This window comes from Camellia sinensis, chromosome 12 (genome assembly GCF_055761805.1).
Source record: "Camellia sinensis isolate YWXY chromosome 12, ASM5576180v1, whole genome shotgun sequence".
In the NCBI taxonomy this organism is placed as follows: Eukaryota; Viridiplantae; Streptophyta; class Magnoliopsida; order Ericales; family Theaceae; genus Camellia; species Camellia sinensis.
The window spans coordinates 134,435,673-134,579,851 of NC_138972.1; the positions used below are offsets into that span (position 1 = coordinate 134,435,673).

At 35.1% G+C, this 144,179-nt stretch overlaps 5 protein-coding genes, 1 long non-coding RNA gene, 1 other non-coding gene and 1 pseudogene across 40 annotated transcripts; 3 read left to right on the forward strand and 5 right to left on the reverse strand.

Moving 5' to 3' along the window:
- The first annotated feature begins 9,123 nt into the window (after positions 1-9,123).
- LOC114269386 (cullin-1-like) lies at positions 9,124-11,291 on the forward strand (annotated as a pseudogene).
- A 1,186-nt stretch (positions 11,292-12,477) lies between these two features.
- On the reverse strand, positions 12,478-26,431 carry LOC114314479 (cysteine-tryptophan domain-containing zinc finger protein 3). Of its 24 annotated transcripts, none has more exons than XR_014347241.1 (9): positions 24,507-24,828; positions 24,081-24,138; positions 22,896-23,090; positions 22,650-22,810; positions 21,873-22,033; positions 21,334-21,479; positions 20,867-21,027; positions 13,937-14,033; positions 12,478-12,679 (listed from the first exon to the last, which is right to left on the reverse strand). XR_014347241.1 is itself a non-coding variant. In XM_082899947.1 (7 exons), exons 4-6 carry the CDS (start codon positions 22,694-22,696, stop codon positions 20,900-20,902), a joined length of 336 nt encoding a protein of 111 aa, XP_082756073.1. In that variant the 5' UTR covers positions 22,697-22,810; positions 22,896-23,090; positions 24,081-24,138; positions 26,312-26,431; the 3' UTR covers positions 13,515-14,033; positions 20,867-20,899. The 24 variants fall into 24 exon arrangements, 12 of the variants coding, with proteins under 12 accessions (XP_082756073.1, XP_082756070.1, XP_082756076.1 ...); XR_014347243.1 differs by having other exon boundaries at positions 21,259-21,479; positions 22,650-22,782; positions 22,896-23,152; XR_014347242.1 differs by having other exon boundaries at positions 21,358-21,479; positions 22,654-22,810; positions 22,896-23,152.
- LOC145803888 (uncharacterized) lies at positions 25,679-33,350 on the forward strand. Its single transcript, XM_082897273.1, has 4 exons — positions 25,679-25,732; positions 25,774-25,829; positions 25,946-26,099; positions 32,976-33,350. Exons 1-4 carry the CDS (start codon positions 25,679-25,681, stop codon positions 33,228-33,230), a joined length of 519 nt encoding a protein of 172 aa, XP_082753399.1. The 3' UTR covers positions 33,231-33,350.
- LOC145804790 (uncharacterized) lies at positions 27,613-32,231 on the reverse strand. Of its 2 annotated transcripts, XR_014347204.1 has the most exons (5): positions 31,907-32,231; positions 31,015-31,230; positions 30,717-30,828; positions 28,460-28,597; positions 27,613-27,849 (listed from the first exon to the last, which is right to left on the reverse strand). XR_014347204.1 is itself a non-coding variant. In XM_082899929.1 (4 exons), exons 1-4 carry the CDS (start codon positions 32,039-32,041, stop codon positions 28,865-28,867), a joined length of 540 nt encoding a protein of 179 aa, XP_082756055.1. In that variant the 5' UTR covers positions 32,042-32,159; the 3' UTR covers positions 28,717-28,864. The 2 variants fall into 2 exon arrangements, 1 of the variants encoding a protein (XP_082756055.1); XM_082899929.1 differs by lacking the exons at positions 27,613-27,849; positions 28,460-28,597 and adding an exon at positions 28,717-28,941 and having other exon boundaries at positions 31,907-32,159.
- Positions 33,351-37,017: 3,667 nt separating the features above from the next.
- On the forward strand, positions 37,018-51,627 carry LOC114294690 (uncharacterized). Of its 3 annotated transcripts, XR_014347247.1 has the most exons (7): positions 37,021-37,306; positions 43,078-43,178; positions 43,310-43,372; positions 45,118-45,188; positions 45,486-45,626; positions 45,757-45,838; positions 51,243-51,627. It is a non-coding gene; the product is annotated as an uncharacterized LOC114294690 (long non-coding RNA). The 3 variants fall into 3 exon arrangements; XR_014347246.1 differs by lacking the exon at positions 45,118-45,188 and having other exon boundaries at positions 37,077-37,306; XR_014347245.1 differs by lacking the exons at positions 43,310-43,372; positions 45,118-45,188 and having other exon boundaries at positions 37,018-37,306.
- Positions 51,628-52,197: 570 nt separating this feature from the next.
- On the reverse strand, positions 52,198-59,157 carry LOC114269385 (serine carboxypeptidase-like 18). Of its 2 annotated transcripts, XM_082899951.1 has the most exons (14): positions 58,894-59,154; positions 57,181-57,317; positions 56,426-56,502; positions 56,163-56,285; positions 55,072-55,174; positions 54,941-54,978; positions 54,640-54,741; positions 54,275-54,361; positions 54,031-54,183; positions 53,869-53,940; positions 53,587-53,705; positions 53,336-53,449; positions 52,901-52,955; positions 52,198-52,388 (listed from the first exon to the last, which is right to left on the reverse strand). In XM_082899951.1, the coding sequence occupies exons 1-14, from the start codon at positions 59,082-59,084 to the stop codon at positions 52,305-52,307; spliced, it is 1,455 nt and encodes a 484-aa protein (XP_082756077.1). In that variant the 5' UTR covers positions 59,085-59,154; the 3' UTR covers positions 52,198-52,304. The 2 variants fall into 2 exon arrangements, with proteins under 2 accessions (XP_082756077.1, XP_082756078.1); XM_082899952.1 differs by lacking the exon at positions 54,640-54,741 and having other exon boundaries at positions 58,894-59,157.
- A 6,815-nt stretch (positions 59,158-65,972) lies between these two features.
- On the reverse strand, positions 65,973-69,412 carry LOC114294692 (uncharacterized). Of its 3 annotated transcripts, none has more exons than XR_014347250.1 (4): positions 69,274-69,412; positions 68,584-68,668; positions 66,389-66,465; positions 65,973-66,294 (listed from the first exon to the last, which is right to left on the reverse strand). It is a non-coding gene; the product is annotated as an uncharacterized LOC114294692 (transcript). The 3 variants fall into 3 exon arrangements; XR_014347249.1 differs by having other exon boundaries at positions 69,270-69,408; XR_014347248.1 differs by lacking the exon at positions 69,274-69,412 and having other exon boundaries at positions 68,584-68,723.
- A 1,765-nt stretch (positions 69,413-71,177) lies between these two features.
- On the reverse strand, positions 71,178-86,419 carry LOC114258202 (serine carboxypeptidase-like 18). 5 transcript variants are annotated; one of them, XR_014347251.1, is made up of 14 exons: positions 85,958-86,406; positions 85,705-85,841; positions 82,829-82,905; positions 82,599-82,721; positions 81,442-81,544; positions 81,305-81,342; positions 81,086-81,187; positions 80,195-80,281; positions 79,948-80,100; positions 79,790-79,861; positions 79,582-79,700; positions 71,707-71,820; positions 71,560-71,632; positions 71,178-71,443 (listed from the first exon to the last, which is right to left on the reverse strand). XR_014347251.1 is itself a non-coding variant. In XM_082899953.1 (14 exons), the coding sequence occupies exons 1-14, from the start codon at positions 86,146-86,148 to the stop codon at positions 71,360-71,362; spliced, it is 1,458 nt and encodes a 485-aa protein (XP_082756079.1). In that variant the 5' UTR covers positions 86,149-86,419; the 3' UTR covers positions 71,178-71,359. The 5 variants fall into 5 exon arrangements, 3 of the variants coding, with proteins under 3 accessions (XP_082756079.1, XP_082756080.1, XP_082756081.1); XM_082899953.1 differs by having other exon boundaries at positions 71,560-71,617; positions 85,958-86,419; XM_082899954.1 differs by lacking the exons at positions 71,178-71,443; positions 71,560-71,632; positions 71,707-71,820 and adding an exon at positions 74,185-74,287 and having other exon boundaries at positions 85,958-86,397.
- Positions 86,420-144,179: the final 57,760 nt, after the last annotated feature.

Consider the following 144,179-nt stretch of genomic DNA (forward strand, 5'->3'; position numbering starts at 1 on the left):
AACATAATTAAAACAAATTTTTTTTTTACCAAATTAATTTTTAAATTTTAAAAAAATTTCTAAAAATAAGAAAATCAAACCAAACAGAGTCTACATTTTTTTCATAATTAGGAAAAGTAATAATGCATTTAGGCAGTTGGGCCATAAAAAAAATGTAAAAAGTTAAATTAAAAAAAAAAAGGCTCTTATTGAGGGAGACAGGCCACCATATATTATTGGGCCCACCAAGAAGGAGAAGCCACCATATATTATTGGGCCCAAGAAAGGGAAAATGTAAATCAGATATTGGGCCCGAGTGTAAGAAAAACAAAAAAGTGAAGGATTCTATTTCCACCCAAAAAAATCATTAAGTACGTTCAATTATCAATACATCCCATTAAATTATTCAAGGTTATATTTTATTCTCAAAACATCCTATGTTTTTCCTAAATTATCCTTCTAGATATACCCAAATAATAAACAAATCAAAAATTTCAAATTACACCACTTTACAAAAAACTTTTCAAAAATTCTTAAATAGATTTCTCACAATTATTTATTCACATACAGATTTCTCAATATCAATTAAACCATCACTAATTTATTTTTATTTTTTTTTATGAGAATATATAAAGCAGTTATTTTATTGATTTGTGAAAAGGATTTTTCTGAAAAGTGTCAGCAATTATTCTGTTCACCATGCCAAGTGCCCATTGAGAAGATGATTGATGGGTTGTCCAGTTTGTTCTTTTTTTCTTTTTTTTTTTTGAACGATGCCCAGTTCTCTCTCTCGTCTCTCCTTATATATTTCAATACAGTATCTATATATAGTTTCTTATAATTTTTGTTTATCTTAGCCTGAAATTCTTATTTTAATTTTTCCAATTCAAATGCAATTTTAAAGAGTTTTTTCTTTTATCTAAATAATACCCTAAACACAAAATTAATAATTGTAATTCGATATTTATGTGAATACTTACATCACCTTTGATGGATTGTTTCAAAAAATAGTTTTGATTATTATTCTCATTCGTTATTTGATTTTGTTCAAACTTTCTTCTATTTGTAAGTAACAACACAAAAAGAAACAATGGTGTTGATAATGGTAAGTTTTGGTAAGGTGAATTGAAATTTGAGAGTGAGAAAGAAAAAGATAAAATAATTGAAATTTGGGGAAGAAGATAAGAGACTTGAATCTAAATAATACATATAAGTAATTAGGGTGTGCCATGAAAAAAATGATATTTTATTTTAGGATTTAATATGTGTTTTCCTTATTAATAAATGTAAATTAGCATATAATATGAATTAAAATTTCTAAAATTTAATTAGGTATATACTCAATTATTTTTCAAGTGCAAATAGAATCACCAAAAAAAATGATTGTCATTTTCATAATTAGGAAAAGTAATAATGCATTTAGGGAGTTGGGCCATAAAAAAAAACGAAAAAAGTTTATAAAAAAAATTGGCTGTTGTTGTGGGAGACAGGCCACCAAGAAGGGGCCCAAGTGTTAAAAAAAAAAAAAAAAAAAACACAAAAGAGTGGTTGTCATATTGAGAATGGCCCAGCAGATATGGACCTGAGGAGCACCGGCCGGCCCGTAATCCATCCACCGACAAGAGTGGGGGTAAACCTGTAACCTGCTTCCAGCAATTCTTCCACCTGTTAACCTGTAACCTGCTTCCAGCAATTCTTCAAAGCCCAACTCCTACCTTAGGATGGGCGGGCCAGCAAATAACCCCATCAGGGACAGCCTGCTGGACTAGACCACCTTCCAACCACTTTAATACCCTCACTTGAGTGATGGGCTCCGGTGACATTAGCCTCTTTGGTGGCTCTTTAAATGGCACAAAACTGTGGTCTAATATTTCGATGTGGGAATAGAACAAGTTAAGATGTCAACTGCTCTCCAATCTGTGCACGTGCAGTCCCTAAAGCAATCTTGACACGTGTGTTCCAGGTCAATGGCTTGCTAAATTCATCTGAGAGATGGAGGAAGTCATAAAGAGGACCATTTTTATGGAACTCATATACCAGCAGGTGCTGTCCATGCTCTGAACAATAACCAACAAGCTCTGTTATATTTGGATGCCGCAACCGGGATACATCTGAAACTATATCCATAAAATCTTCAGACAAGTGATTTGGAAGAGCAGATGAATTTATTTTCTTCACAGCAAGAACCTGAAAATATAAGTACACCCAACCACATGATCTTACCCATCTACTTCCTGAACTTGATCACAACTTTCAACCTTTTCCAGTCAGCACCACAAATGAAAGCTCCCAAAATTGCAAGGACTGAGGGCAATCACTTTCCTCCAGTATATCTACTGATATCTCATTTTCACTCCATGCCTGGGCCAACCGACCAAGCAGATTGAATTTGGACACGTTTATGAGTTATACATCAGTACACCTAAGTTCTTTCTGCCCAAAACATCATCTCATCCCAAGTCTTGCCCAGCCATCAACCTTATAAAACAAAAACCTAACCTTAAACACAATCCTTTACCACAAAACACCAACAGCATCATCATATTTCAGCAAAGCATCACACAACACCATAAACTTCCATATCTGATACAAAAACTTCACCTAAACAGAACAGCAAAAAACCACCAGCATAGCAGGCATCAACACTAGCACCAGAGCATCTGATTCAGCAAAAAACCACCAGCATAGCAGACCAACACTAGCACCAGATCAGCAATTTAGTTTCCTTGTATCAAAACAGAACAGCAGAAAAACCACCAGCACCACTATTCTTAGCAGCAATTTAGCATCCTTGTGTCCCAATTGCTACACACAGTTGCAGACCTGTTTCAGGTTATATAACACATCGTGCACCGAGTAATTAAACTCTTTCAAGGAGCAAACAGCCCACATAGCAACTCTAATTTTTACCAGGTAAGCCAAATCATTTAAAGTTGGTTGTGCTTCATTAAACATGCACTCATTCCTGAGTTTCCACAATGACCACATTACTGCCAATGGTATCATCTTCCAGATATCCTTTACCTTTTTCTTTATTTTTAGACCTGACCAGCAGGGAAGTACTGCCTCCACTGAACCAGGAATAGCCCAACTCAGGTTCCACCAACTCACAATACTGGCCCATATTCTCCAGATCTTAGGACAGTGAAGAAGGACATTGTTTGAAGACTTCACCTCAGATTTACAAAACACACACAATGCATTAACATTAGAATTCAATGCTCCAATCCTTTGTAAAAACTCAGAGGACTTAATCCTACCTCTCCAAGCCAACCAGCTCAGAAACTGTACTTTGGGAGGGGCTAAATTATTCCAAATGCTTTTAGTGACTGTGATAGTTGGCCCTTTACATGCTACCACCCACTTCCAGATTGAGAATGCAACTAGCTAGGAATCAGAGATGCGTAAAATATACCGAGGCTTCGCTATAATATTTGGAAAAGGTCTTGGACAAAAAATTAGATACTGAAGTAAGGCTATTGAGCCAAGCCAAACAAAAACGCCCATTCAGAGCATTGGCCGAAGACACCAAGTTCATTTTTGGAAGAACTAACTGGATGTACTATCGAGCATGTTTTCCATGAGTCACTCGGAGGATATGGGTATAAAGACTTTTTGAAAAATGTTTTGAATACTTTTGAGAAACAATTGATGTGAGAAACTAATGCAATATCGTAAGAACTCATGAAGGATGTGACAAACTGTTGGATATCAAAGGTTTAAAACTGAGTTCAGGACTTGAAGAAGGCAGCAACAATTTTGTAATATTAAAGGATTGAAAATGGGCAGGAAGATAGTTAAAACAATCACTAGTTGATCCAGAAATTGTACAAGTTCTCTACTTCATTTATATGTATTGATCTGATCCAATAAATAAAAAATCAACGTTGATTAATAACCTCTATGGTTTTTTTTTTACCATAAGGTCAAACAAAGATTGGAAAGTTGTTTGTTTGTTGTCATTGTGAGCAGCACTGGAATTGCATTCAGTCCCACATCGAAGAGTAAGAACTTAATAATGCTCGATTTAAACGATCACCAAACAGGTTCTTACTGCTAGGCTTGGTAACGTGAGCCTGTGACTCAAGTGAGGGCATCATTATGGCTGAAAGTTAGTCTAGCTCAACAGGCTGGTTCTGATGGCGTTGCTTACTGGTCTGCCCATTCCAAGTAAGGAGTTGAACTGTGGGCCTTAAGCGAAGGCTTGAGGCTCTCATTTCCTGGAGTGGAGGGCACAGCGCCAAGCTGGTTTCACAAAGCAGTGAATACCTCCCGCTCTCAATATAACAGTCACTTTTTTTGTATTTTCTTCCTCCTCCTGCAGCCCAACTTCCCAAATTTCCATACATCATTGCATAAATAGAAATTTTTAACAAATATTTTTTTTCCCCGAATTTCACCATTATATCATGTTTCTCAAATTACTAGTATTTTGATTTTCCATGATCCAATAAATATAAATTTTTTAAGACATAAATTTGAAAACATAATTTTAAGCATAGCTGATAATATATAATTAAGGAAGAAATGAACGGTGTTTCGTGAATATTCAACAAAAGACATTATTAGTGTTTTGTTAGAATAGACACGTTGATACTCAAGTCAGTATTCTCTCTGAGAATATAATAATAGTTATCGAATTATTGTATTTGACCCATTGGAAAGTGTTGGGTGGTGCCCCATATCTATAGGTTATGAACAAATAAACTATTGAGGTGTTTTGTGATTTATAATTTAAAAAATATCTCGTCATATTTTGAATGAGTTTTTTATACAAAATTTATGTCTAATTATTTTCCATACATCATCATTGCGCATGAACATAAATATGTAACAATTTAAGGGTATGAGATATTATATTCTCAAATTTCACCATTAATTATGTCCTCAAATTACTATATCTTGAATTTTAATTATCCAATAAATGTAAATATTTTAAGACAAATTTGAGAACAAAATCCTAGACATTGTTGATAATAAGATCAACGAAGAAAATAAGTATAACTAAATAGTCTATTATACTTCAAAAATCTATGAAGCCTTTAAATTCCTTTATCCACCGGTCATATAGAACCCAAATTAATTAATGGAATTTTTTCTATGCAAATAAAGTAAGTGCGAGTTGAATACCAATGGATGCACTAAAGGCAACTAACTCCTTAGCAACTCAAGAACAAAGGTGGGTATGGAGGACTCTTCATGGATGAAAAGAGGATATGGATTAATGACAATTTGGGCAAGATTGAGGGTGCAACTAACTTGAAATCAGAGATTCGTAGAATATACCAAGGCTTCACTATAATAGTTGGAAAAGGTCTTGGAGAAGGGTATGAAATACACCCTCATTGAGACAGACTCAGAGCAAGTGGTGCTTCTGGCCAATGGAGATGCCCCTGCCAACTTCCACCAAAGAGCTTTACTAGAGGATATTAAATTTCTACTGCACAGGTGCAACTGCTCCATCATCCATATTCTAAGAGAATAAAACAAGAATGTAGATGGGTTAGCTGACTTAGGAGTGAACCACCAAGACAATCTAGTTGTTCCAGATGACCCCCCTTAGTGAAATTACAAGTCTGCTGGTGGCACCTCCTCTCACTTACCATACAGAGGCTTTCTTGAAGATACAAAATTTTTTATGCACAGATGCAATTGCACCATCAGCCACATCCTTAAAATATTTCTCTTACAAAGGTTGTTGGACAAAGATGAAATTGAAAGAGAGATTGGAGAGCAGTTGACATAGGAATGCTCTCTTAACTTTTCTATTCCCACGTCGAGATATTAGATCATGGTTTTGTTCCATTTAAAGAGCCACCAAAGAGGTTAATATCGTCGGGCTTGGTAACGCGAGCCTATGACTCAAGTGAGGGTATTAATGTGGTTGGAAGTTGGTCTGGTCCAACGGGCTATCCCTGATGGGGTTATTTGCTGGCCCGCCCATTTCAAGTAAGGAGTTGGGCCTTGAAGAATTGCTGGAAACAGGTTTACAGGTGGAAGAATTGCTGGAAACAGGTTTACCCCCCGCTCTTGTCGGTGGATGGATTACGTGTCGGCCGATGCTCCTTAGGTCCATGTTTGCTGGGCCATTCTCAATATGACAACCACTTTGTGTGTGTGTGTGTGTGTTTTTTTTTTAACACTTGGGCCCAACATCTAATTTACATTTTCCTTTCCTTGAGCCAATAATATCTGATGGCTTCTCCTTCTTGGTGGCCTGTCTCCCTCAATAACAGTCACTTTTTTTATAAACTTTTTACATTTTTTAATGGCCCAACTCCCTAAATGCATAATTAGTTTTCCTAATTATGAAAATGACAACCATTTTTTTTGGTGATTCTATTTGCACTTAAAAAATAATTGAATACACCTAATTAAATTTTTGAAATTTTAATTCATATTATATGCTAATTTAAATTTATTAATAAGGAAAACACATATTAAATCCTAAAATAAAATATCTTTTTTTTCATGGCACACCCTAATTACTTATATGTATTCTTTAGATTCAAGTCTCTTATCTTCTTCCCCAAATTTCAATTATTTTATCTTTTTCTTTCTCACTCTAAAATTTCAATCCACCTTACCAAAACTTACCATTATCAACACCATTGTTTCTTTTTGTGTTGTTACTTACAAATAGAAGAAAGTTTGAACAAAATAAAAAAAACGAATGAGAACTATAATCAAAACTATTTTTTGAAACAATCCATCAAAGGTGATGTAAGTATTCACATAAATATCGAATTACAATTATTAATTTTTGTGTTTAGGATATTATTTAGATAAAAGAAAAAAACTCTTTAAAATTGCATTTCAATCTGAAAAATTAAAATTGCATTTCAATATGAAAATACTTCGTTTAAAATTACACTTTACAATTTATGATTTTTTCCCATCTAAAACAAAGTTTCACTTCAAAAAAAAAAAAAAATCAAATTGCATTTGGCATCTTATAATTTTATAAAAGGATTAATTTCACTATTTATTCTAAAGATAAATGTTCATGATTTTGTGTATTTTTTTCATCAATTATCAATTTGATGTATGTTCATTCTTACACTATCAATTTATTGTTAATCAATTTGGTAAGTGTATAATAAAATAAATAGTTAAAATAGATGATAAAAAAATCGTTAACTAAATATAAGCAATTTTTTTTTTTTGGACAAAATAAATATTTTACATTCGGATAGTAAATGTAAAAAGAAAAGTAATCATCTGGTTAAGGCACAATCCTCAAATTGAGAACAATTAATTGAGTTAGCTTAATTATTCATGTTTATAAATATTTAATTGGGAGGTGAGAAAATTAATTTTTATCACAGACAATTAACAACAATGATTGAGACCCCTTTTTTTTGGAGACCCCATAACCCCCTTTGGATCTCAACCATTGACGGTGTAGGCCCCACACATACATGAGTAGGTCCCACATATACATCAATGGCTGAGATTCAAAGGGGATCGTGGGGGTCTTCAAAAAAGAGGGAGCCCTAAGCATTTTTCGACAACTAATTAAGATCAAGGAATCAATTCTTATTAAAAACAAAAAAATAATACATGTGTTTGGTTTGGAATTTTTTGAATCCAATTTTTTAGAAATTGAGTTTTTTATTTTTTATAATTTTTTTGTTCTTAGTGAATATATTTAAAATTTTAAACATTTTTTTTATATATTTTTAGATACACCTCACTTAGATGTACCTAAAAAATAAAAATATTTTAAAAAATTAATAAATACACAAGAATACAAAAAATATACTGAATTCTCATTTTTTTTTTGTATTTTTGATATTTAGTGAATTTTCTAAAAAAAAATTTCCCAAATATTATACTTTTTAAGTGTATTTATGTCAAGTTTATCTAAAAATTAAAAAAAAAAATTACTTAAAATATTAAAAAAATTCAGTGAAAATAAAAAAATACGAAAAATAAAAAATTTCAATTTTTTGAAATTTTCAATTTTCTCCATCTCCAGACTCCAATTTCTATGGTTATTTAATGCAGCGTGTGAGCTTAGCTTCTTCACGCTTTAACTGAACAATGCTCTCTTTCTTCTTCTCTAAAAAACTACCCCCCATCCATAGATTTGTCAATGATTCATGGTACACTCAACTTCGCATCAAAAAATCATTCACAGCAGTCCTTTGCACTTCAAACAATCCTTTTCCTCTTGGTTCATCTATGAAATCACCACACAAAGCAGAGCTATTCAATTTATATTATTGATTTTCAAGATTTAGCGTAGAGGAAAAAATAACTCTGTAATATCAGTAAAAACTTATTATGATACATCAAAATCGAACTCGGTATATGTGGTGGCCGAATATAAAAAGCTATAATTTGGAGCCATTTGCAAGTCGGCTCTTACAGGCCGACTAACAGTGGCCCGCATTGGCCAAGTATGCTTACATTTATAGCTGAGTGTGTTGTAGATCATACAGCGGAAATGAGGGTGCAACTGCAAGGGTAGGGTTTCCATAAATCAGAAGGTGGGCCCTACAAGAGTATTATAAAAGGAGGAACATTAGCCAGAAGGAAGATATGTGAAAGAGAACTAGATAACTTGAAATAGAAGTAAACTTGAGAGAATACTGACTTGCTTGTTGGAGTGCTAATTCCGGCACCCCCGACCGGAGTGTTCATTTCTTTTAGGTAGCAACCAAAGGATCAAATAGCATTTGCCTAGATCAGAGAGCAATTCCAAACCTTCACCACAATTGGCGCCATCTGTGGGAATACTCAAGTGTGTCTATGGCAGGTGTGACAGATGATCCTTTGATAGTTGCTAATGATGTTACACCAAGAGATGACATTACTCTAAGAAACATGCTTGGACCGGAGAATATCATCGCGGCCTTGAACTTCAACCCAATAGCTCAGACCTCACCCTCAACTTCTGTGCAAGAGACTGTGCAGATGATCATGGATCAAGCAAAACGAAACGAACAACGTCTAGAAGATATGATGGCTGAGAACGAGCACTTGCGTAAGGAATTGGCCCTAGAGTTAGCCAAATCCCAATAGGCCGCACGTCATGACCAGGGTCGATCCCCAGAAAAGAAGAAGGATGATTGACGACGTCGACTTCGGAAACATGATAATGGTAGTGATTCCTACCCATCATCCCAGGAACCCAGAATGAAGGGGCGAGTTGATGTATCCAGTTCATCTGAAGGAAGTCCATATGTACGACGCAGGCGAGGGAAAGGAAATGATGATTCGGATGAAGAAGACAAGCACGGCCCTTTCGTATGACGCATTACAAGGGCTGTGCTACCTAAAAAGTTCAAAGCACCGACGCTCACCCTATAGGACGGAAAATCAGATCCCACTGACCACATTCGTCATTATAAACAAGCGATAACGTTGCATGCTGATGTTGAAGCCCTCATGTGTCGAATGTTTCCAAGTAGCCTGGGATCGTTGGTCGTCAAATGGTACTATAAACTGAAGCCGGCATCAATAAGAAGCTTTCATCAGCTCCAAAAATCCTTCAAGGCAAGATTCATCACTAACGAAGTTCAGCCAAAGCAAGCCGACTCTCTCTAGGCAATGCAAATTATGCCAAAAGAGACTCTCTATGAGTATTTGGCGCGCTGTTAGGAGTGTTTCAACTTGGTGGATGATGCCTGCAATGATTCCATGGCCATTACTGCCTTTAAGATGGAATTACACCCTGATAGTCCACTCCGCAGTTCATTGACCAGACGGCCTCCCAAAACAATCTGGGCACTGATGAAGAAAGTTGAAGAGTACTGTAAGGTGGAAGACAATGCCCAACGAGTCAAGGTCAGACATAAAGTCATTAAGTCAACTCCATCTGATCTGGTTCAGCCGATAAGCGTCGTGCCATCAAGGAGTCCCGAACCTCGGAGGAAATAGATAGAGTTTTTCAGAAATCAAGACCCAATTAAATTTGGCTAATGATCATTTAGTTAGATTGCTCCAGTCTTTGTCGTGCGCAAAGTACAAAATTCTTAATAAGGAACCAAACACTAAAACTGTTTATTCAATATGACTATTTTGAGTTCAACTCCAAGTTTACTAACAGAATGAGGAGGATCAAGGTTAGATATGCATCTTCTCTCCTTGCTATTTCTTGTTTCCTCTCTCTCTCTCTCTCTCTCTCTCTCTGAGCTTTTGAGATGATTCAAACTTCTATTTATTTCAATCAGATTCCTCTCCCACCAGTGGATGAACGGAAGAAAGTAGTTGAAGATGTTGACAAGGACAGACGTTATGCTATTGACGCCTCAATTGTGCGCATAATGAAGAGTCACAAAGTTTTGGGTCATCAACAATTAGTGATGGAATGTGTTGAGCAGTTAAGCCGTATGTTCAAGGTATGCCATTCCTCAAATATGTGAAATACAACCAAAAAGTTAGCATTTGGTGTCATTTTCATTTTCTGCTCTATGTTCTTAAAACAGAATAAAATGGCTACTTATATGTAAAACATATTTGACATTGTTTCCAATTTTTTTATGAAAACACCCCTTTTTATGATAACCTTTTAAATTGATTTTTTGAAATTTTAAAAACATTTTTCCACACAAAATGAAAACATTGATGTTCCTTAACTTTTATGGGCTCACAGAGAAAAGTTTTGGGCATCAAGTAAATATTTTTTTTGGGATAAGTATGTATCAAGTATCCGTTTTAATATTTGGATACTTTTTGGTTCTCATCCGTAAATAAAGAGGGAAGACTGATATGCGCTGATAGCAAAGCAATTACACATAAAAAAAGGATTTTTGACCTTGACTGCCGCCAAGTCATGTACATATTGAATCTTAATGTTGGTTGAGCAATTAATTGAGTATGAAATAAGGAGACTCTGTGGAACAAATTGTTTGTTTGTTTTGGTGGGTAAAAGTTGGGGAAGGGCTTGCTTTAGTGAACTTTGCCGGAGGTCAGATAATGTAATGCTGACAATAGTGTTTCTCATAGTGCTTAATTGATGTGCTTGTGCAGCCCGACTTCAAGGCAATCAAGAAACGGATTGAAGATCTGATCACCCGTGACTACTTGGAAAGAGACAAGGGAAACCCAAACTTGTTCCGGTACTTGGCTTGACGTAACCCATTGATCTAGGATGGAGCTGACACTTGGCACAAATTTGAAGTGCTGGCGAAGTGTAAGAGCTGAGAGTGAATGCGCATCACAAACCACCATGATTCCCATTAGTTAGTTGCCTCCTTTGGTTATATACTTGAAAAATGAGTATACATTTTTTTTCATCATTTTTTGTTTGACATCAACCTTTATATAGTGAGTTTTGAGCAGTTGATATATGACAACTTTGTTTTGGGGGTAGTAGAAGGGTATATTACCGCTTCAAGATATGGGGGTTGTGAATTTGCTCCCAATAAAAGGATAGAAAAGACATGGTGGTTGTGTTGCATCTTTGATTATAGTCTGGCCACCTGCAAAAAGACGAGAGTCTCTGGCTCAAGCCAACTCTATTGCTTTTTACACTTGAAGTAGTTATAGTAAAATTTCAAAAAGCGAAAAATAAAACAAGGAGGAGGAAATTTTGGAAGTTTGGGCATATTTATATGTTTTGGGTGAGAATGTTAAATGAAGCCCTCAATAAAAACAAGAAGCAATGGGATGCCTGTGCTTCAAAAATAGAAGAAAACTGGACAGAATTTTTTTTCTATTTTTTGAACTCAAGAATTTGACAAGGTTGATCACACTTCTTTCCTTCCCACACTTGGATTGTTAAATTGTTGAAGAGAACCCAAAATCTATTGTTCGGATCTTGATTCTTTGATTCAAGGATGGGCACCAGTCTCTCATGTTAGCTCCACCAAAGCTGAAGGTTCATGTCATGGTTTGGGATTTGAATGTCTTTAGTTATTTTTTTGTCCCCAAAATTTGTTAGTAATTTTTTTTTTTTTTTTTTTTTTTAAGAACTTTCTCAATCCGCTAAGTATGAAGGATCTAAAAAGTACATTCTTATATAAAAATAATAAAAAATTCACTAAATACAAAAAAAAAGGATAAATTACGAATACATATCTTGAAGTTTGCTTAAAATATAAATTATTTCCTGTGGTTTGAAAAATTACAAAATTCATAATTACTCTCCTAAACAATAATAAAATTACCTAAATTATTAATTGAAACATATTTTTATTATTATTAAAAATTGTTAATTAACTTGATAATTTATTAATAAAAAAAGCAATTTGTTATGAAATTAAAAATCTCAGGAGGTGAAATATAATTTTCAAAACTACAAGAACAATTCATATTTTAATCAAATCTCGAGGGATGTATTTATAATTTACTCAAAAAAGAATAAAAAAAATCCTAGTTCATTGAGTAGAAATGTGAATTTTTTTAATTTTTTTTTAAAAAATCACTAAAAAGGAAGGGGGAAAAAAGATCAAAAAACAAAAACAAAAAAAGTCAATCCAAAACCACATTTAAGTAACAACTTCACATCAATTATAAACTACTGTTCTAATACCCGCGTGTAGCAAGTTTGAGACGAAACTTTTGTCTTGTAGAATGAAACAAATGGCATGTTTGTACATATAATGAGACAGTGATCAAGTCTCTGTTTATCTATTGTATAAAATCTACTAAAAGAAAAGAAAGAATACAATAGAAGAGATTGGGGGTGTGAAAATGGAGCACTTCATAAGTTGATGCTGATACCACAACAGTAGTTCCACTTGTTTACCTGTAACCAAAGATCCTATTCAAACACTGTAAAGCAAAGCAGTATTAGAGAATGAGCTATAGGCCAAAATAACATTATATATAAAAATATTCCCGATATACCACTTTTCCCAAACTAATTCCAAAATTGTTGCAAGTTCTGTCAAATCAGGCATTTGGAGCCTATGGATGTTATAGGTGGGATGGATTTGGTTTGTTTATTTTGGGTATAATGCATTGAGTTTGAATTTGGCGATAAGCATCCAGTTTGGAGTTAGAGCATTTACAACTTTAGACATAGAAGAGAAAGAGGAGAGAGGAGAGAAAAAAAGGGGTATTGAAAAATAGAGTCCTTTATGTTATGGGGATGAAATTCCTAATGAGGCCTATGGTTGGATGGGAAATCAAAACAACGAGTGAAATTCCTAATGGGGTCTAAAGTTGGATGGGAAATCAAAACAACGAGAACAAGAAATTTTGCCTTTGGAGCTTCCAACTTCTTGTTTGCAAATGAAAGGACCACAAAACAAAAATAAAAAAGAACAGGTTTTCATCCTATAACGTCCATATTATGGAAATTTTAATACAATTCAATTAGGGAAATATACTTTATTTTGATAAGATGCGACACTTTCATTAAAAATGAGAAAAAAAAATCAGTAAACAAACAGGCAAAAACTTCATACTAGTAGCTACTAGTAAAGAATTAGCTAAAGAACAACTTCACTTGTTAGATCAGCAACAATGTGATCATATGAAGCACTGGAACAATTTGTGTATTTCTATCGATAGCCACCAAATCAAAGAGAGAAACCAAATGAGTACATAACTTAGTACAGCCGGCCAAGAGTTCAACATAGGTAATTATGAATTTCATTAACCATTTGAAAAAGATAAATAAGAAAACTCACTAAGGCGGTGTGAATTCTACAAATTTGATTGGTATGATACAGATTTACAAAGGCACTGAACTGCTAACACCTGTTTCTGAACAGATATTACGTGATGCAGCAGAAAGATCCAGGTCATCCTCTTTCCTTTTCTTCCTTAATGATTGAAAACTGGAGGAAAACAATTGAAAACTGGAAGGAAAAAAACCAAAGAAACAAAACTATTCCTTGGTTTGACATAATCTCAACTACGAGTTAACGACTAATCGCTTCCATTGCCAACCATACCAAACATAATAATCTGTCCACATCTTGGAAGCTGAAATCAAGAGCCCTTTTAACAGAAATTATATCTTCTCTGTGCTGAGCCCTTTTAATAGAAGTTATACCTTCTCTATGCTGAGCCTTTTCCATTATTGTATTCGCAGCTGCAAAAGCAATTTGAGATTTCCTCGAGGCTTCCATTGCAAAATTTACATCCTGTAGCTGCAGATATTCACCTTTTAAGAAGCTAAAAGCAAAAATAATATATATATTTATATATATATATTAGGTAGGAAGGCCATGGTTTGTGTGTATGTGGTACTCGCCCCTGATGACTTTCAAGATAGTATAGAATTTGAGTTGAAAGTAGAGAAATAGTTTGAATTGAAAGTAGTAAGTTCACAAGAAAGTAGAGTTGGAGTTGGAAGTAAGTAATACACAAAAGAAAAACAATTTAATACAATTCTCAAGTTTACAATTGCTTTATTAGTTTGGCTAAATGATGCCTCACATATTAGTAGACCTTCAAATATTCTATACAAATGTCAACAATCCAATGGTGTGGAAACTTTCTAGATTCTTCCATCATAACCAAATGATTGCCTCTCATATTTACAGATGTTCAAGGCTTTAATTGATAGTTCAGATATGTATAAATATCAATAATATAGTAGTATGAAAGTTATCTAGATCCTTCCACCACCTTATGGTGGAAAATTTCTACAATTATCTCCCTAATTATAGGGATTTCTACAAAATTTTACATCAATGTAGAATCAAATTCATAACTCAAATATTTGATAAAATTCACAAGTTGTGACATTATCCCCACCTAATACAACCACATCCTTAATGCACATTCTTCGTGAAAGCTTTGGATATTCTCTTTGAATTGCTGCAGGAGTTTTGCTAACTCTCAACTTGTCAATTTCAAGTAGTCCATTCCATTTTCCTTGGTATTTTTAACACATCATTGGAATTCCTACTGATTCCAAACTTTTAAAATATCCAAATTCAACCTTTTAAATCTCCAAATTCAAGACTTAGTAGTATAATTTTCTCTCAATAAATGCAAACTATAAAGATAGCATTGTAAGCAAGAGACAAAATTATTTACGATTGACCCATATAAACACTAACTTTATAGCCAGTCAATAAAGAGATGACACATAAGCAAGAGAGTGGACTCTCTGATAGTGGGATTGATCTCTCAAATTAGTCAGTCATTATGGCAAGATACTGATCCAAAAAATATATTTTGTAAGTGGGTTGAGGAAAGATTAAAAACAAAGAACAACTATGAGTTGCTTGGACTTTTTGGTGATTCAACATCACATTGTTGTCCTCGAACCCCTTACGGCCATTGATGGACACCTATTAATGACTTCATAATTTTATGAGACTATTCCTTTTGAATGAAAAACATGGAATTAATATGCCCAATGACTGAGGAAGGGAGGGGCATATTTTTGAAGATTTAATTTTAATTTCTACATTTATATTTTAAATTTGTTGATAGAAATGGCAAAGAAAAAAAAAAAAGAAGAAGAAGATAAAAAGTTCATAATTCTAAAAGTTGGAGAATAACAAATGTCTTCAAATAATAATAAGTTTGAGAAAACTTCACAACAATTTCCGTGTCTTCATTTATTTTTAATTTTTTATATTTTAATTAAAAAATTATTTATTTTGACATACCTAATATAAAGGGTAAATTATAATTTAACCCCCTTTGGTTTACCCCAAAAACACAGAACCCCCTTGTAGTCTCATTTGTAACACTTAAACCCCTAGACTTTATATCATGTTGTAATTTTTGACGGACGTAACAGAAGTGCACAAAACGACGTCGTTTTGTGCACCGCTAGATAAAAAAAAATTAAAAAAAAAAAGGGAAAGAGAGAGAGAGATTGCAACCACAGAGAGAGAGAGAGAGAGAGAGAGAGAGAGAGAGAGAGACAAACACTCTACCTTTCCCTACGATGGCCAAAACCAAAAACCCAACAAAATCCACCAAGAAAAACCAGCCCATGATTCCATAGCTTCTGGCGAAGCTAGTGTCTCTCCATCAGGGAATCAAATAGTTCTTCCAAACCCACCACCAGAAAAAGAAAAGAAGAGAAATCTGCTCGGAATGCCAGGTAAAATCACCAAGCTAACCCTTCAAAATCTCTAATCGAATGGTGGTTCATATAGTCACGTTGAATTGAAATTGTGTCCTTTTTATTTCTTTTTTAGATCCAAATGCAGAGGTGATTGCTCTATCCCCAAAGACTCTAATGGCAACAGATTGATTCATTTGCGAAAGCCATGGCCACCGAGCTTTTTGTACTCTAGAACGATGCGAAAGCAAAGGCTATAGAGAAAGAGAGAGCTTTGGCAGCTGTGGAGTCCTTGAATCGGATCGGTGTTGGGTAAAAGACATGGCCGATCAATCGAAGCGTGTCATTGGTGAGTTGGAGGAGACCATTGTTGTGGATCTCTACAACACCGTTTAGGCTTATGTTGTTGTTGTCGGTAAAACCCTTGAAGCCATTGTAGACGAAGCCATTGTTGAGCTGAAAAAGAACTGGGTTTGTTGAGAGGAAGAGAAAGAGCAAGAGAAAGAGAAAGATAAAGATTGATTTGGCCATGAAAGAGAGGACAGAGCTCAAGCACATGGGGGGAGAGGACAGAGCTCAGAATATGTTAAGATGTAATATGACCTACTCTATTCTTGAGAGTGATTTTAGAGAAAATGAAATCTCTCTGGCTGCAATCTCTCTCTCTTTCCCCTAATTTTTTTTTTTTTTTTATCAGGCGGTGTGCACTTCTGTTACGTCCCGTCAAAAATTATAACATGGTATAAGTCTAGGGGTTTAAGTGTTACAAATGAAACTACAAGGAGGTTCCGTGCTTTTAGGGTAAACCACAGGGGGTTATATTATAATTTACCCTAATACAAATATTAAAATTTTAATATTTATGAGAAATATGAAAATTTTCACTAAAAAACAAAAAATATGAAAATGTGCTTATTTTTTCTTTTCTTTTATTTTTATTTTTAGTAAGCCTTTTTTTTCCCTTCAAAATTTCTTCACATTTAAAAAATAAATAAAAATTTAGCTACATCTAGACTAAGTGTATTAAAAAAAAAAACAATAAATACAAAAATCATGAAAAACAAAAGCTAAAAAATAATTTTATTGTTTGAAAACCATACAATGTATTTCGGGTCTTTTACTAATATTTTCATTGGTTCATTAGAATAAAATGATAATTTCTTCAAAATATTCATTCTCATAATTGGTAAACTAAAACATTATGAAGATCCATTGTAAATAAAATTATCATTTACCATTGTAAAATAATTATTATTTCATAGAAAAATAAGAATGACCATTCCATTCAATCTTTTTTCAGTGAACCAAATATTACTTTAGATTATTCTCAAAAAAAAAAAAAAAAAAATTCTCTCACAAAACAAATTGAAATAAAAGATTATATATATGATAGGAATTTTGAATTATAACGATCCGTTTATTTGGGCGGAAAAACATTTTTCAGAAAATGTTTTCTGCATTTTCTGCCGTTTGGTATAACAGAAAACATAAGTCAATGGGAAATATTTTCTATGGTCAAGGGAAAACAAGTCTATTTGGGCGGAAAATGTTTTCTTCTTTTAAAAGGCAGAAAACGTTTTTTGAACTAAAGTTTTAGTACCACTACATTACAACCACTACCATCACCTCCACCACCACTACAGCCACAACCACAGCACCACTGTTGCCGCCACCACCACAGCCACTACCACAGCCACTACCACTACCATCTCTACCTCATTACTACCATTACCACCACCACCTCTATCACCACCCCCAACACCTCCACCCTACACCACTAATGCAACCATTAGTGCATTAATTTCACAAAACGTAACCAAACATAAAAAAAATATATATATATATTTTCTATGAAAAACATTTTATGAAAAAAAAATTCTATAGAAAATGTTTTTTGGATTTTTTTTTTCAGAAAACATTTTTCGTCGAAACAAATGAAATGGTATTATATAATACAAGTTATATCATGTGCTAAATAGATAAAATAAAGAATTAGATGAAATAAGTGTACACTTTTTTATTATGTTTGATTATGATTGAATAAAAATGTGATTATTTTTTTAATTATTGGTGAATTGCTATTGTGTTAATGATAATATGGTAATTAATGTGAATGTAACATTTTCTTTTTTAAATTTCTTCTTGTAGTTGTCAAATAATTTTTTTTATACTCTTACATGGTTGAATTTTTAACAAAATAAAAATTGACACATAACTTGTCATTGTGAGCTAAATTGTAATTCTTAAATTGTAAGGTGGTGTTTGATAAAATTAAAAATTGAAAACTAAAAGCTGAAGACTGAAGACTGAAAATTAAGTAATAAAAATTAAATGCTAAATTTTTTAAATTAAAAAGTTGTTTAATTAAAAAATTAAGTGTCGAACTAAAACATATTGTTTAATATATACAAGATTAAATTTAAAATTTATTATTTTTAAGTTGTATTGCAACAACAGTGACGACAATATCAATGGTGATGAAGGTAAAGACATAGTGGTTCTAGTGATGGTGGATGGATAATGTAGTGGATGTAAAAAAGATGGCGACAATGATGTAGTGATGGTGATGGTTATGATAATGGTGACAATAGTTGTGGAGGTGAAGGGTAATTGTAATAGTGGTTGAGAGATGATGGTAATGCAATGGTGATTGTGATGGTGGTGTGGTGGTAGTAGTGAAATGATGATAGTACTTATACAATAATAACAATGGTGGAGGTTGTTGTGGTGGCAGTGACAGTAAGAGTGGTGATGGTAGTGACAGTGGCGGTGGTAGAAGTGGTGGCAACGACGGCGGCGGCAGTGATGTTTTAACCATGTATGTTTGTACACAATTATTTATAAATTCAGTCAGAATTAAGTAGATATCATACCACTTAAATTTTTGTTAACTTTAGTCTATATTTTAAGAGCTATTTAAACTTTTAAGTGCTGCCCATTGTGATTATCAGACGGATTTAATTCATTTTCAATTAATGCATTTATAAATTCAATTAGAATTAAGTAAATATCATATCACTTAAATTTTTGTCAACTTTTAGTCTATATTTTAACAGCTATTTCTTATGTGATACCCATTGTGATTATCAAACAGATTTAATTCATTTTCACTTAATGCATTCAGTTTTAAGTATTGAATTAAGTTATTAAACACCAAGTGTCAATTTTCTATCTATCTTCTATACTATTATTAAGTGAAGGTTAAATTTGGTGTCCAAGCCTATGGTTGATTCTCCTCATACCAAGTGTCCCTCATTTTTTAAAGGGAAAATTAGTGAAAGATCCCTACCAAACTTTGAGTAGTAGAAGAGAAGCAATATATATTTTCTTATTAGCTAAGGCCCCTCACCACTAACCCAGCCAACTCTCTCTCCCATTTCCGACTCTCTCTCTCTCTCCTCGATGTTTATGGCCCAATCTGGATCGATGAGCATATCACTAGTGGCTCGTTCGACCATAGAATTCACCATCTTTGCTTCAAATTTCAAACCCTAGAATGTCGGAGACGATCGAAATCTAAGAATCTAATCAACAGTGCACTTTTTCAGCGAGATCACGACGAAATCCAAGGAGGCACCAACTCTTTGCTTCGAATTTCAAACTCTGTGAATGCTCAAGACGATCGAAATCTGAGAATCTGATGAACCATACACTTTTTTGGCGAGATCACGACAAAATCCAAAGAGGCACCGATTCAATTTGAGTAGATCAAGCCGAAACCCTAAATCAAAGTAAAACAATTTGCTAACTCAAAAGTGAAAAACAGATTGAAGAGTCTTTAAACCACATTTCTCTCCTTTGTCTTTAACAATCTATTCTCTCTCTTGTTCTCTTTGTGTGTGAAAGTTATAAATTTATCTGTGGTTCAAATTTCTCTGTAGTTGAAATTTTTTGTGAAGTTGAAATTTGAAATTTCTCTCATCTCTCTTTAATAATATATTCTCTCTCTTGTTCTCTTTGTGTGTGAAAGCTATAACTTTATCTGTGATTCAAATTTCTTTGTGGTTTAAATTTTTACTTGTGATTTTTAATTTTCTCTGGATTAGATGTATGGATTGGGAAATTAATTGGAATTGTGTTCAAATATGATTTTCTCTATGTTTTTGAGGAATAGTTAGCAATTTTTTGTGATTTTTTTCTGTGTTTAACATGCTTATAAGTTTGTAATTTTCTCTGGATTTTTATTTGTAGTTTATAATTTTCTGTGGACATGCAAGTATATGATGGCCAAAGAAGATCAACATGACAAAGAAATTTTCTCTAGTTTGAACTCAAAGGAATTTCAATTTTCTCTGGTTTGAATCCAGAGAAATTCTTTGGGAGATCCAGAATTTCTCGGGGAAGTCCAGAGAATTTCTCTGGGATTGAAATTTCTCTAGATCGATGTTGAAGGATCTTAGATATTATGAAAATATTGAATGTCCTTTATGCCATAAAATCTTAATACTAGGGATCCTAAAAAAAAAAAAAATTCCCCTTTTTAAATAAAAAAAAAATAGATAAATAGGAGGAGTCCCTTAAATCTTAAATTTGCTAAAAAATACACTTATCACTTGACTGATACACAATATATAATAAGTATTTTATTTTATTTTATTTTTACTTATTTGATTTGCACATATATCGCATGTAGCAACTGTTAGTATTCCATAAAACAAACATAAGATAATTTAAGTAAACTAATAAAGAAAAAAACAATTGGAAAAAATCAGGCCTAATTAAAAAAGGCACATGAAACATATTATTAAAATTCCATTGAAATCCTAAGTAAGGCTGGCATTTGATGAAAACAAAGGGTCAAAATGGGCAAAAACAACAAAAAGCAAGCCATGGCACGTTTATGTAAATGAAGGAGTCTCTTATATTATATTATAGATATATTAAACAGATATTCACCTTTTAAGAAGCTAAAAGCATATATATATATTAAATTGAATTTCTACGTATACTTACAACGTTGAGCAGCCGCACCAAACTGGGGCGGTTTCATGCAGCAATAACATGGTTTGCAGCAACTTGAGGAGAGCTAACACCCTTGGTTAAGGGAACCTTGTGTAATGTTGTTGGGTTGTTTAAGTTATCAACGTCGGAGGCAGAGGAAGAGGGAGATTCACCTAATAAAAGCAACGATGGGAAGCAGGTCATCAACTAAAAGAACTGGTGGGAGCCTAGCATCTCATCTACCACAGCAAATCACCATCTTTAATATATGATAGAATGACAAAAATGAAAATCGCTAACTTTCACACAAAAAATAAGCAAATAAATAAAAAGTAAAATGAGGCCACAATTGGGATAAAATTACAATGTACGCGAGGAAATATTTGATATTTGGATATTGTTACCTTCAGTATTCTAAGCAGGGAACAGAAGGAAAGAAAAATGTGAATAGGAGAATCTACAATTGATCGATAACCTACACGTTTGTACTAGAAAGAAGATACCACAAAAGATTTTTGTCCAGCGCAATAAATTTCCTGCTCTGATATTTCCAGTTGCTTCAGTTTCTCTTATGGAAGTCATGATTTCAAATGAAATTATAGTACTTATTCATCGGCCTTTCCTCCTGTAAAGTGTGCAATGTCATATCATCACCAGATTCATGTAGAGAATTCCATTTCTAGATTTCAAATTTAAAGTTGAAGTGAAAAATATTAATATGCTTTTTAAATTTAAGAAATGATTGCAGGGACAGAAGTCAGATTCTAAATGATGAATTACACTCACCACATTTTAGAGTAGTTTCTTGTTCAATTATGATAGTGGGGGAAAAAAAAAATGAACTACAGGGCATGGGTTCCAATTCTTAGGAGATGAATTTGGACAAACAAAAAGTAGTGAAACTTTCATGTGAGATGAATAAAGAATTAAAAAAAAAAATGTTCATCCAATGCCATATTTCTCTGCCCAAATACTAACATATTGAACAGATTTTCCGATCAAAATTTATTCTAATTACCAGGAGGAACTATTTGCAAAGCTGTCTGCAACTCATGCCGATCTCTGCTTGCATTGGTATGCGAGTAATAAATTACTCTCATATATGCCACCTCCATGCATTTGTAGGCCAGAGCAGCAGCAGCAATGTCCTTGGATTTCTCATATTCATGAGCACAAAACCTATCAATTTAAGAATGAATAGCAAGAAGACAAAGGAGAGGAAAATTGCATAAGCTTTTCACATTGCATGAAGAAGAAATCATCCATCAAAAATACAAGTAAAAGTTACTTTCTACCCTTCGTTTCAAATACAGTTCTGTAAAGAGTGATGCATTACAAATAGTGGGAAATGATCCATTACCACGGCGAATATATAGGAAAAATTCCTTTCCCCGAACTGGTTGAACAATATATGCACATGGTTATAAGAGAGGGTATAATGGAACTATAAAATACTTAGAGAAGAAAATATAGAAAACAGTTGGGAAACCCAGAATGAGGTTTAGGGAATGCCTGTTCAGGTGGAGTGGCATTTTGAGCATTTTGACCTTAGTTGAAATATGCATTTTGACCTTAGTTGAAATATATAGAATCGCACTTTAAGATATAGGAAAGGGAGAAACAAAACCTCAACACAAGTTCAAGTATCTAGATTTCCAAACACACAAGTACACACATATGCTTCTTGGACAGATAGTCACTGAGACAATTCTACAAACCACTTTAAACAAATCACAAAAAAAGCATACATCCCAACGAGAAAAAGGTTGCTGATAGAGCTTTGAGTATTACTTACTCACAGAGTTTTGCTGTGCTACTACACATTTGCATTGGCCGAATCATCTCGCCTTGCTTGGCACTCTCGCCATTGCTAGATTCCAATAAAGAGGCTCCATGAAGAAACTTAAGGGCTGCCTGGAAGTAAAGACCTGTACTTTCAACAATTAATCCAGAATTCTGCGAAAGATACCCAAGTAGTGCCAAGAGTTAGGAAGATGAATAAACCAATTCCACAGTTGAAGAGGGGAAAAAATCTAGCGACCTTAAGGCGATCAGCCGAGTGTTTAAGATCCTTTGCCTCCTTTACAATCTTAGTGGTAGCCTAACAGGAGGAATCTCTTCTGGCAGGAATTGTGGCATCCGCATCCCTGACCCTATGGCCATTAATTGTTGGTTGTCTTGATCTAATCGGCTGATTTCCATTCTGGTTCTCAGACCTTTTTGTGTGTTTTGAAGCCTTCAATGCATCATCACCCTCAGAAGCATCAATTAACAAACTATTTACTCCATTCTTGAGCTCTATAGAGAGAGATTAACAAACTATTTCATCAATTAACAAGCTCTATAGAGAGATTCTTGAGCTCTTCATTAGACTAAATATGTTACTACTTTAATTTGAACCTCTACAGCTAGAGGGAAAAAATCCAGAAAAAAGTTATGGCATTTGACTTGAGCAAAAGTTGCCACCACTCTAAAAGAGTCGAGAGAATAATATATTAGTTATGGACATGCATTGTCCATTGACTGTTGCTTCAAGCTCTGCTGCAAACACATTCCTAAGGACTTAGAAGACAAGCAGAAGTTCAATTCAAATAAAGTTCATAATGCCTTTTTATATCGGTGTGGAAACAGGTGGTACAACCATGAGATGTCTCTTTAGAGGTTTTAACCAAAGTAACTTTCTTTGGTGGCCAAGGTAAACAGGGTTGAGATCACAAAATATTTATTAATTTCTAAGTGTAGTTCATAGTGTTATTTTATTGGGGTAGTTTTTTTGTGGAATTAAAATCCATTATTCATACTAATAAAGAAACATAATTTCAAAAGAGGAAATGGTCTCCTGAGCTTTCAAGTAATGTTTTTAATAAATATAAGTTATTGCACCCTTTCAACTGCCAACCAAAATTCTCATTTCAATGTTCATATTCCTAATTTGTATGTAGTGTGGAAGTCAAAACGGACGATGCTCCCTAATTAATAATTATATGTAGCTTGTATGACATAAATTCCTATCGGTATTGGTAAATGGAGATAATTGTGTGCTATAATGAAAGAGTAAAATTCATAAGGATTAATACAAACAAAACTTGGAAGAAAAGGAATACCAAAAGGAAAACTCAATGTGAACTTTTTTGCAGGGAACAAAATACAACAACAATTGCAGAAGAAAAAAAAAAAAAAAAAAAAAAAGAGCAAATAATATTGAAAAAATCAATCATATTCTTACCTCCCCTTACTGATAAGCTGTAGGCCTCCAAAAAAACAACAACAGCAAACAAATAAACCTACAAAAACAATAAATGATAATGAAAAACAAAACAAAAACTACAAGAAATATATATATATATATAGTTTGCAGGAAGGGAACAAAAATTGCATATTTTCTATTTCTATTTTCATAGGCATATTATCAAACAGGTAGTATGCATAGGAAGAGGCTTTGCCATGAAGAGAATTTATGAGTTATTTTAGTGAGGCATATTATCAAACAATTGGTGCGCATAAGTTACCACACATTAACAAACACGAAAAACATACAAATCAGATATGAACATCTCAGTTGAAGACAAACAATGAGCATAAACATCGCCAACATGTATTGCAAGAAGACATAAGACAGGAAAATACACCGAGAGAGAGAAGATGAGCATACCAATTATTTTGTTTGCTACATGGTGGATGGCCTTGAGTATAGTGGATGGCGGTGGACGTGCAGTTCTCTACATTTATTCTTCGTTCGACTGATGAGAATGAGTCGTTTACGTAGCACACCATCGATGCTGCCAGTTGTCTTTCGTGAGACCACGTGGCTGATAGATTGCAAGCCCATACGGCTTTAAATTTGCATCAATGGCCGTGGGCGCTGGGCGGTAGCGGATCCTCTAGAGTGATCTCCCAAATCGAACGGATATGCTTAATACTCACCAAAACGACGTCGTTTTGGTGAGTATTTTGAAAGAAAAAAAAAAAAAAAGCGCAGAATCAGGGATTTCAAAAGGGATTTCAAAATTCCTTTTGATATGTATACAGACGGAGTTAGGGATGGCAATTTAAACCCGGCCCGATGGGGACCCGACCCCCCGATCCCGAATAACACGGTTTTTCCCCGAAAATTATCCCCATAGGGCCGGGGACGGTATTAAAATTTAAATCCCCGATAATTTTCGGGCCGGGGACGGGGATAAGTTTTCCGGCCCCGGACCGGCCCCGGCCCCGGCCCCTGTCCCCGTTTCCCCGATAGGAAATTACAAATATAACCCCCCTATATGTATATATGTTTCCTATTGAAGATGTAAACACTACCACAGATATAACCCTCGCCTCCTCTCTCTCTCTGTGTCAAACCCTCGTCTCCCTCCGATGTACCTCCATCCGATCTCCATCCCTCCTTCCGACCTCACTGCCTCACCCCGACCTCCATCCTTGTCTCCGTCCGATCTGCCTCACGCCGATCTCTCTCCCTCCCTCTGATCTCACGCCGATTTCTCTCCCTCCCTCCGATCTGCCTCACGACGATCTCTCTCCCTCCATTCCGTCTGAGCTCAGATCACCGTCGTCGTCTCTCCGATCTGCCTCGCTTCTGTCGCCTCTCCAATCTGCCTCGCTTCTGCCGCCTCATTCAACCATCTGAGCCTCTAATGAAGATGAAGAAAAAGATTTGTTAGATTTTTTTATTTTTTATTTTTATTTTTTTACATTTGATGAATTTAGGGATAAAATGATATATTTAGATCATTTTTTACAATTATTTTTTATTTTTATTTTTATTTTTATTTTTTATATTTTTATAAATATAGGGATAAAATGATCTATTTAGATCTGTTGATGATTGTTGTTGTTGTTGATGAGTCTATGCGCAGAGCTGTTGTTGTTGGATGTGTATGATGTTCTTGTTTTTTTTTTTTTTTTTTTAATTTTAGCCGGGGAATTATCGGGGTCGGGGAAACCCGATCCCCGTTGGGGGACGGGGGCGGGGGTGATGATATGCTCCCCGTCGGGGATCGGGACCGGGGACGGGGAAAGTTTTAGCATCGGGGATCGGGGACGGGGAGTGTGATCCCCGGCCCCGCCCCGCCCCGTTGCCATTCCTAGACGGAGTGCGAAGGAGTTCAAAATTCCTTTTGAGAGTGCGAAGGAGTTCAAAGGAGTGTTTGGGGTTCAAAGGACGAACGGCGGCAGAGGCAGACGAAGCACAACGGAGGACGACGAACCACGACGGAGGACGGAGGACGAACGGGAATCTGAGGTAAACCTGAAATCGCAAAGTTAGGGTTGGATTTTGTTTGCTATTTCGTGTTAGGGTTTGGGATTTCAGCAAAATAAGGTAGATTTCAGCAAAATAAGGGTCTGTGAGGATTTTGAGGAATGTTTTGCAAACACATCTGCAACAGAGTATGGTCTTTGGAGAGTTCCTTCAGAGTATGTCATATATTAAGTGTATAGGCAGTTAAAGTATACCAAAACTAAGTAAACTTTCTGCTGTTGTGGTATGATCATGTTCCTTCATTAGTTGTCATGTGTTTTCTTCCTTTTTTGCATCCTTTTATGTCCATTCTCTACTTGCTGGATCCAGAAATCTGTAGCACAGGCAACAAAATTATTAGAAATGTACCTTTTTAGCTCAAAGTTTTTCTTCCTTTTTTTTTTTTTTTTCTTTTTAAAATCAAAATGAACATTAATATTGCCTACTTACCCACTTTATTGAAATAGGCACTGTTATCCAAAATTTCATACATGTTTGCATTTTGTGGAAGGAGCATGCTTTGAATCACATCAAACACTGTAAAAATAAGAATGCTAACTAGATCCGAACAATCTATTGAAATACATGGGTATGATCCTGTTGACATAGCCATTTTTTGAAATAGCCACCAAACTAAACAATCTACTTACCCGCTCTATTGAAATAGCCATTTTTTTTCTGCATGATCCTGTTATGTTGCATTACATGGAATGATCCAAACAATCAACTCCATTGCTTTCAAAGAGAGAACTGAATCCAGACAAAAGCTTCACCCAATAGAGTGTAAACTGTTAAAAGTAGACTAGTGTGGTTTTTAAATTTATAAAGCGAAAACCCAACCCTGGAATCCAACAGTGCCTCTTCTCTCTCTCTAAATTATTAATTGGTTCTAAGACATCACATAACTATCACTACAAAAAAATTGCTTTTCTGCGACGGTAAAATGCCGTCGCAAATACTCAAAACGCCGTCTCAAAAGGTTTTTTGCGACAGTAACTGGCCTTTTACGACGGCAAGTGGGGGGTCGCAACAAAGGGGGTTGCAAAAGGGTTTTAGCGACGGTATAATGCCGTCGCAAAAAAAGGCGACGGCAAAAATGCCTTTTTGTGACGGAAAAATGCTGTCGCTATTAACGCGTAAAAATCTGAGTTTTTTTGAGACAGCACTGTGTTGCCGTCGCTAAAAGGGTTATTTGCGACGGCACAAATATCGTCGCTAAAGGGTTATTTGAGACAGCACTTGATGCCGTCGCTAAAGTACTATTGGCGACGGCAAATAACACTGTCGCTAAAAATCTTCCTTTTCAACCAAATGCACTATCTTTTGCGACAGCATTACTGCCGTCGCAAAAAACCCTGATTCTATTTTTCTTTTTGAGATGGTGTGTGCGCTGCCGTCTCAAAAAAAAAAAAACTTGTAATAAAATTATTAAAATATGAAAATGACCTCTATTAAATGAAAAATAACTATAAAAAAAAAACCAATAATTACATAATAATATAAAAAGTTCAATATATAAATAAAAATTCATCCATAATTAAAATATTCTTCTATTCATAACAATACATCAGCAAAATTATCCCAATACATAATGTTGCATAATACATACATAATGTTGTTCACAAATCTAAATAACGTAAATTAAAAATAAAAATTTTCGTCATGATTCTTCTGTGGATTACAAAAACAAAAGTTAGTCATAATCTTTACACGCCTGCATTCCACAAGAAGCAAACTCCTACTCCGGAAATATCTGAAAATAAAAAAATAAAAATAATTAATGACAATATAATTGTATTAATATTTTAATTACAAAAAAACATAAAAAATTAAAGATTTTATTTTTCATTTTTGTTTATCCCTTTATAAAATCTTGTACAATTTCAGGATCTAAAACTTGAATTTTAACTAACAGTTCATGATTATTACCACTCATGCTTCTTTTACATGAAAAAATATCAAATCAAACCGAAATGTTTACGTATTAATGAAAAACTTATGCATATTAAAACCCATTTATATGTGATGACTGCGATATGAGAACAATTATTTGTGTGTAGAATTGGCACAGACCAATTTCACATCACATGACACAAGTGATGTGAGATTAGCTTGAAACAATGCCATTTCTCCCAATAAATAATTTTCCACGATTTGGAGTTATGTGTACCAAAAATAGATGCAAAATGTTTGTCATTGTAAGGCTTTTCATTATTTTTCAACTCTTCTGGTAAAACTGTATAAACAATTAATTTTGCTTCAATTATTATAAGATTAAAAAAAAAAGGGCAAATTTACTTTAGGATACATCTAAAATGCACGAGTCATTCTACTAATTATCAAAATCAGGATTAGAACCTTACCTGAAGCAACAGACGGACGATAGAGATCTGCCTAGACACAACGGCAGCAACGAGTGCATTACAGTCGACATTTGTGTGTAGAGAAGGCCTATATGATTGAAGCAAGACCCGATCACTTGCATTTGCATCGACTCCACACTGTCAATAGGAAAAGGGCTATTATTTCAAAATGATATTTCAAATTAGCATGATATAAAGCACAAAGATATTCGGCCAATTGATAAGTTCGTGGATAATCCCCTATTATTGAATATGATGTTTTAGTTTCTCATAAATAATTGTTGTGATTGGATAGTGAAAGTATTTTCAGTGTTCATGTTTGCACGCCCATGACAACTTGCTTCTAACAACGCCTCTTCACAAGCAGCCTGTGAAGCACCGGCTTTTACTAAGATCTCCAAAATCTCAAGATGGCCCTCCCTCACTACCACTGTTGTCGCGAAGCCCCTGAAGAGCTTCTGGTTTACGTCTGCTCCAATACTCTATCATTTTTTTTAAAAAATGGCAACCCTCAGTACATTGCAAAAGTAATGAAAAGACTCCACAAGAAGACATATTAGTCATTCATTCTTTGAATTGCTCAAAATCTTAACACGGATTAGTTAAGAAGACAACAAAACTAGCAGCATAGTAAGCGCCTTGGATTCTTCATTAAGGACAAGTAATAATGGCCACAAACAAACAAAAACAGGGAACATAACTGTTGTGACAGATAATGGAGAATGTATCAACCCATGGAAGGTCATTAATATGAAGCAAAGGGGGAATAATGTATTATATATGTATCATGTATCTGTGCTGCTATGTAGTCTTGTTAGAGACAACCCAAAATGGGCCTTGCTGACACAAACTCAATACAAAAAAGCTTATCTTATAGATAATATTTCCTTCATTTTTTCCTTGCAAACTTTGTAATTCATGCCCAAGTAACACCGTGTGCAATAAAATAAGACAAATATGTGAGAGAGGGAACAAAGATTTTATAATAAATTTACAAATTTGTGGAAAGGTTTGCAAAGAATATATAAAAGAAACTAAAGAAATGGTAAACAACATAAAAAAGCCAGATGAGAATCAAACTGCTTAAATTTTTTTAACTTGCATTTCATTAATCAAAGAACACAGCAAGTTATATGACACAAAACTGAAATAAATTAAGGATGGTGCTATTCACACTTCGTTCACCAAAAAAACTTCACCTTTTGTCTAGTGTTAGTACGCCAGAAAATTTTAATAATCAAAGTTGCAGTGCATATAGAATATTGCAACTTTTTAAGGAAAACAACCAGAATGGAGAGAAAGCATAACAAACAGAACATATTCCATGCTAACTCACAAGATTTGAATGAAACATATCAGTAGGGATTTATAAAACGAATATTGGGACATAAATGCTTTGTTTTTTGGGACATATTCGAGTCTAGTTTGACAAGTAGAGGATGCTAATATATTTATATAGTAAAGCAAAAGCAGCATCAGTATGAATGTTAAGCACAAATTCATTCCATCCACCGAGGTTCTCTTTGCTTTTTTCCTTACAAATTTCTACTTTCTCCATAACCCATTTTATGCTCCATTTGCTTGCTTGCAAAGAAGACGGGGGGAAAGAGGAAAATAAAATATGCAGTCTCACAACTATATGGGTTGGAATCATTATGATAGCTTTCAGTATTTATCTATTCATGTACCCTTTGACAAAGCATAATGGCAAAAATAATTCAAGTAACCGACCTCACTTGATTGATTGGGTTTGGAATGAATCATAAAACAAACATCCAAAATGAATACATTCGCGCCTAAGCTAAACCATCTCAACCAGCAACTCAAGTGAGACAATATGCAAGCATGTGCTTGTGGTGCATCAATTAATACACTTGCCTTTGGGCTTGACACCAACTTTGTATTTTTCAATGGATAACAAACAAGTTATGATATTTCCTAAGGGTATTGCAGTTAACATCCCCACGTAGTTCATGTATTCACAACTTATATTTACTAAAATATTAAATGTAAAACTCCAGCAAGCAAAATTATGTTGCACATTGCGGAATGGGAATGCAAAGGGTGTGAGGGTTACAGTCACTGATTCACGTATCAACAGGCCATCAGATAATGACAACTGCAAACTCTTGACCATTATGTTTATGCAGGATAAATGACAAAGTTAAGAGACACACTTGCACACACTTTCCAAGTCCGTTGATTGTTGGACCATACTGACCATTTGTAGCATTATAAATAGAGATTGATTACTGACCTTTCAATATGGAAACATGTGTCTTCGCATTAGAAATTGGAAATTTATGACCAAGCCAATGAAATTCTGTCATAGATGCAGCCTGCTGAGATCTTGCCTCAGCCATAACAGCCTGCAAATCGAGATAAAGCGAGACACGAGATAAATGGCAAGTAATGTAACAAAAGTCTGGAAATTCTTTTCCAATTTTACAGATAAGAAGCCAATATAATCTAACCACTATTAAAAAGGAGATGACCATAAATAGATCAGGATACAACATTATTCATAGCTTAACCTCTGAAACAACTAAACTTACCTCTAGTTTAGCTTTGAAAAGATCGAGTGCAGGTCCTTCCATTTCACCAATGTGCATGAGTTCAGAAGTTTGTAAATTTGACTCACCAAGTTTGTGTAGACAGTACCGTATACTTGGTTCTAGTTCCTCAACACGCTCACGGCACAAAACCTGATTCTCTAGGTCCCCATATTTCCCGAGTTCCTCATAAACAGCCCTATTAGATAATGAAGGTAGCTACCATCCAACAACGATACAACTAAAGGAAATGAGAGAAATTTCTGATAGCAGAAACATTCTAGATAGCCAAATTAGAAAGGAAACAAAGATTTTGAAGAAGCCAAAAATGGAAAATGCACAAGGATATGCCAGTAAATTCAAAGAGCAAATTACTCCCAAAGAAAGCAGAAAGAAACCTTAATCAAAATTTCATACAGTGAGAGTTCATATCTAATAACCCACACCACTCTATGTAATAGATTCAACAAAAGAAAAATTCAAGGCCAAACCCATCTATCAAGCAAAGACACTGAAAATTAGAATAGAAAAGTAGGCATCTTTGGGACTAATTTCATGGACTCCAAACTCCAATTAGCTGAAGCCCAACAACACGACCTAGAAAAATTAGAATGAGGTGGAAATGTACCAAAAAGTATGCACACACCCAAAAAACAAAAAACAAAAAAATCAAATAAATGTAAGGCGAGAGGGATAAAACACAAAACCCTAAAAATTTAAAAATAAATAAAACAAATAAAAAAGATGGCTAGAAAATTTCACTTGAAAGAAGTGCCTCAATCTCAAGAATATTCATTATGTTTCAAAAAAACAACAAAGCTATGGAAAATGGTAGCACACAGATGGCCAGAGAGAGAAAGAGAGAAGAAGAAGATGAAGAAGAAGAAGAGCTAACCTGGTTCAGAGATTGAGACTGACTGAGAGAGTTGAAGAGAGACACGCCGCACCGTCGTCTGCTGCTGCTTGCCGTCGTCTGCCACTGCTCGCCGTCTAGAGAGAGAGAGAGAGAGAGAGAGAGAGAGAGAGTCATAAGAAGAGATGGGGAAAGATTAGGGATCGTTGGTTCAAGGGGGGGAGAGAGAGAGAGTCGTAAGAAGAGATGGGGAAAGATTAGGGGTTTTTGGTTCAAGGGGGGAAAGTTAGGGATTTTGGTTAAGGGGGGAAAAACGAGCGCTAAGGAGGAAAATAGCTGAGACCAGATTTTGGGGGTTTTTTTTTGCAACGTCAAGTTTCATACCGTCGCAAAAATATCTTTATTTGTGACAGCAGGAGTTGTCGTCGCAAAAAACTTGAATTATTTGCGACTGCCGTTGTTATCATCGCAAAAACTTGTTCATTTGCGACAGGAAATGGTGCCGTCGCTGAAATCTGATTTATTGGCGACGGCAAATGATACCGTCGCAAAAAATCACTTTTTGCGACGGCAAATAGTGCCGTCGCAAATGCTTCCGTGTTATATACCCTCTTTTCTTGTAGTGTATGTTTCAGATTAATCATAAATTTTCATATCTCTTCATATTTTTTAATTATTTAATACAAAATTATAAATTTTACTCTTTTTCATTAACACAATGAATATAAACCATTCACACTACACCACACCTGAACCAAACAAATAACTTCTCTCTTTCTACTAGAATGGTTAGTCATTTACTACAACTACAACTATCTCCATGGAATAGGCAAATCACTTTGAAAATATATATAATATAATAATATAATTTTAAAAAAAAATGTATTTTGACTCTAGTGTCTACACATATTAAGTGAAGCAAGAAGCTTCCATTCTTTTTTGCCCCTTTCTCTTTATAAAAGAAAGAATAGTTTTTATATAATACAGCTATAGTCCTACTCTCTTTCTATTTTCTTGCATTGGAATTCTCAAGTTCGGATATCTGAAAGAATAGTTTTTATGCAATACAGCTATAGTCCTTTATTGATTAACTGATTCTTGTCCATTGTAGACTACGAACGAGCACTGCAATTACTTCAGGTGGTTCGCAGATGATGACAACGACGATGACGATGACGACGACGACGACATTACCTCATCAATCCGTGCCAATGATGGACCTCCGACAGATTCAAGAACAGAAGAAATTAATGATCTAAGGAGAAGGGTTGGTGAGTATGATAGAAGGCTTCAAAGGATTGAGAAGATTTTCAAGGCAATGACTTATGTCATTGTGTTTTGTGTATTTTTGTACTTTATCATGTAAATGACTCAGTTCTTAGGTTTTGGAATTTTTTTTTTGGTGCTTAAAAATCTGATGGTTCGCAAAAAACAAGTGTGTAACATGTTTGATTGAGATGAAATGTTGAATGAACAGTTTGTGAAATCTATTACTTCAGGTTGAATGTTGTATAGCAGGTTTCTGAAATGTTGTATAATGTTGAATGTTGAAATGTTGAATAATATTGAAATGTTGAAAATGTTGAATGTTGTATAATAGGTTTCTGAAATGTTGAATAATGTTGAATGTTGAAATGTTGAATAATGTTGAAATGTTGAAAATGTTGTATAACAAGTTTCTAAAATCTATTGAAAATGTTGAAAATGTTGTATAACTGGTTTCTGAAATCTATTGAAAATGTTGAAATGTTGAATGTTGTATAACAGGTTGCTGTATTATATGAAATGTTCAATGTTGTATAACAGGTTTCTGAAATTCAGGTTGTTCATTGAAGTACCTTTCTCACAAAAGGGGTCAACACCTTTGTTGAAATGTTGAATGTTGTATAATATCAACACTTTTCGAAAAGGGGTCAACCTGTAGGTGTTTCAGAACATGTTCAAGCTCTCTCTTTTTTGTGAAATAGTCAATACATATCAATTTAACAGTTCTGTATCACTCTAAAATAAGTCAATCCTATATATCATTTCATTAAGGCATCCAAGGATTGGCAAACATATATCAAATGTAAAGCACAAATTGTGCATCAAGGATTGGCAAACATATATCATGATGAAACATGGCAACCCACCTACCATACTAAATCCTACTGTAACTCTAACTCTATTTCAGCAAAAAAATCTGCAACAGTTTAACTGTATTTCAGCAACATTTCAACTCTATTTCAGCAAATTTTTAGCAACAAATTCAGCAAAATTTTAACTCCATTTGAGCAAAATTTCATCCACAATTTCAGCAACATTTCATCAACTCTATTTCAGCAACATTTCAGCATTATTCAAGCAACATTTGAACCCAAATTTGAGCAAGATTTGAACCAAAGTTTCAGCAACATTTGCACAGAAATTTCAACAAACATTAAGCAAAAATTAATCAAAAGTTCATCAACATTTGAACAGAAATTTCAGCCAAATTAAGCAACAATTGAACCCAAATTTCAGCAACATTCCAAGGATGGTATCAGCAAATTTTTAGCAACAATGTCATGAAAGGTTTTCAATATTACATATCCAACAAAAAATTCACAAAAATTCCCAAAACAAAATAACGCTAAGATGTTGGCTTGTGATCCACATGCCCATGCCCACGGCCACGGCCACGGCCACGACCACGACCATATAGTACCTCGAAAAAAAATAAAATAATATTACATCAAAGGAATCATAAAATAAAATGGAACTTTAAATGAATGAATGACAAAATAAAAGAAGAAAGGTGAAAAATAAATTACTTCACTACATGCGGGACTATTTGAGGCTTGCGAGTGATAACTGCTTGCATTGTTAAGCAATGCTTGATAGGTTCCATGGACGGAATACATCGATGGCAATGAAAAATGCATATTGTGATGAAGAAAACTTGGCTGCAACAATAACAAACCCAACCTTCCTCCATAAGTATTATAGAAATCATATGCTTCTTGTTCTGTATCAAATGTCATGCGAACTCTAGGCTTCCAATCACACTCACCCCCATCATTCTCATGATTGTTAGGTTCCATATCAATGTGCCAAGTCACTTAAAAAATAAAGAAGTACTCAATATTAGCATAAAAACTGTAACTTATGTTTGCAAAATAATACAAACTGAATAAGATAATCAACGAAGAACAAACTGAATAATACAAACTAAATTATGGTCTTTGTTATGTATCACAGTGTGGTTTTCATTAAGATGTTCACTACAGCAGGTATTCATTGTTAAATTCAGAAAAAAAAAAAAAAAAACTGAATTTGCACTATATATGTTGCTTAATATATGTTCACCATCCAGACAACATGAGCATACAAAACTGAAATGGAATGGAATGGAATGTCATCAAATAGCAAATTAGTGAAAGCCATGTACTACTCCCAGAACTGAGACAGAGAAAGAAAATAAGAAGATATGCATCTAAGGTTGTATGTATATGCGAGCATGTGCAAGCAAGAGAGTCAAATGAAGCTGACAAACACTGAAAATCGCAAGCAGAAATTATCATTTCTACTACTTTTTTTTTCCAACTTGTTTGTTACACTACCCAATTCAAAAAATCTGTATCATAACTTTTTTCAACATTTTCAAAAAACCTGTTGTATGATAACATTCAACATTTCAACATTTCAACATTCAAATTATCATTTCAACATTTCAACTTTCAACATTCAACACATTGTTATCATTGAATCTGTATCATAACTTTCAACATTTCAACTTTTTTTAAAATCTGTATCACTGAAATGTTGAATGTTGAATGTTATCATTTCAACATTTCAACTTTTTTCAACATATTGAGATGAAATATGTTGAATGTTATCATAACCAAAAAATGAAAATTTCAAATAAATCAACACCTGCATAAACAAATCGAAATACCTAAGTTGGACATCCACCTATCAATGGAGTATGTTCGAACTTAAAACATATATTTAAACATTGTATGTTCTAAATACCTATTTTCTTCAATCGGTTATAGCAGGGGCGACGGCCACGGTGGCGACAGGACAGTGGCGACGGCACGACGGCGGCGACAGCGGGGGGACTGCGACGGTGGGGCAACGGGATGCACGACGGAGCAGCCTCTCTAACTCTTCTTCCCTCTCTCCTTCTTTCGTTGTTTTGCTTCTTCCCGCTCGTCTGTATAGTTTTTCAACCTGGGGGGAATTTTGAAATCGGAAAATCTGGTTTTTTTTTTTTTTTTCTTTTTTCAAAATACTCACCAAAACGACATCGTTTTGGTGAGTATTAAGCAAAGTCGTCCGATTATCCACTTTAGGAGATCACTCTAGAGGATTACTCTAGAGGATCCGCTCGCGGGTGAACCAGGTAATTTGAGAGAGTTTTAAGGATACTGAAGTCATACGAAGCGCTAGATTCACCATAAGGTTTTCACGCTTTTTATATATGGTTATATATACAAAATAACAATAATAATAATCTTATATATACATATAATATTTATTATATGAATCAATGTAATAAATAAAAAATCAGAAAACAACCATTTAATAATGTTAGGGACCAAACATAACAAATTGATCAAGAAATAAATATTCTAGGTGTAACAAAGAAAACTAAAATTTAATTTATACGCATATTCTAATTTTCTTTTGTCACTTTTTAAATTACTTTTATAGATTCTTTTAACTTTTTTTTTCATAAGAATTACACGGTGACTAATATGATCTGTTTAATCTTTCACAAAATAATTTTATATTATGACAGAAAACATTTATGTTTTAATTTAAGAAGTGATATTTACATTTTAACTTTTCTTATAATTTCTTTTCATTTTTTGTTCTGTAAATATTGTTCCTTTAAATTTTTATTATTTTATATGATATGATTTTTTTTCTAAAGCAGAAATTGAATCATGTGAAATATTGGGTTCGTGATATTTATTTAACAAACTTCTCTTAATATTGGGTTCGTAATAATTATTTAACAAATTTGAAAAAAATAAAAACAAAATATAAGCTACTTGTAAAACATTGAAATTAATATAAAAGGGACCTGTTACACTGTGCAACCCCTCATGGGTTGCACATGATATGCAACTTCATTATTGGCCATTGGATTACATAAATAGATAATGACCATTGAATTCTTTAATTTTGAAAAATTAGACACCGGAGCAACCGGTTGACCCATCTCTATTCTCTCTTCTTCCACAGTGTATTCTCTCTATACTTTCACTTTCGTGTCTCTCTCTGTGTCGCCCCCTCTCTCTCTCTCTCTCTCTCTGCTACCCTCTCTCTACTGCACTCATTCCTCTCTCTTTCTCTGTCTCGCCTGAATGGCCGAAGCGGTTGTTCTGTTTAAAACCCTAATCTAACCCAGTGAGCCTCTGTTTGGTTTCTAAGAAAACAAAGGATTTGTTTTTTTGAAGAGCAATCAACAAGGTACGCCTCCCTCTGATTATTTCAGAAACCCTCCCTCTTCTTCCCCATTTTTTGCTCTGTTTTCTCTCTCTGAATTTGTATTCCAGTCTGTCCTGGCTCACACTGATTTGAAATTTGTACGAATGAAGCAAGGCTTTGTAAGGATGTTATTCTATTTTGCTATTTATATATCTCGGTTGACATTTGTAATGAAATAATCCATTTTTACATTAATTAATATAGTATTTTGTAACCATTTTGTTGCTTCCATGACTTGTTCTTGATTTGTTGCAAAATATTGCATCTTATTTTGGCATTAAAATTATAGGGCTAAATTATGTTATTTGAATTTTGATTGCATTTAAAATGTTTGTAAAAATGCCTAGTTTGTTAGCAATTTAAACAAAAGTATTTTGGAACTATATTTTCATTGCATTTAGATGTTGTTGAAAACTTGTGATTGATTTAACATGTTCTTCGAAGATTTATCCCAAAATATATTTAGTGATATTCACATGAAGCAGCTATAACTTGTGGTTGGGACCTCCCAATTTGTAAGTTAGGGCAAATAGTTATTCAAGTGTTTTTAGTAATGTGTAGTTCTTATTGTTCTAGTTGAATTAAATAGCCATCTGAATTAAATCTTTTGTTTGATTGGTTTTTAAATATATATATATGTATTGAAAAGCCAATGTAGTTCACATACAATAGAAATACTTCCAAAAATGCTAATCAAATAGTGCTTGAACTTCACTTGTATCCTTCTTTAAGCATGAGCAGTTGACAAGATAACGAAAAAGTGACTCTAACCAACAAAACAACTTTGAAAAGCTAAAAAGAATTGAAGTATATGATTTTAAATTTTAGCTAAAAAGTAGTCAACGTGAAGCTTATGCTTAATAAAATGAATTTCCGCATCCTTTTTCCAAAGTATATTGGTGCTAAGAGAATCCATGAATTATTATCTTCCCTCTAAGCATGGAGGCTTTCCTAGCAACCATGAAAGATTAGTGTGAAACTTTAGAATTGAGTAGTGGGTAGGTAGTGTGAGAAAGGAAAAATTTTGAATTTTTCTTCCCTTGTTTGTTTGCATGATAAATTTGTCATGATAATGTTGGAAAATGTAAGATTGTTAAATTTTGTGTACAATCCATAGCAACATGGTAAGTTGCTTTTCAATTTCTCGCAAAATATACATAAATGTTTCTTGCAAAAACCAAAGAATGTTTTTTTTCACTATTTTGTCACTTTTGATTTTCTATCTAAACATGCATCTTTTTACACTTGGTTAATTTTGACCTAACGAACTGTACTTTGTTTTTCGAGTAACATTCTTATGATAAGAGATGTGCATAGTAGCATTTCCTTTATATATGTATATTATATACTTATAAAATTTATCTTATAAATGCTATATTTTTTGGGACAAGTATCTTAGATGATTGGTTTTAGTTGGATTGTTTATATACATATGCCTAAGAGGAGGGACAAATATCATCAGGATAGTGTAATTTAGTAATTTCAATTTGGGGACCTACATCCCAAGGACATTAGGGCTGCAATTAATAAATCAATAAGAATTTTTTTTATAATTACAACTAAAATGAGAAGGTGAAAAGTAAATATAAAGAGGTGGCAATCCCCTATTTTCTTTACCAAAATATCCTTTTCTTCGTCCTTTTTCCTTCCCTTTGCTTTGGAAATCTTGTCACTGAGTCCCATACAACCAATTTCCTCCCTCCTTGACCAACCCCAACACCTTGCCTACTACCACCAACCCCAACACCTTGCCTGCCACCACCAACCCCTCACCCACCTGTCCCGTCCCTCCTCGACCACTTGAAACCCTTCCCCACCCATTTCCATCACTTCCTCACGCTACTCTCGTCTACCTCTTCTACACAAGCCCTTTCCAACCCCACCCAACCTAACACCCTAATCAACCCAAACCCAAGCCATCGGAACCCCACCAAACTCCTCCAGTCCCACCCCATCTCTACTCTGCACCATCTCTCTCTTAACTATTGTTAAAAGATACAAGTCCAAACTATGCAAGGTGGTGATGATCTACTCCCAATGTTTTGGCCTGATAACTACATGATATGTATGGAGTGGAAGAATCATGAAGAAATATGTATCAAACTTTTAAAAACAAAGAATAAAAGAGAGAATATTTGTGTCATGTATTTCTATAAATTATTAAATGGTTGAACCAACAAGTAAAATGATAAAGAATGTGAGCTTTGTCAAGATTGATTATTTGGTATCTAAATGTTTTGACTTGTACATAGTAATCCATACAAAAATTTGCTTGAGACTAAGAGCTTATGTGCCCCACTTCGACGTAAGTTTCCAGACTAATGGCTAGACTCAAGAGTTGTATCCATTCACGTTTTGAAAAATCCATGAGAAAAAAGAATCCGTTTCAATATGCTAGCCCTTAAGGGTTGCATATAATATTCTCCCTAACTATTGGCTCTTTTTATTTATTTATTTTAATTGCTCGAAGGGTTGGTTTTGGTACGTTAGTCTAAGTCTTTACGTAATGGCTATTGATAGTTCAAACAAATGTATTAAAAGTTTCATCTCTTGCATTGTTTATGTGGTTTGTTAATGTGAAAGCATATGTGCAAAATGATATTTGTTTGCTTTTAATTGATAGCATGGCACTGGCGGGTGTGCTAATTTATTTATTTGCTTATAATTGATAGTAGGATACTGGCAGATGTTATAATTTATTTGTTTTCTTTTAGTTGATAATAGGGCATTACCAGGTGTGATACTTTTTTCTGTTTGCAAATTATGATAGTTAAGGATTGGAGATGCTCTAAAGTGTACTATTATTGTTAGTCATACTCTGTTGAGGTGTGAATTTATTGGGTTTTATGCCATGCTTGGGACTTTTATACCATGTTGTGAGTCCCAAACATGCTGTAAAATTCTATAAAATTAAATCTCACAACTAGAATTAACATATCAAAAAATATATATTTAGAATTAAATTACAAAAAAAATTACTTTTGTGAAAATAATAAGGATATCAAGTGAATGAGGATATCGCAGGTATGCTCTATTGTCTTGATGTGCATATTTTTATATAATTTTATGTTATTAAATTTTGTCTATGTAGACTTAATGAAAATTTTACACTTCTTGATGATGTGATTGAAGATGTGGTCATAATGCGGTTTAAAGTGTAGTCTTGCATGTGTGTTTTTTAGTTATTTGAATGAAGTGTGTTCTTTGATCTAGTTTATACCCATTGGAAAAAAAATAAAATAAAATAAGAAAATTCTAGCGTTGCCACTAATTATACACTGTTTTGAAATGTGAAACACATGGGTGGCAATTACACTCTATTTTCAAGTGTGTCTGGTTATTAGGCATTACATTTTTAATTTGGGTTTTGAAATATAAGTAGTTTCATTCATATGCAATTTGTAATATCCTTAACTGTTAGTTGCCATTTGTAAGAAGCTGCATTGGTTGCATTGTCATTGATTACCGTGATACAGGGAGGACATGATAATGTTCATATAGGTGTCAATCATAGTAAAATTGAAAATATCTATTTGGATTTGGTCCTTGTGGCTGCATTGTCATGGCTTGAACTAACACCAGTGTGGTTTGAACTCCATATTTTGTAAGGCTACCATCCTCTTTGTTTGTTTGTTTTTTTGTTTATATGCTTGAACTGAAACGTTTGGTCTTGCTCCATTGAAGAAAAATATTGTAAGAGGGATTCCAGGTTTTACAACATTGCAAGGCATCTTGCTTTATCATTTTTTGTTATAAAGAATATAGCATAGCATTATAGAAGATTTGATTAAGAACGATAGGTTGTTGGACTGACTCAAGTAACTTCTCCATTAGCTTGTTCAGAAGGGCTTTAATGAAATGTAATAATTCTTTGGTTTAATTAATTGTTTAACTGTTGAAACTGGTCTATGCTTTTTTCCTTAAATTCCTTAAATTGGATTGATCAATGGAATGTTAAAATTGTTCTTTCTTCCTCCTCTATTTTATTTTACGTGACAATGGTATCTAGACCTTCCAATATCAATTGAAGCTTGTTGATTATGGCTTGCCATATGAAAGTGTTCCATGGGAGCTAATTTTAATTAATTTATTTTTTAGTGGGTGGCTTTCTAAGCTTATATTTGCCTTAATATTTGTGTGGGTGCTTTAAGTTTTCCATTGTCCCATGTCTCCATGTTGATGCTAGAGATAAGAATGTCGCAGTACCCTTGACATAAACAAACACACACCATCCCCATTATTTTTGTTGCTTTCTCTTGTTGAACCCATCAGAAACACCACTACCCAAATTGGAAATAACAACAGTCAGCACCCTTTACTATTTTGAGTAGATTTTAAAATTTCCAAAGTGTTATCCCAAGGAACGGAGTGGCCACATAATTACATATAGAACATTGACTCTATATAAAATAGATGATCATATGAGATAGGGAGATTTTGGTTTTGATTTTTATTTAAGTGCTAATTATTGGTGGAATTTTATGGCAAGTGTTGTGGTTTTGTGTTTTTATCAACTTGTAGCGTTTGTAAATTTTCGGCGATTGATAGAATATTTTGATGTACTTCAAGAATGATATGTTTTTTTTCTTAAACTAGCATTGATTTTTCTAATTTCACCATCTTTGTCTCTTTTTGGAACCGTTCCTAAATTTTGTGTTTCAAGTTTATTTTCTAGAAATTCAAACCTCAACTTCATCGTTATGTTTCCAATGTTTTTGGTTGATGCTTATTTTTATGATTTTGCAAACGGATAGTCTATTATGGTTTTGTTTTTGTTCAAGTGTTCTATGGTTATTCTACCTTGCACGTGTGCACACATACTGGCAAGGCGGGTAAGTACAAGGTTAGGTGGGTTTCTGATTCGAGACTTCTCTCTTATTGCCAAAGTAATCTTGCCTTTTGCGAAGTCAAGTGACTATTAATGGGAAGAAGAAAAAAAAGAAAAAAAAAAAGAGCTCCTAAGATTCAACGAGGAAAGTTGACTCAAGCAATTATGTTTATTCACTAAAAGAATTACCTTGGAAACAAGCAGCCTAATTGAAATTGAAAGTAAAAAAACCTATTTTATAAACTACTACTCAAATTGAATTTTTTTGATCTGTCCTTTGACAATTCCAATTCCAATTCCATTTCAAGATTGTATAATATAACTTTTTGTAGAAGATCAATATATGTATGCATTACTTCTAGAGGCTTTAGTCTTACTAGAAGGAAATCTAGTGTAATTATGCCAAATTTGTGAGGTTTATGGTAATTTACCAAATTAAATTGTGAATGAATGACTTTTTTTTTTTGAACTAGTGAATGAATGACTCTGATCCACGATAATTAATGGATCTTTCCTATGGTTATGGTTGAAGAGTTCAATTGCAGGGTCACATGAAAAAAAAAATGTAAAAGCCTTCCATGTTACTAAATTTTTGTCTTGTATTGTCTTCAAGGTAGAGATTTTATAAGTTCGTAAAATATACAAAGCAAGGATGTCTCTCATTGTTATTTACACGTAAAATGAGTTTGTCTCTACTGGCTTTGACAAAGAGTTTGCAAGAGGGGAGTTGTTGTATTGTGCAAGGCTTGAAACTTGCATACCATATGCAAGTTAATTTTCAGCCATTGGATTTGATTGAATTAATCTAAACCCTTCAATATTTTATATAGTTTATACCATTTACCTGCTAAACTAGTTGAAACTTTCCCAGCCATTCTCTCTACTTCATCAGTCACGTTTCTCTCTCTCTGGTTTGCCTAAACAGGACTCCCCTCTCTCTTTTCCAGTCGTTCCACGAATGGAGATCGAAGTCGCAGGCTATGCAATGATTTGAAGAGGTATTCACCCAAAAAAAGGATTGAAGAGGTATGACTATAATAACCCTAAAATTTTCTCCCCCTTGCTACTAATTTATGGTTTCTCCCTCTCTTTCTCTGATTTCTCAATCCGTGCTCTTGCTCTTTATCATCTCTCACACTCGGCTCTTGCTTTCGAAGGCTTCTTGAAGATCTCTATCTTCTCCAGTAGCTTATTTGTTTTAAAGAGTTCTCATTGAAGAGGTATGGCTTGAAATCCTTGGTTGTTTAGTGGTGAGTCTCCCCCCCTTTGTTCAATCTATTATTTTTATAGGTTAAAAATGGGTGGAAGCTCAGCACTTGTCCAAAGGTGGGCGGCTCACTTTGATCAATAGTGTCCTATCCAGTATGGGATGGTTAGAGGGGGGTGGTGTTCAAATCGGGTCAGTCAATCACATGGTTGTAGTTTGTGGAAGGGGATTTGGTTGGGTAGGAAGACCTTTTGGGATAGGGTTTGATTTAAAGTGGCGATGGGGGATCGGGTTCGCTTCTAGGAAGATAGGTGGTGTGGCGAGTTGTCTTTGGCGGCTATGTTTCCATTGATTTTTGCTATTGCCGCTGATGTGGAGGAGTTGGTTGCTTTGGTTCGGGTGCGGCAAGGGCAATCATACACGTGGAATCTTCATCTACGTCGTAATGTGCAAGATTGGAAGTTGGACCAATTGGTGGGTTTGTTGGGTTTTTTGTATGAGTTGCAGTTTGGAGGGGATGGGGAGGATACTTTATCATGGGAGGCTCCGAGGGCTAAAGGGATTTTTTTGGTGTCGTCGTTTTATGGGATGCTTGAAGGGGGAGGAGTTGGGGTGTTCCCTTGGAAGAACATTTGGGCGGTGGGTTCACCGTCCCAGGTTGCCTTCTTTGTTTAGACAGCTGTTTTGGGTCACATTCTGACTATTGATAACTTAATTGAGCGACAGCATGTGTTGGTTAATTGGTGTTTTATGTGTTGCAGGGATGCGGAAACCGTCAATCATTTGTTTATCCATTGCTTGGTTGTGTTTCGGCTTTGGAATTTGATTGTTGCTTTATTTGGTTTGGTTTGGGTGCAGCCGGGGTTTGTGTTGAGTGTTCTATAAAGTTGGGGTGGGGCTAGGATGGGCAAGAGGCGTCGAAAGGCTTGGGTATTTGCTTCTCATTGTTTGTTTTGGTTGATCTGGTTGGAGTGCAATAGGCGGGTTTTTCAAGATTTGAGTCATTCGGCTCTTTGGTTAGAAAGTAGGTTACTTTTGGTTTTGTATAGTTGGGTAAAGGGTTTGGTGGATCATGATGTTTTGACTTTTGTTGATTTTGTGGAAGATTTGAATAGTTAGTTTTGCGCCCATGGGCTGTTGGTTTCCCTTTTGTATTATTTGCATCGTCTTGATGCTTTCTTAGTAAAGTTTGTTTGTTTATCAAAAAAAAAAAAAAAATGTCACTCAAGTCGTTATTGTTGTACGTTGTGTAGATTGGAAGTTGCTTATATGAAAAATAAATATGTGGAATATTTGAACTAAAAGAAAAATGTGCATAATGAAAAACTTCTTGCAAAGTGTTGGAATCCCATATTGTCAAAACCAAAATTAATCTCTAATTGTCTTTTTATATTTACAAATACTATAAATTGCAGGTTTTTTTTTTTTTTGGGTCTGTTACTATCTTATTTTTTAAAAAATAAAAATCCTCATTGAAATTGCTGATGCTTTTGTTGTCCCATTTTCTTATATGTGTGCTTATTTTTTTTAATATTGTTCAGTTATTAAGGGAAAACATTTGTGCTAATTTTTTGTGAAGTATTTTAGAACAAGTAGTAAAACTATGAGGAAACCATGTGAAAAACTATGTGTATGGTAGCGAGTGGTGATACTTGACTAATCAAGATACTGAATGTGATTTCAAAATAGCGAACATTAATATTTTTTCTCTTTGAAGTAAGACTTTATTTTAATTTTAATTTTTCGTTTTTGTTTCAGGTATCGATATTGGCAACAGTTGATGGCTATTGGATGACTTTCAAATTCTTTTAATTTGGCTCCTTTTTAGGGCAATAGTTTTGATTCTAAATTTGTCTTTAATTTATGTAATTATGACTTTTGCATTCATTTCACAAATCACAAGTGTCGTGAATGATTTTTGGGTAGTGTTTGGGTGTGCAACCCAAAGGGAGTTGGACACCATATGCACCTTAATTCTAAACTATTAGATTACTTAAATTTGATCTTAATAATGGCGAAAAATAGGCAACCGGGTTAACCGGTTATCCTTTAGCTCTCCCCTTTACTCTTAGCCTCACTCTTTTGTTTCTCACTCTATTGCTCTCCCTCCGTTGGCTTTCCCTCAGCTGCTCTCACTCCAGTGGCGAAGGAGATACTCAGGGACCACCGCAGCCATTGATAGCAGGCTCGAAGCTCTCAGTTTCAAGAACATCGGTCCGCTCAGATTCGTATGATCGAAGAGAGTCTCCGATTTGCCAGTGTTCGTGGTGCGTTCTAATTTCTTATATCTTTTTTTCTATCTGAATATATTTTGATGATCTGATTTGATTTCATTTAAATAAACAAGACATTCTTATATTTTCAATTGTTTTGTTGAATCCACGATGGAATGCGAAGGTGATTACATCTGTGGCTGGAGGATTTTGCTGCATTCGTTCTTGGTGCAAAATCCCTTGGACTTTGCCTGTCGAAGCCCTAGGTCACCGCTCTCTCTCTCTCTCTCTCTCTCTGTATTTCCTAAAATCTAGTATATATTTTGGTCCATTTTGTGAGCCTTATTCTGGTTATGCTTGTGTTAATATATAAATTTGCATATTCTTTTGCTCATATTCTTTCTCTCATTGCATTATGTGAACTTTAGTTGTTGATTTTTGCTCCTCTAAAATTCATTGTTTGTGGGGGTGAAGCCCATATCACCTATTTATTATAATTTTCACTAACCCTTCATTTTGGCTGCTTGGAAAACCTAATACGAAGAAAAGAACATATCCAAGTTTCCATACTTTTGTTTACTGAGTTGTAATATGCTTACTTGTGCAGATTTTATTTTATTGTTTTTTTGTTAAATTTTTCATATTCTAAACTTGAACTTTTGTGCTTTTCTCATATTTTCTCTGCAATCTAACACAACATATATATATATATATATATTTAACTGTTTACTTGGGAATTAAGCAATTTTATGATGTTAGAGAAGATGTTTATGTGGCTACTCACTCTACTATTGAACTATTATTAATTAAACCTGTTAATGTCTACTTAAGTACTCAAGGAAAACATGAAGTTCTCCATAATTTCTATTTAAGACCAATGAGATTTAGATTTGTCTAGAAATTATATTTTGTAATAATGATATCCTTTGCTCCTTTCTTTCTTGGACTTTTTTTTTTCTCCCTTTTCCACAATTGTCACATGGATGCTCCAAATATACAATTATAGTTAGGAAAATCAACACCACTTATTAATAACTTTTTATTTGTAATTTTCATTGATGAGATTATTTGGTTTCCTCTGCCTATCAATTTCGAGTCAATTTTTAGAGCGATAAAGAAGTTTTGATTGCTTTCTTGTAATGAAATAATTTGTGAATATGTTCATATATTGGCATGCATACATTTGTTGTATTTCGGAACCATATTTTTGCTTCAATCTTTTTGAACAAGAAGTATATAAACTACAGCTTAATTTTTCCTTTTCTTTTTTCTTCTAATTTTTTATGCACAATGAAATAGCTACATTTTTTTTCTTCTCTTGAGAAGATAGTGAACTTCAATGCACACGCGTGCACACACGAACAAATGGACAAAAATTGAAGCCATGAGGATATGAACTAAGGTAAAGATAAAAACTTTCACCATAAGCTTTTTTTCTATAATAATTATGTCGATTGAGGGTTGTGATTTTTTTTCTTGATTTCAAATTTGTTTTGTAATGTGTTAATGTGACTTTCTTAAAAGATAATAATTTAGTTATATTTAGTTGTATTAGTCTTGGGGTGGGTTATATACCAATTGATTGGTGTTAAAAGAGTGGAAATCTTGACTAGCCAACAAAGTTGATTTTTATCGTAGGAAAGTTGGCCCTTGTTGTTGTTTCAATGGGTTTCCAATGAAAGAACTTGAAATATGGGCTTCATGACAAAAAATCGAATAAAGCATTTGAAGTGCTCAATAGGCTTGAAGAAGGCCAATAACTATTGGTGGGTTGAAAAAAGGGGAGTTGGCTTAGGGATCTATTTTGGATAATTAATATATGGAAATTGTGACTCTAAATAATTTTTTTTTTTAGCTGCTTCTGCAATGTTTGATTTGAGTGCAACATATTCTCAAGAAAATATAAGCAACAAATAGTAAGTAGATTTTGATGATCAACATTATGAAAGAAACCTGCACTGCGTACTTAGATGGTTCTTATAAAACAAAAGTGAGATTCTAAGTAACATTCTTGAATTGTGACATATACTATGAACAGAACCTTAAATTAGCAGCCACTTGCAGGTTTTAAACCAAAGCAAAACACCAGTTATGTGACCTATGCGAAAACCAAATTTGAAGAATTCGCAGATAGGCACATGTATGTGAAGATGTGTTTTGTCTTTTTGTTTTGTAGTGCATTTGTGTATAGTGGCCTTTTTTTTATTAAAGGTACTAGCATGGCCTTTCTCCTGGAGCACTCTTCGAATAATAGGCATGATGACTCTTGTCAAATGGTTTTGATTTATGCGAAATGGTTTTGAAATGGATTTCTATGAAATGAAATGGGTCTCTTTCTATTGAATGATTCTATGAATTTCTTTGTCCAACTATATAGATGGGTTTATATGAAATGGGTTTGATGGGTTTCCAATAAAATGAAGAGGTGTGAACGAGGGATGTCTATTAGAAATAAATTTTCTAAGGAAGTAGTGGTTCTTGAATGATAGATTCGTGTCTATTTCAGAGTCAAGGTTTTGGGAATTGATTCATTTAGATCACAACTTTCAGTTAAGGTTGGGACTCGCCTTTTGCATCAAAATTGAAATTTAGCAGAAGGTAGAATGTTGGAGGTTTTAGAATACTTGATTATCTTACTAATTTTATGAAAGCATAAAGAGATGTGTTTTTGGAAATAGACTTGTGCACTTGTGGTATGTGTTTTAAAAATGGTAGACTTAGCAGGAAAACATGGCAATTTTTTCGGAGTTCTTCCATCCTTTTGAGTCTTCTTATAGGTTTTGCTATTCCCTTTGTATTATGTTAGATAGTGCCTAGATTGGTTTATGAGGGTGCTTTATGGATTAAAGGGAAAACAATTTGTGCAATTGCTCACTTAACACGCCAAAAAAAAAAGAAAGAGAGGTTTTTGGTTAGGCACTCTAGTTCTCTGGATTATTAGAATTTTGAACAAGGGTTAGTGAAACTACGAATTAGTTTTTGGTCAAGCACTATAGGGTTTTTGCCAAAATTGGTAAAAATTTTATACTATTTTTGTCGATAGGGTTAACATTAATTGATTAATGTAATATCTAGGAACCATAATTTTACTTGTAGGGTTTTTGCTAAACTGGTAACAATTTTATATGTAGTTTCATTCATATAAAATTTGTAAATGTCCTTAGTTGTTAGTTGCCATTTGTAGGAAGCTGCATTGGTTGCATTGTCATTGATTATTGTGATACAGGGAGGACATGATAATGTTCATATAGGTGTCAATCATAGTAAAATTGAAAATTTCTACTCTCCAAAAAACTGTTTGAATTTGGTCCTCGTGGTTGCATTGTCATTGCTTGAACTAACACGTTAGTGGTTTGAACTCCATTTTTTGCAAGGCTACCATCCTCTTAGTTTGTTTGTTTGTTTTTATTTTTATTTTTATTTTTATTTTTATATGCTTGAACTGAAAGGTTTGGTCTTACTTCAGAAAATGTTGTAAAAAGGGTTCCAAGTTCTAGAACATTGTGAAGCATCTTGCTTTATCATTTTTCGTTATCAAGAATATGGCATTGCATTATAGAAGATTTGATTAAGAACAATAGGTTGTTGGACTGACCTGAGTAACTTCTCAGTTAGCCTGTTCAGAAGGGCTTTAATGAAATGTAATAATTCTTTGGTTTAATTAATTGTTTAACTGTTGAAACTAGTCTGTGTTTTTTCCCTTTAATTGGATTGATCAATGGAATGTTAAAATTGTTCTTTCTTCCTCTTATTTGCATTTTGCTTCTTATTTTATTTTACGTGACGGTGGGATCTAGACCTTCCAATATTCATATACGTAAGCATCACCCATTGCTTCTACAGTATATAAAGGATATAGCCTTGCCTAACAGTTAGTAAAAAGGTTGAGAGTAGATGTCAAAAATGAGAAAATATGTAAATGTGTAGCACATTCAATTTGTAAGGAGAAAATGCATAACATCTTTGTCATATATTTTTGTTGGATATGTCGTTTGATATTTGAGCAACTGGTGGTTGTTATTTGCTGTAAACTCTTGATTGTGATGTGCAAATCCATGAGTCTTCTTTGTGGTAATTGAGGCTTCTTTGTAGCATTGATTTGGATTAGGTGAAGTCTTCTTTGTAGCATTGATTTGGATTAAGTGAAAGGGACTAAAGTGAGATTTTAGTGACAGTGTAATGACTAAAATGATATTTTGATAAAAATACAGGGATGTTAATGAGACCAAAAAAAATAAATAAAGAGAGAGCCACGTTTGGCTCATAAACGAGTTTGGTAGATTGATAGAAAGATGACACTACAACTTTACTTAAAGTGTAGAAGGTTAACTGTTATAATTGAAAGTGAATAAATTAAAATGTGATTATGATAAAAATACAGTGGTGCAATAAAATCCGGGCGAGATAATCAATGTTTTTCAATTTTGTATTTATTGCTAATGCATATTCAATTATTGGAATCCCGGGACAGCAGTATCATGATCCACGAGTTCACACATTTTTAACTAACCCCCTCCTCTCAAATAAAGAAAATAAGAGAAATGCTACAATGTGTCTAAAAAAGATCAGAGATAGATTAGGCCCTTTTTTAATTATAAAACTTTACATTAGTTTCATAATCAATTAGAATTGGCAGCTGTTTCACAAGTTTGGTGATCACTTCATATCCAGAAATGATTTATTAATGCAGAAGTGAGATTATTACACCATGCCATAGCTGTGGGTTGCGATGAGAGATAGATCGTGAAGGTGTTTGGTGGTGGTGATTGTTTGGTAATATCTCGTTGTCTCTTATCATGGGGGAAAGCAAAAAAAAAAAAAAAAAAATTGGTGTTGTGACTAATATGCATCCCTTTACATTGAATTTCTAACTCAGTTACTAATTATTTTGCTATAATTCACCGAAAATTAAGGTAGGTGGACTTGGAATAATGCCTAAATGAAAGGCTAAGTGGAAAGTCATTATTGGTCCAGTTTACCCAAAATAAATTATGAAAAATTATGTTTCAGTTAGACAATGAAACAATAATTTTATTTTTTATGATGGGTCTGGTATAATCTTTTGTATGGTATAAGTTATTTTTTTATATTTTTATGTTTAGTGCAAATCTTTTTTGTATGCCAAACTTGTATAAAAAAAATTTCGCCCATAATATAATTATTTTAAAATTGTCCCACTTATTTATAATTTTCCCAATAAATTAAGGGAAGCACATAACAATGATTGTTTAAGTCTACAAGCTTTTGATAAGCCAACAAATGAAACATGTAACTCGTGGGCGGTATGTTTTATATATATATATATATTTTATTTATTTATTGTATAATAGCATAAATAATGTCACTCATGTTGTCAAGTATTTTATCCTTATTTTTTTCTTCTTTAATTTTTGTGTTGCTTGTGACCTCTATTTGTTAGCCAAACCAATACTATATTAACATTTTTATTTTTAATTGTCTAATGTGTATCATGAGTTGTTGAAGGTAAAGATGACGTGGCAGTAATTCATTGGATGCCCTAAAATAAATTCATGTGAAAATGTGACCAATTAGAGTATCTTTAATGGTTGAATAATTATTGTTAGATTTAGCAACGAAAAATGATAAAATGATATTGTTAGCACCATAAATCTGTAATTTTATTATTATTTATTTTTCATATAATTGTAGGGTACGTGGCATCCTCTTATTCATTTGGAAGTTAAAAGAAGTTATGGAGATGATGGAGAATATGAAGGACAAAATGGATGAGTGGAAGGACACATGGCAAGACAAGAATGAAGATGGAAGAAATTGGTAGTTACTAAGTAGTTATTGTTGTATTTTTTCCTCTATAAATAGTCATTAATAGCTACATTGTAAAGATCTAGAATTCAAATCAAAGACCATTGATTTCAATATTTCTTATTATTTTTCTTATCTTAGGAGTAGTTTAACATAGATTTATACTTCGAAGTATTTATTTTCAGCACTTTCTTTTCGAAACATTTTATGTACTTCCTTTTCGAAGCATAGGAGTACAGATAAGTAATAATTACTTTGATTGTTCACTCAATCGTCTTTTTCCGTCTCCCTCATTCTTCTTTTAATTTTTCTTTTCTCTACACTTGGCAATTTTGAAGTCCTCTTTGTTGAGGCAAAAGAACCGTCAACGCAATCGCTTGATAAATGGCTTGAATTTAATCTGTAAGGATTTTTCAATCCTTACTAGCACGCTCGCATTTATGATATTTTCCTTCGTAGGAAAAATAAGCCAACAGATATATTTTACCAATGTTGTTCTAATAGTATAAATGTTATTTTTCATATTTTTCTCACAAGATGCCAAATTGAAATGTTTTACGTGGATCTAACTATTAGAGGTGTAGATACAAAATGACTTTTTCAAAATTTACCCACAGCTGAAGTTTGTGCTAAATTTGGCATAAGGTGCAATAAAGTAAAATTTTAACAGAATTTATACCCCCAAAATAAACTAATAGTTGAGCTTCACTGATATAATTTTCTAGGTAATTTGTTAAATATTTTTTTTCTAATAACATTATTGTTTTAACAATAATGAGCCCCATTGAAAAAGCTAGTGCACAAATGCTACAAGTTAATTATGATAATGAGCCATTGGAAGGAAGAAAATTTGAATACAATTTAGAATCACAAAAGTCCACTAAGAGGATAGTATTGTAATAAGTTCTGGGACATCTCACAAAAACATTAATCGGCTTAAAGAAACAACTAGAGAGGATTGTAATGGATCCACCTTTGGTACATCTCATAACATTCTCTACGCTTGTACTCTTGAGGTGTGTGCCCTGCTCCCTACAATAATTTTCAAAATTTAATTTTAAAATTTTTAATTTTTTACATAACACACTTTTTATGTAACATACAAAAATTAATTTCATATTTTTGAAAATTGTTTGTGCACAGAATTAAAAAATGATGGCTGTTTTACAACTTTTATTTTTTAACTTTTATGTAAACATGAAAAATAAAAAAACACAACCAAACATACCTAAGGATCTGCTTGGTTGTATTTTTGTATTCTGTTTTTTGTCTTTATTTTTGGAAAACACATATAAACTTATTCGGCGAACTTTCTTCAATTTTTAAGAAAATATTAAAGAATTGTTTTTGATTTTTTTTTTAAAAATTGTTTTCATGTAGAAATGAAAAATGATGAGTGTTTCAAACTTTTTATTATTTTGTTTCTTAAAACACAAAAAATAAAAATGAAGAAAATGAAAATATAACCAAACATACACTTTCCTTCAATTTTTCCTTGAGTGCTTCATAAAGTCAAAAAAGAAAAAATTGAATTTGTGACTTACCAGTACAGTTGCATACGTCAAACGATACCCAGTTTTTGAATACTTGATTGTGTAGCTACATAAAATTGAAAACAAGAAATTTCATTAGACAGATGGCTTTGATTGATCTCTTTGTCAAAAGTTGGTTTTTTTAGTTTTTTAATTTTTTTAAGCATATAAAGAGGTAAAACTTTTTTACATAGTGAAATGATAAATGTCTGCCTCTTGATATTTGCAAATTATTTTCTATTAATTGACTTAAAAAGAAGAAGAGGAGATAGTGGAATAACAAAAATAATAATAATAAAACTGATTTCTCTTTAAATTTGGTAAAAATACAATAAATCCCATCATTTTAACATAATTAAACATACCTCCCTTAGACTAACCCATGATTAAAAATTTAATTTAATTTAATTTTAAATTGAAATTGAAAAAATGTTTTTATATACTCACCCTCCAACTTCGCCGTCAACTAGCCATGGCCGCCAGTCACTAACAGTAGTTAAATTTAACAATTTTATCCAATCTTGAGTTCCGGTATTTGGTATAGTTAAATCATGATCACCACTGCAAAAAAACAAGTATTAAAGTTCAATAAAGTGTGTCACACTACTATTATAAGCTCAACTCTAAGAAGTAAATTAATGTGAAGAAGAAAATTATTAGTTAAGCATAGATGTAAATTAAAGGTTCAAAATAACAACTTGTATACAAGAACTTGGAGACCATATGAACTGAGATTCTTATGAACATCAAGTACAGTTTCCACATTCAGTGTGTAATCCAAGTTCTTGTTGCATCTCTTCCAATCTTTAACTGTTCCCTGATAATTAAATTAACCACCATCTCTGAATTAATAAAGTTAATGAAATGTAATAATGTATGAATTTTACAATAAATAAAGCAAAAATTTAATCATGTATATATTTAATCAGTCAAGTTAATGTAAATAACCCTAGATATTAAATTCTTTGAAGATCACATACCTCTGTAACATACAAGGCTTGTTGGACACTCTCATCATTTGCCCAAATATAGGAGAGTGCAAAATTGAAATTCTGCATATGTAGATGAATTCATATTATTATTCGGCACATTTCTAAGCCCACGAATGGCCTCAAAGAGGGAGAGAGGAAAGAGAAAATTACGCGACACCACATTTCTGGAATTTTGGGAGGTGAGAGAATGAAATTTCCCGATTGCTGCTCTAGTGATCGTCTATCGGTTTCTCCATTTTGATCTGGGGATGCCCAAGTACACTTTGGTTCCAATATATCATTTTTGTTTATATCATGAATCAACTACAAATCAAAAATAAAAATTCTCATCCTTAGTAGGTCTAGAATTTCAAATAATTTTCGTCCTTAAATTGAAATCACCAATGGCTCTCACGTTTGCAATCTTTTGAAGGCTTTCAAAGCACTCTGCTTGGTTTGGATCCACATCATAATAATTAGCATTACAAGTTATTTTGGTCTCCTGTAAAACATTTTTTTAAAACAAGAAAACAAATCAAACCTTGCAATGCTACTGTATGAAAGACCATAATTTTCAATCATACAACATTAGGAATGAAAAAGTTACATACCCAGAAAAAGTATTTAGAAAAGTATCTCGGAAATGAAATGTGTAGTGTAAATTTAAATTTAGTGTGATGTGGGTCACACCCAAAATATCTAATCCACAAATTTCATTTTCTAGATAGTTTTCAAAATTCTTTTTTTTTAGTGTGTAATATTGTTAGCACAAACAATCACCTCATAAAGTTCATCGGATATAAGTCCCATCCGGTGAGAGTATGATATTTTTGAATTTTCATTTATAATTGCATCTGTTCGCGGGCACCCAAGAATATAGCCCTAAAAAACCATTTCAAATTAGAATATTATATTAATACGACAATTATTGTGAAGCAGACGTCAAGTATAAATCCCATTGAAACAAAAATTAAAACATTGCATTGAATAGTGATGTACATAACAAATCTATAATGCACAAATTTATTCGACTAAACCGAGCTTATTAAAGTCACTTGAGTTCTAATATTAGGTTACTTACTTTGAGATTCAAGCGTGGCCTCTCCCCAACAGCATTTCCTATATCAAAAATATATGATTAATCAAAACATGAGCTAATGAGAGTTGAATTAGTTACTAATTGTCATTAGCATTAATAATTAATTTAGTTACCCTCTAATATATGTTGAACTACTATTGGAGCAGTTATGCCTGAATAAGAATCAGCCCCAATGAACAACTGATTTTTGAGGTATTTTGGGTGATCAATTAGCCACTGCATTGCAATTCCAAATAAATAGTAAGCACAAGCAGTTAAAAAAAATAAAGGGTAAATTTTTACTATTTAATTTGATGTTTAGAGTTAATACTGTTCAAATTGAAAAAATAATGATTAAAATAAAATTAGAATTAAATTATAAAAGAGAAAAGTATAATTTACCTAAAAACAAATATAACATAGTTGTGTTAATCCAAAGAATGGTTTATAAGGTTTGCTCATTATTTTTTTGGGGGATGCACCAATAAATCCCAAATTAATAACTTATGCACTGTTTAGTCCTAAAAGTTTTCTTATAGACTGAAAGGTCCCATTACAATGTTAATAACATCAGATACAATGTTAATAACATCAGAGTCATGTTACAAACATTGGATTTCAAACATCTAATGTTCATCAAATTTCAATAATGTTTGAAAATATAGGATGAAAAACATTTAATGTTCATCAGATTTTAATAAATTTTGAAATTATAGAATGAAACATCAGATCATTTACATCATTCACATCATGTTGATGTAAAAATGGGACTAAATGGAGCATAAGAAAACTTTTAGGACTAAATGGTTCAACGTTTCAAAAACTAGGACTTATGGGTAAATTTTCCTATTTTTTTTCCCTTTGCTTTGAAATTCAAGAAAAATTCCAGCTGTAAAAATAAAAAATAATTATCCCTAGAACAAAACAAGGATGAGCTTGACTTTTGTGGATTAGACTTAAGGATGAGCTTAGACTCAAGTTTAAAAACTCTTTAGAATCGGTGAGTCATGTAAATAAGTTAAATTTAAACGTATTTCAAAACTGGTTAATTTTTTAAGCTTGGTGATAAATTTATAAAAAAAATCAAATTACTCGAGTTAGATCGATTAAAACTCATTTAATATCAACTCAAAAAATAAAAGAAATTAAATTTAAACACTTCAAGCTTGCTTAGTTTTTAAGCTAAATTTCAATAATTTACTAGTCAACTCGACTGTTGGTCTACCTTAACAAGGAAGGCATATGTCTGTGCAGCTGATTTCTTGTCGGAGGTAGAATATGCACTCAAATTTGTAGCGTAAGAGAAACCTGTGCCCACTGGCGCATCAAGAAATAGTATGCTTGAAGTCTGAAAAATTAATCATTTTTAACCATTGAATAAAAATAACAAAAAACAAAAAACTAGTAAGCAAACATTTGTGTAAACCTAATTATTAAAAAAATATTTTGCAAAAGGAGAGTGAGAAACATTGTATTGAATGAAAGCACCTGAGTCCATGAGTATGGGTAATATTCCAATGTGGGCGTACCTCCCTCATACTCTGTTATGTTGAAAGCTAGTGGACCTACACATTGTCAAACAAAAATTGCAGTTGAGGCCATTCTATGACTTTTTAGGATATACTATGTTAAGTGAAGTGTCACTTTCATCTCCAATTTAAATAATTTGATTCATTCATTTCAATTTTGTTATAATGTGATCTCTTCTTACATACTGTTAGGATTTGGAACTCCCCTCCCCCCAGCCGCCCACCCAAAAAAAAAAATCACGTGCAAAACTAGAGGGATTAAAATAGAATTCAAAATAAATTAAAAAAACGACTAATAGAAATGGCAAAATTAAAATGAGACAATACTAAATGATTAAGAAAAAAAAAAAAATACTTAAAATTTTAAATTTCAGTCTTTGGATATTAAAAACTCAAACAAATATTTCAAAACTAAAAATAACTAAAACAATTCTTAGACAAAGTAATTGCAAAAATGAACTTTTCAACAAAATAATTAAGAATATACATAAAATTACAAGGAAAAAATTATTGGGTTTCTCAGAATTTTTTTTTGTTTGTTTTAGAAAACACAAAAAATAAAGCTAAAAAAACAAAAAAATGAAAACGAAGCTACAGGGAATGCAATCAACCTCCCTCATGAACACACACATTTCAGCGTAGAAGATTAAGAGAGAGAGAGAAGGAAAACCAAAAAAAAAAAAGAAGAAGAAGAAGAAGAAGAACAGGGAGTACCAATTTCATAAATAAGTCCATTGAAAGCAGAGCAACCAGGGCCTCCACTGTACCATAGCAAAAGAGGGTCTTCTTTTGGATTCCCTTCCGACTCTATGAAATAGTAAAACAGTTGTGATTCTTCAACTGTAATGTACCTGAAAATCCCCAAATCACCCTTCATTGTAAATCATTTCAAGCTCAATAACTAAGTTAAAAATTAACAATAGAAATTAGAAGCTAAAATTATTTCTCTCAATTTAATTTTATTTTAATATATATATAAACTTTTTTAAGTTACTTCAAAACTAAAAATGTGAAAATTGTGCTTTTTATTACCTTTTAACTTTCACCTTGCTTCATTACCTTTTAATTGCAAGGATTAAGTCTATAGAGTTCAACCCAAATTTTAATGTAATTCTTCCGCCTTTCCACCATTTAAAAATTGAGTGAAAGTTGAAGTTGATAAGTGTAATTTTTCCATATTTTTTTTTTAACACCCTTAAAATGTGTTGGCATAGCTATCTCGTGCAGTGGCGGAGCCACAGTGGAGCCAGGGGGTCACGTGCCTGCTCCCCTGGGTTTTGAATTTTTTTTTTTTTTTTTTGGTTGCAAATATAAAGAAAATATTTTAAATAAATAAAAAATAAAAAATATTATTTAGAGTGAAATATCAATGACATTTTTTAAACTATGAGAATAATAATAGTTGTTTTTTTTATTGAAAATAAAGATATTACGATAAGTCATATTATTATCTATGAAAATTTCAATACAATGGTGATGTCTGTTATTATTGATATATAATTATAATTAATCTCAATAAAGATATAAAATTTATTGAATTATTAGTTACATTTGACATTTAAGATTCATTCTCTATGTGTTTCTTTACTATTGATTGGTGATATCATATGTCAATGATGACGTGATATTACTATTATTTTGACCCTTGGTTTGGTTTTTGAGTTGGGACTAAATAAGCACATGAAGACAAAAAAAAAAAAGCCACAAAATGACAAAATACTTAACTTTTGATGCAAAATTACCAAATTGACCCATATACAAACAAAAAGTCAAAAAAACATCATTTCAAGTGGAGGGCAATTTTGTCATTTCAATGCAAAAAAGTCAAAAAAATCAAACAAGAAAACCAAACAAACAAAAAAGTTTCAGGCTAAAAAAATCAAAAAGTCAAGTTTGCCAAACGACACCTAATTACTTTATCATTATATAACTTATTTTAAAACTTATATCCATGACTTTTTATTATTATTATTTATTGTTCATGATATATACTAGTTACAAATAATATATATATATATATATATATTATCTTTCTTGAAGTCAATCGTAAAAATTTATGTGAAATATTTTTGTAAAATTTTTTAATATTATAATTAATAAATGCCCACTCTGATTTAATTTTTTAACTTCGTCACTAATCTCGTGGCCACTTTCGCTTCATTTTTTTAACAGTGAGTGACAAAAGAGCTACACTAGAACAACAGTCAAATCCTATTGACTTAGTTACAATTAGAAGATTAGAGGCCAAAGCAAAATTTGAACGAAAATTATTAGAAGGTGAAAAGTATAATTTACCCAAAAAAAACATATATAAATAGCTCCAATAAACTGCACCAAACTAGTTTTAAGAACTAATTAATCCTATATTTATATGAAAGGATTTCCCAAGGGAGAGAGAGAGAGAGAGAGAGAGAGAGGGGCACATACCCAGTTTCAAGAGTGAAAGGAAGTTCACCATCAAAGCCTGGTAAGGTCTTGACAATTTGGCCAGGAGACACTACATGTGGAAAGAAAAAGAGCACTAGGAGGAAGATGAGCAACTGCAAACTCACCCAATTATTTTTCTCTGTAAACTTGATAACATACTTCATTGTTTGGTTATATTGCTTCTCTGCCATTATTTCCAAACAGAAATTTGCTTTGTTGGGACATATATACCATCGCAATGCAATGGTGAGTGTACTAGGGGTAGTGCTATCAACATCTTACTCAAAAGTACTATCTTTTGTTTTTCTTGTGATTTTATTATTCAAATGGCAAGAAAAGTTGGTACAACAAACAATGACAATGGAAATACAGTTGCATACCAAAATCTAGATTGGGTCTTGTCATGACATCATTCAAAAAAACTTAATTCGTTTGGTTTTAATTTTCAAAAAACAGTTTTTAAAAAATTTTACTTTTTTATTTTCTGTATTTTAATATTTTTAATGAATTTTTTTAATATTTTAAGCATTATTTTTAATTTTTAAACACACATAACATAAATACACTTAAAAAAGTATAATATTTGTAAATTTTTTTTTTAAAAAATACACTAAATACCAAAAAATACAAAAAAAAAAAAAAAACGAAAATCATTACATTTTTTGTATTTTTGTGTATTTATTAATTTTTTAAAATATTTTTTCACAAATATTTTACTATTTAGATACATCTAAGTAAGATGCATTTAAAAAAGTAAAAAAATTACTTAAAATTTAAAAAATATTCACTAAAAAAAATACAAAAAATAAAAAATTCAATTTTTAGAAAACTGAACTCAAAAAATTGAAACCAAACACACTGAATAATATGAAGATTGGGTCAAGTGGTGATATATACGCCAATACTATCATAGGAAAATCTCAAATAAGCGGGGTAGAAGAAAAAAAATAGTTACACAAAAAAAGAAAAAAAAACTGCAATCTTAAGGGGAAAATAGCCTGAAAGGTTCAAGGATATTATTATACTTAAAATAAATATGAACCACACTTTATTTTTTCTGTGCACTTTTCTTGAAGCATTTTATTTTTGACACTACTTAAACCTAAGTTACATTACAAAATTATTAGAACATTTCCATCAAACTAGTTATTTTTATTTTTTTTAGCTAAAATGGTGAGTAAATCACCAAATTTCAGCTCCATTAAATTAGATATTAAGTTACTTGCTTAAGTTTTAGTGGTTTTGGCTTAACAAATGTAGTTAATAGTTTTAATTAGTTAAACATTAAAAATATGTTATTTTTCATATTTTGGAGTTACTTGCGTTGAGTTTATAAAAAAAATAATATAGAGAAAGAATAGAGAATTTGTTGCAGAATGTATTGAAAAAATATATAGTCAAAATTAATTTAAAATATAATAGAAGTTAAACCAGATTGATGGAACTGCTTCCTGTCATCAAATATTTGGATATCATGAGCTTGCTCTCACATGAGTTGTCCTTTTCAAAATTATATATGTTTGTCATCAGTGTTTTCAAATGGATTCATCATCGTTTATCCTAAGAATAGTGCAGCACTTGGATTGAAAACATTTTGACTGGTTAGTAGTGTCCTTTTACTTTTATTTCGCTGTCGTTCTTTTTCATATGTTTATTGTTAATTGGTAGGTTAAAAACTAGATTAATCCAATAATTTTAACTATATGACTCATTCTATCATCTTTCTCATCTCTTTTGATACCAATAATGCTAAAGAGTGTCATCGAAGTATTGTTTAATATTAACATTAAAGTAAAAAGTATATTAAAAATAGGTAAAAATGTTAAAAATTAATTGGTGTAGGGGAGAAAAAACCTGGTCATAAAATGAGTTCAAATCCACCATTCAGCCAAACATAGGAAAATTGTTCAAGTATTCAGCATGGAAATGGAGGAAGATAGGATCACCAAGCTACTTTGTGGTTGTGTAGTTGGTAATTGACATTCAAGGTTGCATACTATAAGGGTTCAACTTCCATTCAAACTGCACACCAAAGACGGGGAAAATGATTAAAAAAAGAAAAGGGCAAATTACATTTTGCACTCTTGCACTTTACATCAAATCTTACTTTGGTCCCTACACATCAAATTGTGACACTTAACCCCCTGTACTTTTGGTCAAGTGTCACTTTGGCCCTTCTGTTAGCCTCATTGTTAACAGAGGTTAGACACATGAAAAACATGTGAGTATAAATTACACTTTGCACCCCTGCACTTTACACAAAATCTCACTTTAGTCCCTACCTATCAAAATTGTGACACGTAGCTTCCTAAAGAATAACTTCTGTTGGCCTCACTATTAACAAAAGGGCTAATATGACACTTGATCAAAAGTGTAGGAGGTTAAGTGTCACAATTTGATGTGTAGGGACTAAAATGAGATTTTGTGTAAAGTGCAAGGGTGCAAAGTATAATTTATCCAAAAGAAAAAGTACAAGTACAAGTAATGACCCACCATTAATTTGGTAATTAACATTCACGGCACGTTTGTTTTTAAAGATAGGATAGAGAGAATTGTTAGTAAAGGAAATGTTATTGAGGGAATTAAGTAAATTTGTGTTTGTTTTGATAATAGTTGTTAGTGTGAGAATTGTTAATTTTTTTTTTGTATAAAATAATAAAAACAAATAGAAACCATTGGTATTGACTTACCAAAGAAAAAAGAAAAACAAACCTCACATTGTAAAAAAAAAATTGCACTTGGCCAAGGGATCGGATCGGCTGGATGTTTGCATAGACGACCAGTTATTCGTATGCTTCATAACAGATGTTTTCAAATAGGGATTTGAATCCAAAACACACCGGATGTTCAACTGCATAGGCTAGCTAATGGTCAATCACTCTCTCTCTCTCTCTCTCTCTCAAAAGATGAGAGACTTTGAAGATAATATTTTATTTTATTGAAAAAAGAAACTAATTTGAATGCAATTGTTGGTTGCATCCAATTTCCAAGCAACTCCTCAATCATTCAATAGATTGGAATATATAATTCATTTTCATTTCTCTTAGACTATGTTTAATTATTAGATTTGGATAGAGATTTATGGAGAAAAAATAAATTAGGGGAATAGGTAGAGAAATGTAAAAAAATATAATAATAAAAGAGAGCCGATATTCCCACTCCACTATGCATAATAAAAGATAAAGAAGTAAGCATATTTGAAGCAAAGTTGAGTGAGAATGACGACTCTCTAATAAAATTAGTTTATATTTCATTCATTAATTGAAGCCTCTTATTTTATGAAGTTCATTAGCAGAGCTAGCAAAATTTATTTTTTGACTCCTTTCTAGCAAATAAATTCCTTTTGTTTTATGTCTTCATTGTCTAATATTCTGTTCTACTTCTACCCATTTTAATTAAATGTTAAATGCATTCATTTTATTTTTGCTCAATGTTTTGAAAATTAGACCGGAAATAACCGACAGTGAATGAAAGCAACTTGTAAAGTTTGAACCCAAGACGTCAAGAATGAGATTGTTACGTTCCACTTAACCAAGATGTATCTTGTTAAGTAATGGTATAAATATTTTATTCATTGTATTTCATTCATTTTCTTTCATCTATTACTATAATTAACATTTTTACAAACAAGATCAATATAAAAATAAATATTTAAACTCATATATTTGGTATATAAATATATATTTTACATTTAATAATTATATTTATTTAAATATAATTTTTAATATATTTGTTAAATAATTATAACGTGACGATTTGATCCCGTTCAACCCAACGGTTGAACTAGTAATCTATCCATTCAATTCTTTTTCCGGTTCGCTTACTGATCCAATTTTTAAAATATTACTCTTAAGTACATGTAATTCTTTTATCTCACATAACCAATTAATTACCAGACCAAAATCTTAAGATAGCTTCAAAAAAAAGAGAGTAAGAAATGAAACATTTAACTACTAGTCAGTCACCAAAATTTTAAGCCTGTACATTATTTAGAGTCATCACAAGTGAACTGGCATTATATATATAATTATTTTTTTGCTCATGTTTTCTTTCTTTTGTTATAACAACTCTAGTGATATGCTGAAGCAGCTTCCTTTGGGAGTTCACTAAAATGTTGGTTTAATGATTAAAAGTAAGTTAATTCATTGGACATATTCAAAAATAAAAATAAAAATTGACTTTTCAATTAATTTTTTTAAGTGGCTAAAATTGACTCTTTTTTTTTTTTGGGGGGGGGGGGGGGGGGTTGGGCAGAAAATAAATTTGCCAAATAACCTAAATCTTTTTTTAGCATAATGATTTTTATTTTTTTTTGGACCAATAAACAAGTTTACTAGCCGGCACCAAATGAACTAAACTCAAAATTTAGCAAAGCTTTTCAAAAAGTTGTCGAAATGGTTTGTGATTTTTTCAGTTCAAATTTAAACTAACTTTGGTGGTTGTAATAAATTGAAAAGGATATAAATAAATCTGATAAAACTTAAGGGTGGCAGTATAATTTATCCAAAATAAAAATGTTAGGCAATGTGCTAGATTCACTCTTATAAGCTACTTACTCATACCCTCTACTTTAAAAATGGGGAAATCATTGTTGGAAGTCTTCAAACATTTTCCAATCACACCATTTGGGAAAAATTACTCATAAATCTCATTTGAAAAAAAATTATTCCATTTAGTTTTAGAAATTTTCTTTCAAATCAATTAGTCTTTTTTTTTTAGATATGTTGTATTTCCTTGATTTGGGGGTTTGGGAGTTTACTTGTTTGCTCTTGTGTGTAATTTTGTTTGTATTTTTTCTTGATGTTGGGTATGTGTGGACAATGTAGGTTTTTACATATCTATTTTTTTGTAGGGATTTAGAGGAGTGATTTGTGGGTGGATGGCATTACTCCTTTGTGATGTTACAAGACATTATATTTTCAAATACTAAACAAACATAGTGATTTAACATTTACATAACAATTTGACTTATACCACCACCACAAGCCCACTACAAACAATCACACCTATCCTACCCTATTATAATATTGACATTAGTTAACATTCAAATAACCGAAATCACTAACACACTACCATATCCCCAATAATAATATCCATAACAATGTTAAAAAACAGAGACCATTTAACATGTACATTACACATGTTAATACAAACATCACAACGACAAAATGCGGCCAACAGAAACCACAAAGTTACACAACACAATCATTGTTTGGCAACATAAAGTTACACCAACTTGCCAAATGATATCTACACATACAAAACCCACAAACAAAACAACGGCCACACCACCAAAATCCCAATGTACTCCAAACCCACATTACCATTCACATACAACAACAATACAATGTGAACCTATAACATTACCAACATGAATGAGGAATTGCGTGCAGTGATTTGGGGGGTTGTTGATGTTACCTAGTTGATGTGGGTGTATTGATGTTGGATTGTGGGGTTTGCTGAAGGAGGTGTAGGTGATTTTTTTTTTTTTTTTTTTTTTTTTTTTTGTGTTGCTTTGGTGCCTGTGTAGCTGATGAATTGTGCAGCAATTTACAAGTTAGTTTTATATTTTGTTTGTGATTGGTTCAATGTGTTAGGTTGTGGTTTCATTGTTGGTGGGTGTGTTGGGAAGTATGGAGTTTAATGTGTTAATGTTACGATGCCATTATGGGGGTGTTGTTTGACAGTCGTCACGAGTTATGTTGTTTAATTTTCGGTCAATGCGGTGTTAGTAATGCCATTCCTCAACAAGTTCAAGGTTGATTGTGACGAAAATTTGCAAAACATGTTGTGCCTTGCAAAGTCATTCGGGCTTGATCATATTGTCCCGGGTTTCAATCGTCACCCGTTCTTTAATCAAACCGTACCAAAACAACACTTCACAAAAAAACCACCATCATGCATACAAAATTTTACAAACAAAAAACTAAAAAGACCATTACAGGCTATCACGCTACTCACCTCTTGCAATCAATCGTGCACTATTACATAATGAAAACACAAATTCCAACATATATCTAAATGTCATTCGCCTAATTGACGTACCACTACATCGAACATTTTACCAACATGAATGTGGTTGCAGGTTGCGTTGTTTAATTTTCGGTCGACGGTGTGTTATTTTATTCCAGTATATATCTAAATGTCATTCGCCCAATCAACATACCACTACATCAATCATTTTACCAACATGGATGTGGTCGCCATCACACAGTACCTATCAGGGACGTAATTTATTTTACAAAGACACACATCCATAAACGAACCCAACCCAAAGGAGATCCAACCATTTAACAACATAAGGACAAATTAATATACATATTGACAAACCACATGTTTAGGTTAACTTTTTGACTTTTTATAGAAAAATGTGTATTAAAAAATTGTATAAATTAGTGTGTAGGAAAAAATTAGGATTGGGAGTTGTGCAGCCGTAATTTTTGACTTTTGGTAAATAGTGATAACTTTTTAACTTTTTAAATAGCTTTTTGACTTTTTGACTTTTTGACAAGTTGCTAAACTTGGCCAAAGTAATAACACAAGTAATATACATATTGACAAACCACATGTTTTTCATGTTTCTTTATAATGTGATTAGCAAGTCATGCCCGTGAAAATCTCATCTCACGAAACAGACATGATTGGCCAGAAGGGTCCAAAAGCACCATCCCCAGGAGGGTTTAGAAAAATATCTCCATTTGACAATTAAATTCAATCACCAAATAGTCCACCATCCATAAAATGATTACCCGTTTCATCCTAGTCTAAGTTTCGTGTCAATTAAGTTACTTCCACAAAAACAAATTAATTATTTTTAATTAGCACGAAATTTCTTGAATTTTTGGTGCATCCAATCTTCAACTTGATTTCCAACAAACAATTCAATGTCATGCATTGAAATATATGTACCTGGACGGAACCAAGCATAGACTCTGCTTCGCTGAAAATCCTTGTTTACTAGAAAGAAGTCTTTGATGAACGCATGTGGAAAAACAATAAATAGGAAATTTTTTGGGCTTTTTTTTATGGCTACAATTTAACCAGTGTCAATTTCTTCTAGTGAAATTCATGGATTCCTATTTAGAAAACAAAAAAACCCATTCTTATTTAAATACTATATATATACACAAACATTGTATTTCTACAATAAAATTCCGGTTCCACCCCTGAATATGTATTACTAATCATATTCATTAGAGTCATTACTGATAGAACTATATAGATTTTGTTGATTTTTACAGTAATGGACTTGTATTTGATCCTCAAAGTCCCACTCACCTTTCTCATAAAAGTTAGAAGACGAGCTGTTTCTTCTGAGTCTGAACTAGCATAAGCAGAGGCATTTGTTACATAGGTGAAACCGGCGCCAACGGGTGCATCTATGAATATTATGTTTGCAGTCTGAAAAATAATATATATGTACATATATGTCATGATTAATGGACCAAAACATAGTTCAAAAACTGGAAACAAAACCAGTATTTCAAATGTGTACCTTAGTCCATGAGTGTGGGCAGTGTATCAGTTCTGGTATGCCATGGCCAGGGTAACTTAGATTGAATTCTAATGGACCTACAAAATAAACATGCATATGTCATGCTCTTTTTTTTTTCTTTTTTTTTTCTTTTTTTGCAAGAATCCCAAATATAAGTTCAACTATGCATAAAAATAAATAAAAAAAAATTATAAAAAAAAAAAAGAAGAAGGTGAAATGAAATGGGTATCCACCAAAAGATTCTCTTATGCTGTGTTTGGTTGGGGGATTTGGGGGGATTTGGAAATGGAAAAGGAAAAAGGTGTCTGAAACTAGGTGAAATATAGGCATGTTTTATTCACATTTCACCTACTTTTTTCATTTCCCTTTCCAAATCCCTCCCCAAATTCCCCAACCAAACACAGCATTGGGGTGTGTTTGTTTGCACAGACTAGATAAGGAGAGATTATAATCCATCGTACTGTTAGTCCTGAAATACATTGTTCCCGGACAATTTGGTTGGATTGGATTTATATCCTATATTTGTTTAATCATGGGATTAAATGTTTGAATTAGACTATTTTTAGTGAATCCAATGTTTACTTGGACGGACTAGATAAGGATAAATATTCAAAAGACTATTTTACCCTAATAATTTATAATTTAATAACACTAAAAAATTTTAATTTATGAGGCCATAATTTTTAATTTATTATTTTCAATTAAATTAAATTTATAATTTATATTTTTTATTTAATATATAATTTTAAATTAACAACACTAAAAGAATAATTTTATTTAATATACAAATTTAATTTTTTAACAACACTAAAAAAATTTAATTTATAAGGCCATATTTTTAATTTATTATTTTTAATTAAATTTAATTTATAATTTATATTTTATATTTTTTATTTAATATATAATTTTAAATTAACAACACTAAAAGAATTATAAGGCCATAATTTTTAATTAAATTAATTTTTTATTTTTTATTTTTTATTTAATATATAATTTTAAATTAACAATACTAAAAAAATAATTTATAAATGTTTAAAAGACTATTTTACCATTTTTCAATTATTTATTAAGTAATAGCATGAAGATAAAATGGATATTTCACACATTAGTCCCATGGAATACCAATCCCATAGAAATAATCTCACCCATCCTCCTAGGATATAATAATCCCTCATATGAGGGACTAATAATCCGAAGGGACTATTAATCCGAAGCAAAAAAATTGAACCAAATAATAGACTATTAATCCGGATGGACTAATAGTCCAATCCCATAAAATAATCCCTCAAAGCAAATACACTCTTCATGTAATATTATGACCACAAAGTACATTCATGCAAAAAAATTAAATAGAAGAGAAAACCTTATTTTAAAAAGTATACTTAATGTCACATCGGATCACTTGTCTCCAATTTTTTCTATTCACCCCTCTTTTCCCATCACAAGATGCGCCGACAATTAAGGTCAAGTTTGACAACACCAAAATAATCCATCTTTTTATCTTTTTTTCATCATATCACCTCTCTACTTTTCTACACATCTTTTCGTAAAAAGACAAAAAGTACACGTACATGGTGTGGTGAGGTGAGGGTTCAGAACCGACAAATAGTCAAAAATAGGAATTAATCATCTCACAAAACGTAATGTAATGTTGGCATCATTTTTTTTTTTTTGTTACTGAAAAATCCTCCCTATCCTCCCGTAGGTCCAAAACAACACCCCTTGCAGAGATTATCAGGATGTCCTCTTAGCCGTTCTGAGCGAGGAGACTTTAAACTGGGAACTTGACCCGACCTCCCAAGACAAGTTTCGCTTAAGTCAAGACTTGCACAGTGGGAGAGCATTGAACCCACACCAAGTGCTGATTAGATAACTTGAGGTCTAACCTCCTAACCAATTGTGCTTCGTCTAGGAGATTGGTCTAGGGAGAAGAGAATTGAACCTGTGACCTGGGGCTTAAATCCCAAGCCTTAACCACAACGCCACCCATTCCTGACATCATTACTTTCATCTTAGATGGACTCACACCCCACGATAAGTGCAATGCTTCTAACAATCTGTTCTATGTACTTTTCTGAGAAAATTGTGCTTGTTCAACACCTATACATGCACCCTAAGAGTGCAGATTTCTCGCCTATTGAAAAAATAAATAAATAAATAAAAACAAAACAGAACATAAGGAGAGAGGGAGATACCAGATTGGTAGAAAAGGCCATTCAAACCGGAACAACCGGGTCCTCCATTCAGATACAGTATTAGCGGGTCAACTCCCAAGTGACCCTATGACGATTCAACAAAGTAGTAGAAAAACTCGATTTCATCAACACTTACATATCTAATTATTACAAAACAAAACCCCCCATTAACCCATTAGTGAACTAAAGTATTAGTCTCATTGAAAGTTTAAGTGAAAAGACTAAAATATCCTTATATATAAGTAATCTCATTGTGCAAATTACAAATATTTCTGTCATTTTATCGAAAGTGAAATTGAATTTAACCCCTTGTATGCAATTTACCCTAGCATTTGGAAATAAGCACATAACACTCTTACTGTTACCATTTTACACTTACTACTAATTTAAATAAAATGTTTGACGATACACTTTAGTCCGCAAACGACATAAGAGTTATGTGATTATTTTCAAATGATAAGGAGAAAATCACAAAAAAGTAAAGTGAAGTTTGCCAAAGTTTTTATATGGAAATTATAAGCCGTGACGAATGAGAGTAATTATGCAGTTTTTCAGGAACTATGTTGACTATGTTCATGTCTAATAACAGGAGTTGTGTTTATTGGTCACGCAGACAAACACGTAGCATTTTGGACCAATATGATAATTTCTACTCGATATTGACCTCAAACAGATAAGAAACACACTTGCCCTGTTTCTAGAGTGAAGGGTAAATCGCCGGAAAAGCCTGGTAGAGTCATCACAATCCAGCCGGAGAGTGCAGCTCCAGTGAAAGCCAGTAAAATCAACAAATGCAAACACAAGCATTTGCTTGAAAAAGAAGACATTATTGTTTTGCCCCTCAAAAAAAAGTTGCTACTTTGATGGCTATACAGTTCAAGTTATATGATATCTTCTCTTTACAAATGCATATACCTATTCAGTACTGAAATTGTCTTAACCACAATTCTAACATTGGGGTTGAAAAGGTGTTGTTAACTGCAAAAATGTACAGTTGGTTGGTGGGCGGTTTTGGAGAGTGAACCATACCAGAAAGTCATGTCACCAACCTAACATTTTATAATGTGTCAATTCTTGGAATATTTTGAATATATATTATATATGATACTAGGGCATTTTGGGAAGAAGCTAAAAAAGTTAAATTTTTTTGGCTTTTTAGCTTTTTTTAGTCAAAGAAATCAGTTTTTTTGCCAAAAAAGTCACCAAAAAATCAAAAAATTAAAAAGTCAAAAAGTCAACTTTTTACCAATTTTTCAAAACATCACACTGTATACACACGTGGCTTTTTGGATGAAGTCTCTTCAAATAAGATATTTTTGGGAAAACTACAAAAAATAAATAAATAAAATAAAATAATCAGCGTTTGACCTGATAATAATTCAAACCTTAGAATTTTAATTTTGTCAATTTAAGCCCTATACTTTTAAATTCATTTCAATCCTAACCATCCATCAAACTCTGTTACATTGACTAACCAAAAAAAAAAAAAAAATAATCATACATCAGATAAGCTCAAATCAAATACAAAATTCACAAAATACCAATTTCATCAGCATCAATGCAAAAATTTAGTCAAATTAAAATATTCAACTGTTCAAACGAGACCTTAGTATGTGTAAAAAAGTAAAGAGACGATGTGACAACCATCTACTTATTATTATTGTTAGGCATGGGTACATGACAAATTTTAGATTTTAATTTATTTTGGTTTTAAGAAAAATCAAATTTTAACACTGTAATTGATAAAATAAAAAATTGATAAAATAAAATTTAAATTTATATTGATAAAATAAAAAATTCATAATTTGTTTGACTGATGGCTAGGATTGAAACTATTTCAAAAATATATAATTTAAATTGATAAAATTAAAATTTGTGGTTTTGATTTGTTATTAGGGTTAAACTCTTGGAATTTTTTTTATAATTTTCTCAATTTTTTTTTATTACCATAATTGCAACTCTGTTTGGTTTTGTAAATTTTAAAAATAGTTCCTGAATTTTGAATTTGAATTTTTTTAAGTGAAATTTTAAAATAATTTGGGCAATTTGTATTTTCAAAAACATTCCCCCCCCCCCCACTACTTAGCCTTAAAAATAGAGGATAATTATCATCTAATTAATTGTATTAGGCTTAGAAAATATTGTGTGTACCACTACTTAGCTTGTTTTTATATATTTTTGTCAAAAAGAACAACATCAAAATTAGATAATTAAACCATACAATAAAGACAAGAAAAAACTAAAAGTGGGCCAGTATTATATATCCAGTATAGATCCAGCTAAAGTTCTTGTTTGGTTCCACCATTCCTTCAATAAGTTGTGTTGTTCAAATGGTGGGTTCACTTGTAAAATTTGAGAAGTCGAAGTCTTCGTAGACATAGGACTACAAGAGAGAGAGAGAGAGAGAGAGAGAGAGAGAGAGAGAGAGAGAGAGAGAGAGAGAGAGAGATTTGAATAGTAGTTAAGCACATCTACGATTGTGTGTGTTTTCACTGACAACCAACCACTAGCATTTGAAGGGGACGAGAGAAAGAAGAAAAAAAAAAAAAAAACATGAAATTTCTCCAAAAACATGAAAATTACATCAAGTACAATAAATCAAAGGTTTTGGGAAGTTTGGCATAGATGTTAAATGAGTAATAGTATAATAGACATCATCTATAAAAACAGACACAACAACATTCTTCTTCTGAACTATTACTATTAGTTGTTCAAAGTTTTCAACATCGTGGTACAAAAAACAAGATCAAACTTGAAGCAGCTAGCAAGTATTTAACTAAACAGGATTATAATTAATCCACCTGTCAAATAAACAATAACATTCCCTGCGATAGTACTCTGGAGCAGGGTGACCCGCGCCCTACATATATACAAAGCATAAATATTAGATTTTGCAAATTGTCTTTAATTTTCAATTCCATAGCATATATATATATATATATATATTAAAGAAAGTAACAAAAAGATATTTCTTGCCTTTATGGTTGCAAAAGTCAAGTGATATCCATGCCCCTCTGAATACTTCATTGTGTATCTGCACTAAGAAGCGCTGTGAATAGAAATGTCGATGGCTTACCAACTTAACAATGTTGCAAATTTTTGAGAAAAAAATAAAGCACCCACCCAGCAACTTGATTATCAACAAACCAAGGCCTCCAATCGTCAACGAGGGTCAAATTGAGAGACTTTATCCATTTTAAGGTACCCATGTAAGGAACAGAGATGTCATGATCACCACTATTGAAAAAGAGAAAAATATTAGTGAGCAAAGTAGGAATAATACTGACTAAAAGCCAGCTTTGCTTGATTATGTTGATAGCAGCAGAGTATTTCAGACTATTAGACCAGAAAAAATCCTCAAGCTTGGAAGTTATAGGTATTCTTATAAAATTCACAAGTAATTGATTGGCCTAGGCTTGGGCCGGAGTTTCTGGAAATTAGGTCTGAGCTGGCTAGGCTCATGCCAAAACCCAGGTGGGCCGATTTACATGCCTAGTCTAGTGATGAAGATCATGGAAAGAAGAAAAAGAGCAAATCTGAAATTTCACATGAAGTACATTATAGTAGGTTTCAGTAAGTAAAGATATAATAGTAATTTCAATAATTATTAGATATTGGTTGTAGGAGTCACCCATGGGTTTTATTATTTTGGGTCAAGTTATTAAATGGGTCATTATATATGAGTTTTATTATGGAAGTGTTTGACAAAGGCTATTTTTTGGTTTTTTAAGTTAAAATTCACAAAAAAACAAAATAAGCTAAAATAGTCAATAAGACAAAATGTCACATCAAATTCATAATCATTTCACTTTTTCTCTCACAAACATCACATCCAACTATAAAAAAATTCAACTATCTTCCTAAACACAAAAATTTTAGCCAACTAAAATAACCAAAAACTAAAATAGACTACTAAAATAGCAAATTTCCAAACATCCGCTATGTCTAAAATAATCTAGGTGGTCAAAAGTCCAAATTTTCTATTTTGATATTGAAGTAGAATTAGAAGTCACTAAAATTTCCTATTATGATTAAAGTAGAATTCGAAGTCATAGTTGGTCTAGAATATTAATAGTTACTAAATAATTAGTAGTTGCTAAATAGTTGGTCTGGGCACGGGACTGACTGTTTGGAATGTGCGTTTGCGCCGCGATGTACAGGATTGGGAGCAAGATCAACTGGTGGAGCTGTTGAGTTTTTTATATGAGTTGCGAGTTGGGGGGGTTGGGCAGGATTCTTTGGTGTGGGATTGTCCTGGGGCTAAGGGAAAGTTTTCCATATCTTCGTATTATGGTGTGCATGTTCATGAGGAGGCAGTTGTTTTCCCTTGGAAATGTGTTTGGGTGTTGTATATGCCATCCAAGATGGCCTTTTTTGTATGGACAGCCATGTTGGGGCATATCTTGACTTTGGATAATTTAATTTGTCGTGCCACATATTGGTCAATTGGTGTTGCTTATGTTGTGGTGATGCGGAGTCGGTGGATCATTTACTGGTTCATTGTCCGATTACTTCTCAACTTTAGATGCTTCTTGTTGCGACTTTGGGCTTGGCTTCTGTGCAGCCGGATTCAATTAAGATAGTTTTGCAAAGTTGGATTGGGGGTCGAGTTGGGAGAAGGCGTCGGAAATGTGGATGCTTACTTCTCATTGTCTTGTATGGTTGGTTTAGTTGGAGCGTAACAGGCATGTTTTCCAGGGGGTGTCTCATTCAGTTCCTTGGTTAAAACGACGGCTGCTTATGGCTTTGTATAGTTGGGTGGCAAGTTCAGTTGATCCTGATATTTTAGCTTTGTAGATTTTGTGAAGGATTTGATTTGTTAATCTGTTAAGCCTTTGTGGCTTCTATTTTTGTATTCTTTGCATCATCTTGATACTTTTTTAATAAAGTGTGGTTATTTATCAAAAAAAAAAAAATAGATATTCTTGTTTCTTGCAATTTTATCTATATTTTTTATGTAAGTGTATAGTATATTTGCTCAACAGAATTATGAATATTTATCACAAGAACAATGTAGTGAACATCTGTGGGATAGCTTGAATGGTAAGTCCCCAAGTAAAAAAAAATGAAAAAATTATTTGACTTACCTATGAATGAGGTAGAGCCTTGTATTTATAATGAAACAACATTACAAAATAGGAAAATAACAAAATAGGAAACGAAGATAAAAAAATGTATTAAATCTGTGATTAACACAATCATAGATTTTATACACACTACCATAATTACCATATCACTATTTTCTAATTCCAACACTACCATAATTATAATATCACTATTTCCTAATTCCAACACTCTCCCTCAAGCTAGTGTGAAGATATTAAATAAACGCAGCTTGCCGATAGACGATTGGAGTAATGTTGGACCTACAGACTTGGTGAACATATCTGCTAACTGCTAAGAAGAAGAGACAAAGGATGATCTCACAATACCAATCCGAACCTTCTCTCGAATGAAATGTATATCAACCTCTACATGCTTAGTACGCTCATGTAGGATAGAATTAGAAGACAACATAATAACAGACTTGTTGTCACAAAACAAAGAAGCAGGAGCAGTATCCTCAAATCCTAACTCTGCCAAAATAGAACGCAACCATATAATCTCACAAGTGCCTTATGCCATAACCCTATACTCAGCTTCTGCAGAAGACCTAGAAACAACTGTTTGCTTCTTACTTTTCCATGATATAAGATGATCACCATAGAAAGTGTATAAGGCAAAAGTAGAATACCTATCCGTTCTAAATCTTGCATAGTCGATATCAATAAAACAGGAGAGTCCATATTGAGGATCAGCTGTGAAGAACAATCCCAAGCCAAGAGAGGTCTTCAAATAACTCAAGATGTGATGAACTGCATCAAGATGTTCTGTACGAGGTGCATGCATGAATTGGCTAACCACACTAACAAGTTAGGTCTACTATTGGTCAGATAGATGAGACGCCTAACATAATTCACCAAACTCTGATGTGAGCTTGATATTGGGATCCATAGGAGTAGAAGCAGGTTTACACCCCAACATGCCAGTATCCTTAAGTAAGTCAAGAGTGTACTTCCTTTGAGATAAGGAAATCCCTTGCTGTGAGCGAGCTACCTCAATCCCTAGAAAATACTTGAGATTCCCTAAATCCTTAATATCAAAGGTGTGTCCCAAATCCCATTTTACTTTATCAATGCTTATAGAGTCATCACTGGTGAGAATAATATCATCCACATACACCAACAAGACTATACACTGACTTGCAGAATTATGACGGATGAAGCAAGTATGGTCTGAATAGCACTGAACAAAGCCCTTGGAGATGATGACTGAGCTAAAACGACCAAACCAAGCTCGTGGAGACTACTTCAAGCCATACAAAGACTTGCGCAGTCGACATACTTGCCCCGAATACTCCCCATCAGCTCGAACACCAGGAGGAGGTGCCATATAAATCGTCTCAAGAAGATCTCCATGCCGAAAGGCATTCTTGACATCAAGCTGATAAAGGGGCTAAGAATGGGATGCTACAAGAAAAATGAGAAGACAAAAAGAGGTAAGCTTGGCAACTGGTGCAATGATAGCACCAAAATCCTTTCCAAGAACTTGAGTGAAGCCCTTGGCCACTAAACGGGTCTTATAACGGTCAACGGAGCCATCAAGTAGGTACTTAATAGCAAAGACCCATTTGCAACTCACGGTACTCTCACCAGAAGGTTAAGGAACCAAATCCCAAGTATGATTCTATTCTAAAGTTGCCATTTCAGTCTACATTGCCTCCACCCATTTCGGATTCTGAAGGGCCTTTGGCACTAACTGAGGAATAGACTCAAACTCAAGCTTGCCAAGGAAAGAATGATATGAGTCGAAAACCCTGTTATATGAGAGATATTAGGAAATGGGATGATTAGTACTAACAGATAACCCCAACGGTTGGGGAGATGTCGATCCCGATGAGGATTACGACGAGAAAAGAAAGGAGACGTATGTAAAGGGGAAGAATTACCTGACCTAAGATCCGGAGAGGTGGCAAGAAGGGGCTAAGCACAAAGGTGGCGAGAGTATACCTGCAGCTTGCAGGGGATGGGGGAAGGAGGCGAAGGTGGAGGATGAGAGGGAGGGTCAACCTCATCCGCAACCTCATCCAAAATGGGGACTGGGCAAACACTTATTTGAGGGGGAAACCTGCAACGGGGGGTTAGGACTAAAAAAAAGAAGATCCTCACAAAAAGTAACATCTAGAGTATGGTGAAAGTGACGAGACACGGGATTAAAACATCTACACTCTTTAGACATGAAAGAATACTCCAAAAAGATACAACAAATAGACTTGTCATCTAACTTAGTGCGAGTGAGATGCCGGTTCTGAACAAAACATGTACACCCAAAAACACAAGACAAAAGAGGAAAAAGGGTAGTATTAGGCATAAGAATATGGAATGGAGCAAGGCCATGTAACACACAACTAGGAGTCCTATTAATGAGATAGACAACAGTAAGAACATCCATGTGCTAATAAGACTTGGGTGCACTCATACCACGAAGAAGACAACGCATGAGAACGAAACTCATTGGAGATGTATTCCCCACCATTGTCAGAGCGAATGTTCCTAACAATGGTACAAAATTGTGTCTTAACCATTTGCACAAACTGAACAAAGATGGGAAACCCATCAGACTTGTGACGAAGTAAATAAACCCAAGTGCACCTAGTGTGATCATCAATAAAAGTCACATAATAACGATGACCAGAAAAAGCAAGAACCGGGGAGGGACCCCAAACATCAGAATGAATAAGGTCAAAAGCACAAGGGGCACGTGTCATATGTGGTATATAACTAGTACGGATATGTTTAGACAACTCACAAGTAACACAATGAAATATAGAATCCTTGCAAGCTTTATTTAATAACGGGAAAAGTTGACATAAATATTGAAAGTTAACATGTCCCATACGGGCGTGCCATAACTCTAAAGTTTGAACAAAAAAAATACAAGATATAGAAGTAGGCAAAATAGACGCCTGAAAACTAGCGAAAGTCGAAGAAGGCTGGTCTGATGGATCCCCAAAGTAGTACAGCCCATCGCGCTCATATCCCCTGCCAAAAATTCTCTTAGGTCCTGTAAAAGACACAAAGAAGGTAAAAAGATGACGGCACAATTAAAAGTTTTGGCAAGATGATTAACAGATAAGAGATTATAAGCAAACTTGGGAGCATACAACACAGAAGATAAAGTGATATCAGGAGATAAAGATACAACACCCTTATGTTGGACAGAAGAGCAAAAACCATCAGCAAGACACACAGATTGGGCAACAATGGTGAGTGCAGGAGAGGGAAAAAAATAAAACTCACCAGTCATATGATCAATAGCCCCATAATCCAAAATCCATAAAGGACTAGCAAACCGAACATGGAAAGCAGTAGAAGCACCTGTAACAAGAGTAGCAGTAGAGGATGATAGACCAAGAGAACCAGTGGTGAGAGACCCAAGTTGGGCCTGAAGCTGACCAATCTGAGTCTGTAACTGCTGTAGATTAGGGACATTAGGAGGCTCAAAAGCAGAAGTAACTTCTATCAAAGCAGTAGTGCGAGCAGAGCCAAAACCACATGTAGTAGGACCACGAGGACAGGAAGGGCATTGCCTCAACTCAGGATGAAGTTTGAAGCAACGAGCTTTGACATGTCCAGGCGCACCATAATGATGACAAGCAACAGAATCGGTGGAACTCAGAGAACCAAAACTCGCAACAAAAGCCATTTGATCTGCTAAAACTGGAGGTACTGAAGGAACACTAGGTTGAACCAATCGCCGGTGACGCTCATCACTGTCAATAGTGGCAAAAGCCTCAAAGAGATGGCATGAGTGATGTGTTTAGAATTTGAATTCGAGGGGATTCAAATTCAGAGTTTAAACCCATGAGAAACTGATAAGTGTGTTGTCAGGCAAGCCTCTTGGACACAAGAGAGGCGGTTTCTAGTGGAAGGTCAGTCAAAGGCTCATATTGAGCAAGTTCCTCCCAAAGAGCCTAAAGATATCCAGAAAATTCAGCTACAGAAAGGCCAAGAGAGGACTGAGAGGCCCGGGCTATATCTTGGTGAAGCTCGAAGATACGTGCATCATTGTGAGCATAAGCGTACATCTGTGACAATGCCTGCCACAAACTTGGAACTATATCGCAGTAAAGAAACATATGATAAATCCGATCTTCCATGGAATTGAACATCTATCCCAATATAGTGCAGTTATCGATATTCCACTGAGCACATGTAAGGTCTGTCGCAGCTAATGGGGTAATAGTAGATAAAAGGCCGAAATGGCTCCAAGCAGCAAAATTTTTCCCATTCAACACCACACTTATAATACGATGAATAGAAGTGTGATGGGAAAGAGAAAAATCAGTACTTAGAACAGGCACATGTTTGGTGGAGACCGCAGTAGATACCTCAGTAGGAATGGTAGAAGATAAGTTATCCACAGGGAGATGATGAGGGTTGAAATAGATAGCAATACAGCAACACAGTCCGAGTAAACAACTAGAAAAGCCGAAAAAAACTCAACGGCTAAATGCTACCGAATAAACAAGGTAGCCCACAAAGAAAAAAAAGAAAAAAAGAGGTTCAGAAAAGTGCTTAAAGCATTAGCACTACATACTGTAAAAGAGAAAAAAAGGGTTTAGACCACCCTCAAAAGGGTGTCGAACCAATCTAGGCCAGGGGAAGACCTGGTCGAAGTACTCTAGGCCAAGATAAGACCTGGTTGGCAGCAGCAAGGCCCTCGACAGGTGTAATACAATCTTGTCGAGGGGTACAGGAGGGTGGGTAAGTGGTTTCGGGTGGTCTAGGAGTGGTGAGTTAGGCTGTCAGGTGGTCTAGAGGGGAGAGGAGGTCTGTTGGCTGCTGGAAGAAGAAGAAAGAAGATGAAGAAACTGCTGGGCAGTGAAGAATAGGGGCCAACAGGGAGGAAGTGGTGGTCTAGGGTTTCTGTGTTTTGGCTCTAATACCAAAAAGAATAAAAAAAATTATTTGGCTTGCCTATAAATGAGGTAGAGCCTTGTATTTATAATGAAACAATATTACAAAATAGGAAACGAACAAAATAGGAAACGAAGATAAAAAAAGATATTAAATCTGTGATTGACACAATCATAGATTTTATACACACTACCACAATTACAATATCACAATTTCCTAATTCCAACACTACCATAATTATAATATCACTATTTCCTAATTCCAACAGTAACCCACTAAGGCCCCGTTTGTTTTCAGAGGTAGAATGAAGGGGATTGATAGTGAGGGGATTAATAGCGAAGGGATTGTTAGTGAGGGGATTAAGTAAAATTGTGTTTGTTTTGATGATAGTTGTTAGTATAGGGATTGTTAAATTATTTTTATATAAAATAAATATAAAATAATAAAACAAATAAAAAAATACAAAAATATTAAACATTAATGTTTTAAAAAAAATGTCCAACATGTAAAAAAATTTTAAAAAATAAAAATAAAATAAAATAAAATAATTTCAGAAAAAAATAAAACAAATAAAATAATGATTTTTACTTAACAAAAAATACAAAAAATTAAATATTAATGTTCAAAAAAAATGCCCGGCATGTAAAAAATAAAATAAAAATAAAATAAAAATAAAAAATTTCTAGTTCGCCGGACTATTTTTCTAATACCAAGTCCTGGAGGCCCATCCGAATCCGTTAGCGGAGGCCCATCCTAATCCGGAGCTCACTATCAATCCCCTCCCCATCTCTCAAAACAAACACAATATTAGTAGGTCCCACCTCACTACTAATCCCAATCCCCCCACTAACTCTCCAAACAAACGGGGCCCAAGGGGTCTTAGGTTCGTGTCCCTACGTTGCACAACATGTGAGGCTAAGAGGGTGGTCTCACATATCCATGGTTTTATCCCAGGTCTCACTGAAGGTAGGGTCGGGGTTCCTCGTAATAAAAAATCAATTTAGTGAAGGGCATGTACAAGCCACGTGTATATACTGACCTCTCTACAAGTACTTCCAAGGATGATCTACTTAGTTCTTTATGAACAGCAATAACACTCGAAACATCTTTGGTGTATGATAAGCTGTTGTTGCACCTCTCCCAACGTGGTACAGTTCCCTGATTTCCATCATTACAATATCTGAGACTGTTCAGTGAGATTTTGTTTACATTCATTATGAAATTATTGTATGCATTACAATACATACCTTCCGAACATGTAATGCTTCTTGAACACCATCATCGTTTGCCCAAATGCTATTGTGTGTAAGCTTCAAAGTCTGTTAAAGAACTAAAATTAGCAACCCATCTCTCTTTACATCTCATAAACAAGCTGTAATCAGAAAGAGAGAGAGAGAGAGATTACAGTGCACCAAGATTTTGGAAACGTTGATGGCGAGAGTAGGAACTCTGAAGAACCTTCTTTTAGAAATCTTCGGTCTGGGCCTTCTGGATGATCTTGGGATGATAAATCGCACTTGGGTTTCAAAATATCTTTGTCAGACAGATCTTTCAGACACTACAAATTCAAATAGGTCTCAACTTCTAAGCCTGCAGAACTTGATGGACATACATTATGTACCAGAATTCAGAAGTACTTTAATTCCTCTAACCTTTTGTACAGCACCCATAGCAGTTATGCATGCCGTATTTGCTGGATCTACATTTATATAGTTCTCATTGCAACTTCTTTTCGCATTCTGGAAAAGCATTAACCATTACAATTATCACAAGGGTAAGAATAACAACAAACCTTGTAAAAGGAATAATATTAACCATTACAATTACTTTCTATTTGCTAAAATTTGACTTTCAGTGATAAAGATGGTAATTGTTTTGCATGCAAAAGCATCACTCAAGAGGCAACAGATATTAAAGGAAAAATAAGCAAAGAAGGATTAACAACACAAAATCATAAACATATGTGTGCACTAGCTTGAACATATACAGGCAAAGATAGAAAGCTTCTCACATTATAGTAGATTATATACAATTATGCCTCATATGGCCACAAATTAGTGCTCGTTAAGTGTCCCATATGTAAAAGTCCCTATTTTTACTTTATACCTTTTAACAGAGAAGATCCACTTCCCTCCCCCCTTCCCCAGTTCACTGACCCACAGCACAAAAACAGGAAGAAAAAAAAAGAAAAAAGAAAAAAGGGGGACATTCTTAAGTCACCAATTATCCCAAAAGATTAAGCCGATAGGCCCAACAATGCATATCAAGCTAACACTCCACCTCACATGTGACCCCATCACGCTCGTGGATAGGCAAATAAATTGACAAACAAGATCCACGAAGATAGACAAAACAGAGTTCACAATGACAAAGATAATGGAGGCAACAAGACTTTAACCCATGATCTCCTAAAACCAGAGCTCTAATACCAGGTCAAGTCACCAATTGTCCCAAAAGCTTAAGCTAATAGGAAATCGGTCCAACAATGCATATCAAGCTAACAGATATAATGTGACTTATTACAATGGAAGATTTTGATTTACCTCATAGATCTCATCCGATATAAGTGCCATTCTATGAGCAAAATCTACTCTTGAGTTCCCATCAATACCTGAATCAGTCCCTGGGCATCCAACCAAGTATCCCTGATACCATTACAAAGACCATTGATTTAAATCACTCAGAAACATAATGCAACGATAAATTGCAATAGCCAAAAAGACTAACTGAAAGCAATCCATGTCTTTAATTAGGTCATGTACTTTGATATTCATATATGGCTCGGCTTTTTCTTTGTTACCTAAAAGTCCATAAACCAAACACCAAGAGTGAGCTAGAATTCAAAGAAAGATTGCTTTTACTGAACAAAGTAGAATTAGTAGTCATGAAATTGAAATACCATCTATTATCTTTTTAGTGATCAATGGGACAGCAAGGCCTGCATAAGAATCACCACCAACAAATAGTTGAACGGAGAGAAATTGTGGGTGTTCGACCAACCACTGCATCATGTTGAGAAAAATAAAGTTCATTAACAATCAAATCTTCCATGACATGGCTAGAAAGTTTTGACAAAATTTGCAAAGTGGCCGTAGCAGTGGTCATTGCCACACACAGTCGTGATAGAATGGAACCCAATAGTTCATGATGATTTTTAGAATGTTAGATAATGCAGATCTAGATCTGCATAATGATTTTAAATAATGGTATCAGGATCAGTATCTTACAATTCATAATAAGTACCTTACGATTCGATACCTTTCAAAAGAAAATCGATACTATCATCAATACATATCTTAAATTAAATGTATCTTATGATACGTATGCAATATGTGATGTTATATACGATACGTGATACATAATGCGATATGTATGGTACATAAATACTTAAATTTCTGTAGCAAATTTAAAGAAAAAAAAATTCAAATTATTTTTATGTAAATTAATATTGTCAAAAATTTTCATTAGCTTGTTAAAAAAAAAGAAGCTACTTTTACCCTTTTGACATATCTATTGTATCGTATTAAGAATCTTGCTTTATTAATTTATGCCTTATAAAGATAATATGTATTGCTGCATGTATATATTTAATTTAAGGAACTTTGCTTTTGCAATTGACCGAATTATATATTGTTTAGTATTTTGTTCTCATAAGATATTTGTTTTTTATAACTATACTCATTTTTTTACCTATTTCTAAAGGTATTAAAACATTTTACGATATGCGATTCAGAAAAATTAAAAAACAATACACGATTCGTATCCCGATTTGACAACAACGATCAGGATATGTAGGTACTAGCAATACGATCATATATCGGCCCAAGTCAAATAGTATCGGCTGATATATCGGTGAATATCAATATTGGAAGTACCAAATTCCAATACATATTGGCCGATACGACGGCTGATATGTAAAAATTAAAACCCTCGTCTCCATACATAATCTCTCACGATTAGTGTTGCCTGCATGATCAAATTGATTGTTTATATCCCTCTGTAAGTTTTGTCTGCTGTAATAGTAATGAAATTGCTCTTTCTTTTTTTCTAACTCACCTTCCTGAGGAACTGGTACGACTGTTCAACTGATTTCGTGTCTGATGTAGGCCAACCTCCAGGGGTTCTTGCATAGGAGAAACCAGTGCCAACAGGTGCATCAAGAAATATCATGCTAGCAGTCTACATAATTTAACACAATTTTAAATAACAATTACCAAAAAAGAAATCAGAAACAAAAAAATACACATATAATAAAAACAATGCAAGGCATGTAAGGTTTTTTTAACCTTCGTCCTTGCATATGGATAATATTTCAATTTTGGTAACCCTCCAGTGTAGTTATCAATGTCATACTCCATTGGACCTACACAAAGAAAATGAAAGCATCAAGTTATAAGAGAAGTCATTTTATCTCTTTAGGGAACCACCAACTGCATTTAAGCATCAAAAGTGGCAACAGATTAGTTTCAAGAGCATACAAGTATTAAAGATTAGGTTCAAAGGTTGAGAGATCACATACAACAATACAATTAATAATTCGATGTGAAGAGTGAAACCCAAACTTAAAATGGTTCAAGAAAACCATGATTGCAAATCTGGGGCGGGTTTAGCATAGGTTCCAACCACTGAGAATTTTGACTACTTAGAAAAAGGCTTAAGTAAATTTAACATTGTATGCCCTGACCTTGTATGAGGCCATATAAATTCATCTACCTCATGTGAAAAAGCGATGTTAGGATAAATTGTATGGCTTGAGATACTATCATTCATAAAAGATTATTAATCTTAATGGTTGTCCAAATTATGCCAACAGTTTCTGTACCCAATCTACCCATCCCCAGATCCTATCAACTAGGACTAAATTGGGCATTCTTTAAGCTAACCCCACTTGAGTGGGACACAAGGTTTAATTTGGTTTAGCTTGGTTCTTTAAAATTTCCAATGTTGATTAAAAAGATACAGACATTTAAGGGGTTAGTGCAAGGATCAGCACCATCCTTGCCAAACTTAGGATGGATCTGTCCTGCCAAGCCATTCCTAACAGTGTAAAATATCTTCATTTATCAAAAAACTTGTGCAACACCAGGATGACTGGCAACCAATCTTCGCTTCCTAAAATTCACAGTGCAATGTAATATTTTTTTTTTTTTTTTGGGTGCAATGGAAAAATTAAAGCAACTGCTAATTAGGAAATCTCCAGTCAGGAGCATCTAGAGCCAATAACGGCCTAATTCGAATCAGTGGTTCCATAAAAATCTGAAGCTCCATGGATCCTTTAAGAGCCTCATGAGCAAGAAAAACTGCACACTGATTTGCCTCACGAGGCCCATGGAATATATGACACGTCCAGTTCCACCCCAGAATTTGACAGATTTGAGCCACTAAGTTGTATTCTGCATGTCCCTCAGTTGGATGTTGTATCAGCGACACCGCCTCAAGAGAGTCTGTTTCCAACACAATCAATCGAAAACCCCATTCCCAAGCTAACAACATCCCATTCTTCTGGAGAATCCTCCAATCCAAAGCCCATGACTGTCTCGAATTAACCCACCAATGTCCGCACAATCCGGATTGCCAACTGAAGACCTCAGTATTTATCTTCACGAAATGGCCCATCGGTGGCTGCCATTGCACTCTAACACACCTCTGTTTCTGAATACAGAACCATTGTGCTAATTCAACCTCCTCAGTGTTTCCATAGATTTCCATCACTGGATTTGAAGGCGGAACAAACTATGGATCAAGGCACAGTTTATTTCTCCAAAACCAAACAGAGGCTATAGCACACATAAAGAGTGATTGCCAATGATCCTTAGTTTCCACACCACCCAGCTCCCCACTCATATTAGCATCAATCCAACTCTTTAAAGGGAGACTAAAAAATCTTTCATGCAGGTTAATTGGCACCAATCGCCGCCAAATGGTTCGTGGAAGGGAACAATCTCTTAAAGCATGAACCACTGTTTCACTATGATAACCACACAAGGAGCAACTTGCATCATCAGAGATATGCCGCCAGACAATCAGTTCATTAGTTAAGAGCCTTCCAAATATGTTACACAAGGTCAAGCTGGGTCAAGCTAGGATGCTATACAATACAATGTCATATTGAGGGATGTTTGCATAAGCTATCTAAAAATGCCAAGCCCGCTCAAAAAGCTTACATAAAAATTAATTTAAAAAATTAAGCAAGCTGCAATTTTCAGCTCTTTTGGTCACTCTCATGAATTGTATGATTCATACAATACAACCATGATTGCGAGTGAAGTTTAGTAACGTGTAAGAGAAATGCTTTGACCTGATTTCAGAAGAGAATGAAACGGGGTAAAAAAACTAAGCAAATAATTAAAATGGTAAAAATTTGGAAAAATAAAAAATAAAACTGAAACATCCATTTTGAACAACAAAAGGCCCGCAATTAATTAAGTCTGAAGCAGGTTCCCAACAAGCCTTACAAGGAACTCCCAGGAATTTTAACTGGTCTACCGAACAACGGCTGATATTGATGTAGCATTGGAGCCCATATTGGCAAACCAAACATGAATCTTTGAATTCATTTGGCTTTCACGCTCAATTACTGTTAGCATTCATGGTCAATTCTAATTTTCATTTTTAAATTGTAATCAGCCTACTATGTTCATATTTCAAATTTAAAATATAGAAATTGATCAATCAGAATCAGCCAAACTATTCATAGCACTCACCTAAACCCCTAGCATACACAGGTGTCCGTTTAACATTCTACAACAAAAAATGGTTTTTTTCCAATAAATAGAGCACCACATTTATTATAGTAGTATGTTATGCCATTAAATGCAACACAAGGTTTCCAACTTCTATTGTTGATGTAATTTGAAAAGTACTGGGCTTTAATTCGCAAAATTCAAAACCCAAGATTTAATTTGAAATTTATGTAAAACCCTAGTTATTATTATTATTATTATTATTATTATTATTATTATTATTATTATTGTTATTGTTATTATTTTCCCCAGAAAAATAATAATTTAGTCTCTGACCATCTCAGCTAAGATAAGAGAGTGAACTCAACCCAAATATTAAAGATTAAACAAGGCAGCAATTTTTTTCATTCTGATACTGAAAAATAAAGAAGAACATAAAAGATAAATATATAGCTATGTCTATAGATATAGACATATACCAACTTCATAAAGGAGTCCACTGAAAGAAGTGCAGCCAGGTCCACCAGTGAGCCAAAGAAAAAGTGGGTCTTCTTGAGGGTTCCCTTCTGATTCAATGAAATAATAGAACAACTCCGAATCATCAACGCTGATATATCTGTCAAAATCAACAACAAACCCATCATCAGATTTCAACTCAAGCAAATTACCAATTGTACCCACAAATCACTGGGAAAAAAATTGGGGAAAAAAACCAAAAAAAAAGAGACTTGCCCTGTTTCAAGTTTGAAGGGAAGTTCACCATCAAAACCAGGTAAATACTTGACAATCTGACCACCAAGGACTGGTTGTGCCAAGAGAACTAGTAGAAGAAGAAGATGGTTTTGTACCCATCTGATCCAAGCGCAAGTTGGCTTTTGTAGAAGCTGCTTCTGAGAAGCAGCAATGGCTTCTACTTGCACCATCTGTGAGAAATTTATGAGCTAATAGAGGCAAAAGAAAATCTGGAAGGGACGATCAATGTATAATGATCATTTTCATGAACCCAGAATCATTTTATTCTTCCGATTTTGATATTAGAGTTACGTATGTAAATTTTTTTCTTCTGTTCTAAAATATATTTTTAAAAAAAATAAAAAGTCAATAATTTATTTGAGAAGGGTTAAAAATGGCTTTCAATGAAGTGTTTGAGAAAGCGCCAATTGACACAGTTCAGATATTGGATGAGCGGACGGTGTTTGTGTTAGCCCAATTCGCTAATTTAAATTATTTATTTTTGTTAAATATTTTTTATATTTCATATTTAAAGAAATTTAAGTGTAATTTGGTTAATTTATCACCAAAAAAATAAATAACAATTTTGTTTTTAAAAATAAATTATATATTTTTTAATGACAAACGTAATAAATTAAATAAATTACAATTATCATATCAACTTAATCTTTTTTATTAAAATACACAAAATGTCCAATAAAAATAAACGTTTCAAATTATCAAAACGAAATCTATAATAAACTTCACGGATCTAAACAGCTCCCTCTGAACTAGAGGGGATCCTCATCCTTGTAGAAATTATAAAAGAAAATCTCATTGTAACAAAATAAATATTTAAATTTATTAATTTAAATATTAATTTATAAATTATTTATCTATTTTTATTAAATAAAATTAATAAAAAAATATTTTAATTATTAAACTCAATAAAAATATATATTTTAAACATTTTATATATTAGTGAAAACCCACCTGTTTTTTTTTTTTATTTTTTTTTATTTTTTTACCCATACATTCTGTCTGCTAGGTCGTCAAGATCTGCTGCTGAAAGTTGGTCGTAAAAATCATCCCCATCTCCCATGGGTGGTTCATCGTCCCATTCTTGATCATTATCTCCCATCACTGGTGATTCATGAGAGACGCCATGTTGGTAGTTTGGGTACTGACTTTCATCGACAAATGTCTCTTTGCTGAATGGATATCCTGGAATGGCTAAATTACAATGTATCTTCTGATGTCTATCTTCACAGACTAGATGTCCATAATTTCCATTATAGGCTAGGAGAGAGTTGCTAGCAAATTTTCTCCATTTATTGAGCTGGTCTTTGAGTGAAAATCTTTTGCATGGCCAGGGTCTCCTATTGAGAAGTCCTGGGTATCCTAGAAATGTAGAGGTTCCTCTGAGGTACATTTTGTGTTTAGCTGAATTGCACAATATTCCCTTCCACTCTGGTAGTTTGCTATCTATTAAGGCTTCCACATACGGATGATGTTCTTCCATTACGCACAATACTGCATGAGCAAGCTTGTGTCCAAAGTTATCTGTCTGATCTGGATCTGTGAAAATTAGTCTAGAGACAAAGCCGTAATCTAACAATTTTGGAGCTGTTAGATAACGAGTTTCGCCCCTAATTTCTATCTCCAGCGGCTCAAATGTAGCTAAATTTATCTGGCAAAGGCAAATGCTGAAGTCTAGGTTACACTGACATCTACCAAAATGTTCTGACCTCTTATTGCATCTTTCTTCGTCTAAGCAGGGTTGCTCTTCATCTTCATAGGTATAGGTCCATTGGTAAGCTAGGCCCGGACAGTCAACCCTTGCTATGGAGAGATCTTGTAGAAACTGCTGAATAATGACTAACTCGTCGTTTCTGCTATCTCCGGCTAAGGTATAAATATAAGGTTTTAGGTCTTCCATTACTTGGCTTTTCTCACAAAGGGATCGAATGATAGAATGCCTGAAGAAATACATTCTAGCACTCAATTGATCAAATTCCTCACTGGTGAGTTGCTTGATTTCTGGGCTAGGTAAGGAGGTAGGTGTTCTTTCTGGAGCTAATTTTTTAAGCTGGATGGTTAAGGTTCTAATGGTTGCTCTCAATTGTTTTTCTTCGTCTCGGAGCTGGTCTAGCTCTTCACTGACTTTCTTGCCTTTATCCATAATTTTCTTGAAATTTCTGGAAAGGCCTTCACAATGTCTGCACATTTGGAGAGGATTCTGGGAATCTGTCTGAGGATTAGAACTACTGCTGCTTGTACTACTGCTTCCACTTGTCTGGCTAACTGGAATGCCACTGTTAGCAAGGATGGTAGATCTCATCTTGCTCAATGTGTCCAGGTAATCTTTAGCTATCTGGCTAATAAAGTAACTGGTTCCTATTTGTTTTCGGGCATAGGTACTGGCTGACTCAAAATCATAAAATCCTTTAAACTGAGGTGTGGGAAAATTTTTGACTAAAGGTTCTACTTCTATCCAATCATGGTAAATACCAGGCTTGGTTCCCTTAGCTACTACATAGAAAGAAAAACTTTTAGACAAGGGCTTGTTTTGAATTTTTGAAAAATATATACTGAGAGAGTTTAGGGCTGAAAGGCGCTTAACTGGGTGGTTTTGGCTGGTCCAAAGGTTATCTAAAAGACACTGTTGAACTGGGTCTAGCTCAATCCCTGTTAAGGGTCTGAACTTGGTTCTGCTATAGCGACCCCGGTCTTTTCTCTTTAAATTATTGTATCCGGATTTAGGTTCCGTGGATCCTGTCATTACTTATTGGTTGTTGTTGTCCTTTAATCTCTTTGTATTTGAAGTATAGGTTGTGTTGGACGGGTCTGTTACAGGTTGGTTGATTTTAGATGCCGATAGGTGATGCCTAGATTTTGGCCTTCACGCTCGAGCGGAAGTTTTAACGCTCGAGCGGTCCCTTCGTTGTTGCTTCTCCGCTCGAGCGGGAATTTTGACGCTCGAGCGGGATTTTCCATCTCCCAGTATTTTGCTCTGCAGTTCTTCCGCTCGAGCGGTAGTTTTTACGCTCGAGCGTGATCCCTTGTTTTTGCTCCTCCGCTCGAGCGGGGAGGTTGACGCTCGAGCGGGTGCAGCGCCTGCAAAACTTCTGGAAGGGTGCAATCGACGCTCGAGCGGCTTTCTTCACGCTCGAGCATGATTCTGTGTCTTACGCTCGAGCGGGGCTTTCTACGCTCGAGCGTAGAGTCGACTACATCAGTCCGTGATTTCACTTTTCTGATCACTTTTTGACCTACTTTTCATCTCTTAACTTTTAAAAACCGCCCCTTGAGAGTTTCTCTCTCTACTCTTACCTTCTCTCCAAGATTTGATCTATTTCCGGTGGTCTTCTACCCTAGTTCCTTTGGAAGAAAGGTAGAGCTTCGCGAGAGCTTTGTTTTAATCTGAGAAACTTGGGATTTGGAGCACGTGGGTCTTTGGTCTTCATCTCCGTCTTCTCCATTCGGGTTATTTTCTTCGAGGTAGGGATTTCCTACTCCAATTTATAAGTTTTGTTCTAAGTTTTGGTATAATGATATGTTGGGGTTACTTTGATAATTTTGGGAGAAACCCTAGTTGTGTTAATTAATTAATTTGTATAATTAATTTAAGGGAATTGGGGAATTTGGTTAAATTCATGAAATTGGGAAAGTTATTGGTTAAATGGTGTAGTTGGATAATGTAAATCACTCGCCTATTGAATTGATGGTATATTTATTTCCAAATCTAGAAATAACTGTTGTGGGCTATCGGTGGAGGATAGTCATGCTTGTTGTAGACACTGCATGTGGATTAGGGATAACTGAAACTAATCATTGATTAAGTCATCAATATTGACTGCTGAATTAATACAGACATTATGTGTATTGATTGTGTGTTGTATATGTTATGTGTATGCATACATTGTTTTGTGTGGGAGGAGATAGGGGATGTACTCCACGGTTTAGGGGAAGATAGGGGATGGACCTCTAAACCGGATTTTGTTTGGGAGGAGATAGGGGATGGACTCCATTAGCATCACTTTTATGTGTGCTTATTTTTATTGAAGTGTTTAATTGATACAGCACTAAAATGTGTATCAAACTGGAAGTATGAAGTGTTTTGATTTGAGCCTGAGTCTCAATTGTTTGTTGACATTGGAAGAATGTGAATATGATATATATAGTTCACTGTTGTAAGTTTGGCCAGGTTCTGAGCCAGATTGATAATGTTGGAAAGTAAATCGTGTTTTAGACATTAGTGTCATGAGACTAGATAGTAATGTAATTGATTATCTTGGTTAACCATCTATTAAATACTAATGCTTTATTCAATGCTTATTTTTGGTTTAGTATATTTCTACTGGGCTGTGGCTCACCCTTATGGGAACATCATTTTTCAGGTCCAGGTGATAAGCTACCTCCCAGGGCTTAGCTTGGAAGGATTTGGATTTTGAAGACTAGCTTTAGTTGTTTGCTTTTATTTGATGAATAATCAAGCCTAGGGCTTTATTTGTATTTGAGTTAGAACTCATATTTTGTGTCCAAGTGATGGCTTGGAAAGATGTAAGCCCATAGGGCATTTAATTTGATGTTACATGTAATGTTTTTATTTAGTAATACTCTGATGAATGAATGAATAAATTGTTTTCTTTAAATAATGCATGTCAATGATATACATATAATGGGTTTATTTTGAGGGCGTGACAACTTGGTATCAGAGCGTACCGGGTTCGAATACTTTGGGTACGTGGGAAGTGATTAGTATCACAATGGGTTCGTCTCGCTTGATAGAGACTTAGATGTACTGTTATGTGCTTATATGATAGCATGTTTATGTGATTATGTGGGTATGGAACGTAGTTTCTAGGATGTTAATTGGACCCTTGAGTTTCTAGTAGTCTTGTTGGAAAGGCACTTGATCAATGCTGTTTCCAACCGGAACTATAGTAACGCTTCGGGACTATTATTATCCAGGAATGAAATTCGTAGGTGCTTATGTGATTATGTGCTTACGTGGAATGAATTATTTTTGTCCAATGCATTAGGACGCGAGTGTTTAGTTTCGGCACATTTATTAATGTGCTAACGTCTTTGTTTGTTTCCTTTATTAGGATGTCAGGGCGAGGACGAGGACGCGGTAGGCGTGGTAGGCCGGGTAGGCAGGAGGTACCGGTGCCAGAGGAGATTCCGGCAGTTCATGAGGGAATTGGCCAGGCCAATGTGGCCGAGCCAGTAGGCCAGCAGGCTATGGGCGCTTTAGCCCGAGAGATAGCAGGGGCATTCAGGGAGTCAGTAGGCATTCTTAGGGCTGAGAATCAAGCCCAGGTTGTTGTTGCGGATGCAGGACCTTCCTTTCTGAAGAGGGAGTTCTTCCGGTCTAATCCGGATGAATTTGTGGGTGATCCTAAAGAGCCGCTTAAGGCAGACGAATGGCTCGAACAGACAACGAAGACGTTTGAGATGCTTGGCATCGAAGACGAGGGGTTGAAGGTGACCTTGGCATCATTCCAGTTGAAGGGGGATGCGGGTCAGTGGTGGAAGTTCACTAAGGGGCGTATAGGAGGTACATGGGAGGCTTTTGTGAATGCTTTCCAGGAGAAGTTCTTATCTCCAGCAGTTAGGGAGAAGCTGAGAGACCAGTTCTGCCAGCTTAAGCAGTCGAGTTCTTCAGTGGCCGAGTTTGAGGCTGCATTTACTAGTTTATCCAGGTTTGCACCTGAATTGGTGGCGTCTGAGGAACGCCGTTGTATTGAGTTTGAGAGGAAGTTGAGGCGTGGCCTCAAGCTGAGAGTTGGGGGAACTATGATTCGGGATTATGGGCGTTTGGTTGATGCTGCAGCCCACATGGAAATCATGATGCAGGAGGAGGAGGAAGGACAGAAGGGCTCCAAGAGGAGTCAAGATGGTCAGAGTGATGGTAGGAGACAGAAGGGTTTTAATCCCCAACAGTCTCAGAGTAGCTTTTCTAGATCAACTTTTCCTGTGCCGAGTGCTAGTTCGGGGAAAGGCAGTCAAGGAGGCATTACCTGCTTCAAGTGTGGCCAGCTGGGCCACAAGTCTCCAGTTTGTCCTCAGAGGGGAGGAGTGCAGAAAGCAGCATCATCTTCGGCTCGATCTCAGAGCCAGAGTCAGGGTAGAGGCCAGCCACTCTCGTGTTATCAGTGTGGTCAGCCAGGGCATATGAAGAGGTATTGTCCGCAGTTGGGTGGCACACCTGGTGCATCTGGTTTGAGGCAGATTCAGGGTCAACAGCCAGCTCAGTCGGGTCAGGCCTCGAGGGCCAATCAGGGGGCTTCATCGTCTCAGTCAGTGCAACAATCGTATGCTCCTAGGGGTGAGCAGGTTGATCAGAGGTCATCTGGGCGCGTGTATGCTGTTACCGCGCAGGATCTTGTACCGGCTCCATCTGTTGTGAGAGGTACTTTCTTGTTTTGCAACTCGGTTGCTAATGTTTTGATTGATACGGGTGCATCTCATTCCTTTGTGTCTGCTGCATTTGCATCTGTTTTGGAGTTGGAGTTAGCACCGTTAGCATCTCCTATTTGTGTAGTGTCGCCTCTTGGGGGTGAATTGATTTTGAAACACGGTGTTAGGGGTTGTGATATAGAGGTTGATTACCATAGAATCCCATTTTCCTTTGTAGTTATGCCTATGAGAGGTTTCGATGTTATTTTGGGTATGGACTGGTTATCGTCATACCGGGCAGTTATTGATTGCTACCGCCAGAGAGTCACTTGTTGTACCGTGAATGGTGAGTGTTTTCATTTTCTGGGGGACCGTGTTGGTAGTGTTTTGCCACCGGGGTATGTTCCGCGGGGACGGAGTGAGCTTAGTGGTCTACTTGCTAACCTTTCGATTAGTGAGGACGGTGAGACTCAGATTGTGTTGCCAAGGGTGGTGTGTGAGTACTCGGACGTTTTTCCCGAGGATCTTGTTGGTTTGCCACCGCATCGAGAGATTGAATTCTCTATTGACTTAGTGCCCGGCACGGCGCCGATTTCTATGGCACCCTATCGTTTTGCCCCAGCTGAGTTAGTTGAGTTGAAGATCCAACTCCAGGAGTTGCTAGATAAAGGCTTTATACGTCCTAGTGTTTCGCCTTGGGGAGCACCGGCCCTCTTTGTTAAAAAGAAAGGTGGTGCTTTGAGACTTTGTATGGATTACCGGAAATTGAATCAGGCTACGGTTAAGAATAAGTACCCTATGCCCCGTATAGATGATCTGTTCGATCAGTTGAAAGGTTCCCGTTGTTTCTCGAAGATAGACTTGAGATCAGGTTATCATCAGTTGAGAGTCAGGGAGGAGGATATTCCAAAGACGGCATTCCGTACGCGGTATGGCCACTATGAGTTTTTGGTGATGCCATTTGGGCTCACCAATGCACCGGCAGTATTTATGGATTTGATGAACCGGATATTCCGGGAATTTCTAGATCGTTTTGTAGTCGTCTTCGTGGACGACATTCTTATCTATTCACCTTCAGAGGAAGAGCACGAGGAACACTTGAGGGTGGTGCTTGATTTACTTAGAACCCATCAGCTTTATGCTAAGTTTGGGAAGTGTGAGTTCTGGCTAGAGGAGGTGAAGTTCTTAGGCCATGTAGTTTCTAGGGAAGGGGTGTCTGTTGATACATCCAAGACAGAGGCAGTACAAGATTGGGTACAGCCTAAGAGTGTGTTTGAGATCCGCAGTTTTCTGGGATTAGCTGGGTATTATCGCCGGTTTGTAAGAGATTTCTCCAGATTAGCTTCGCCTTTGACTAGATTGACTCGGAAGGGAGTCAAATTTGCTTGGAGTGAGACTTGTGAAAAGTCGTTCCAGGAGTTGAAAGTTAGACTGACCACTGCTCCAGTCTTGATTATTCCGGAGAGAGGGTTGGGTTATGCAGTCTATTGTGACGCCTCACGAGAGGGTCTTGGTTGTGTGTTGATGCAAGAGGGGAAAGTGGTTGCCTATGGCTCACGTCAGTTGAAAGTTCACGAGAAGAATTACCCTACGCATGATTTAGAGTTAGCAGCTGTGATATTTGCCTTGAAGATTTGGAGACATTATCTTTACGGTGAGAGGTTCGAGGTATTCTCGGATCATAAGAGTCTGAAATATCTGTTCACACAGAAAGACTTGAACTTGAGGCAGAGGAGGTGGATGGAATTTATTGAGGATTATGACTTTGAATTACATTATCATCCGGGAAAGGCCAATGTGGTGGCCGACGCCCTTAGCAGGAAACCTGTTGGTGACATAGCTAGTATAGCCATCCGAGAATGGGAGATGTTAGGTGCACTTGGAGAGTTTGATTTGCTTCTGGGCGAATCCGTTGAGGCTGCGGCCTTGTTTTCTGTTGTTGCGCAACCTACACTTGTGACTCGAGTGTTAGAGGCTCAAAGGGGCGACCTTGAGGTAGAATCCCTCCGTGAGAAGATTCCTGGTGGGAAGGTTGAGAAAGGTTTGACGGTGTATCCCGACCTGAGTGTGAGATACCGAGACCGTCTGTTTGTGCCGGAGTCTCATCGAGAGGAGGTACTCCGAGAGTTTCATCATTCACGCCTTGCGGTGCATCCGGGAGGTACTAAGATGTATCGGGATTTGGGCCGCCAGTTTTGGTGGCGGGGTATGAAGAGAGATGTGGCAGCTTTCGTATCTAAGTGCCTTACTTGTCAGCAAGTGAAAGCCGAACATCAGAGGCCAGCGGGTTTGTTGCAACCCTTGCCTATTGCCGAGTGGAAGTGGGAGCATGTCACTATGGACTTCGTTGTAGGTCTTCCGAGGACTCAGCGGGGCAGTGATGCTATTTGGGTGGTTGTAGACAGATTGACTAAGTCGGCGCACTTCATTCCTATGCGCGTTAGAGATTCAGTAGATCATCTTGCCGACTTGTATATTCGGGACATAGTGAGGTTGCACGGGGTTCCAGTGACGATCGTCTCCGATAGGGACCCTCGTTTTACTGCCAGATTATGGCAGAGCTTGCAGAGCGCCTTAGGTACTAAGTTGACCTTTAGCACAGCTTATCATCCTCAGACTGATGGGCAGTCTGAGCGTACTATTCAGATCCTTGAAGATATGCTTCGGGGTTGTGTTCTTGACTTTAGCGGGTCGTGGGAGAGGCACTTGCTATTAGTGGAGTTTGCCTACAACAACAGCTTCCAGTCTAGTATCGGTATGGCACCGTTTGAGGCCTTATACGGCCGACCGTGTAGGTCTCCTGTTTGTTGAGCCGAGGTGGGTGATGCACCTCTGTTGGGTCCGGAGTTAGTGAGGGAAACGACGGAGAAGGTTGAGCTTATCCGTAAGAGGCTTGTTACGGCCCAGAGTCGTCAGAAATCTTATGCCGACCGTAGGAGGAGACCTTTGGTGTTTGAGGTGAGTGATCATGTCTTTTTGAAGATATCACCAAGACGGGGATTGATGAGGTTTGGGAAGAGCGGGAAGTTGTCCCCTCGATTCATTGGTCCTTTTGAGATCCTTGAGAGGATTGGCGAGACTGCTTATCGTTTAGCTTTGCCGCCGCAGTTGTCCGGAGTACATGACGTGTTTCATGTGAGTATGCTTCGGAAGTATGAGCCGGATCCATCACATGTATTGGATTGGACCGATTTAGTAGTTGATGAGGATGTCTCGTATGAGGAGAGACCGGTTCGGGTCTTGGATAAACGGGATCAAGTCTTGCGAGGCAAGACCATTCCTTTGGTGAAAGTTTTGTGGAAACATCACGGGGTGGAGGAAGCCACATGGGAACGTGAGTTGGAAGTCCGCGAGAAATATCCGGACATGTTTATTGATTTGTAATCTTGTAGTTAGATTTTGTAATATTGTCAAACTTTAAAGCTTTTTATATATGTCTTAAGCTGTAAAACATTTAGAATGTTTTGGTTAATGGAAATATTTTGGAACTTGCCTCGAAATGGAAGTTTAATGGAACATGGTATATATTGAATATATTGAAAATTGTTGAAATTGAAAGAAAATTGCATAGTGTTAATGCAGGTTGAAATATATGGTTGTTTTGCATATTGTGGCATGCCTCTTTGTTAAGAGATGGAATGGTCGGTATTGGGTCAAGTTGTTTATTAGTGAGTTATCATATTGTTGGAATTTGAGAAAAAAACTTGTTTTCAAAACCTTGTGCTAAATTTCGGGGACGAAATTCTTTTAAGGAGGGGAGGTTATAGCGACCCCGGTCTTTTCTCTTTAAATTATTGTATCCGGATTTAGGTTCCGTGGATCCTGTCATTACTTATTGGTTGTTGTTGTGCTTTAATCTCTTTGTATTTGAAGTATAGGTTGTGTTGGACGGGTCTGTTACAGGTTGGTTGATTTTAGATGCCGATAGGTGATGCCTAGATTTTGGCCTTCACGCTCGAGCGGAAGTTTTAACGCTCGAGCGGTCCCTTCGTTGTTGCTTCTCCGCTCGAGCGGGAATTTTGACGCTCGAGCGGGATTTTCCATCTCCCAGTATTTTTCTCTGCAGTTCTTCCGCTCGAGCGGTAGTTTTTACGCTCGAGCGTGATCCCTTGTTTTTGCTCCTCCGCTCGAGCGGGGAGGTTGACGCTCGAGCGGGTGCAGCGCCTGCAAAACTTCTGGAAGGGTGCAATCGACGCTCGAGCGGCTTTCTTCACGCTCGAGCATGATTCTGTGTCTTACGCTCGAGCGGGGCTTTCTACGCTCGAGCGTAGAGTCGACTACATCAGTCCGTGATTTCACTTTTCTGATCACTTTTTGACCTACTTTTCATCTCTTAACTTTTAAAAACCGCCCCTTGAGAGTTTCTCTCTCTACTCTTACCTTCTCTCCAAGATTTGATCTATTTCCGGTGGTCTTCTACCCTAGTTCCTTTGGAAGAAAGGTAGAGCTTCGCGAGAGCTTTGTTTTAATCTGAGAAACTTGGGATTTGGAGCACGTGGGTCTTTGGTCTTCATCTCCGTCTTCTCCATTCGGGTTATTTTCTTCGAGGTAGGGATTTCCTACTCCAATTTATAAGTTTTGTTCTAAGTTTTGGTATAATGATATGTTGGGGTTACTTTGATAATTTTGGGAGAAACCCTAGTTGTGTTAATTAATTAATTTGTATAATTAATTTAAGGGAATTGGGGAATTTGGTTAAATTCATGAAATTGGGAAAGTTATTGGTTAAATGGTGTAGTTGGATAATGTAAATCACTCGCCTATTGAATTGATGGTATATTTATTTCCAAATCTAGAAATAACTGTTGTGGGCTATCGGTGGAGGATAGTCATGCTTGTTGTAGACACTGCATGTGGATTAGGGATAACTGAAACTAATCATTGATTAAGTCATCAATATTGACTGCTGAATTAATACAGACATTATGTGTATTGATTGTGTGTTGTATATGTTATGTGTATGCATACATTGTTTTGTGTGGGAGGAGATAGGGGATGTACTCCACGGTTTAGGGGAAGATAGGGGATGGACCTCTAAACCGGATTTTGTTTGGGAGGAGATAGGGGATGGACTCCATTAGCATCACTTTTATGTGTGCTTATTTTTATTGAAGTGTTTAATTGATACAGCACTAAAATGTGTATCAAACTGGAAGTATGAAGTGTTTTGATTTGAGCCTGAGTCTCAATTGTTTGTTGACATTGGAAGAATGTGAATATGATATATATAGTTCACTGTTGTAAGTTTGGCCAGGTTCTGAGCCAGATTGATAATGTTGGAAAGTAAATCGTGTTTTAGACATTAGTGTCATGAGACTAGATAGTAATGTAATTGATTATCTTGGTTAACCATCTATTAAATACTAATGCTTTATTCAATGCTTATTTTTGGTTTAGTATATTTCTACTGGGCTGTGGCTCACCCTTATGGGAACATCATTTTTCAGGTCCAGGTGATAAGCTACCTCCCAGGGCTTAGCTTGGAAGGATTTGGATTTTGAAGACTAGCTTTAGTTGTTTGCTTTTATTTGATGAATAATCAAGCCTAGGGCTTTATTTGTATTTGAGTTAGAACTCATATTTTGTGTCCAAGTGATGGCTTGGAAAGATGTAAGCCCATAGGGCATTTAATTTGATGTTACATGTAATGTTTTTATTTAGTAATACTCTGATGAATGAATGAATAAATTGTTTTCTTTAAATAATGCATGTCAATGATATACATATAATGGGTTTATTTTGAGGGCGTGACATCTGCCTTCATGAATGGGAAGAGAAAATCCCCCAAAGTTCATGGTCTTGCTGTTCTCCATTATCTGCACAAAAATTAAACTGATTATCTTCTTTTTCTAAATAAATTTTTCTACTTAACCAGTCCGTTAATTTATTATCGCTTCCTTTAATATGCTCAAATTCTACTTTATATCCCTGTCCTACTATACAATCTAAAAATTTTGCCCATCTTCTAGTGCTTAATTTACGCTCGTTTAGTTTGTTATGAAATCTAACTATGGCTTCACAATCTGTCCTTATTGTAAAAGGTTTGTGCAAAAATAATCTAAATTTATTTATTGTGTATACTACTCCTAGTATTTCAAAATCTAGGCTGGTCATAGTTGTATCTTTTTCTTTAAATTTTTCAGAACTGTATCTACAAATGCGTTCTTTATTTTTGCTGTCATATTTACTGGGTTTAGCTAATAATATTGTTCCCCATCCTAATTGACTTGCATCTGTTTCTACAACTATGTATTCAGATTCTAAAGGAAGTTGTAGGTCTGGTAGGTTTTTACAAATGTCTTTTATTTTTCTAACTAGAGCTATATCTTGCTGATTGAAATATTTCTGTCCAGTGGGTGTGGTTTTACTATAAAGGGGTCCTATTATTTTACTGAGGTTAGGAATATATATTCGTGCATAATTTAAAATTCCTAAAAAGGATTGCAGTTGCTTTGTATCTTCTAATTTATCTGGATAGTCTAAAATTTTCTTGACTATGTGAGGTTGTAGCCTAATTTTTCCATCTCCTAGCTCCATTCCCAAAAATTCTATGTAGGGTTTATTTAATACCATCTTTTTCTTGCTGATTATTATTCCATTATTTATAAATTCTTCTAATGTTATATACAAATGATCTATGTGACTACTTTTATCTGGGCTAAACACTAATATGTCATCTATATATACCAGTATAAAACTATATTTATTAAATATACTATCCATTTTGCGCTGGAATATGGAAGGTGCATTTTTTAATCCAAAGGGCATAACTAGCCATTCATAATGTCCTTGAGGGCAACAGAAGGCTGTCCATGGTATACTTTCCTTTTCCATTTTTATCTGCCGAAATCCTGATTTACAATCAAATTTGCTAAATATCTTTGCTGTCTGTATTCTATTTATGAGTTGGTCTTTATCTGGTATATTTTATTTATCATCTTCTGTATTATCATTTAGTCTTTTATAATTTATCACCATTCTAGCTTTTCCTCTTTTATTTCTGCATGATTTCTAACCATAAATGCTGCGCTCCTGTGCGGGCTATTGCTGGGTCTAATTACTCCTAGATCTAGTAATTCCTTAATCTGTGTTCTAAATTCTTCTATGTCTGCTGGTGTATGATCTATTTGTGCTGAGGTAATCCTATAATCTTTATTTTTTATATCTAGACTAGCTAAGATTTTATTTCTTTCCCAATATTTCATGGGCTGTTCTCCTAAAATTTCTGTTGTTTCAGCTAATCTTATTATCTCATCTAAATCATTTTCGGTTCTTCTGTATATTGGTTTTTTCTTTATTTGTCCTATTTTTGCAAAAATTAATTCTAAATTAGCTGGTTGCTTAAAATCTTCTGGGTTCCAATAATCTTCTTTATTTTCAAAATCAAATTATTCTAAATCATAATTTTCTGCATCTAAATTCTCTAAAGACGTATTTGCTATCTCATTAGGTATATATTTTTGGGCTAGGTCGGGAAAAATATTTCTACTTGGAAATAAAAAACTAGCTAGAACTGAATCTACTCCTATGGTACCACCACGCTTCGCACGCAACTCTGATGAATGGGTGATGGTACTAAGGGCATAAGCCGTTGGTGTATGTATAGTTCGCTTGAAGAAACTAATGTTGTTCTGACTGAGTAACATCCCACCTTGTAAGGTAAGGATGAAATTAAGTCCTAAGATGAAAGGATGATTCTGGCGGGTATTTCCAATCCAAACTTGAGGTAAAGGGAACCACTCTATATGCTGATCTTGAGAACCTAGATGATGAAAACTAATTTGTGCTCCATTGATGCAATGTGTGTATATCTGTTTAGTGCCGTCTGCTATACTAACTAGAGCTAGGGTTGTTAAAGTCGTGCTCCATCCTGGGGGAACTACTTGTTGTTCAATATATGATTTACTAGCTCCTGTATCTATCATGGCATCTATACTAAGGGTTTTTGCTGCAAACTTGAGTATACAAGAGATCTCGACTAAATTTGGTTTAGGTATAACCGGATAATTAAATGGTAAAGATGTAGTATCTGGTTGGGCTTTAGAATATTGACTAAAGGGTTGAGAATCAACTAGGTTGACTAATTCTAATGAATTCATATGCTCTTCAATTAGTTTCTCTTTTAAAGGGTACTTATTGTGAAATTGTTCTAGCTGCTGTTTAAGCTGTCTATTTTCTAATTCTAAACATTCTATGTCAAAGCTAGTTTTAGTTTCTATCTCGTGTATTTGTATCTTAAGTTCTCTTACCTGTATTTCTAATTCTCTAATTGTTAAATGTAATTCTCTGTTTTCCAGACTATGATCTTCTTTAGTATTTCCTAATGCTATCTTGTGTGTCATATTTAATTTTTCTAGACAGACTACACAATAAGTTATGCTGCATAATAAACATTGAACTCTTTTATCTTTAGCTGGAAACCAATTACAATAGCTGCATCTAGTGGTATCAAATCCTAATCCTATTTGAAAGTTATGCTAACATTCAGTATCTAGATTACATTCCATCATAAAGAAAGTTTCTTGGGAAGGTGTTAATCCTATTTCTTGGTTGAGTTGTCCTAAAAGATTATCTATATTAGTATCACTTTCTGAATCACTATCTGAACTTATGGCTTCTATTTGATATTCATAATCGCTGACTATACTATATACTTCTGAATCATCACTAGTTATGCTAACTATATCTTCTTCTAAGTTTTCTATAATATGTAGTCTTTCTATCTGTTTATTAGTATTTAGTCTTTGTCTTTTTGGGCAGTTATTTGCAAAATGATTGGGTTCTCCACATATAAAACAATTGCATTTTTTACTGTTGGGTTTTCTAACATATCTTTGTTTTCTTTTATCTTTTTCTTCTCTGGGTAATTTCTTATAATTTGTCCTATTAAAAGTTCTACTTTTTCTAATGAATTTTTGTTTTTTCCATGGTTTTCTATAATTTTTCTTCCAATATTTTTCTTTTTTATATTTTCCATATTTTTTGTATTTTTTCTTATTATGTTCATCTTCATATTGCTGAGGAGTATATATTACACTGCTACAAAAGCCGTAACTTTGTTTTTTCAAGTCTTTCTGTATTTTACTTCTATACATTTTTCTTTAAGCTTATAAAATGTAAAAATTATTCTAGGTCCTATTCCTAAAGTTCCTCTTATTCTTAATTCTCCAGTAGCTATTCTTGCTGGTAAACTTGCATAATAAACTGACCATTTGTTTTCTATCTCTCTTCCTAATTCTCCTGGTAATTTTCTAAAATATTTATTTCCTATTTCTTCATCAAAGCTTTTTCCAGTTCTTGCTGCTATGGCTAAGTATTCTCTACTAAAAGGTACAATATATTTCCAACTTCCTAATGTCATTTGGTCTAACTCGATTAATGCTATGCTTTGAGCGGAGTCATTTCCTCTAGAAAGATCATATCCTATAAGTATTTCTTTAATAAAATTTGTAAAATTCCACGGGTTATTTCCTAATTCTTTGAGCTGTTTGATTGTTTCTTCATATTTTCCCTTGAAAGTTAAATAAATATTATAAGCTGAATCTCCTAAAAGTGTCTCCATGTATTCCCACATATCTGTTGATTCATAGGGACTAGTCATCCATGCTTTTACTGCATCTTTTTCCCATCTTTCTTTTACTTCCTGCCATATCTGAGGGTCGAATCTAGCTAAATCTAAAAGGGTTCCTTGATTATGGACTGACTGTAATTGTATACTCATATCTAGTTGTCTACGTTTTCCATGAAATCTATAGCTTTTATCTGGGTCTGCTTGACTACGTCCTGAACTGGCTAATGGTCTTCTTCCTCCTACTGCATACTGCATTGGTTCTATTGGATCTTCTACAGTTGGTTGTGGATTATTGGTTCCTGAGCTTTCTGTAGTCATATAAAAAGTTTCTTCAAGGTTAGATTGTTCTGGTCTTCTAAATATTTTGCTAGGATGTATATTATCTTCTATGATATCATCTACATATTCTGTATGAAATTCCTGATCCAAAAATGACACTGCTTCGTCATGGGTATCTCCTTTGGCTAAGTATTCATAATATCTAGCATCTAGTATTTTATTCATGTCTTCTAGGGTAAATTTTTCTAAATCTATCTCATCAATATTATATATCTTATTTTGTGATATAGTTTTTTCTTCTGTCATTACGTAAAGCTGATTTATTTCACTACGATTATCTTGATTTTCTTCCCTATCTATACTGCTAAATTCATCATCTTCAAATTTTTCTGGTGCTACATAAGTATACTGAGTAAATCTTACTGCATAATTTCCATCTGCTGTTTGGTATAATAAATTATCTTGAGGGGCTAATCTCTTTTGTCCTAGAAAATCTCCTAGTTTCCAATCTAGTGCTGCATTTTCTTCAGAATTAAATTTTTTAGCTGGTAATGCTTTTATTCCTTTTGCGCCTAATAATTTAACTATCTGATCATTAGTAAGTCTATAGTGAGTATTGCTTTCTGAGACTGCTAGACCTAAAAATCCTGTGCAAACTAATAAATTCTTTTCTCCCTTTTTCATTTTATATCCTCTACTCTTTATTCCTATTTTTATCTTTTTATGAAAGGTTGAGGTTGGTAATAAAAAGTCTGGTGTAAAATAAACTATTCCTCCTTTTGAATTCATATCTAGTTCATAACTTCCTAAAATACTCTGTCCGACATCATTAAACCTATCATTATAGAGACATATAAATACTTTAGTTCCTAAATTTTCTCTGGTTAAAGCCTTAACTCCTACCACTACTAATCCTAAATGAGTCATTTTAAGGTGTTCATTTACTGCATAATTATAGCTTTCTCTTTCTATTAAATTTAGCTCTATTTTCTCATCTTCTTGAGTCACACTAATCATGCGTTCACCATAGTGTTTAAATAAATATTGTTTTTTATGAATCTTACCTAGCTTATACACATATTTAGCTGGAATTAACTCTAACTTTTCTTTTTTAAATTTTTCTATCTGCTGTTCTACATCTATAAATTCTTCCACTTTAACATCTTCATCATTATTACGCTTTTTACTACTACTTCCTTTTATTAGCTGTTTAAACATTTTTATTTTCTATAAATTCTACACACTGGTTTCCTAGGTAATTTAAGTTTTTCAAAATATCTAGCTATATTTTCTTCGTTTACTTGAGATTGAGGTTTATTGGATTGTCCTTCTATTCCTTTTTCTTTCTGAAGTACTATTTTTTCTAAAGACGCTAGACGATTTTCTAAGCTATGTAGTTGTTCTGATAGGTATTCAAGTTTTACGCACAATCGAATTAAAAATAAAATTTCTATATTATTTTGTCTTACTGATATTTTATTTGATTGATTTATTCCTTGATAAGTACTAATTCCTTCCGGGTTATTATGAAAATCTTCTGCTTGTTTTAAAATAGTCTGGTAATCTCTATTAGCTTTCTTATCACTACTCATAAACTAAGACCTTACAAGTTGTTCTAAAATTTCTAATTTTTGTTTTAAATTATCTTGAATTTGATTAATTTGTTCTATTTGTTTAGCTATTTGATTTGTAGCTGAAATTAATGTTTCTATTTCTAGCTTAGTGGGAAATTTTTCTAAATTTAAATCTATTCTTTTTTGTAGGATAGAGCTACACTGATCTTGGATATAATCTAATTTTTTATCTTGATTTTTAATTATACTACGATTATTACGGAGATGATCTATGGATGAAATAAAAAGATTACTAATTTTATCTATGTCCTTTTTAATATTTTCTGCAAAATTAATCTGATAATCTATGATGCTATTTAACTGAGGATTATGTTCACTATGAAGCTAATGTGTAAAAGTTTCTTCAAAATTACAACGGAAATTATTTTTATTTACGCTAAGGCGATGGTTATGGCTGCTGAGTTCTAAATCTAGATACTCTACTTTTTTCATATACAAAATTAACTCCTATTATAAAATTATTACAAGCTACTATAATATGAAATTTATAACTAAAATCTCCAAAAATAAAAACTACTCTATTACCATAAGCAAAATGCATAAACTAATTTAAACTGTCCTAAAACCGAACACTGCTTTGATACCAATTTTTGGGTTGCGTTAGTGGTTTACCACTATTTTGAAATTGGGCTGAGAATTATCTGACTAATTCTACAGTTATAGATCTTCAAGCTGTTGTATAGCTATTTTTAAGGCCTCTTGTTTTTCAGTTAGCTGTCTATTTATTTGAGAAATTTTTAAACTGTAATTTTCTAAGGATCTGCCAGAAGCTAATGATAGAAGAAACTGATTTTTTAAACTGTAGTTTTCTAGAGATCTGTTAGAAGCTAATGATAAAAGAAACTGATATCTAAATTTTTGATCTTCTAATTCTTGTATTAGATCAATACTAATTTTAATTTTATTCCTAAGGTCTTCGTCTAATGGCATATACTTTTCTTATTTTTTGAAATTTAATTTTTAACGTCTACTTTTAAAGGCATGCAAATTTTAATTTTTTGAAATTCTTATATGGACAATATTTCCTTAATATTTCTACTCGGGTTGTACTCCTTTTATTCTAAAATTCTTTTCTATGGTAAAAACTATTTTTAAGAAATGTTTGTTTTCATTACATGTACTCCCACCTTGAGACTAAGTCTCGTTTAACATAGTATATTTTTATTTTCCATTTTTTACTTTTCCCTTTCTGCCTACAATTCGCCCTCCAACGCCTAACCACGGCTCATGCGGGCTCTTCAGCTAAGGTCACTCAGTAACAAAATAGAAAATTAAAGATACTACGAAGGTTCAAAGCATGTAATATTAATGAGCAAACAAACATTCCATAAACTTAGTTTTTCCAAAAAGAAAATAAATTTTTAGAATAGAAGAGTTACCCTTTCGAAATATTTAAGGAAAAAGAGAAACCACTCACACTTCATATTAATAAGAAATATACTTACAGAGATTATATTACAGACTCTGAAATTCTGAAAAACTTAATACACTTAGAGGTTTTTGAGAGGGGTTGGAAAATTTACAACGCAGAGTGAAGTGGTGTTTTTTCATTCTGCTTCATCCGTTGGCATGCAAGCCAATTTATACACAAAGTTGATATATACAATCCAAAAACAATACGTCAAATGTTTAAGCTAAAAACAAAAGTCTAAAAGGCTAGAAACAAAAAGTCTAAAAGGCTAAGGCTATTAACTCTATTCTAACTCTAATCTTGACTCTAGACTAATAATATTTATGCCATAAATGCATAGATTTGGACGTGAGTTACTATTAAGGATAAAATTTTATCAATAAAAGATTAGGATAATGATATCGGGTACTGCTTTGGGCCCCATCGCATATCATTCAATCCTTCCTTTTTGACAAAATTCTGACACTATAAGTTATTACAGGACGCGTATAAGGATTTTCACAGCTTTTCTTTAATAAAGTAGATATAAAGCAGGATAAGAAATATCTACTTTATTAAAGTAGTGAGTGAAGGAAAATCCTTATCACTGACAGACTCAAATAATTACAGACACAAAATCTTTGCAAAATCTTTTTTGTCTTTTCTTTGGCGTGCATTTTTCTGATATCTGAGGAGAATCCTTATCTTCTATGGACTTTGTCTTCTTTTGCTGGAGCGCCAATTATTGATGTCGACCCTTGGAGTGATTCTTTCAAAGTTGGGTCTTCGTGGAAAATCTTCAAAATGTAAAGAGTCAAGAAACATGTTTAAAATATATTATGAGTCTTGTAGTGGTGGGACCCCCTGTTTTTTTTTTTTTTTACCCATACATTCTGTCTGCTAGGTCGTCAAGATCTGCTGCTGAAAGTTGGTCGTAAAAATCATCCCCATCTCCCATGGGTGGTTCATCGTCCCATTCTTGATCATTCTCTCCCATCACTGGTGATTCATGAGAGACGCCATGTTGGTAGTTTGGGTACTGACTTTCATCGACAAATAAAATAATATAAATAGTTAGATTTTTGTATGTAAATTATGAAAACAAAAAAATATTGAAATCTGCAATTTATGTATCAATTTTTAATTTGTCACAATTTCAATCATATAACTTTCAACCCACTTGCTAGAGTTGTAAATTTGAGCGAGTTAAAATCAAGCAACTCGAGTCAAACATTTAAATTTTTAATGATTGGGCAACATAATCTTTAATTCGATGAGAACCTGTAAAATTCAAATAAATTTGAATGAATTTGGGCAAAGCTATCAAATAACCAAAGCAATCGAAACAAAATTGTAATATAAATATATAAAATTTGTGTGAGTGATTTTCCGATCATATTGCCCAACTCAGTATTCAGCTGGAGAGTATTGGCAGAATAGATGACACATGGCTGACCTGCAACAGAAAGAGAGGATTCCGGCAGTGGTTCGTCCATCTGGGGGCACTCCGAAGATCAAGTCAGTATATCTCTCAAAGATAATCAATAGCACTAATCTCAGTATTCGGAATATAGATTGCGTACCTTAGACCCATCGGGGGTGCCTCTCTTTTATAGTTAACTCAATCCTTGTCTCACTAGAAGCCTAGCTTCAATGGACTTAGGATTACTGCTAATCTTGGACTCTCTAAGAAATAACAGCTAATCTTGGACTCTCTAAGAGATAAAGATAAATTCCCTAAAAGTGTTATCCTTATCCATGCTATAGTCTTTCCTCATTCTAGGACTCTTATACCTTATCCTCTTATCTCGGATTCTGATATCTTCGGAGATAACCTCGGCTTTGCCGAGATCACCTTGGCGTCAAGTCTTGGACACGTAACACCTCGGTTGACACGTCGGCGTCACCTTGGCCACGTATTGGGACTCAGAAAATATATCCCCACAAAATTATTTGCTAATTATTTTTTAATAATAAATAAGATTAATTAAAAATTTAATAGTAATGAACAAAAGCAAATATACATTTTAGAAAGGGATCATCGGATAAATTGATATTAAAAAAAAATTACATTTTATAATGGCATAAAATAATTTAAATATGATCTTTCAAAAAAAAAATAATTTAAAAATTACAATAAAAAATTTAAATATAATAAAATTAAATTTCTTACAAAATAAAAGTATCTAGATAAATAAATAAAAAAAGGTAAGAATAAAATTTAGAATGATATTTTCATTTGTTATGAAAATAATTTTAAATGGCCAATTATCACTTATAACCCCCATTATTGTTAAATAAAAAAAGATATTTCACGAATCGTCACTTTTATTAGAAAAATAACATTTATTTCTATTTGTTTTAACAAAAGTCACTTGTTAGCAATTTGAGCCATTTTTGTCATTGTTTATTTTAATTTATTTAATTGACAATTGAGATTAAAAAAAAAAATTAACAGGACCGACTATATTTCACAAGTGTTAAAAAAGTCTAAATGAACAACAAGAAAAATGTTTGAGACCCAAAAACAAAAAATATAATTGTACCCATAGTGATATGGTATCATATGTGTCAACTCTTAATTTGCTATACAATTAATGACATGGGGTCCAACTCCATTGCCAAATTATTGTGGGTGAAAGTGTGGATCTGTAGCATTGCTGAAATAATAAATTATCACGTATAACTCTCATTTTCTTTTCTTATTATATATTAAAAAAAATAATAAGTTTCACCAACTATCGCTTTTAATAGAAAAAATATATTTATTTCCATTTGATTTTAACAAAAGTCACTTCTTAATTATTTAAGTTAAAAAAATTTATTTTTTTATTTTAATTTGTTTAATTGACAATTGAGATTAAAAAAAAAAAAAACCATAATGCATAGCATATTATTTGTTAAAAAAATCCATTATGCTTGGCAAATTTATAGCGATCCCGGGTTTACCCTTGTTGTACAGTGATCCGGACATGTGTCCGTAGATGTTGGTTGTTGTTTATTATCGTGTTTGCATCCTTTGTACTTTGTTTTTTGAGTTATGGGATGTGTTGGGCAGGTTTGTTACAGGTTAGTTGTGCTTGGGAGCCTAGTGTTGCTGCCCAGATTTTTGGTCCTTCGCTCGAGCGAGGAGTTTGTCGCTCGAGCGAGAGTAGTGTTGCCCCGGTTCTGGACCTGAGAGTTGTAGTTTCTGGCTCGAGCGAGCTTTTCGTGGCTCGAGCGGTCTGGGTTTTTATTCGCTCGAGCGAGTGTTTCTTGGCTCGAGCGAGAGTTTTCTGTGTCTGGTCGCTCGAGCGACCAATCCTTCGCTCGAGCGAGCGTGTTTTATATCAGCGGGCAGCAGCGTCTAAAACATCATTTTTTCACCTCTTTTCTTTGAGCAAAACCTAAATCCGAGCCTCTCTCACTCTAAACTTACACTCTCTCTAAGATTTCATCTCCCTAGAGTGTGAATCTAGCCTAGGGCCTTTGTTAAAAAGATAGAGGGTGTTGAGAGCTTCAATTTAATCTGAAAAAGTTTGGATTTGGAGCAAGTTGATCTTGGAGTCTTCATCTCCTTTTTGGCTTAAACTTCAAGGTAGGGATAACCTACTCCTCTCTATGGGTTTTGTCTTTAAATTTTGGTATTTTGAGATGTTGGGCTTGGTTTGGTAATTTTGTGAAAGTTTGGGGCTTTTGTGCAATTATACAAAAGTTGGGGTTTTATTCATAATAAACCTAGATGCATGTTTAGCATAAAAAAAATGGAATGATTGCTGAATCATTGAAGAAAATGGGACCTAAGGGTTGAAATGGTAATTACGGAAAATGGCCTAATTACATTGTTTAATTAATTGGGATAATTAATTGGTGAGAAATGAAATGTTGATTGAATATCCATTTGTGCATTTATTTTCTGTTTAGAAATAACTGCTTTGGGCTATCGGTGGAGGATAGTCGTGATTGTTGTAGACAATGTATGTTGATTAGGCAAACTGAAACTAATCAATGAAATGTGTCATGGAACTTGACGGTTAATTGAATACATTAATTGTATGTATTGTGTGATTGTATATAGAACCAATGTGTTTATATATGTTTTGTGTAGAGGAGGAGATAGGGGATGTACTCCGCGGTTTAGGGGAAGATAGGGGATGTACCTCTAAACCGGATAGGTATTTGGAGGAGATAGGGGATGTACTCCGTAGACAGAGCTCATATGCTTGTCTAGAGAAGTGAAGATAGAGCTCATATGCTTATCTTTGTGAAGTGAAGTGTGGATACAGCTTGTATGCTTATCTGTGGATATTGTTGATATACATATCTGTTGTAGAGTGTGGATACAGCTTGTATGCTTATCTGTGGATATTGTTGATATACATATCTGTTGTAGAATGTGGATACAGTTTGTATGCTTATCTGTGGATATTGTTGATATACATATCTGTTGAGAATGTGGATATAGTTTTTATACTTATCTGAATGTGAGATATAGTTTTTATACATATCTGTGGAAATAATGATAGAGCTAGTATGCTTATCTGTTGTTAAAGGGAAAATGAAAAGTAATTGGGACTTGTAAGTCGTTGACATAAATATGTAATTTATGTGATTGAATCAGTGTTGACCAACTATCAATTGCTAATGTTTTAGTCATTGTCCATGGTTGGTTTAGTGTATTTCTACTGGGCTGTGGCTCACCCTATATGGGAACATCATTTTCAGGTACAGGAAGCATGCCACCTCCAAGGACATAGCTGGGAGGCTAGTGGCGGGCATAGTTTTGTCGTTTTACTTTTGATGTATTACATGTAATTTCAAGCCAAGGGCTTAATGTGTAAACGAGTTAGACCTCTTTGTTGTAACCAAGTGTTAACTTGGAAAGCTGTAAGCCCGTAGGGCATTTTGTTATGAGATTAACATGTAATACTTATGTAATGGAATTCTAATGAATGATAGAAGGTGGTTAGTTTATCTATCAACGCTTGTCTTATTTGTTGGGTTTAATGTTATTATTTTGAGGGCGTTACAACTTGGTATCAGAGCGTACCGGGTTCGAATACTTTGGGTACGTGGGAAGTGATTAGGATCACAATGGGTTTGTCTCGCTTGATAGAGACTTAGATGTAGTATCATATGCTATGTGCTTAAATGCTAACATGCTTATGTGACTATGTGGGTATGGGATTTAATTTCTAGGATGTTGATTGGATCCTTGAGTTTCTGGGAGTCTTGTTGGAAAAGCACTTGATCAATGCTGTTTCTAACCGGAACTCTAGTGACGTCTCGGGACTATCATTATCCGGAAATGAAATTCGTAAGTGCTTATGTGTTTATGTGCTTATGTGGAGTGAATTACACTTGTCCATGCATTAGGACGTGAGTGTTTAGTTTCGACACACCTATGAATGTGCTAACGTTTTGTGTTGCCTTTATTAGGATGTCAGGACGAGGAAGAGGTGCTAGGCGAGGTAGACCTGCGAGGCAGGAAGTACCGTTACAGGGTGAGATTCCGGCAGTGCAGGAGGGAGTTGGTCAGGCCAACGTGGCCGAGCCAGTGGGTCAGCAGGCTATGGGTGCCTTGGCCAGAGAGTTAGTAGGAGCTTTGGGTATTCTTAGGGCTGAGAATCAGGCAGTTGAGGCAGGGCCTTCCTTCTTGAAGAGGGAGTTCTTTCGGTGTAATCCGGACGAGTTTATTGGGGATCCTAAAGAGCCGCTTAAGGCAGATGAATGGCTCGAACAGACAACGAAGACGTTTGAGATGCTTGGCATCGAGGACGGAGCGCTGAAAGTGACCTTGGCATCCTTTCAACTGAAGGGAGATGCGGGTCAATGGTGGAAATACGAGAAGGCTCGTGTTGGTGGGACTTGGGAGGCATTTGTGAATGCTTTTCAGGAGAGGTTTCTGTCTGCAGTAGCTAGGGAGAAGCTGAGGGATCAGTTTAGCCGGCTTAATCAGCAGGGCTTGTCAGTGGCCGAGTTTGAGGCTACCTTTACTAGTCTGTCCAGGTTCGCGCCTGAACTGGTGGCGTCTGAGGAACGCCGTTGCTATGAGTTTGAGCGGAAGTTGAGGCGGGGCCTCAAGTTGAGAATTGGTGGGTCTTATATTCGAGAGTATAGACATCTAGTGGATGCTGCAGCTCATATGGAGCTTATGATGCAGGAGGAGGATGAGGGTCAGAGAGGCTCCAAGAGGAGCCAAGGTAGTCAGAGTGATGGCAGGAGGCAGAGGGGTTCTAACCCTCAGCAGTCTCAGGGTGTTGCTAGATCGACCTTCTCAGTGCCGAGTGTAGGCTCAGGGAGAGGTGGTCAGGGGGAATTCACTTGTTACAAGTGTGGCCAGTTGGGTCACAAGGTATCTGTTTGCCCGCAGAAGGGTGGGGGTCAGAAAGCTGTTTCTTCATCAGCTAGACCGCAGAGTCAGAGTTTGGGCTGGGGGCAGCTCTTGACTTGTTTTCAGTGTGGACAACCTGGGCACATGAAGAGGTTTTGCCCACAGTTGTGTGCCACTTCGGGAGCGTCTGGTTCTAGACAGACGCAGGGTTTTCAGCCAGCTCAGTCTGTGCAGGCCTCGAGGGCCAATCCGGGAGCTTCGTCATCCCAGTCTGTGCAGCAGTCTTTTGCTCCGAGAGGTGAGCAGGTAGACCAGGGGCCTACGGGGCGCGTGTATGCTGTTACCGCGCAGGATTTAGTACCAGCTCCATCAGTAGTGAGAGGTACTTTTCTGTTTTGCAACTCAGTTGCTAGTGTGTTGATAGACACGGGTGCATCTCATTCTTTTGTATCTGCTGCATTTGCATCTGTTTTGGAATTGGAGTTAGCACAGTTAGCATCTCCTATTTGTGTGGTATCGCCTTTGGGTGGTGAGTTGATCCTGAAACAGGGTGTTAGAGGATGTGATATAGAGGTCGCCGATTATAGGCTTCCTTTTCCGTTTGTTGTCATGCCCATGAAGGGTTTTGATGTTATTTTGGGTATGGACTGGTTATCGTCATACCGGGCTGTTATTGATTGCTACCGCCAGAGGGTCACGTTATGTACCTTGAGCGGGGAGTGGTTCCATTTCTTGGGAGACCGGGTTGGTAGTGTTTTGCCACCGGGGTATGATTCGCGAGGGCGAAGTGAGCTTAGTAGTCTACTTGCTAGCTTTGAGAGTGGTGAGAGTGGTGAGACCCAGCATGTATTGCCGAGGGTGGTTTGTGAGTATTCGGATGTCTTTCCCGAAGATCTTGTTAGTTTGCCACCTCACCGAGAGATAGAGTTCTCTATTGACTTAGTGCCTGGTACGGCGCCGATTTCTATGGCACCTTACCGTTTTGCTCCAGCAGAGTTGGTTGAGTTGAAAGTTCAGCTCCAGGAATTGCTCGAGAAAGGCTTTGTTCGCCCTAGTGTTTCACCGTGGGGAGCACCGGCACTCTTTGTTAAAAAGAAAGATGGTGCCTTGAGATTGTGTATTGACTATCGGAAGTTGAATCGGGCTACGGTGAAGAATAAGTATCCTATGCCCCGTATAGATGATTTGTTTGACCAGTTGAAGGGTTCCCGTTGTTTTTCTAAGATAGACTTGAGATCGGGTTACCATCAGTTGAGGGTCAGGGAGGAAGATGTTCCTAAGACGGCATTCCGTACGCGGTATGGCCATTATGAGTTTTTGGTGATGCCATTCGGGCTTACCAATGCACCGGCAGTCTTTATGGACTTGATGAACCGGATTTTCCGGGAGTTCTTAGACCGATTTGTGGTTGTCTTCGTGGACGATATTCTTATCTATTCGTCTTCTGAGGAGGAGCACGAGGCACACTTGAGAGTGGTGCTTGAGTTACTTAGAGCCCATGGGCTGTATGCCAAGTTTGGGAAGTGTGAGTTCTGGCTGGGGGAAGTCAAATTCTTAGGCCACGTGGTATCCGGGGAAGGGGTGTCTGTTGATACATCCAAGGTTGAGGCAGTGCAAGATTGGGCACAGCCTAAGAGTGTGTTTGAGATCCGCAGTTTTCTGGGATTAGCTGGGTATTACCGTCGGTTTGTGAAAGATTTCTCCAGGTTAGCGTCACCGTTGACTAGACTGACTCGGAAGGGAGTCAAGTTTGAGTGGAGTGAGACTTGTGAAAAGTCGTTCCAAGAGCTGAAAGTTAGATTGACCACCGCACCGGTGTTGATTATTCCGGAGAGAGGGTTGGGTTATGCGGTTTATTGTGATGCCTCACGAGAGGGTTTGGGTTGTGTGTTGATGCAAGAGGGGAAAGTGGTAGCTTATGGCTCACGTCAGTTGAAAATACATGAGAAGAATTACCCCACACACGACCTAGAGTTAGCAGCTGTGATCTTTGCCTTGAAAATCTGGAGGCACTACCTTTATGGTGAGAGGTTCGAGGTATTCTCGGATCATAAGAGTTTGAAATATCTGTTTACACAGAGAGACTTGAATTTGAGGCAGAGGAGATGGATGGAGTTCATCGAGGATTATGATTTTGAGTTGCATTATCATCCGGGAAAGGCCAATGTTGTGGCCGATGCCCTTAGTAGAAAAACCATTAGTGATGTAGCTTGTATAGCCATCCGGGAATGGGAGATGTTGGGAGCACTTGGCGAGTTTGATTTGCTACTGGGCGAATCCGTTGAGGCTGCGGCCTTGTTTTCTGTTGTTGCGCAGCCTACACTTGTGACTAGAGTGTTGGAGGCACAGAGAGGTGACCTTGAGGCAGAATCCCTCCGAGAGAAGATCTCCAGTGGGAAAGTTGAGAAAGGTTTGACGGTGTATCCCGACCTGAGTGTGAGATATCGAGACCGTTTGTTTGTACCGGAGTCTTGCCGAGAGGAAGTACTCCGAGAGTTTCATCATTCGCGCCTTGCGGTGCATCCGGGAGGTACTAAGATGTATCAGGATTTGGGTCGCCAGTTTTGGTGGCGGGGTATGAAAAGAGATGTGGCTGTTTTTGTATCGAAGTGCCTTACTTGCCAGCAAGTGAAGGCCGAGCATCAGAGGCCAGCGGGTTTGTTGCAACCCTTGCCTATTGCCGAGTGGAAGTGGGAGCATGTCACTATGGACTTCGTTGTAGGTCTTCCGAGGACTCAACGGGGTAGTGATGCTATTTGGGTGGTTGTAGACCGGTTGACTAAATCGGCGCACTTTATTCCTATGCGCGTGAGAGATTCGGTAGATCATCTTGCCGACTTATATATTCGGGACGTAGTGAGATTGCACGGGGTCCCAGTGACGATTGTCTCAGATAGAGATCCTCGTTTTACTGCTAGGTTGTGGCAGAGTTTGCAGAGTGCCTTGGGCACTAAGTTGACCTTTAGTACGGCTTATCATCCTCAGACTGACGGGCAGTCCGAGCGTACTATTCAGATCCTCGAGGATATGCTTCGGGGTTGTGTCCTGGACTTCAGTGGGACGTGGGAGAGGCACTTGCCATTGGTAGAGTTTGCCTACAACAACAGTTTTCAGTCTAGCATCGGTATGGCACCGTTTGAGGCCTTGTATGGCCGACCGTGTAGGTCTCCAGTGTGTTGGGCCGAGGTGGGTGATGCACCTTTGTTGGGTCCGGAGTTGGTTAGGGAGACGACGGAGAAAGTTGAGCTTATCCGTAGGAGGCTTGTTACAGCCCAGAGTCGACAAAAGAGTTATGCAGACCGTAGGAGGAGGCCTTTGGCGTTTGAGGTAGGTGATCATGTCTTTCTGAAGATATCACCTAGGCGAGGCTTGATGAGGTTTGGGAAGAGTGGGAAGTTATCCCCTCGGTTTATTGGTCCTTTTGAGATCCTTGAGAAGATAGGTGAGGTTGCTTATCGGTTAGCCTTACCGCCGCAGTTGTCCGGAGTACATGACGTGTTTCATGTGAGTATGCTTCGGAAGTATGAACCAGATCCATCACATGTGCTGGATTGGAGCGATTTAGAGGTAGATGAGGATGCCTCGTATGAGGAGAGACCGGTTCGGGTCTTGGATAGGCGGGATCAAGTCCTGCGTGGCAAGACCATTCCTTTGGTGAAAGTCTTGTGGAAACATCACGGAGTGGAGGAAGCCACTTGGGAACGTGAGTTGGAAGTCCGAGAGAAATATCCGGACTTGTTTGTTAATATGTAATCTTGTATTTAAATTTTTACATTTTGTTGAACTTAAGAGCTTTTATATATGTCTTAAGTTGTGAAACATTGAAAATGTTTTAGTTATTGGGAGTATGTTTTGGAACTTGCCTCATATGGAAGTTGAATATAACATTATATGTGTTAAATATATTGTTGAAATTGGAAAGATAGTGCATAATGTTGATGCATGTTGAAAGTACATATGTTGTTTACATATTGTGTAATGTCTCTTGTTAAAGGGATGGGATGACCGGTAATGGGTCGAATTGTTGAATGTTAAATTGTAACATTGTTCAAAATGGAGGAAAACTTGTTTTTGAAAACTTGTGCTTAATTTCGGGGGCGAAATTCTTTAAGGGGGGGAGGTTATAGCGATCCCGGGTTTACCCTTGTTGTACAGTGATCCGGACATGTGTCCGTAGATGTTGGTTGTTGTTTATTATCGTGTTTGCATCCTTTGTACTTTGTTTTTTGAGTTATGGGATGTGTTGGGCAGGTTTGTTACAGGTTAGTTGTGCTTGGGAGCCTAGTGTTGCTGCCCAGATTTTTGGTCCTTCGCTCGAGCGAGGAGTTTGTCGCTCGAGCGAGAGTAGTGTTGCCCCGGTTCTGGACCTGAGAGTTGTAGTTTCTGGCTCGAGCGAGCTTTTCGTGGCTCGAGCGGTCTGGGTTTTTATTCGCTCGAGCGAGTGTTTCTTGGCTCGAGCGAGAGTTTTCTGTGTCTGGTCGCTCGAGCGACCAATCCTTCGCTCGAGCGAGCGTGTTTTATATCAGCGGGCAGCAGCGTCTAAAACATCATTTTTTCACCTCTTTTCTTTGAGCAAAACCTAAATCCGAGCCTCTCTCACTCTAAACTTACACTCTCTCTAAGATTTCATCTCCCTAGAGTGTGAATCTAGCCTAGGGCCTTTGTTAAAAAGATAGAGGGTGTTGAGAGCTTCAATTTAATCTGAAAAAGTTTGGATTTGGAGCAAGTTGATCTTGGAGTCTTCATCTCCTTTTTGGCTTAAACTTCAAGGTAGGGATAACCTACTCCTCTCTATGGGTTTTGTCTTTAAATTTTGGTATTTTGAGATGTTGGGCTTGGTTTGGTAATTTTGTGAAAGTTTGGGGCTTTTGTGCAATTATACAAAAGTTGGGGTTTTATTCATAATAAACCTAGATGCATGTTTAGCATAAAAAAAATGGAATGATTGCTGAATCATTGAAGAAAATGGGACCTAAGGGTTGAAATGGTAATTACGGAAAATGGCCTAATTACATTGTTTAATTAATTGGGATAATTAATTGGTGAGAAATGAAATGTTGATTGAATATCCATTTGTGCATTTATTTTCTGTTTAGAAATAACTGCTTTGGGCTATCGGTGGAGGATAGTCGTGATTGTTGTAGACAATGTATGTTGATTAGGCAAACTGAAACTAATCAATGAAATGTGTCATGGAACTTGACGGTTAATTGAATACATTAATTGTATGTATTGTGTGATTGTATATAGAACCAATGTGTTTATATATGTTTTGTGTAGAGGAGGAGATAGGGGATGTACTCCGCGGTTTAGGGGAAGATAGGGGATGTACCTCTAAACCGGATAGGTATTTGGAGGAGATAGGGGATGTACTCCGTAGACAGAGCTCATATGCTTGTCTAGAGAAGTGAAGATAGAGCTCATATGCTTATCTTTGTGAAGTGAAGTGTGGATACAGCTTGTATGCTTATCTGTGGATATTGTTGATATACATATCTGTTGTAGAGTGTGGATACAGCTTGTATGCTTATCTGTGGATATTGTTGATATACATATCTGTTGTAGAATGTGGATACAGTTTGTATGCTTATCTGTGGATATTGTTGATATACATATCTGTTGAGAATGTGGATATAGTTTTTATACTTATCTGAATGTGAGATATAGTTTTTATACATATCTGTGGAAATAATGATAGAGCTAGTATGCTTATCTGTTGTTAAAGGGAAAATGAAAAGTAATTGGGACTTGTAAGTCGTTGACATAAATATGTAATTTATGTGATTGAATCAGTGTTGACCAACTATCAATTGCTAATGTTTTAGTCATTGTCCATGGTTGGTTTAGTGTATTTCTACTGGGCTGTGGCTCACCCTATATGGGAACATCATTTTCAGGTACAGGAAGCATGCCACCTCCAAGGACATAGCTGGGAGGCTAGTGGCGGGCATAGTTTTGTCGTTTTACTTTTGATGTATTACATGTAATTTCAAGCCAAGGGCTTAATGTGTAAACGAGTTAGACCTCTTTGTTGTAACCAAGTGTTAACTTGGAAAGCTGTAAGCCCGTAGGGCATTTTGTTATGAGATTAACATGTAATACTTATGTAATGGAATTCTAATGAATGATAGAAGGTGGTTAGTTTATCTATCAACGCTTGTCTTATTTGTTGGGTTTAATGTTATTATTTTGAGGGCGTTACAAAATTAATTGTTAAAAAAACTATTTGTATTAAAAAATTATTATTTAAGTCCTTATAATTTAGAAAGATATAAAAAAAATTATAAAATTTAAAATAAAAAATAACAAAAAAAAAATATAAACTTACAATAGTGATTAATAATTTAAATACGTATATTTAATAACATATTATGTTTAGACCAATAATATTATAACACATCATTATGACACATGTGAATATTGATCTCATTCTAATTGTAGTAACATAATTTTAAGAGAATTTAAATTTAAAGTTTTATTTTATAATTTAATATAGGGAAAATTACCAGAAAATCCTATTTCAGATTCTTCTATACCAATCAGTCCATTTTTTTATTTTATTTTATTAAATCCTAAAGTTTACACTTTTAGAACCGAAGGTCCTATTTTCAGTTTTATTATATTTTTTTTGTGACCATTTTACCCTTATATATATATAGCTTGTTGTTTGAATATCATTTTTAGGAAGTTCGCGATCTGTGTTTGGATTCCGGATTCTTTGCAATTTTTGATTTCTCTTTGCCATTTGCCATTTGCCATTTGCTAGTTTTTGAAGCTATAGATTAGGCCCGATTTTGCGATTATTGAAGCTCTAGGTTTTGCGCGATTTCAATTTGCGATTTGCGATTTTGTTTTAGTTGATATTCTGGAGAAGGTTAGTTTTTGTTTAAGATTGCTGTTGTGATTTGTTCTGTTCTTCGTCGTTCTTTATCATTCATCATCAATTGATTACGGTGATATTTATGTTATGCGATTAATCATTGATTCATTGTTATGATGAAATCACTGTGTTCATGTGGAATTTTGAAAGATGAAGTTTTGTTGCATCAGTGTTTGAACAAGTTGTTGTTAAGCATTTAGTGAACTGGAAGTTCACACTATCAGTAAATGAATTTTATAATTAAAATTGTATGTATGTGTGTATACTGTGAACTTAGAATTTGTTGTATGTGGTGTGTATGATGATAAATATAGGGCTTATGATTGTTTGTTGAGGAGATAGAGTTTTCTTTGTATGATGTGAATATTTGAACTATTTAAAAATCTTGATACATTTCATTGTGTTAGCAAATCTTCACACATATGAATGTGATTGAATATTCAAATTATTTTATGTACTATTGATGATTTTGCAGTGTGATACGAGACAAATGGATTTTTTCATGTTGTTGTTGTGCTGCTATGGGTCAAACATGTTTGTGATAAATATGGTACAACCATTTTCCTTTGACCAGTTAGTGAAATGTGTGTGCAACAAATGGTGTGATTTGTCTACTGATTCAATCACTATGTTTTACCAACTGCCAGGGTATAAGAATTGTCATTTGGATAACAATGAGGAATTGCAAAACATGTTATTGCTTGGTAAATCAATTGGAGTTAAACGAATTGATGTTGTTGTTGACCAAAAATTAGGCACTGATAGACATAGCAGTTTAGCAAATCCATGCATTAAAGATAAGGATCAAACAAATTTGCTTCGTAGATATTGTGCGCACAGTGAGAAGATTTTGTTGTCTTCAGTTTGGGCAAATGGTATTATGCATGTTGGTTAATGTTTTACAGGAGAAGCATTTGAGTTTCGTACTATTTTATGTAAATATGCAGTGCAATATGGGTTTAAATTCAAATATTTGAAGAACGATTCAGAAAGAATTACTGCTATTTGTTCACATAGAGATAATAAGGGATGTTTGTGGTCTGTGCATGGTAGAGCCCAAAGAACAAACCAATTTTTCTACCTTAAGAGATGGACTAAGATACATAGTTGTGGTGCTGATGTTCGTACTTCAAAAAATCCAAGGCTCAGCTCTGATTTGGTGTCAAATGTTGTATCTGAGCGTATTAAGGACTGACCACTAACGCACCCCACTGATGTGGCATATACTTTCAAGGCAAACTATGGACTTGATATCAGCTACCATGTAGCATGGTTAGGTGTTGGGAAAGCGAGAGAGGCTATGCATGGTGATTACTTAATATCGTTTGACCAACTGAGATGGTACGGTGATGATGTTCAACATTATAATTTGGGGAAGTCATATCAATATTGACTATGATTCGAAAACTAGTCAATTTAAAAGGTTTTTTGTAGCATTCGCTGCGTGCATCAATGGCTTCAAATATTGTCGCCCTTGCTTTTCTTGATAGAACATTTCTAAAAGGGAGATACAAAGGGCAGTTGTTTACAATGACAGCTAAAGACGATAACCAAGGTTTGTTTAGCTTTTTGATGTGAAGTTTTACATTTGTTTACTTTTTGTGTGTCAATTGTTACTGTTAACATGGGTTTTGTTTTTAGGATTGTTTCCAGTAGCCTTTGCAATTGTTGATTCGGAGAGTGAATCAAATTGGTCATGGTTTCTATATGAACTATCAAAAGTAACTATTGATGATAGATGCATGACATTTGTATCCGAATGTAACCTAGGGCTTTTGGAAGCAATGCCAAAGGCATTCCTATCAGCATATCATGGATGGTGTTTACAACACCTAAAGAATAATTTTAGGGACAAGTTGAAGGGCATGGAGAATGGTTTTAAGGAATACTTAGGGAAGTTGGGTGATTGTGCATATAAACCTACTGTGACCAGTTTTCATGCATTACTAGAATAGTTGAAGAGTGAGGGGAATCAACGAGCATATAACTTCTTGTTAGGATTGGAACCTGAACAATGGGGAAATGCTTACTTTAGGTAAAGTGTGTACAATAGCGTGTTTCATGGAATATAATGATGGTTATATATACATTGTTTATATTTTTGTATTGTTATAACAATGTGAAATGTCACATATGGTATTAAAATGGGACAATTTTTGCTGTCATGTGTTAGAGGACAACGATATGGTGAGATGACATCCAATGCTGCTGAATCATTCAACAATTGGATCAAAGAAGTATGAAATTTTCGAATAACAAAATTGGTTGATACTGTCTAGAATCAAACAATGTATCAAATGTTAGAGCGAAGGGAGATTGCAACAAGTGGAATGAAATTATTTGCCCTACCTTTGAGACTAATCTCTAAGATTCATTCAATACTAGTAGGTCATAGAAGGTGAGTAAAGCTAATGATGATGTGTTCAAAGTGCATTCGTTTCCATCAGTTATAGTTGATATTGGATGCTATGTTTGTTCTTGCTACTAGTGGCAAGTAAATGGATTTCCTTGTGAACATGTTGTTGTGGCTATCTAAAGGAGTGCATATAATCTTAATGATTGTGTTGCAAATATTTTCATGTAGAGAATTATAGGGAAGCATATGCAGCAACTATTTTCCCAATACCATCTGTGGAGAAATCAACTTTTGCCTCTAGCGATTTCATCATATTACCTCCAATTGTAAAATAGCTAACTGGTAGGCCGAGAAAGAGTAAAATACCATCTCAAGGGGAAAAAGTAAGTCAAATCAGGTGTGGCAGATGCGGAAAGATGGGAAGGTACAATCGGAAGTCATGTAAAGAGCCAATACAGAGTTATATTAGTTGATGTATTGGTGAACATTGTGAATTTCACATTCAGTTTTGAACATTTACAGTTTTTTTTTTTTTTTTAGATAAATAAGATACCATTGTAAACGTTACATACATTTGCATCGGATACACATTTTATTAGTTGATACATTGGCGTACTTGTTTTGTATTTCAATGCAATTTTTCAATAAAAATGGATTCATTCATTCTATGCAATTTGTCATGTTGTAGTTTTTTTTTTTTCATTTTGTTTATTTATGAAATACTTTGTTTATCAGTTTTAGCAAAATAAAATATTATCTTGTTACATATATACACAATATGTGTTGATGGGTGGAATATGATATATGTTTTTGAACAGATTTGAGGTGTGATAAATGTAAAAAAATGGGCAGTCACAATTAAAGTTGTGTAAAGATCGAATATAGAGTTCTATTAGTTCATGTGTTGGATATCGTTGTGAATATTATGTTGACTTGTGAATATTTATAGTGTACAATTTGTTTTAGATAAATAACATACTGCATTTGCATTAGTGAACAATTTAGTAGTTTATGTGTGGGTGTACTTGTTGGTACAAGCTTCTTAATGCGAATTTTCATATTTTGATACAATTTGTCAATAAAAATGTGATTTGTTCTATGAATTTTGTAATTTTGTACTTTCTTTACATTTTCTTTGTTTTTTTGAAATAGTTTGTTTTGATTTTTTGTAAAATAAAATGTAGAAAAGTTACATATATCCCCAATATGTGTTGGCAGGGTGAGCATATGATATATATATGTGAACTTTCACATTGTGTTGTACTTAAAAAACACATATAATGACTAATAATACTCATACACCATGAATAAGACCAAGAAAGAACATTCATGTTAAAAGTACATTTCTTGGTAAACAAAATGTATATAGCTATTCATATAAACAACTTTGTAGAATCATTGTTTACTAACTAACAATATCCAAGTTCACATGTTAGTGATTGGTATATCATATACAAAACATATTGTACTTAGACAAAACCTGATGTTAAAATTGTGTCATCAATACATCAAGAGAAAATGGTAGGGTGTGAAAATATGAAGTTTAGTTCTTAGATGCATTCTCCTTGGTGTCAACAACAAAAATTGCATGATTTGTTCTTTTAGGATCATTCAGGAATGCTTATACTAACACAACTCTCATAGCAACCAAGCCTCCTTGTCCAGCACAGGTCTAATCGATTCATGAAGGGCATGTTGCCTCATTATGTAGCAAAGTGCAACTCCGCAATTAAAACTACAGAAGGGAAAAAAAAAAAAAAGAATCAATACTTTCTTGTATTCACATTGGTTATAGGTACTATGTCAATGAGAATATTAATTGTAAACACTCACGAATTTGGATCTTGTTGAGGGCATGCATCAGCTGATTGCAATGGCTTGACATAGTCTGAGGGTGTTAATGTATCTTCCATATCCGATGTGGAGTGCAATTTTTGAATATGTGATTCGATATATGTTTTCTGTGATTGTGAATATGATTAGATGTCTATAATAGATAATATTTTAACTACGTTGCTGTGTAACTCAACATGTACATTTTTTCATATTATAGAATGAAATATTAAAATTACCACTATGCTTGCTTGAGTTAGGTGTATGTCTTCAAAACCATCTCTGGGCCTCATTGAATTGTAGTGCTTCCACACTCCATCATCCATGTCGCTCACTACTATAGTCTAATGATACTAAAAGTGGAATGGAAAGTGCAGATATCGCTATTGATTTGCATGTTTGATGTGAGGATCAATGAATTTGGTTTGAAGTTCTACGTTTTCATGTTTAATCATGCTCTATAAACATTAACAGCACTTTGTGAGTGATGAGTTTTATAAATAAGGGATCAAACTTGTTTTTAATTCAGGATAAATAAAATAAAATAACAAATTATACAAAACATAAATAAGGGATCAAACTTGTTTTTAATTAAGGATAAATAAAATAAAATAACAAATTATACCAAACACAAGCTGTTAAAAAAAAATGATTTGTCAAATTGTTGTGAATCTGCCATCATTGATTCCTGCTTGTTTATTAAAATTTCCGCATATGCATCTATGACCTGTATATATTCAATGTTAATATGACTATGATGCGAATGTGTCACTACCCAAACCCGCACCTATGGGTTTAGCACCGTAACCAGCTAGTAATCCGTAATTACCGAAGGCCTGCTTAACAGTAATGACAGTGATACAGAGTAAAGGGGCTAGCGGAAGCCAAAACAGTAAATAAAAGGTGTCTAATGAGCTGTGTAACGCCCTCAAAATAATAACTTTAAACCCATTAAATAAGACATGCATTGATATTCAAAAGCTTCACATTCTTTCATTTATCAGAGTTTCATTACAAAAAGTATTACATGTTAACAACAAAAGCAAATGCCCTATGGGCTTACAGCTTTCCAAGTTAACACTTGGTTACAACAAAAGAGTACTAACTCAAACACGTTAAGCCCTTGGCTTGAATTTACATGTAATACATCAAAAGTAAAACAACAAAAAGTCCGCCTCTGGCCTCCCAAGCTACGTCCTTGGAGGTGGCATGCTACCTGTACCTGAAAATGATATTCCCATATAGGGTGAGCCACAGCCCAGTAGAAATACACTAAACCAACCATGAACAATGACTAAAAGATTAGCAACTGATAGACGGTCAACACTGACACTTCCATTTACATCTCCCTACGTTTCCATGACAGCCAAGTCTATGTTACAATTCACTTTTCGTTTTTGTTCAACTTTGAGTTTGAAAACAAGGCTCAGTACTCTGGCCAGAACATTTGATGAGATTATAGTTCATCACTAGAACACTTTCGAAATCCAAGGTGGATACACATTATTTTGTTGTATCAATAACACATAAACTACTCCCATACTTCGCAAACAATGATGATATACATTTTAATGCTATATCAAATCAAACAAACTTTTCAATAGATAAGCATATGAGCTATATCACTACTACAACAGATAAGCATATGAGCTGTATCAACACTTCAACCGATAAGCATATGAGCTATATCAACATTCCAACAACCGGTTTAGAGGTACATCCCCCATCTTCCCCTAAACCATTAACCGGTTTAGAGGTACATCCCCCATCTTCCCCTAAACCGTGGAGTACATCCCCTATCTCCTCCCATACACAAGTAATGCATATAAACACAGAATCACATATGCAATCAATCAATACATAAAATTAATGTATTCTATCAACCGACATGCTCTATGACACATCCAATTGATTAGTTTTAGTTTGCCTAATCATCAAGCATTGTCTACAACAATCAACACTACCCTCCACCGGTAGCCCAAAGCAATTATTTCTAAGCAGGAAATAAATGCACAATGGATATTCAATCGACATTTCAATTCGGTGAGTGATAAATAATTCAACTACACCCTTTTACCCCATGCACTCCCAATCTCAGCAATTCCATTTCTCTATACCAAACTTGCATCTAGGTTTATTACAAATAAAAACCCAACTTTTGTAAAATAACACAAATGGCCCAAACTTTCACAAAATTACCAAACCAACCCCAACATCTCAAATTACCAAAATTTAAAGACAAAATCCATGGAGAGGAGTAGGATATCCCTACCTCAAATTCAGAGCTCCAAGGGAGAAGATGAGTAAAACTCAGAAGTGCTCCAAATCCCAAATTTCTCAGATCTCAACAAAGCCCTCGACGATCAACACACTTCTTACAAAGGCCCAAGGTGAGGAAAACACTCTAGGTAGATCAATCCTAAGAGAGAAGTTCGGTTTTAGAGTGAGGTGCTCTCCAATGGAGGTTTTGAAAAAGTAAGAGAGAGAAAGGAAATCAAAAAGTGATCAAAAAGGTGGTTTCACGAACTGATATAAAAGCAGGTCCGCTCGAGCGTACAACACCCCGCTCGAGCGTACAGACACAGGTTCACGCTCGAGCGTCCAAAGATCCGCTCGAGCGCCGGGTGCACTCTCCCAGAATTTTCTGCAGACGACCAAAATGCTGAGAGAAGGAAATTCACGCTCGAGCGTCCAAACTGCCGCTCGAGCGTAAAGGCAGCAACAAAAGCTCGCTCGAGCACAAAACCGCCGCTCGAGCGGAGAGACCAAAACCTGGGCAAAATTTCAAAGCTTTAAAACACAACCAACTAATTCCCAACTTGCCCAACACAACCCAAAACTCTAAAACAAAGAGTAAGGGATAGAAATGAGGATAAGACAACAACGAATCTACGAAACTGAGTCCAGATTATAGTTATACAACAACAGGGAATACCGGGATCGCTATAACCTCCCCCCCTTAAAGAATTTCGTCCTCGAAATTGAAGATACATCAAAACACAAGGCCAAATGATCATAGAGCATTCAACAACCGAACCCCAAGGAAAGAAATTACTTTCAAAACAAGCCTCTGACTCACTCTACCAAGGAAAAGACCAACCAAGGGAACATATTCTAAATAACACCACCTTAGGTGCGCAAGTCTCAACAAACCAAACCTCCCCCGAAACAATTCACCAAAAACCGACTAGTGCTCCAAGCTTAGTCACTACTCAACAACACGACTAAAGCAAATCTTAAAGTAGATAATAAGAAAACATTTTCTTGTTCAAGAGGCATTTCTCAAAGATGTTTAAATTTTCAACGTTAACGTTCCAGGATAAATCTTGCATTTTCCATACGAAAACTCAAAAGCTTTGTAAACATTTTTCACAAATACGCTGTTACCCAAAACGCAGAGTTATCCACAGTTTATTTGCCCAAAAGAGTAATCTAGAATTCTTAAAAAGAAAATCCTTGAATTAAATCAACTTTTCAACAACGCATTTAGATGACCCCAAACACTAGGAAAATTTTGTTTTCCATTTCTTTCCAAATTAACACTATCAAGAACCATCACTCATGTAGTGATGACACAACCAACACGGAACACAACATTTCTATAATGATAATTAATAGAAATAACAACCGTACTATCAACACATAAGGTATAAGAAATTCATGGTTTTGCAATTTTATCCCACCTCCCTTTACTTAACCACTTTATAATCATAAACACGGCTCAGAAACACACAAATGATACACATTATAGTGCTGTATCAACATCAAACTAGACACCATACATTCATAATGTATAAGAAGCCAATCATTCACAATGATCAATCAATACATATATTAGATGTATTATTCCAACCGTCAGACTCAACGAGAAAACATGTTCGATTAATTTCAGTTTTCCTTAATCAACATACGGAGTCTACAACGAACGAGACTAAACTCAAGGTGACCAATGCCACCCCAACACCCGATACCGACAAGCTGACTAGTCAACTCAATAAACTCTACACTCAGTAATCCACACACTGATGTGCTACTCAGACCACTAACCCCAACTACAGAGTTCTCTACACGAACCACAAATTTTGGAATCTCATCGGATTTCCTAAAATTTAACCGCCTCAACATCGCGTCTAAGGGAATCACCATCCCCCGCCATGGTTATCTAGCAAGCCTGCTCACTTCCTTGACCGAACACCGACATGGTCAACCTCAATCACAACATCCCGAATACGAAGGACTACTTTGACCCACGCTATACTCATTACTTTAGAACACGAATTGCTCTTAATTCAAAGAATGCTGGCAGCATCCACTCATAACCCACACCCAACAATGGATAACCAATCACAATATGAACACTACCCCTATACAACCAAGGGGGTCACCACGGACTCACTATCTAGCAAGGCCCAACACACGAACCAGTATACAGGTACCATTCCCACTAACTCGAGATACAAATCTCACGTTCCCTCGAACATTCTCATATAGTCTTGCCAACACCGCGCAACTCTCGAAACCATCCCATCTAACACATTCAATCGTACTAGGCAAAACCTCCTTATTTTGCAAGCCCTCTTACTCCTACACCGAATCCTCCAATAACTCATAGGGTCCACTCGTTACTCTATATCTTACTTGTCACTCATCTCGAGAGTACCATCAAGAGGCCCGGCCTCCGTGCTAAACCACTAGTCCACACTACCGCTAGGCAACCATCATGAACCAAACCCCGACACCGTCACAAGTCGCCGATAGGGCTTCCAAAGATTCACTCTTCTAACTTTCCAGAGGGGTAAAAGTCCTCGCCTCCCTCGTCATTAACCCACATCTTCATCCGCAAACACCATACCACTGTGACTCCACCCACGGGTCACACTCTAACCATGGGCTATATACCCAATTAACGCTTCTGATAATATCCTCTGACTTGACCAGTGCTAAGGTACGAACTTATCACATTCAATCCAAATAAAGAAATTTGAAAACTTAGGGAGACATCCATTATACTACAGCCCGAGGTATAGTACCAGCTACTCACAACACATCGCTCCCGATACAACAATTACAACCTTATATAGGGACTGACATCCCTTCACTTGAAACGGCCAATCAGTACACCTGCAATCTTGACAACGTTACTTACCACGAAGGTACGAGTCCAACCTTGACAAAATTATGTGCCATGCCCCCGTAGGACACCATATTAAATACGTGTTACATCTAGTATTAATCGTACACTTCACGTCCTCTCAAGTTCACTCGACAGTAGATCAAAAGCTATACCACGCACAAAACTTTAAATGGGTCGTACCTATGTAATTCCACACACTCGGCAAGTAAAACAGTTCTCGCTCCAATATTACCTTGGCTAGGACACGTACCCCTCAGTGGTTCTTCCAAATTTTGAAAACATGGCTCTCTAGCCCTCATCCTCCCCAAATCAAATCACAAGCATAAATTTATTTTTATTTTTATAGCAACTTTATACATTAATAAAATTTTAGAGCTACGACATGCTCCAATTCACCCACTCTAGGGAAATTAACAAACAAAGCATATATGTATATATATAGATAAACAAACAGTTTAGATGTTTCAACCTTCCCAAAACACATTGGTTACACAACGGAACCCAATGATCACAAAACAATAATCCACTGATTACAAAACGGATTAGTCAAAACAAAACCATCCCATCAGTATTACTACTACTACCGTCCCTTGTTGGACCGCCAAAGTTGGTCATCTCCGAACATAAGGCAACCTACGAGCTTACAGGTCACGGACAAGAACCACTGGTATGCCCCCTCTGCCCACACCTGGAACAACTACAAACTTCCCTAGCTGGGGCTTGGGAACTCGACTCTACTGAGGCCCTCGCAATCTGGCCTGCTAGTCCCCCAAAACGATACTGTTCCTGCCCAGTCGAAAGAAACTGAGCCTGGCTAGGTTGCAAAACCCCTAAAGAAGCTCCCGACTGAGTACAAAAACGTCGAATATGACCCGGCTGGTTACACACCCAACAGGTAGGCGGTGCCTGAGCACGAGATTGGTTCAGAATCTGGGCTGATGAAGACCCCAACAACTGCCTCCCCACTGAGCATTTAATCGGTCCAAAACCCGACTGGTTGGATGATCCTGGTGGTACAACTACTGGTTGAACTGCTAACCCCACCCCTTTCTTCTGTGGGCAAACCGAAACCCTGTGGCCCAGCAGACCGCATCTGAAACAAATGATGCCCCTCTGCTTACTTTCCCCCGAACCCAAATCTGACACTGGAAGGGCAGTTCTAGCCCGTCCTCCCTGTTGCGAGTTTAAAACCCTCTGCCTCTTAAAAGGCCTACCAACACCCTGAGTCACAGGAGTCGCCGAGATGGCTTCCTCCCCACTCTGCCCCATTGCTAGCACTGCAGCCTCTACATGGGCGGCCGCCTCAACAAGCGCCCTATATCTTTTATGCCAAGACCCCGCTATCCTTACACGGATATCGTCACGCAGCTTACTCTCAAACTCGAAACAACGTAAGTACTCCGTCTCCACCAATTCTGGAGCAAACCTCGACAGATTAGCAAACCATCTTTCGAACCGCACCAAAGGTGTAGTACCTTGGCGTAATTCCACAAATTGTTTCCGCAGCTCTTCCTGAGCGGAAGGAGGGAAATCGCAACTTCCTCGCCTAGGCATCCTAGTAAAAGTAACGGAGACACGTTAGCACACTCATACATGTGCCGAAGCTAAACACTTACATCCTAACACATGGACAACTGTAATTCACTCCACATAAGCACATAAACATGTAAGCACTTACGAATTTCATTTCCAGATAATGATAGTCCCGAGGCGTTACTAGAGTTCCGATCAGAAACAGCATTGATCAAGTGCCTTTCCAACTGGACTCCCAGAAACCCAAGGATCCAATCAACATCCAAGAAACTACATTCCATACCCAAATAGTCACATAAACATGTTATCACAAAAGTACGTAACATTACGTCTAAGTCTCTAACAAGCGAGAGAAACCCATTGTGATACTAATCACTTCCCACGTACCCAAGGTATTCGAACCCGGTACGCTCTGATACCAAGTTGTAACGCCCTCAAAATAATAACTTTAAACCCATTAAATAAGACATGCATTGATATTCAAAAGCTTCACATTCTTTCATTTATCAGAGTTTCATTACAAAAAGTATTACATGTTAACAACAAAAGCAAATGCCCTATGGGCTTACAGCTTTCCAAGTTAACACTTGGTTACAACAAAAGAGTACTAACTCAAACACGTTAAGCCCTTGGCTTGAATTTACATGTAATACATCAAAAGTAAAACAACAAAAAGTCCGCCTCTGGCCTCCCAAGCTACGTCCTTGGAGGTGGCATGCTACCTGTACCTGAAAATGATATTCCCATATAGGGTGAGCCACAGCCCAGTAGAAATACACTAAACCAACCATGAACAATGACTAAAAGATTAGCAACTGATAGACGGTCAACACTGACACTTCCATTTACATCTCCCTACGTTTCCATGACAGCCAAGTCTATGTTACAATTCACTTTTCGTTTTTGTTCAACTTTGAGTTTGAAAACAAGGCTCAGTACTCTGGCCAGAACATTTGATGAGATTATAGTTCATCACTAGAACACTTTCGAAATCCAAGGTGGATACACATTATTTTGTTGTATCAATAACACATAAACTACTCCCATACTTCGCAAACAATGATGATATACATTTTAATGCTATATCAAATCAAACAAACTTTTCAATAGATAAGCATATGAGCTATATCACTACTACAACAGATAAGCATATGAGCTGTATCAACACTTCAACCGATAAGCATATGAGCTATATCAACATTCCAACAACCGGTTTAGAGGTACATCCCCCATCTTCCCCTAAACCATTAACCGGTTTAGAGGTACATCCCCCATCTTCCCCTAAACCGTGGAGTACATCCCCTATCTCCTCCCATACACAAGTAATGCATATAAACACAGAATCACATATGCAATCAATCAATACATAAAATTAATGTATTCTATCAACCGACATGCTCTATGACACATCCAATTGATTAGTTTTAGTTTGCCTAATCATCAAGCATTGTCTACAACAATCAACACTACCCTCCACCGGTAGCCCAAAGCAATTATTTCTAAGCAGGAAATAAATGCACAATGGATATTCAATCGACATTTCAATTCGGTGAGTGATAAATAATTCAACTACACCCTTTTACCCCATGCACTCCCAATCTCAGCAATTCCATTTCTCTATACCAAACTTGCATCTAGGTTTATTACAAATAAAAACCCAACTTTTGTAAAATAACACAAATGGCCCAAACTTTCACAAAATTACCAAACCAACCCCAACATCTCAAATTACCAAAATTTAAAGACAAAATCCATGGAGAGGAGTAGGATATCCCTACCTCAAATTCAGAGCTCCAAGGGAGAAGATGAGTAAAACTCAGAAGTGCTCCAAATCCCAAATTTCTCAGATCTCAACAAAGCCCTCGACGATCAACACACTTCTTACAAAGGCCCAAGGTGAGGAAAACACTCTAGGTAGATCAATCCTAAGAGAGAAGTTCGGTTTTAGAGTGAGGTGCTCTCCAATGGAGGTTTTGAAAAAGTAAGAGAGAGAAAGGAAATCAAAAAGTGATCAAAAAGGTGGTTTCACGAACTGATATAAAAGCAGGTCCGCTCGAGCGTACAACACCCCGCTCGAGCGTACAGACACAGGTTCACGCTCGAGCGTCCAAAGATCCGCTCGAGCGCCGGGTGCACTCTCCCAGAATTTTCTGCAGACGACCAAAATGCTGAGAGAAGGAAATTCACGCTCGAGCGTCCAAACTGCCGCTCGAGCGTAAAGGCAGCAACAAAAGCTCGCTCGAGCACAAAACTGCCGCTCGAGCGGAGAGACCAAAACCTGGGCAAAATTTCAAAGCTTTAAAACACAACCAACTAATTCCCAACTTGCCCAACACAACCCAAAACTCTAAAACAAAGAGTAAGGGATATAAATGAGGATAAGACAACAACGAATCTACGAAACTGAGTCCAGATTATAGTTATACAACAACAGGGAATACCGAGATCGCTATAAGCTGTGACAGTCTGAATGCAAAAAGACTTTTATGAACAAGTCACATTCGTAACCAAAACACATTTACATACCAGATATACATACATACAAGTTAGGGATTCAATCCCTATGCCATAACTGTACAGTAGGAGTCTATAACATCTATTACAAAACAGAAACAGAAGGATGAATCCGAACACCCTAAAACAGCTGTAGCTTGAACAGACTTGGAACCTCGAGGCGAGGCACAAAGGTTGGCTTGACAAAACAAGAGCTAACCCGACGCCCCTAGCTCCGGTCCGGTGCCTAAACACCTACATATATATATATATATATATATAAACAATGAGCTAAAGCCCAGTGAATAACAGTTATGTAAAGAGGTTAAGAATGAATATCCCTTCAGTAATTAAACAGTCATATCAGTCACTTAGAAACCATAGCAGTCATATGTGGTACATCCCATAGCAAAACAGTACAGTAGGTCTTAACAGACCGAACAGTCAGTCGATGGCCATCATAACAGTAACAGTAGTGGTTCCAAACATGGGAATCGACAGAGATCTCTGTGACAATAGCAGTAACAGTATAGTAACAGTAAATTGCTATGGATGCCACAGATACAGTTTACAAGTAAGACAAACATTCATTCATTAAAAAATAACAGTTCAGTAAGCAGAACAGTTGATCATTCAGAAAATAATCATAATTGAACATATCTTTACAACATTATTACTCACAGAGCACTAGGCTACAAGCAGCTAGTGGGCGTCCTCGGGTGCTAACCCTACACAGTTACAGAACGAACGCACACTAAATTACACACTCGGGAATCAACAACTTAGTCCCTATCTTGACTCGGTGTGGTTCTACATCAATATCCTCATTAAGATGCCTTAAACATGGCTTAGGGATGCCTAGGATGGAAAGAGGATGCAAGGATGCACTTTAAAACGCTTTTCAAAATTTGCTGAAACAGGGGTCTACACTCGAGTGTGGCTTTCTACGCTCGAGCAGACATGCAGACAAAGGAGCTCCATTCGAGCGTGACTTCCTATGCTCGAGCGGACTGCAAACTTCATGAAAAGTACTGGATACATGCAATTCATGCTCGACGGACGCTCGACTCCCGCTCGAACGTGAAACTCAGATCCTCGCTCGAGCGTGAATTCTCTCACTCAAGCGGACTGCAAAACATATGAACTTCTGGGCATATGCATTTTACGCTCGAGCGTGACTTTCTACACTCGAGCGGAAGTGCATGTACTTAGAGTGTACGCTCGAGCGTGAAGTCCTCCGCTCGAGCATGGATCCAAAATCTGGAATTTCCAGATTGATCCTCAAGCACAAAATTCAACTTATAGAGCTCCAAACTTGATTCTTTTGGGCTAAGTTTTTGGAAAACACTTGAAAACCCATAATACAACATGTTTCAAAGATCAATTTGTAAAATCAAAGCCCATAATTAAGTCAATTGAACACAAATTCAAAGAAAACTTGAAGAACAATGCAAGAATATTACATGCAAGTGTTCTAATGAATTCCAATGTTCCAAAACATAACCAAATGCAAGTTTGAACTCCAAAACATGATGAATTCATGGACTACAACCCAAATGTAGACATGCAACCCAAATGTAGACATGCATGTGGAAATTCTTATGAAACAACCTCAAAATGCTAGAGTATGTGCATGCATGCACACAATGCCTCATAATTCAACACTTTGAGCTAAAACTTAACTCTAATCTCTAAGTCAAATTCTTGTTGAACTCAAATCTTCTCTTACCCTCTTCTCTCTCACGGTTTGGGTCTCCAAATGGATGAAGAAATGGTGTGACAAAAATAAATTAAGCTCCAAACATGTATCAACAAAGTGGCCCACTAGTATGGCAAAAGTGTAATTAACTTTGATTCAACAATTTAACATTATTTAATCTAATTTAATCGTTCCAAATCAAATTTCAATTAAACTTACCACAAAATCACATAAATTCTAATTAACACATAACACCAATCAGTTTCTGATTCGGCTGCCGATAAGGCCTTCAATTTGCAGTTCGAAATTAAAACATGAACAGATTCATTCAGAAATCAAACAGATAGAAATGCATTTAAAACAATACACTCCTACAATCAATTCAGGATTTCATTCTAATCAGTTACTTGTCATTCTCAGTTATAGTTTAGCATTAATCAGAGGTGAGGGTTGTCACAGAATGTTAATATATATAACCTTTAATGCACAATGTACATAGCACCATACATTGTTTGTTATGGACTTGTCTTGAATTATTGACTCAAGATCGTCATAGAAAACATAAGTCTCCTTGGTGGTTCCTTGCCAAATAGTTAACCTACATTTAGAATTTAGATATAATAAGACAATGATGGTATGCAAAGACATAGAAGTCGTTTGAAATATGCTTACACTTAATCTCCATTTTTATGCATATTCCTTATCTTTTGCTTGTCCTGTTCAGATATGATCTTCCAAGCCTCATATTTGTTGGTCAACCTAAATTTATTATGCTTAAGACACTTAAAGTCTCGAAGCTTGTGCAAATAGTCTTCAAAATCTGGATCTACAACTTCACATTGCTTCTCACTGTCATTTTGTTCCAAATTTTCCAACTTTATTTTCTGTTTGTCACCCTTTTTGTCTTAATATTCAAAATCAAGCAATTTCAGTTCTTTCCTTTTTGTTTTCATTTATTTTGATGCACTTCACCAAAGATGTAGGAGTTTTTTGGGTCTTCTTCAAATTTTGCTTCAGTTCCACATCCATAGTCTCCCGGTTTATCTGTTGTGTGACAACATGTACTGCATCATCATCAATTTTGTTTTCTAGCATAGTTTTCTCAAGTTGGAGTATAGTCTTCTCAATTTAGAGGTCAACTATGGAGTTGCTTTGCCTTTCTATCTCAACATTCTTATTATCAATTGTAAGTTTGATAGAGGACAACTCATTCTGAGCTGTTGGATTCTCCTTCTGGTTACATATTAATGTTTCCAGCTCCAAGATGATTTTTTCTTTCATGTCATTTGCTACCTGCAGATTCTGGTTCTCAATTTGTAGTTTCTCAATGAGGTCTAATGCTTTTTGATGGTCAGCAACCATTTTCTCTATAATGTTGTTGTGAGCAACCTTTAACACAATAACTTGATGCACCCTATGCGCATGTAGATATGCAACAGTCTCTACACCTTCCTCAATATTGGCTTCATCATATGCATTGCTCTGAAATTGTGCTTCATTGCCAAACTCTCTATCATATGTCACATTAATGTCATCCTCTGGTATGCTAGGACTTATGTCTATTTCTTCCACAATTTTAACGTGATGATCTACACTAGTCTGAAATTGTAGTTGATTGCCTAATTCTACATTGTATGTCTCATCAATGTCATCCTCTTATATGCTCATGTCCATTTCTTCCCCAATTTTGACTTCATGATGAATAATACTCTCAGGTACATCTTTTTGATTCTCCTCATCCCAAATTATTGTATGCGTCAACAGTGTGCTCTCATGGTCTGTCGGTATGAGTTTCTCTTTATAAACCTGGTAATAGAGATTATTGTTAGTTTTAGTACAATCAATAATATTATTCATATTGGATAATGTCGGTATCTAACCTCATCATCATTGATTGACGACAAAGACAAATTCTTCACATTCTTGTGAAGTTTTGTTAGATTTCATTTAAGAAATCGAGGTGTTGTATTTTCCAAAATTAGTTCCACTATTTTGGTACGCTTACACAGCCAATACTACATAAAATGTACCAAATTATCAACTATATAATTGAACATTTTTAATGTAAGATGAAAATTAGACTCCAAACATTCATAATAAGTAGACTTATACTTCAAACATGAATGTCAAAACAAAACATTGACAATGTGACTCAACATAATGAATGTAACATGGAAAACAAACTCCAAACATTCACAATTTAAAAATTCATACTTCAAACACAAATGTCAGCAATATGACAATTCACTCAATGTAATCAATGAAATGTCAAAACAAATTTCAAACACTAACAATGGTGTTTTGAGTCTATTGGTATCTCAACAATATGCCTCAACACAATCGATGTAACAATGAAACTAGACTCCAATTTTTTACAATGTGAAGATTCATACTTGAAACACAAATGTCAATGATGAAATATCGATAATGTGACTCAACATAATCAATGTAACATGAATAACAAACTCTAAACATTTACAATGAGAAGATTCATACTTGAAACACAAATGTCAACAATGGAATCTTGACAATGTGACCATTCACCCAGCATAATCAATGTGACGTGAAAAATAGGCTCCAAATACTAACAATGAGAAAATTCCTACTAAAAAACAATTAGGACATTATTTGAATGAAAAATGTGAATATTGGAATATCAACCATATGATTAAACATTTTCAATGTAAGATGAAAATTAGACTCCAAACATTCACAATGGGAAGATTTATACTTCAAACATGAGTGTCAAAACAAAATCTTGACAATGTGACTCAACATAATCAGTTAATATACATGTCGAAAAAAAATTATGATTACAAACTAATGTGAATGTATAGTTTCAGATGTGCACATTAATATTTATGTAAGTGAATATAGTATTACATACCGTTAAAGTCATAACACAGCCAGTCACTCGTTCTGGACGTCAATGATGAAGTTCAATGGAATTCATTAATGTGGACTTGATGGTTTCTACCCAATCATATTCCCTCATCTTGTCCAAATGCTCCATGTGTTGATAGTATGCCTATCCAATTATCTCGCCAGTTGTGGAATAAAAGAGCTTTAAACAAGCATACAAACTTACCAACCTAGCAAACTCCTCATTAACTGATTTGTTTCTCCCAACCAATGCCTTATTGATCAAAGATATGATATTTTTTGATGTAAGCCTCTGTGTGTCCTTGCACTTCTTGCCGATAAGTCCAAATATTGGCTTTGAACCATATGAAGTTTCCATTGGCATAGATCCGCAGTCTACTCCAAAAATTAATTTGATGTCATGTACAAACAATTTGAGAGATTTGGGACCAATTTTCAAAGAATTTGATGTAGGGTTGTATGTCTCTATGATCTTTGCTATCACATTATCATATTTCATACATGATGATAGTTCAATTTTTGTGTTTATCAGTGCGTCAAACATCATCCAAAATGGAGTTCTCTTCAAACATTTCAGCTGCCTATCAGTGAACTTCGTTGTTGACATCAACTTTACTAGGCCAGTCATGTCTGAATTACGATAGTTCACTTTGTTCATATCGACATTGGGTTTCACATCAGCTGGAGTTGCCTCTTCCTCATGGGTTTGTTCTTTTTTTATTTTTGTTTTTGGTGTTGATATAACATCTGTCAACAAAATGCTAAACAAAAATAGAGACAAGACATTAAAAGGAATAAGTAATTAACAGTGCTATTAAAATGAATATTGATGAGCACCAAATTTCATAACATCACTCATAGATAATATGTAAAGAATTAGAGAATATGACAGCATTTAAAAATCATATGAATTTGTTGTTTGAAACCTTGTATATTGACAATGGTAAGATTTATAATTGAGAACAATTAGAAAATTATTTCAAACGACAATGGCAACATTGGAATCTTCTCATTGTGACCATTTATTGAACGTGAATATTGAAATCTCAACAATATAACTCAAAATAATCAATGTAATGTGTAAAAGAAACTCCAAACATTCACAACCAGAAGACTCATACTTCAAACATGAACGTCAACAATGGAATCTTGACAATGTGACCATTGATTCAACATAATCGATATGACGTAAAAAATAGACTCCAAATACTAATAATGAGGGACATTATTCGAATCAATAATGTGAATTTTGGAATGTCAATTCAACATAATCGATGTAATAATGAAAATAGACTCCAATCGTATACAATATGAAGATTCATACTTAAAACAAGAATGTCAACGATGGAATATCGATAATGTGACTCAACATAATCAATGTAACATAGATAACAAACTCTAAACATTCACAATGAGAAGATTCATGCTTCAAACACAAATGTCAACGATCGAATCTCGACAATGTGACCATTCACTCAACATAATCAATGTGATGTGAAAAATAGACTCCAAATACTAACAATGAGAAAATTGCTACTCAAAAAGAATTTCCACATTATTTTGAATGAAAAATGTGAATATTGAAATATCAACTATATGATTGAATATTTTCAATGTAAGATGAAAATTAGACTCCAAATATTCACAATGGGAAGACTTATACTTCAAACATGAATGTCAAAACAAAACCTTGACAATGTGACTCAACATAATCAATGTATATGGAAAACAAACTCCAAACATTCATAATGAGAAGATTCATACTCCAAACATTCATAATGAGAAGATTCATACTCCAAACACAAATGTTAGCAATGTGACAATTCACTAAACATAATCAATGAAATGTTAAAACAAATTCCAAATACTAGCAATAGTGTTTTGAGTCTATTGTAATCTCAACAATATGGCTCAACATAATCGATGTAGCAATGAAAATAGACTCCAATCATTTACAATGTGAAAATTCATACTTGAAACACAAATGTCAACGATGGAATATCGATAATGTGACTCAACATAATCAATGTAACATGGATAACAAACTCTAAAAATTTACAATGAGAAGATTCATACTTAAAACACAAATATCAACAATGGAATCTCGACAATGTGACCATTCACTCAACATAATCAATGTGACGTGAAAAAATAGACTCCAAATACTAACAATGAGCAAATTCCTACTAAAAAACAATTAGCACATTATTTTGAATGAAAAATGTAAATATTGGAATATCAACTATATGATTGAACATTTTCAATGTAAGATGAAAATTAAACTCCAAACATTCACAATGGGAAGGTTTATAGTTCAAACATGAATGTCAAAACAAAACATTGACAATGTGACTCAACATAATCAATGTAACATGGAAAACAAACTCCAAACATTTGCAATGAGAAGATTCATATTTCAAACACAAATGTTAGCAATGTGACTATTCACTCAACATAATCAATGAAATGTTAAAACAAATTCCAAATACTAATAATGGTGTTTTGAGTCTATTGTAATCTTAACAATATGGCTCAACATAATCGATGTAGCAATGAAAATAGACTCCAATCATTTACAATGTGAAGATTCATACTTGAAACACAAATGTCAATGATGGAATGTCGATAATGTGACTCAACATAATCAATGTAACATGGATAACAAACTCTAAACATTCACAATGAGAAGATTCATACTTCAAACACGAATGTCAACAATGGAATCTTAACAATGTGACTATTCACTCAACATAATCAATGTGACGTGAAAAAATAGACTCCAAATACTAACAATGAGAAAATTCATACTAAAAAACAATTAGCACATTATTTTGAATGAAAAATGTGAATATTGGAATACCAACTATATGATTAAATATTTTTAATGTAAGATAAAAATTAGACTCCAAATATTCACAATGGAAAGGTTTATAGGTCAAACATGAATGCCAAAACAAAACCTTGACAATGTAACTTAACATAATCAATGTAACAAGGAAAACAAACTCCAAACATTCACAATGAGAAGATTCATACTTCAAACACAAATGTTAACAATGTGACAATTCACTCAACATAATCAATGAAATGTTCAAACAAATTCCAAATATTAACAATAGTGTTTTGAGTCTATTGTAATCTCAACAATATGGCTCAACATAATCGATGTAGCATTGAAAATAGACTCCAATAATTTACAATGTGAAGATTCATACTTGAAACACAAATGTCAACGATGGAATATCAATAATATGACTCAACATAATCAATGTAACATGGATAACAAACTTTAAATATTCACAATGAGAAGATTCATACTTCAAATACGAATGTCAACAATGGAATGTTAAGAATGTGACTCAACATAATCAATATAATATGGAAAACAGAATTCAAACATTCACAATGAGAAACAGAGCATATAAACATTCCTAAATGTTGAGTCCCTAAACACTAAAGCTGAAAAACAGAGCATTCATAAATATTTACAATTGGAATGTAAATATTTTCATTTACTTATACCAATGTGACATGAAAAACAAAGCATTCATAAAGAAAAAAAAAATTCTAATCTGTAAATTTCAAAGGCTAAATGTCGAATCAATAAACATTTAACCACAAACATTGAAATGTAAATGTTTAGATTTAGTGATTTTAATGAAATAATATGTACTAGTGGATTTAATTTCAAAAAATAATATGAAATTGAAGAAAACAACTTACTTTTGTTCACCATTATGGATATCGATTGGAGTGACGATCGCAGTTGCCAGAATGAATAGTTATTGGCAGTCTCAGTTGCCGAAATAGATTGTTCTTGGCGATTAATGTTGCTGGAATGAACAGTTCTTGGTGATTTTTGTTGCCGGAATGAACAGTACTTGCCGATCTTAGAGTTTTGATTAAAGAAGAAGGAGTTCAATGCTAGGGTTCTGATTTTGGGGAAAAACCAAATTGTAGAGTTTTTGTTTAGTGTTTCAAAGAAAAAAGGTGCCTATGATATGAACATAAGGGTAATATCGTCTTTTTATCTAGGACAGTGTAGACACCCCATTTTTGACCGCCCCTAAGACTTGGACACTTTATTCCAAAAAACCCGATGATAAAAGTCACACTGTGCAATCGCTCAGATCTTTAGTGAAGAAATTTGGATTCAAGCTCCAATCCCAAACCTTGCATCCTATTTTGGCCAAATTATTTTAGACCTTAAAACACTCCTTTAAAAATATTTTTCCAAATGCTTCTACGATATTCCGAGGCCCATTTTTCGTTTAAAACATTGCACTTTTCGGTATACCGAGCAAGGACAAAGTGGAGATACATGAAAGGGAGGTGAACTCTTTGAAAAAAATCTGTAAAACATTTTATTTATAGGTTTGAAGTTGAAGAAAATAGGAGGGGAGGGAAAAAACTAGTTCGGAGAGGTTAGGCATCTATTTGATTAAGATAGAAATGAGCAACCTTTACTAAAATAGACATATCTCTTTGCACACTTAGAATTTAAATATGAGGTGACCACCATTGGAAATTAGACTTTCGGGGATTCAATTTAGACTCAAGAATCACCTAAAACCGAGTCCAGATGAGAGAGATATGCCCGTTTGAAGTCGGGCATGAAATGTAGTCTTTTAGACCCAGCCGGGTCCATTTAGAACCGGCCATGCCTCAATGAGTGAGGCACGGCTGGGCCTCAATGAAAACTTTTCTTGGGTTGCTTTTTAGGCCTGGCCGTGGGTTTTGGGGCCCGGCCAGGTCTCAATGGCACCAGACAGACAGTTGGCAGGAATTGAACAAATATCTTTGTTTGAAGATATTTTTGACCATTTTGGCTCAAATTCTATAAATAGGACCTCCCACTTCAGATTTTGAGGAGAGAAAACCTTCCAGGAGGCTTAGGCATTGATAGAACATCCATCTTCCTTCCAAAGGCTTCCTTGACCTCATATCACCTTTTAGCTATACACAATACATACACCATTAGAGCTTGTTCTTGGAGCTTTTTGCTGAGATTTTAACCTAAATTTCAGAAACTTGAGGGTGTTTAGAATCAAGTTTGTTTAACTACAAGCATCATATCTTTCAAGAGGTGTAATTTTTGCATCTTCTTCCTTATTTCTTTTTTACTCTTTTCTTCTCTTTTCCACGCTTTGTACACTATTTTGGGGCTGTTTTGTGAGTTGAAACTTGTGTTTTAAGAGTTACCAAAGGTGGAGGGGATAACCACCATTTTGAACCTTATTCCAAGCTTATATCCTTATGTTTCCCACTTATTTCTCTGATTTTAGCCACTGTTTTGGGGCCGTTTTGGGATTATTTTTAGCGGCTAAAATATGGTTTAGAAGTCCCAAAAGTGGAGGGGTTAGCCACCCCTCCTTAGCTTTGCTTACTAGCTTTGTATTTCTTTGTTTTTGCCTATCTTTTGTGCCCTTTTAACATGGTTTTAGCTACTATTTTTTACACTTTAGGGGCTGTTTTAGGGCTGTTTTAATTTATTTAAATAATTCATGCTTTGAATATTATGATTGTTGTGTTGTAAGTCTTCATGGTTTTGGTTGTTTAGGCCTTAGACACTGAGTCATTTGAGTTGATAGCTCTTTCTTACTTAATTCCATGTAAAGAGTCTCACTTGTGTAGTAAATCAACCTTGCATAATCATTTCTGCAACCTTCCTTCTTTCTTGGTTCATCTTTCATTTGAGAGTTGTTTCAATCAGTTGACGATTATTCAAAACGTGAACTACCGATTTACGCTTAATGACTTAATCTCTACGGAGGTTCATTGCCAACGGTGTAGTCTCTCTTTCACGTTGAGAATCACTTTCCGTTTGACATATTTCTCACTTAGTGGATATAATCCCTAATGGACGTAACAATCACCTTGGACTTAATGGATTAAAGGATGGTAAAGACTAATGGATTTGGCTTAAAATGAACCAACTCACATAAAGAAAATGAGTTATCTTGCTTGGGTTCGGTCGAACGTTATGCCGAATTCATTGTGTCAAGAGTTATCTAACATCAGTTCATGATGTTTTGATGGATCTTGAAGTGTCTCTACATCCCTCTTTGAGTTTACTCTATGATAAGAGGGAGAGGTGGTTATAGTTCCTTTCATTTATTAATTTTTTGTCCAAATCGTATCCGAAACCATCAGGCAATCAATTTGCTCATTGATGGTTTTGGAAACAATTCTAACCTTCTCTCGAGGTTTTCCCATGACAGAGAAGTATAGGAGGGACAAACAGAGTCCAGAACACTCTGTCTACACTGTTTTCACTTCAAAGCACAAAATAGAATTTTACATGAAACTGAGGCACGAACGGCCTTCTTTAGGCCTGGTTGGGCTTCATTAAGGGCCGGCCGGTCATCAATGTTTGGTCAGCAGTTTATTTTTGCAGAAAATAGAGTCAGTAGCTAAAGGTGAAATAGAATGGTCTGGGCAGACAGAGCAGTTTCTAGACGTTGCGCATACGAGCATTGTGCATCCTCGTTTGATGATTAATTATTAATTATTATTGTTGGAATTAATTATTGATTGTCGTAATTAATATTGTTGTAGCAATGTTTCGTTAGATGGTTAGTTTATTTTGTTGTAATAAATTAGCTAGTTAGTTAATTATAGCTGAACAGTTAGTTACTTATTCATTCATTTGGTTTTGTAATAATTAGTTTAATTCAGACTTTCGGACACTCATTCGGACGCTCTTATACGAGGGCCAATATGTAATAACATGTATGTCTTCCAACCCTACGCCTTTCTCCCTTTTACTTATTTGCTTACGATGGTTAGTTTAGAACATCATGTTTCTCTTAGCATTTTCCATATTTGCATACACTTGTCTTACATGCATTGAGGCTCAGTTTATCATTCTAACAAGCATTGTCGTTTATTACTTCGTTGAACACGTGCGTTATTGCATGCTATCAAATTGATTTACATAATAGTCGAGCCTATTTAAAATGGCATATTACATGTGTTGCATTAGTCATTTTGCATCTGTAGGATCAAGCATTTTTCTAACTCTTTCACTTTTTTTAGCTCGAAGTTGTAGGTGAGCATTTACTTGCTTTAGCATATTGCATTGAATGTTAATGCTGCCATGTGTCCACCATGAGGCTAAGTGCTTAAGTGATATAACTGTTTGAATACTTGCGGATGAAGGCTAGTTGCTTGAACTGTGATGGTTTGATCAAATGTCCATTTTAAGCCCATGTTTCAAGTGGCAAATTCACAAAACAATTTCTAAACAAAACATGAGATCAAGTGTTCAAATTCTTGCAAATTAGTCTAGACTTTGTGTGCGCATCACATAGTAATGTTAGCTAATAATCGGAACAAGAGCATATAATATAAATAAAAATCACATCATAATTAGTAGAGGCCGATCTTTAATCAGACGAGTGGGTGCTCAATTCCTAACCTTTCTCTCTTATACCTCACGCCCCAATTTTTATTACTCGAAGTATTACCAATTTCATTTACTTAATTCCATTTCAGAGATAACCAGCGGAAATAAACTCGTATATTCAACTTGTAGAAGTGAATAACATTGCTCTCATTCGTATGCAAGTAAATACAACATGAGAACACTAAATAAATTGCCCTTGGGCTTACATCATTAAAAAGTCAAGAAGAAGGGTGTAACCCATTTACACAAATGACATTCCGTCAACACAAAAGAGGCCCCGTGGCCAACAAATAAGAAGATCCAACCTTGTAGAACATCCTGGCTATCACCTGAAAAAGATTCAACAACGTGGGATGAACATAAAGTCCAGTAGGGATCTCAACATGATCTCCAACAATAACAACTTACAGATAGCTATGATCATGAATGTTC

Coding starts and splice junctions, on each gene's coding strand:
- LOC114314479 (XM_082899947.1), bottom strand. CDS start 22,696: ATGATTCGGCCAATGCAAATGTGTAGTAGCACAGCAAAACTCTGTGA. Junction 22,034..22,649: donor AGCACAGCAAAACTCTGTGA/GTAAGTAATACT, acceptor TTAAATTGATAG/GTTTTGTGCTCATGAATATG. Junction 21,028..21,872: donor TTTGCAAATAGTTCCTCCTG/GTAATTAGAATA, acceptor TGCTTTTATTAG/GTGAATCTCCCTCTTCCTCT.
- LOC114269385 (XM_082899951.1), bottom strand. CDS start 59,084: ATGGCAGAGAAGCAATATAACCAAACAATGAAGTATGTTATCAAGTTT. Junction 54,362..54,639: donor TATCCGATGAACTTTATGAG/GTGATTGTTTGT, acceptor AATGTTTTACAG/GAGACCAAAATAACTTGTAA. Junction 53,941..54,030: donor TTCCAGAAATGTGGTGTCGC/GTAATTTTCTCT, acceptor CTACATATGCAG/AATTTCAATTTTGCACTCTC.
- LOC145804790 (XM_082899929.1), bottom strand. CDS start 32,041: ATGACTCTCTCTCTCTCTCTCTCTCTCTCTCTCTCTCTAGACGGCGAG. Junction 30,829..31,014: donor TTTTCAAAGCTAAACTAGAG/GTAAGTTTAGTT, acceptor CTCGATTTGCAG/GCTGTTATGGCTGAGGCAAG. Junction 28,942..30,716: donor ACATGTTTCCATATTGAAAG/GTCAGTAATCAA, acceptor AAAAAATGATAG/AGTATTGGAGCAGACGTAAA.
- LOC145803888 (XM_082897273.1), top strand. CDS start 25,679: ATGATTGTTGTTGTTGTTGATGAGTCTATGCGCAGAGCTGTTGTTGTT. Junction 25,733..25,773: donor GAGCTGTTGTTGTTGGATGT/GTATGATGTTCT, acceptor TTTTAATTTTAG/CCGGGGAATTATCGGGGTCG. Junction 25,830..25,945: donor GTTGGGGGACGGGGGCGGGG/GTGATGATATGC, acceptor TGCCATTCCTAG/ACGGAGTGCGAAGGAGTTCA.
- LOC114258202 (XM_082899953.1), bottom strand. CDS start 86,148: ATGGTGCAAGTAGAAGCCATTGCTGCTTCTCAGAAGCAGCTTCTACAA. Junction 79,862..79,947: donor TTCCAAAATCTTGGTGCACT/GTAATCTCTCTC, acceptor GTTCTTTAACAG/ACTTTGAAGCTTACACACAA. Junction 71,444..71,559: donor TGACTTTTGCAACCATAAAG/GCAAGAAATATC, acceptor GTATATATGTAG/GGCGCGGGTCACCCTGCTCC.